This window comes from Aricia agestis, chromosome 20 (assembly GCF_905147365.1).
Source record: "Aricia agestis chromosome 20, ilAriAges1.1, whole genome shotgun sequence".
NCBI classification, from domain to species: Eukaryota; Metazoa; Arthropoda; class Insecta; order Lepidoptera; family Lycaenidae; genus Aricia; species Aricia agestis.
This window is the reverse complement of record NC_056425.1, coordinates 6,706,470-6,834,638: the sequence shown is the minus strand read 5'-3', so window position 1 is coordinate 6,834,638 and position 128,169 is coordinate 6,706,470. Positions and strand designations below refer to the sequence as shown.

At 35.4% G+C, this 128,169-nt stretch overlaps 10 protein-coding genes, 1 long non-coding RNA gene and 1 other non-coding gene across 13 annotated transcripts; 7 read left to right on the top strand and 5 right to left on the bottom strand.

Moving 5' to 3' along the window:
- Nucleotides 1-9,129: 9,129 nt before the first annotated feature.
- LOC121736956 (ejaculatory bulb-specific protein 3-like) lies at nucleotides 9,130-14,499 on the top strand. The gene is made up of 3 exons (XM_042128433.1): nucleotides 9,130-9,218; nucleotides 10,798-10,990; nucleotides 14,268-14,499. The coding sequence occupies exons 2-3, from the start codon at nucleotides 10,804-10,806 to the stop codon at nucleotides 14,450-14,452; spliced, it is 372 nt and encodes a 123-aa protein (XP_041984367.1). The 5' UTR covers nucleotides 9,130-9,218; nucleotides 10,798-10,803; the 3' UTR covers nucleotides 14,453-14,499.
- Nucleotides 14,500-16,681: 2,182 nt separating this feature from the next.
- Nucleotides 16,682-16,785, bottom strand: LOC121737507. The gene has a single exon (XR_006037153.1). It is a non-coding gene; the product is annotated as a U6 spliceosomal RNA (small nuclear RNA).
- A 3,688-nt stretch (nucleotides 16,786-20,473) lies between these two features.
- On the bottom strand, nucleotides 20,474-56,059 carry LOC121737412. Its single transcript, XM_042129086.1, has 10 exons — nucleotides 55,855-56,059; nucleotides 53,139-53,328; nucleotides 49,671-49,894; nucleotides 40,037-40,255; nucleotides 39,385-39,586; nucleotides 37,999-38,053; nucleotides 37,131-37,323; nucleotides 35,804-35,988; nucleotides 22,389-22,572; nucleotides 20,474-20,680 (listed from the first exon to the last, which is right to left on the bottom strand). The coding sequence occupies exons 1-10, from the start codon at nucleotides 56,057-56,059 to the stop codon at nucleotides 20,499-20,501; spliced, it is 1,839 nt and encodes a 612-aa protein (XP_041985020.1). The 3' UTR covers nucleotides 20,474-20,498.
- Nucleotides 33,009-34,595, top strand: LOC121736957 (ejaculatory bulb-specific protein 3-like). Its single transcript, XM_042128435.1, has 2 exons — nucleotides 33,009-33,217; nucleotides 34,411-34,595. Exons 1-2 carry the CDS (start codon nucleotides 33,031-33,033, stop codon nucleotides 34,593-34,595), a joined length of 372 nt encoding a protein of 123 aa, XP_041984369.1. The 5' UTR covers nucleotides 33,009-33,030.
- On the top strand, nucleotides 47,000-52,035 carry LOC121736951 (allergen Tha p 1-like). Its single transcript, XM_042128429.1, has 2 exons — nucleotides 47,000-47,097; nucleotides 51,494-52,035. The coding sequence occupies exon 2, from the start codon at nucleotides 51,500-51,502 to the stop codon at nucleotides 51,878-51,880; it is 381 nt and encodes a 126-aa protein (XP_041984363.1). The 5' UTR covers nucleotides 47,000-47,097; nucleotides 51,494-51,499; the 3' UTR covers nucleotides 51,881-52,035.
- A 2,895-nt stretch (nucleotides 56,060-58,954) lies between the features above and the next one.
- On the top strand, nucleotides 58,955-60,609 carry LOC121736948 (EF-hand domain-containing family member B-like). Its single transcript, XM_042128425.1, is given in 1 exon segment — nucleotides 58,955-60,609. A coding segment is annotated over 1 exon segment (1,551 nt). The 5' UTR covers nucleotides 58,955-59,056; the 3' UTR covers nucleotides 60,608-60,609.
- LOC121736960 (allergen Tha p 1-like) lies at nucleotides 60,604-61,866 on the bottom strand. The gene is made up of 2 exons (XM_042128439.1): nucleotides 61,641-61,866; nucleotides 60,604-61,001 (listed from the first exon to the last, which is right to left on the bottom strand). Exons 1-2 carry the CDS (start codon nucleotides 61,792-61,794, stop codon nucleotides 60,820-60,822), a joined length of 336 nt encoding a protein of 111 aa, XP_041984373.1. The 5' UTR covers nucleotides 61,795-61,866; the 3' UTR covers nucleotides 60,604-60,819.
- A 1,851-nt stretch (nucleotides 61,867-63,717) lies between these two features.
- On the bottom strand, nucleotides 63,718-67,683 carry LOC121736959 (ejaculatory bulb-specific protein 3-like). The gene is made up of 3 exons (XM_042128438.1): nucleotides 67,563-67,683; nucleotides 65,017-65,203; nucleotides 63,718-63,921 (listed from the first exon to the last, which is right to left on the bottom strand). Exons 2-3 carry the CDS (start codon nucleotides 65,189-65,191, stop codon nucleotides 63,734-63,736), a joined length of 363 nt encoding a protein of 120 aa, XP_041984372.1. The 5' UTR covers nucleotides 65,192-65,203; nucleotides 67,563-67,683; the 3' UTR covers nucleotides 63,718-63,733.
- Nucleotides 67,684-74,471: 6,788 nt separating this feature from the next.
- LOC121736962 lies at nucleotides 74,472-77,513 on the bottom strand. The gene is made up of 6 exons (XR_006037087.1): nucleotides 77,435-77,513; nucleotides 77,259-77,304; nucleotides 76,734-76,766; nucleotides 75,232-75,258; nucleotides 75,122-75,148; nucleotides 74,472-74,496 (listed from the first exon to the last, which is right to left on the bottom strand). It is a non-coding gene; the product is annotated as an uncharacterized LOC121736962 (long non-coding RNA).
- A 12,480-nt stretch (nucleotides 77,514-89,993) lies between these two features.
- LOC121736949 (allergen Tha p 1-like) lies at nucleotides 89,994-111,971 on the top strand. Of its 2 annotated transcripts, XM_042128427.1 has the most exons (5): nucleotides 89,994-90,089; nucleotides 91,842-92,029; nucleotides 93,742-93,933; nucleotides 104,244-104,248; nucleotides 111,959-111,971. In XM_042128427.1, the coding sequence occupies exons 1-3, from the start codon at nucleotides 90,022-90,024 to the stop codon at nucleotides 93,927-93,929; spliced, it is 444 nt and encodes a 147-aa protein (XP_041984361.1). In that variant the 5' UTR covers nucleotides 89,994-90,021; the 3' UTR covers nucleotides 93,930-93,933; nucleotides 104,244-104,248; nucleotides 111,959-111,971. The 2 variants fall into 2 exon arrangements, with proteins under 2 accessions (XP_041984361.1, XP_041984360.1); XM_042128426.1 differs by lacking the exons at nucleotides 104,244-104,248; nucleotides 111,959-111,971 and having other exon boundaries at nucleotides 93,742-94,128.
- On the top strand, nucleotides 105,509-110,672 carry LOC121736952 (allergen Tha p 1-like). The gene is made up of 3 exons (XM_042128430.1): nucleotides 105,509-105,615; nucleotides 108,835-109,022; nucleotides 110,438-110,672. Exons 2-3 carry the CDS (start codon nucleotides 108,836-108,838, stop codon nucleotides 110,623-110,625), a joined length of 375 nt encoding a protein of 124 aa, XP_041984364.1. The 5' UTR covers nucleotides 105,509-105,615; nucleotide 108,835; the 3' UTR covers nucleotides 110,626-110,672.
- Nucleotides 111,972-112,769: 798 nt separating the features above from the next.
- LOC121736954 (allergen Tha p 1-like) lies at nucleotides 112,770-117,083 on the top strand. Its single transcript, XM_042128431.1, has 3 exons — nucleotides 112,770-112,823; nucleotides 114,775-114,962; nucleotides 116,710-117,083. Exons 2-3 carry the CDS (start codon nucleotides 114,776-114,778, stop codon nucleotides 116,895-116,897), a joined length of 375 nt encoding a protein of 124 aa, XP_041984365.1. The 5' UTR covers nucleotides 112,770-112,823; nucleotide 114,775; the 3' UTR covers nucleotides 116,898-117,083.
- The last annotated feature ends 11,086 nt before the right edge of the window (nucleotides 117,084-128,169 follow it).

Here is a 128,169-nt window from a genome sequence, read left to right as displayed (position 1 = left end):
AAAAACATGTTCGAATATTAAATTTTCCGTACATTACTTTGTTACGTCAAACCTTTAATGATAATAAAGTCATACAAACTCGAGCTTGACTCATACACGCTAATAATATCATATTATTATATCCACAAGTCTAATAACATTATGATTTATTTTGGTTAAAATTTGATAAAAATGTATATGAAATGTTTGGATTGGGTTTAGGCGAAAACATGGTTCGGGAAACATCAATTTCTGTACTTTCTGGGGATTCAAAATACTTGCATACAAATTTTTATTAAAATCGGTTCAGGAGCAGCACATAAGGAGCAACAGATTTCGTTTCTAACTAGAAAGAAGAAGAGAAATAACTTTCTCCTTCTACGTTTCCTTTTAGATTGCGTCGGTAGTTTAGGCGTTAACGAGATATAAACGTATCGACATACTCACAGTAATACTGATAAAATTAATACCCTGCTTTATGTTCCCTATTTTATGACTGCAATGCCGTAACGCCGTGGTCTAGTGGTATAGAGCGCGGCTCTTGACTCGCAGGTCATGGGTTCAATTCCTGCGTTGGAAACATGTTATTTCCAAGTTGGTTAGGACAATGCAGGCTGATCACCTGATTGTCTGACAAGTAAGATGATCCATGCGTCGGATAGGCATGTAAAAAAGTCGGTCCTGCGCCTGATCTCTCGCCAGTCGTGTCGGTCTTCCCTCGCACTGGGTAATGAGAGTAAAGGAATAGAGAGTGCTCTTGTGTACTGCGCACACACTTGGACACTATAAAATTACTCCTGCGTACCTGGCCTGGTTTCACTGAAACCGGCCACCGTCACCGAAACCGGCGTGGGAGCTGTTATTATTATTATTATTTTATGACTAAAAAGATTTTAGTAGAAGGGTAAGAGAACCAAAATGTCGAACAAATAATAGTCATTAAAAAGACTTCAACGACGGCACTGCTCTTATAATGAGGGAGCCCTAGAACAATTTTTTTGTGATAACTAACAAGCTAATTTTTTGTAAGTAGCTACATTTTGATAATTGACATTTTTATTTTCGAAAAATCTCGAAAGTGGTAGCTAACAGAGATAGAAAGGATTTCATACTTTGATTTGATGATCCTAAAATATGGATTGTTCTATTTGTAGGACAATGTTACTCTTAAATTATACAGTGTGTAACAAAAATCAGTGAAAATACTTTAGGGTGTGTACGTGTTCCTTGTAGAAAGCAGCAGCGCTGAAAGGCGAAAGGAAGATAATAAAGGCTGAAAAGATATATATATATATATATATATATATATATATATATATATATATATATATATATATATATATATATATATATATATATATATATATATATATATATATATATATATATATATATATATATATATATATATATATATATATATATATATATATATATATATAATGTAAAATTAATGTTTATTTGTAATGTTGTAGAAGACATTAATTTTTAGTGATTTTAATGTAATAAAATTGTAATAGTAAATTTATTTAGTAACTAATTTTACATTCAAGCTGGCTAAAATCTATTTATGTTTATCATTTTTTGCCCTTTCGTAAAAACGGCAACAAATCTAAGTTGTAGTAATGACCTAAGACTAGGAAAAATATAATTAGGAATCTACCTGATTTTAGTGGAACAAAAACTTAGTGCGTAAACAAAATCATTAGTTATTTTCGGTCGCGGCGGTTTTGTTCAAATCTAGAGCCTTTTTTTCAATCATTACGCTGATTAATAAAAGAGATAAACATTAATGATAATAATAATATTATCACAAATTATTATTATAAGTATACTACAATTATTATTAAGTATAACGCGCTTCGACATGCCTTATTAGTTGTGATCGTCGTATACTAATTGCTATTCTTAATAAAGGTGTGTGTTTCTACTTTTTTGTTACAATGTAAAGCTTATTATTGGAACGAAATTCCTTATCGCGCGTTCGACGTAAATATGGTTAGACAGAACGATATTTGACCTTAAGTAAGTATTCCTGTGTTAGTGCGTCAACTAGATGGCGTTTTTTAAAATGAACAGCGAGGCGTTGTTAGTATTCAGGTTTTTTGAAGATAAATAATAACTTCGTTCCATTCGGGTGTCCCTTGACACCTCTCAAGTTTTTTAATTATTAAATGAAACTTTGTGTATTTTTACATAATTTCACGTAAACAATCGAAAATGATTTAAAATCAAAAAAGGGGTTGTTTATTCTTAGGAAGCGTGATTTATGTAGAAACACTAATTTGCACACAAAACCAGTCTACAAGTAAAATCACAACTTTTATTCATATGTTAATATGTACCTAAGATTTACACTTATTGAAAAATATATTCTTGAGGTACGATTGATTAACATGATGGAGGCGGAAACGCAAGAGTTGGGATCGACGCGCTAGTGATGGGATGGTCGCGCTAGTGATGTCTCGCGTTGGGCGTAGACAGGGGTCTTTATGAGTAGTAGATGTACCTATATAATATGAGCCATATGATGAAGTAGGTAAGTAAATGAGTAACATGTTTTTTTTATGAAATAAGGGGCAAACGAGCAAACGGGTCACCTGATGGAAAGCAACTTCCGTCGCCCATGGACACTCGCAGCATCAGAAGAGCTGCAGGTGCGTTGCCGGCCTTTTAAGAGGGAATAGGTTAATAAGGGAGGGTAGGGATGGGAAGGGAAGGGAATAGGAGAGGGTAGGGGAGGGAAAAGGGTAGGGGATTGGGCCTCCGGTAAACACACTCACTCGGCGAAACACAGCGCAAGCGCTGTTTCACGCCGGTTTTCTGTGAGAACGTGGTATTTCTCCGGTCGAGCCGGCCCATTCGTGCCGAAGCAAGGCTCTCCCACGTATAAATATGATATAATATGTAAGTCATCCGATTCACTACTTACGTCGTGAATTTAGGAGATCATGTTAATTTTCCCTCAAAGCCTTGCGGGTCAACCAGTCTCTAATTTTTTACCCGACTACAGCAAAGCAAAAGGGAGGGTCAATTTTGACATGAATGTAGTAGTGTATGTACCGATGTATTTATAGGAATAGTGTTAGACTGATCTACCTCATGATACCATCGAGGTAATAGTTCGAAAACCAGTGTAATAAAATGCTAAGCATGAAAATTGGCAAGTATGTGCGAAGATAGCTATTACTACCTATACCTACCTTATAATAATACCCTACCCATTAATAAGATATAACTATTAAACCTACCCACTTATAATACCTAAAAATAAGTTTGTCCGAAATTTTGTCGATCATGTTTTTTCATAAAAGACAATCAGCATCGTTTCAGTTGAACAGAAGCACGGGATTTCTAGGAAATAGCTTATATATAATTATATATACGGTGTTTCACAATCAACTACAGATAATATATAATTCGTATTTTTGAAGTGAAAACTTCTTTAGCGGCGTTGAGCACTTTTGTGGGATGGGCGAAAACTGTGAAACTCGCGTCAGATTCTCGTGCTGATCGAAAAACCGTAAGACGGTTTTTTTTTCGATTGTCGATGTTTTTTAATCGATCCTGTCAACTGCATTCAAACTGCACTTGAACTTGATTTGACTTGATTGCAGTTGAAATGCGGTCCGTCTGTGTAGACCCTAAGGGTTTCGATTAATTAAAAAAATCGATTTTTTTTTAATTGATTTTCATAAAAAATGGGTTAAAAAAATAATGCACAACGTTAATAATCAAGTTTTATATCGATATATTAAGGCCATCCCCTGAGCGACCTTGACCATACATTTGCGGCATTGCCGAGATCGCACCAAAATCCTATATTTTTACTTATCTTAGCTCAAAATTGACCTAAAAAATTCAAACGCCAAATATGTAATTTTTTAAATTGTCGATCTATTGGCGTGTGTTTCAAATAAACGTAAATTGTAAATACTAGGGAGATACTGAATTTATGCTTGAATTTAAATAAATTGGTAATACTTTGGAAGCGGATATTATGAATATAATAAACAAAAATAGGGAATTAATAACCGAGAAAGGAATGTTCATAATAATATGCTGACGATTATTGCTGTATTTTTATTATAATTTTGTAGCTTTCAAATTATTATGAGTTAATAAGACTCCAAAAACGATAAATTACGGCATCTCCGTATGGGGGGCGTCATAAGATGATCAGCTGTGAACTTTAAATCACTTGGCTCCTAAATTTTCTTACTGTATGAACCTCTGTAGGACTTTCATGAAACTAAAATTTTTCAAATCGGTTCAGCCGTTCTCAACTTTAAGCGAGACTAACAAAATTAAAATTCATTTTTATTCATATAGCTTCGTATAAGCATATTAAAAGAAACGTCGCACTCAAGAAAAAAAGCTAGCTACAGGCATGAGATGATTTTTTAACTTTGAGTGACAATTGTTTTACGTTTATACTGAAGCCAACCATGTGGCCAAAATTAAGTTTGTTTGATATTGTCCTGGCCTATTCAGAGTATAAGAGCCTGTTTCACCACTTCCTGATAAGTGCCGAATAAGCTATCCACTTAACTTGACAGATAAAGTATGGAAAATCTGTCAACAAAAAGTTGTGAATAGCCTATTCGGCACTTTATCAGAAAGTGGTGAAACAGGCAATTAATGTGTTTTAATTAAAATGAAATACAGTTAATTTGATATTAAAACACTTTGTACTTTATAATTTATATGGACCAGGCTAATAACAAATATACTTACTTCATTATAACATAATATTATGATCTTCATGAACCTTGGTATAACCACAGTATATAAGCGTCACGGTTGTGGTTACACATTAATGGTTGTTGATGTGTCCTTACCCTTATCCATGGTCTGTGGTCAGCTTGATCAGTCATTATGGATGGATGGGACAAGATAATTCCTGGATTTGATGTGCTCAAGTGTATGCGCAGTACACAAGAGAACTCTCATAGCCCAGTGGGACGGACGACCGACACGGCGAGATATCAGGTGCAGGACCAATTTTTACACGGCCTAGAATCTAGAACTAGTGAAATGAAACATCATGCGGGGAGTATTTAAGCAAATGGGTGAATTTCCCAAACGGCTTTTTTTTGTCTTCATTGAAATTACTATTAAAAAAAGGGAAAATTGTTGTAAATTATTTGTTTAACTATTCAATGGGTAGCTATAGGATTGTGGCAAATATACGAGTATAATATGCCTAGGACTATTACAAAGGTAGAAAAAAATAATTTAAAGATCTATTTTTATCAAATCGGTGCTGTCCCTCTACTTTTTTTACAAACAAAAACGCTTACATACTAGAAAATATGAATAATTTAAGGGTATAACTTATATTATTTCGTAGAATATATTTAGTTAATCTATTATTATATACCATATTATATAACTAGCTGTCCCAGTGAACTTTGTGTCACTTTAAGTTTAAAACCTTCCCTGGATTTCTACGAATATTTTAAGACTAAAATCAGCCCAATCCGTCCAGCCGTTTTCGAGTTTTAGCGTAACTAACACATTTAAAAATCCATTTTTATATATATAGATTAACGATTATAGTTACTTAGAGGCACAAATGTACTTGTCCTGAGAATTTACCTCATATCGCTGGATAAAAGAAATTTGAGCATTACTTTTCATCGACGTGTCGGACAGTCTCCTCACCCCAATTTTAATTTACTCCTTAGTGTGTGCTTCCACGCAGTCAACACAGATTTGCGTCAAACTGCTGCATATTCGTGCCAACAATATAAGTATGCCATTAAAATACTCTCGGACAATTATTTTATAATATCGGTGATTGAATATTTTTAAATGTAATTAATAGTTTTAAAATTGTTGTTTGGTTCTAATGAATGTATTAAGTGATTAAGCTTCATTATCTGTAACCAAATTTATCTAAGATATAATGCATTTTTTATAATTTCCTCAAAAGTGCGTTTTTTCTCACGTCGCTGCTCTCATATCGGTGTAATCGGTGGTCATTTTAACCACCGATATGATAATTTACACCGAAACTACAAGAAAAAACGAATCGGTTTCTTAAATCTAATATCGGTGTTTGGAATCATGACCAACGCACAGTTTTGTCACATCGGTGGATTGCTTTATCATATCGGTTGATAATTTTACCATATCGGTGAACTGTTTTATCATATCGGTTGATCTAGTGGCATTTCGTTAAGTATACAAAGAAATTACAAATGCGCACGATAATAAAAATTAATGGATGTAAGGATGTATGGGCCATTTAAAGTTTTTACTTTATTTTTCTTTTCACATCTAGTTCATTTTAATAAAGACAACGATGATAAATTTTATATATTTTTTTATTCTATATCCCTACATCAAATGATTGGATTTCCCAAACCGCTTTTTTGCGCGGCAAAGCTGAAAACTATTTTATTTTTTCAAGATATCGTTTTCATTTTTGATTTTAAAAGTAAATCATAACGCTTATAATTTGGCCCTATCTTTATTTTTTAAAAATAATTATTATTTTCCAAGAAAATAAACATAAATAGGCGATTTCCAATTTTGGTGGCTTGTCGCCGAACTATTTTACTCAATATCTACCGATTAACAGAAAACTTGATACTGGATTAGATTTATATTTTTATGTAGTTGTTTTATATAGTTGACTCTTCATAATATTATATCAATTTTATTGTGCTAACTTCTGTAGTTGAGTTTTTATGACACAGTTTAGGTCTGTCGGGGAGAATTTTTAAATTTTGGTGAGATTTACGAAACGTTGTTTCTAAAAAATACCATTGATCCCTTAAGGTCCTGTATTCCCAAAAACGGACGATTTTCAAGATTTAAAAGTGACAGTAGACACAAAAATATAGTAATTTAAATTCTGAAAAAAATATATGTGTTAGTTAAGGATCTAACACAGTGGAATTTATATTCCATTACACAATATCATGAACTTCACTCGATAGAAAAAAATCCCAAACTTACCTCTTCTTTTAACGAATTTTCCATACTATGTCCAAATTATTTGGAATTTTCAGATAATTTTTGCACTGAATTAAAGACAAAGAATATATCTAGGGCGATTCGTTTTTTTGACTCGATTTAATTGATGTATAAAAAAACGACCATCAAAAAACTATAAAATAGCAGGCGCAAAGGTTCGGCTGGTACGCTTTCAGTCACACACTTTGCGCCTGCTATTTTATAGTTTTTATTTTATTTAAATATTATTATAAATTATTAAAGTATACATATAATTAAGGCTTTTGTGAAACTTTCAAGTACCTACCTGTTGTCATTATTGATACCGAGCAAAAAATGTTTGAAAAATCACGTTTCTTGTATGGGGTTCCCATACAAGAAAAGTGATTTTTCAAACATTTTTTAAATATTTAATTTATTTAAAACCCCTTAAATATTTAATTTATTTTGTTTTGTATTTCAACTCTGTAGCTATTACCGTTCTTGAGTTACAGCCTGGAAACAGACGGACAGACGGACAGACATCAAAGTCTCAGTAATAGGGTCCCGTTTTTACCCTTTGGGTACGGAACCCTAAAAATAACAAGCATCACCAAATTCTACTAGCGCATAAATATTAGTATAGGCACATTCGAAAATTAAAATCCTTTTCAATGTGTGAACAAAAATTCAGTTCCATATTTTAAAATTAGAACTGAATTTTTGTTTATTCTTAAAAATTTGAAATTCAAATTAAAAATTCTGATCCATTTTTAAACTCAAATCATACCGACTAGTCCTTACTCCTTATGTATAAGCACTGTTATGTGTTAAGTACGTAGTTTATTCTCTTTGTTGTTATGGCAATATGTAACACATTACTATGCGAGAGGAGTCGCGGAAAACTTCTGTATAATTTGTAATTAGCTTAACAAAAGACTATCCAAGAATCAAGTAATGATCTTTACTGAGAACGATTACTTCACATACAAGTTGTATACTTGCGGTTTACTTGTTGGTGACAAATATAATATTTATACGTAAATATGTTTAACATTTTCTATAAAATAACTTGTAAATATTATAATATAGATTAAGAAATCGTATAGCAAATCAGCGGGGCTAAAATGGTCGCTTTGAAGAATCATATTAAGAATCATGTTATGATTCATTCTTTTAAAATCGCAAAATGCAAGTTTGCTTGCAATTCATATTTAGTAATTCATACTAATTTGACATTTGTCGGTTTGACAGTTTTGACAATTCATCTGCTAAATTAATTGAGAGGAATTGCTAAATGTGACCATTTTAGCCCCGCTGGTCGCTGTTAAGCATTTGTGTCCTAACCTACAAAATGTTTTATCGTTAAATTTTGAATGCAGTCTTGTTCTTAATCATCTAAAGAACATAAGTACATTCATAACTTAACACGTATTTTTATGTGGGTTAGTACACGAATGCTTAACAGCGTTGCGTATAAACGTCGAATCTATAGTGGTGCATATACTATTGAATATGGACATATTCAATAGTATATGCACCACTATAGATTTGACGTTTATACAAAATTTGAAAAAAAAATGATGTATATTGTAGGAAATTAAAATTTTGAATTCCTGAATACGACACTCTTAAGGATTAAGACTTAGTCACCATCTAGTATCCAGATTTAATTCTATTAAGCAGATACTACAAAGTCCGATAGTAGATTTACATTTATCGATATCCTTGAAGTAATGTAAAAATCATAAACTTTCAGGTTGGTACAATCGTACTTTTTAACCATCAGCAAAGAAAATTAAGCATGTCAAATCTTTTTAAGACACATTATAACTGATGATGTTCAGAAACTTTTCAGAATTAAATGAAATTTTCGCATTTCAGTTATCGTACTTCATAATAAATATTATTAAAATTTCATAATTCAGATATTGTGATAAGATTGTTTAAATAGTAGTACTTATCTTATTTATTGCACATGTTTAAATCATTCACATGCACCCACATTAATCTTGATATTGCCAAAAATAATACGTACGTAACATTGTTTATGTGAAGCATTTCCATCAAAACAAATTTAGAAACACGTAAAAAAATTCTAACCTACCAAGAAGGTTTACTGTAAAAACCCGTGACGTACAAACTGATCTGTACACAATTTAATATTATCATATTAATTATTTACGTGATCCGTACATTTTTTGCTCTATGCAGCTGTATAAAAGCTTCAGTGGCTTCGTTCTAAGCATCAGTTACTGACTTGTGTTAAGTGCATCAACTACCTACTTCAAAAGGTAATAAAATATAATACAACCATATTGTAGAGGTATAATATTCAAGTAATTCAACATTAGAGGACTTGTAAATTGCTGGGCTGATTTCGATTAAAATTGGCACAGAGTGGCTAACTCGTTCCTGAAGCCGGTAACGTCGAAAGAAATTGACAGCTTTTATGCATTTGACATTGCGTTATTGAATTTCTAATAAGTACCACGTAAATTTTGACCTTTTGATGCAATTCGCTAGAAAATCGGAAGACGTGTCGTTTTAGCCAATCGGAACACGTGTCGGCCAACAAAAAACTCGTAAAATAGTTAAAAAGTAAATCTGAACTACTATTGAATCTGTACAAAATTCAATTCATTTCTTCTCTCTCCTGAAAAGTTGCTATTCTTGACTTACGTGGTGTTAGAACTTCAACGACGCATTGGTTATTCAATTAATGATAATAAATAATATATCTTTTGTAGAACAGTAGACGACCACATTAGGTACCTATTCGATTTATGATATTTTTCTTATAACAAAAAATAGGACAGTTTTCAGCAAGGATGTGGGATTATCGTTTGCGATCTAATTACAAGCTATCTTTTTCTATTATTTCTTTAAGTTTTTAATGCCTTCAATTAACTTTTTGCTTTCAAAAATCTAATCAAAATAGTATTTAGTATGTTTCATTGACCGTTAAGGTTATAGACGTCATATTATATTAACAATAACATGATCATTTTCATTAAGTATAACTAGATAAGTTAATTATAGTTTTGAGTTTACTTTGTGTGATATGAGTGTAAATGTCAAAGAAAATTAAATGTTGATTACATTGATACAGTGGTGATGTTGGACTGACTTGACAATGTTGGATGCTGGATACTAAATCGATACAGTGCTAATCCTGGCCCTTTAGCCACGACCTTTTATTTGTCGCTTCTTTATACATAAGCGTTCTTTAATATTATGAAGTTGACTTTCGACTCGTCTTATGTCGATTCTAAACATTTTGATCGGTGATTCTATAAAGAAGCGATGAAGGAAACGTCTTGGCTACGGGCTCAGTGACGTTTCAATTACTCTACCATCTACACGGGAATCAGAATTTTATTAATAACAACTCAAATAGGCTAAAAATTACAGGGCTAAAGATGAAATTGTATACAAATATAGCAGAACATAGGGAAAAACATAAGCTAGTACAACATCATCGCAAAAAAATACATTTTCCGCGGAAATTTTATTTTAAAATAATTTCTTCTCTTTTAGAATACCTTATACAATAGGAATACCCTTTCCAAATCAAAGACGTGAGTGAAAGAACAACATAACTAACATTTTTTAATACAAGGACTATTACCTTATTATTTTTTTCCTTATAATTTGAAAAAACCTTGTAACTTATCTACTTCATCATCTGGCTAAATGTATCTGGCTACACGTAACATTCATATTTTTTTATGTTAAATCCTTTTTCCTGTCCTAAAGCCTGCAATTATGTAAAAGACGGCAATTTTTTAACTCTTACTTAAATGATTCATTCACTTACGTCTTCAATTATTTTCTTCGTTCCTGGACTCATTTTAACATTGTCACTTCCAGCTCACCATGAAAGCCATAACAGTCTGCGTATTCGCCGTGCTGGCTCTGGCGGCCGCCGCCCCGGAGACCTACACCGACAAGTTCGACAACATCAACCTGGATGAGGTGATGGGCAACGATCGCCTTCTGCAGTCCTACTTCAAGTGTTTGATCGACGAGGGACCCTGCACCGCTGAAGGCAATGAGCTGAAGTGTAAGTGACACTTGATTCTCGTACTCGACATAAGGATCAATTCAGACCGCAACGTGACGAGGTGGAACCCTTCATGGGCGAGTCCAACTCGCACTTGGCCGATTTTTTTATATAAAACTAGATGACGCCCGCAACTCCGTTGCACCAAAATTAGTTTATCGCGCGGGAGCCGTACATTTTTCCAGAATAAAATATCCTATGTCCTTTCCCAAAACATAAACTTTCTCCATGGCAAATTGCAGCGAAATCAGTTCAGCGCTTTGGGTGTAAAGAGTTAACACACAGATATACACACATTCTACCAATAAATGATACACACATTCTAGCAATAAATGATTTCTGATTCTAACACGCATTTAAAATATTAATATGGTTGGATAAGGTTGCTTTTCATCAGGTTTGCTCGTTGGCCCAACGAGCAAACCATGGAAAGCAATTACCGTCGCCCACGGACACTCGCAACATCAGAAGAGCTGCAGGTTGCCGGCATTTTAAGAGGGAATACGCTCTCTTCTTGAAAGTTTGCAGGTCGTACGTATAGGTCCAGAAATACTGCTGGTGACAGTTCGTTATAGAGTTTTACAGTGCGCGGCAGAAAGTTACACTTGATTCTCACACTCGATAAAATTATTGAAATGCCATACGGCGAAACTGATCCATAGTTCGTACTACTAATATATATTCTGTGTCCATAGCCAAACCAATTCGTTCATAATCAATTTAATTTAAATAGTAAACATGTCGAGAATAAAGTTAAAAAAAACATATTTCTCTAATACAATAAAACTAAATTACAATAAAAACTAGCGTAAAAAGAGAAAAGTAAACATGTTAATATGTCATATGAAAGATAAAATAATATAATCCCATCAATTTAAATATCGCACATAAAATGATCTTTGAATGAAGCTTAATTTAACACTATCACAAATGTCTAAGAATGTAAGCAAGACATTCCATTTTTAGGATTCCGTACCCGAAGGGTGAAAACGGGACCCTATTCATGAGACTTCGATGTCTGTCTGTCTCCAGGTTGTATCTCAAGAACCGCTATAGCTAGAGTTCTGAAATTTTTATAGGTTGTGTATATCTGTTGCCGCTATAACAACAAATACTAAAAACAAAATAAAATTAATATTTAAATGGGGCTCCCATACAACAAAATATGTGATTTTTTTGGGCTTATTTGCTTGATATCAATAATTGCGACAGGTAGGCACTTGATATTTTCACAAAGGCCTTATTTATAAGTATAATAATTATAGTAATAATATTAAAATAAAATAAAAAATTAAGGGGCCTCCCATACAAAAACACAATTTTTGGTCTATGTTTGCTCTATAACAGCATGGAACCCATCGTGCGTGAGTCCGACTCGTACTAACCGATTTTTTTTAATCTTTGCCTAAATAATTATATTTTTATGTTTCCCAGTTATGTTTTCGACATTGTAAAGTGAACTATTGTTTGATTTAAATGTCCAATTACTGTACTCAAAACAATAGAAATCACAGTTTATGTGTTGTTTTTGTGTGCAATAAAAACGTAGCATTTTTTGTCTTATGTCAATTAGCAGAGAAACATTAAAATATCGCACCACGTCCTCAACGTGGAGTTATATTTTTATAATTATCAAGAGGTTTTTTTCCACGATTTTGTAGAGTTCATTTTCAAGATCTCTACATAAAGTTAATATACCTAGCGGAATAGAGAAACGAAGGCCTGAGCAAGGGAGATGTCACTATCAGTAACACTGCGTGGTAAAAAGAGTCGTGTGATACATGACAGCAGCACTCTTTTTTTGACGTCCAGTCGGCATGTGCCGCACGTTGACAATTTAATCTCATAGAAATCATGTTCAATCATGCTTGTGTAAGTGTATACGTACACATATTTTTACACACAGATGTAAACCAATTTCGGTTTCGTTTGACAGCTCGAGATTGTTGCTCTATTCCGCTAGGTACTTATATTAACTTTATGGATCTCTACCGCCATGTTTTGATAGGCTTTTGTCTCTATGCAGTACCAGTTACTTAGCTAATACAGTTAATTACCTAATTTTGAATAAGAATGATTTAAATAAATAGTTTGGCAGAAAATTAATAGATAATACTTGGGGAGGGGAAGAGGGGATTTCGGGAGTAGTTCAAATGTGTGTCAGATTAAGATTGCATAGACTTCCGACAGGTGTCTAGTTATCATGGTATAGAAAGCAGATTTCTCACGTGGTGGGTAATTTTTTTTTAAATATTGAAATGTCGTCGGATCTGTCAGATTAAGATAGGGGATGTTTAGTATACCCCAAAGAAGATTCCATATAAAGCAATGACGATTCAATGGTTATTTAAGGCTGTAGGGACATTTTAAAATATATAAAAATAAAGCCTAATCCAGTTACAACTACTCATATTAAAACGCGTTCACATCCCTGGATCACAGATACCATTACGATAATGATGAGGCATTGTGACAGGGCACTTGCAGACGTTTGTTGCATCGTAGACACATTATCTTCCTGTCCCTAAGAATAATAATAGTTTTTATTAAGTATTCTTAGTCCTGCTCATTTGAAATTGTAAATAGTTCTCAGTCTATTTCAAACCGTATAATATTCAGGTTCAGATTCCGATCGTATTCGATCGGAATCCGAACCGAAATAGTGGAAAACCTCTCTTACCAATCATTAAACATCTATGATAGTGTGCGATATTGTTATGCAATGAGCTATAAATAGTATATGATAGTATAATATAGCATAGTCTAAAATCAGATTCTACGCGATTCCGCTATTAGAATAACCATACACGGTTATTCCCTTTTTTAACGGGCAAAACACAAAGCAATCCAGCATCTGTCAAGACATGGCATCTAGCAGCACAGAAAGGCTGGCAACACCGGACTTCCTTTAACTTAGTAATCTGTGCTTCAACTTCACACTTCTCTTATGAAACCACCCCGGCCGGGGTGCAACAGTTTCTTTTATTCAACGTAATAACCTTTTTTATATATCTTATATTTTTACATCTTAACTTCTAATACAGTCCACAAGTAATTAACACAAACACCGATAAAAAATGTCACAAAGCTCACTGCTTCTCAGGGTATAACAAAATAAATAATAATGTAATAATATTTTAGTGTGTGTCTCCCATATTGAATTAACTGAAAAGGTAGCATTATTTTTGTGCTACGAGCCATATACTATGCTACAATAATATTATAGCATAGTCTAAAATCAGATAAAACAAATCTCTAACTTCTCTTCTCATTACAGCGCACATGGGGGAGGCGGTAAAGAACGAATGCGCGAAGTGCACCGACGCTCAGAAGAATGGAACTCGCAAGATGATCAAGTTCTTGGTCAAGGAGAAGCCGGACATGTGGAACGCCCTCCGCGCCAAGTACGACCCTGAGAACATCTACTACAACAAACACAAGGCCGAACTAGAGAGCTTGTAAACTGAACAGTGAACCATATTAACCACAATATACTTACTCCCTAATATGATTTGGTTTTATTTGCTTTTTAATCTAAAGATTAACCAAAAGTCTAAACGCAACTAGACCTACCAACAACCTAACAACAACCAGCCGATGCTATTAAAATTACCTTTTCTATAAAAGGGAATTTTGGTAGTTGAGTTTAGACAAGATCGCGTTAATTAATGTTGTATGTAATATTATGAACTACCAGGCCTCTTAGGCTTTTTTTGGTTGGTTTTTTTGAGTAGGAAGTAATTTCTGGAACCAATAAATAAATAAATAAAATAAATAAAATATGTTTATTTCAGGCTTCATCAACCCATAAAAATATTAGTAGATGTGTTAGTAACAATGCATGACTTAACCTATGTTAGTATTGTTAGTAACAATATTATAATGTTTATTTTAGGCCCAGTGCTACCTCCACCCAGTGCCTTTGAATTGGGCAATCTGGTTTACTTGCAATCATTTTTAGGATACTGTTCCGAGAGCCGCGAACACGTTGCAGCAGGGAGACGGCTTTTTTGCGCATGATAGCGTGAAAGCCATCAGTACGGGCCTCCGCAAACATCCCTGATGCGCTACAGCGCCACGGCAGTCGCAACAGCATCCTAAAAGCGTTGTTATACTGATAGCAAAAATTTTAACACCGATAGAAAGCTGGTGAGTTACTGAGTGACATAGGCTATATTTTATGTATAATTTGAATGTTTTTTTTTTAAGTTAGGTCGTTCTCAGAATTCTTGTAACAGGATCATGATAGCAAAATTTGATAGAAAAGTATTCCTATACTTTGCTATCAAAATTTGCCGTGAATAACGGCAAAAAACCGCAAGCGCCACTTGACTGTTTGCCATGCCAAAACCCTAAAATGTTTGTTTTCTTTGCATACCTATTATTCAGTGTCTTTTTTTTTTCTGTAAATTATTATTCATCATGTGGCTTTAGCTGTATTAAAACGCCGTTAGCTACTTCACTGAACAACCTTTTCTGATAATCTGCGTGCTGGCAGGCTGTGGGTGGTGGGCATGGGCGTACCGAGGGGGGGCAGGGGGGGGTCAGCCGAAATCTGATTTGCCTCCCCCTGGCCCAGAACCTGGGTAATTTGCCCCCCCCCCCCCTACGCCCATGGTGGTAAAAAATGTAGGTGCAGCTACTTTAATTTTTTTTCCAAACAGCCGCTCTGTACTTCTTGTGCACCCAAAAAAAAATTAAATCGATCGGGTTATGGGAAAGGGTTGCCAGCGTTAATTAAAAGTAGGAAAATAATTATTATTTTCATGCGGGTTCAACTATGTTGGCTTTTTTTCTGACGCGAGATTAGTTAGTATGTACTCCCAAAAATAAACTTCCCCACCCCACTACACCCATACCCACCGTCCACGGCCTGCCAACACGCAGATTATCAGAAAAGGTTGTTCAGCGAAGTAGCTAACGGCGTTTTAATACAGCTAAAGCCACATGATGAATAATAATTTACAGAAAAAAAGACACTGAATAATAGGTATGCAAAGAAAACAAACATTTTAGGGTTTTGGCATGGCAAACAGTCAAGTGGCGCTTGCGGTTTTTTGCCGTTATTCACGGCAAATTTTGATGGCAAAGTATAGGAATACTTTGCTATCAAATTTTGCTATCATTATCCTGTTACAAGAATTCTGAGAACGACCTAACTTAAAAAAAAAACATTCAAATTATACATAAAATATAACCTATGTCACTCAGTAACTCACCAGCTTTCTATCGGTGTTAAAATTTTTGCTATCGGTATTGGTTCCAGAAATTACTTCCTACTCAAAAAAACCAACGTTAACTCTTTATTGTAGATTTAAATATCATGTTTGTGTCTTCTCACTTAGAACGTTTCTCATCTCGCTTCAAATGTTATAAAACTTTAAATTTAGATTTTGCTGGTAGGTAATTATTAATTTAGGTAATGATAGTATTATAATTATAATCAAACAAAATATATTAAAAGTAGACGCATGATAAATACAATATTATTAGGTAAGTAATTATACCATTTAATATTCTTGAGCGATTCGTTCAATTCTAAAAGACGTTCATATGAAGAGAGTGATTTTACATTGTAGAGACTAGTTGATTCATGTCTTGATTTAATTATTTTTGTCTTTAGAGGGTTATGGTCATGATCCTCCACGGTGACCAGCCGGCTTGGAGAACGTGTTTTGCTTCTTGTATCGAAAAAATTTGGAACGCTTCACGATTTTGCGTGTCATCCTTGCGCAGGGGCCATGCTAATCTTCTCTGTATCGTTCCAATTTTAGGACTACAGGCCCATAAGTTTGTTACCGTGCATATACAAGCTTTTCTCGAGCATTATAAATAACAAAATAAGCACAACATTAGAGGCTAGCCAACCAGTAGAGCAAGCGGGCTTTAGAAAAGGATACTCAACAATCAACCATATACACACGATAGAGCTTATTATAGAGAAATACCGAGAGAGAAGAAGACCACTCTACATAGCGTTTATTGATTACCAAAAAGCGTTCGATACTCTTTCCCACGAAAGTATCTGGGCAGCTTTAGAAGCTCAAAACGTAGAGCCAAGATACATTCAAGTAATAAAAAACATATACAACAACAGCAAAAGTAGAGTAAAGCTAGAGTCAGCAGGCCCCTGGTTCTCGATCAAAAGAGGAGCGAGACAAGGGGATCCCCTATCTCCAAAGCTCTTCATAGCCACGCTAGAATTAGTAATAAGTAAGCTTGACTGGGAAGGACAAGGTATAAAGATCTTAAATAATTACCTGAGCCACCTGCGGTTCGCTGACGATCTTCTTCTCCTGTCTGAATCAAGACAACAACTTCAAGCTATGATAGAGTCACTAAACAAGGCTAGCCGACAAGTAGGCCTGGAAATGAACTTTTCTAAAATTATGTTGATGACTAACAGCACCAAAACGCCACTCTATATTGATAACAAGCTTCTAAAATATACGGACCAATACTTATACCTCGGAAAGCAAATAAGTTTTGACGCACAAAACAACGAGAGAGAAGTAGAGCGCAGGGCATAGAACAAATGGAACAACTACTGGAGCTTGAAAGAACTGTTTAAAAGTAATTTACCCATAAAAATGAAAACCAAATTAATGGATACATGTCTTATTCCATGCCTATTATATGCCTGCCAAACATGGAAGTTTACTAACAAAGTAAAAAATAAAATTACAACATGTCAACGAGGAATACTCAGCGTGAGCAAGATGCAGAGAACAAGACACACAAAAATAAGAAAAATTACAAAAGCATCAGATGGCCTTAGAAAAGCTGTAGCATTAAAGTGGAAATGGGCCGGACATGTGGCACGACTCCAAGACCAGAGATGGACAAAGCGAGTCACAGCGTGGAAAGGCCCACAAGGGAAAAGAAAGAGAGGTAGACCTTATGTCAGATGGGAGGATGAACTTTCAAAGAAAGCTGGTTCCAACTGGATGGAAACAGCGAAATCAAGAGAACACTGGTCATCTTTAGAGGAGGCCTTCACCTGTGGAGGGGTTCTTACAGTAGAAACAAAATAAAAATGTTATTAACCATATTATATAGTATTAAGATAGTGTTATTTTACTGTTAAGAAATAAAAGGCTTTTTTTTATTTAATTATACCATTGAGGTATAATAATACTTTATCTATGAATTATACCGAAAAAAAAAAATTTACTTTATATCTTAAATTAAGTAGCATAATATAATACTAGCTATTTGACCGAGCTTTGCTCGGTATTCGATAAAACACGAATAAAATGACATTTTCTAAAAATGATTCCTAGCTAGATCGATTTATCGACCCCGAAACCCCTTATAGATTTCATGAAAATCCTTGGAGCCGATTCCGAGATTCCAATTATATATAATATATATATATATATACAAGAATTGCTCGTTTAAAGATATAAGATTAGATAAGATTAGATTATGCCATGCCATGCCATGCCCGCAACAGAAAAAATTAATAAATGTTCTTCAGACATGAAACTGTTTCCTTGGCTATTCTGAGATTTACCTACGAATTTAATTTATTAACAAAAGTTTAAATCTTGTAAAGAAGTTGCAGTTAATAATTTGTAGGCGTAGTATTGTTACTAAAATCTTAAAATAACATAATCCTATAAGAATATTGTTGGCAATAAGCACAATTAGTGTATAATGTGTACGTATTAATACTTACTGTATTTATAAATAAATAATCTTTTATTATCACTATAATATCTACTAATCGGGTATACTAATAAGTAATAACGATTCTTGCTATAATAATTATTTTTATAATATTTTAATCTTTTCTATTTTTTAAATAAAAAATCGACCTTCCTCTTATATGGATCGTTCTTAAAGTTGTAACTTGTAAGCAGTGTTACAACTTGTAAGTTAGGTTTTTTGTCACTTTATTATTATGACAATAATGTGTATTGTCAGTTTATACTTTAGTACCTGGATGACCGAGCTTTGCTCGGTATAGCAAACACTCATTGACTTCGTGTTACTTAATAACGCCATCTGCTGATTGTTAAAACAATTAGTTGCTCACAAATAGTATTATTATTCGCCAATAGATGTCAGGAAGAGCCATATTTTTCAGTTTATCGATTATCGATAAAACACGAGTAAAAAGACATTTTCTGAAAATAATTTCTAGCTAGATTGATTTATCGCCCCCGAAACCCCCGATATACTAAATTTCGTATAAATCGTTGGAGTCGATTCCGAGATTCCAATTATATATATATATATACATGAATTGCTCGTTTCTATGGTCGCTTTGAAGAATCATGATATGAATCATAATATGATTCATTTTTCTTAAATCGCAAAACGCAGTTGCTTGAATTGCAAGCAGAGTTCTGCTTGCAATTCATTTCTGTATTTTTGTACTGATTTGACATTTGTCAGTTTGACAGTTTTGACAATTCATTTGCTGAATTGATTGAGAGGAATTGCTAAATGTGACCATTTTAGCCCCGCAGATTGTGGGATATACAAGGGTTCGTTTCGCTCGCCCTGATATTTGTTATGTCTCAAATGGTACCTATTAACTCCTGATTAACCTAGTTTATTTATTATTCCAAAATATTTATACCCGCGTTCTTTTTGCTTCATTAAAAATAAGTGCGAGTAACGACAGCAACAGAACGACCGACAGAACAAGTTCAAAATAATTATAAAGTACTCGTTTGGTCATTTTTTATCATTTTATAACTCGACAAAAAACAAAAAGCAGAACTAGTTTTGGTAAGGATTAGAATAATTCTGAACAACACGAGCATATTGACTGAATTTAATATTCCATACCATACTATCCATACTACATACCATAATATTATAAATGCGAAAGTGTGTCTGTCTGTCTGTTACCTCTTCACGCTCAAGCCGCTGAACCGATTTTGCTGAAATTTGGCATGGAGTTACTTTGAGTCCCTGGTAAGGACATAGGATACTTTTTGTGCCGGGAAAATGTACGGTTACCGCGCGATGAACGAATTTTGGAGCAAAGGAGTTGCGGGCGTCATCTAGTTATCTTATAATTACTAACTAATCTGATAAAATATTCTTTCAAATAAATTATACAGGGTGTATGAAAACTAAGTAATATTAATACGGGTGTGTATCATGCGTTCCTTAGGGCGCGATCAGACGTGCGCGTGTTCTGCGCGGGTTGTACTATAGCGTATGAGAAAACACGCGCGCGGGCTCAGCGCGGGTTCAGCGCGTGCCGCGCGCGTGTTTTCCCATACGCTATAGTAGAACACGCGCAGAACTCATATTATACTATAACTTATAATATAGAGTCCACTGTGAAAGTAGCAGCGCTGAAAGATAATTTTTTTATGATTTGTGATGCCGAAAAAGTATAACACTCAACAACGGCTTTGATCTGATTGATCTATGATAAAAATTATATTAATTTGTCTTGAAAGAAGTTTCGAATGACTGAATTAAATAAAAATAGAAGAAAAGTTAAAAAAAATGCATAACGCTGTCTTTATTTAATTGAATCTTAGTTTCTGTACTTTTGCTCGTATTTGGCACACTTGGTGTGATTGGGGTCGTATTTCTGGCAGACTTCAGCCCAGTGTTCAGGCTTCTTATTGATCAGGTGGATGATCACGATGTGAGCCTTCTTCTTCTGGGTCTCAGTGCACTTAGCGCATTCAGTCTCGATAGCTTCTTTCATATGCTCTGTAAAAGAAAAAAAATCCTCTGTAACATAAATTGTTTTGTCGCTTACACAGTTTGGCTTTTCAGTGACGAATATAAACGAATTTTAAAGAGCAAACGTTTATTTGTTTGTATCGAATAGGTTCTGAAACTAGAGGGCCGATTATGGTAAAATTTAGCATAAATATAAAGTAGACTACAGGGATAATTTTTAAGGACATATGATATTTTTTCCGCAGGAAAATGTACTGTTACGACGTGACGTTTTTAAGCCGTCAGAGCAGCGCGCAAACTCTAGTATTAAATATGTAATTTCTTTTGCCATTGTTTCTTATGAAAAATATACCCTATATAAATTATTATAACTTAATTATTATTAGATTTTCGCATCACTGAGTGATATCCATCGATTTATTTATCTAATACTAGATGACGCCGGCCACTCCATCGCACCAAAATTCGGCTGTCGCGCGGAACCGTACATTTTCCGGGATAAAAAGTATCTTATGACCTTTCTTGGAACTCAAGGTATGCCCATACCAAATTAAAGTGAAATCGGTTCAGCGGCTTAGGCGTGAAGAGGTTACAGACATACAGCCTTTCGCATTTATAATATTAGTATGGAACTATGGATATGGATGCAAAGTTAATAACTCCAACCGGTTTTTGATTATAATTGTATGTATCTTATTTTTTTCAACACAATACTTATTTGTATTCAGAGCCTTACGTTTTTGCATTCGTTTCTGGGTATTTTCCGCTATGATATCAATTTAGAGTATCAGATGTTATTAGAAAAATTCCAATATTTATGATAGGATAGCCTATAGCCTTCCTCCGATAGGATATCGGAGGAGGGCTATATTTGAAAGGTCATATCTCGCGAACTACTGGAGCCATTTTTATGTTATTTGGCACAGATAAGATGTAGACCACGTGAAGGATCATAGACTATCGATTTTAATCATTTTTTCAGTGGCTATATATTTTATACCCGTGCGACGCCGGGCGGGTCGCTAGTATTATTATAAATGTGAAAGTGTGTTTGTATGTTACCTCTTCAAGCTCAAACCACTGAACCGATTTAGCTGAAAGGTATGGAGAAACTTTGAGTCTCGGGAAAGGACATATAAGGATACTTTTATCACGAAAAATGCGATGCGATGCGATCACTTATCATGCGATTAATTAATTCCGCAAATATTGTTTCCCCGATCATAATAATATTATTAACGTTATGTATTGTAAAATTTTCCAACTATGTTTTTATTTAGTTTATAAGAAGTTATTGTTATTTTTTGCAATTTTATTTTTCTTTGTCTGCTACTATATATTTTAAACATAATATTGTTAATTAATAATACTCATTTCATTCACAATATTTCATTTCATTTCATCCCATTGTCGCAAAGCATGTTGTATTTCACCTTTCATTGGAACACATTTCATCCATAAAAAACTGTGCTGTATTATTTTGTATTTTGTTAAATGTGATTCTGTTGGTGAATAAATAAATAAATAAATAAATAAATAAATAAATAAATAAATAAATAAATAAATAAATAAATAAATAAATAAATAAATAAATAAATAAATAAATAAATAAACAAATAAATAAATAAATAAATAAACAAATAAATAAATGTACGGTTCTTACGCGATGAACGAACTTTGGCGTAACGGAGTTGCGGGCGTAATCTAGTCTAAAATAAGGACACGTTCACAGTACCTTTCAGCTCCCGTCCTTCGGGTGTGCAGCGCGCCTTATCGGTGATGCACTTATGGTAGGCCCCGAAAAGTGTGTCGTTAGCCAAGACCTCCTCGACGTTGATTTCGTCGTAACGGTCCGTGTACTTCTCGCACACGGCCACGGCGATCAGAAGAAAGAAAATGGCTACGGTCTTCATGATGTGCTGGAATAGAAGTAAAAGTTATAGATGAGGAATATTTGAGGGTTATTGCTGGGTCTTCAATGTATAGTTTGGGCCATGAGAAAAGACATCCCTTTTCTTCTTCAAGGCTTGATAAACCTAATAGATGGTGAAGTCTAAATAATAAAGAAGGTTTGGTGCATGGTAAATGAGATCTTTCTCTTCCTCCATGACATAAGTTTATATAGTGTGTTGATTTGATTTCGAGACTTTGCAGAAAACATTTCAAAGAAAAAAGCAATTTTTCTATAGGAATAACTTTTCTACTTGTAAAGAACTTGTTTCTTACTTAAGTGTTTTAGCACATTTTTATATGAAACATTTGATTATTTCTAGAAGAAAGTTGATGTTAAACAAAGGTGCTTATATTCAAGAGAGAATTCATTCTGTAAAGTCTTAAATCATCAACACAAATAATTAAGAAATTTAAAAAACCCCCGACAAACAACTTTAAAAAGTAATGAAATAATATTTACTGCCTTTAAGTTCAAATATTTCCCAACTTGTGTAAAGTAATATTTTAGCCCATAATTGTTGTCACGGTGTGTCGGGGGACCGCCAAGTAAACTACAACCTACAACCGCCAAGTCACTGATTATTTCGATTCGGATATCGGTTCGCTGTGACAGATCCTTGAACTATAATGATTAGTGAATTCAAAAATCTACATAAGCGGTCCCCCGACACACCTTGACAACAATTATGGACTAAAATATTACTTTACACAAGTTGGGAAATATTTGAACTTAAAGGCAGTAAATATTATTTCATTACTTTTTAAAGTTGTTTGTCGGGGGTTTTTTAAATTTCTTAATTTAATTTTATTTCGTACTTTTTAAACTTGTGTTGGTTATAGTGCAGAATAATTCCTTTCAACAGAATCATATTATTCTCATGATTACCATCTATCAATGTCCTTTTCGATGAGGCCGTTAATATGAGCCTAAACATGAAACCTCAACTTTGGGTTCATACGAAGCTTGGTTCCTATAGAATCCAGGTGATGCTGCAGCAGCAGCATGTAAATATTTACAGTCTATTATACTTCTTACTGGTTGTCGCAATTAAAATGTGCCCAAACACGAAACCTTTGCTCTAAGTTGGCGAGGAGTTGGATATCCTATTGATTACCAGGTGCTGCTGCAGCACCAGGTCTAATTTCATTAATATGTGTATACGTATATTGTATATTCACAAATGTCACGAACTAGTATGAAATACAAAACCCATCAAACGACTACAAGTTGCTAACGGCTTTTCATGAACCAGATAAACCCTGATTGCCCAGCACTGAGCACTCTGATGATGATGAATTATAGCTATGAACACTCTCGATCATGTCAGCTTTCAAAAAAAAAAAACTAGATCAAAATCGGTCCACCCGTTTCGATGCTACGATGCCACGGACAGATACACACACAGACAAACAGACAGACAGACAGACAGACAGACAGACAGACAGACACGTCAAACTTATAACACCCCTCTTTTTTGTCGGGGGTTAAAAATGATGCCAAACATGAAATAATGTTACTATTAATTTGGCAGTATAATGTTAAAATTTAAAATAATATATTTAAATACTAAAATTTTACCTGTTGCTTTGCTTCTCACAATTTGAAAGATTTTAACAAATTATGCTCGATTATCAATATTTATATTGCATGGATTTTAAAAATAAAACCAAAACCGTCGGCCAAGTTCGAAGCTGTGAGTATTACACAGGGTTCCGTACTTTTAAATATTGTACTTTTTTCGTTCTACCTTTACCTACTTTTATACAAAGTATGAAGTTATGTTGTGTGTTTGCATCTAATAGATTTTAAAACGATTAAATTTGTTTTATCAAAACTATATAATGACCTACGTATTAAACAGCGTTGCCAGATTTTTTGTGCCAAGTCGGGACTTAGGAACTTCCGGTTTTTGAGTGAAATCAGCGGGATTCTTCCCTCAAAAGTGGGACATAGTAAAATATGTATAAATCAAAGGTTTTAAAATGTTTATCTTTTTATTTTAAAAAATTACGTTTACGCGACAACAGTTATCAATATTAGCCATAGAATTCCAGCCTTCTATTTCCCACACTCTTATCTTCAATACGCACCTTTCTTTCTCAGCAGTCAGCACGCTGCACGTACATTCGAGTTATCCCCGAAAAGTGGGACTGCGCCTGTCCCGCGCGGGACACTTAATTTTAATTTTAAAAAATATCCACAGCCGAACATATAACCTCCTCATTTTTGGAAGTCGGTTAAAAATCGGGACGTCTGACAACGCTGATATTAAACTACCTTTTAATGCAGAAAAACTTAAGCTCTGGTTTCCTCCAAAAGCGGCGCCGTCATGCAGCGGCCGCAATACAGCGTCCATGTAAGCAATGTGGCGCGGTTTACTAGAGAACGGTAATTGACACCGTTTTCTAGGGAACCGCGCCATACCATACGCGTCATACACATAGACAACATTTTAGTGACGTCATTCACCGCTGCATCACGGCCGCCACACGACGGCACCGCTCTTGGAAGAAACCAGAGCTTTACAGTTTCTGTGGAATTTCACTTTGCACCTCTATTCGCAGAAACATTTATGGTTGGTTTACATTGTAATATGACAAGCAATTCAGAACTAAACTTTGTTTACTACACAATGAATTGTCAGACTTACCGAATGATGACCTTTTTTTTTTTAATTCCAATATATTTTAATGATTTCTACTACGAATAATAAAAACTAAGGAAACGTAACTCACATAGTATTACCGTTTTAAAGGTTACTTCCGAACTGTCATGTAACGTCAGCTTAATACCACTCAAGGCCACTTAAATATTGCAAATGTATAAGGTACACATTTTTGACAAGTATTGTAAAGCATGTTTTGTGACGGAGTTACTTTTCCTTAGTTTTTATTATTCGTAGGACTTCTATAATAAAAATAAAGTTAATATACCTAGCGGAATAGAGAAACAAAGGCTCAGAGCAAGAGAGATGTCACTATCAGTAACACAGCGTGGTAAAAAGAGACGTGTGAACGGTGTGATACATGACAGCAGCACTCTTTTTTTGACGTCTCATAGAAAACATGTTCAATCATGCTTGTGTAAGTGTATACGTACACATATTATTTTTACACACAGATGAAACCAATTTCGGTTTCGTTTGACAGCTCGAGATTGTTGCTCTATTCCGCTAGGTATATTAACTTTATGATAATAACTTCCTTTTTTAAGTCGGTCAAATACCATCGCATAACATTGTCACAAAGCAATCTAACCTGTCTATAATAAGTTATTGGAATTTTAGGTACTTTAATAATAATAATATCTTTATTTCAGGCCAAATAGCCCAAATGGTAGCCTAACAGTTACAGGTTACATTACATATTGACAATAAAAAATAAAAATTTGTACGTGGGGGAGCCATGCTTCGGCACGAATGGGCCGGCTCGACCGGAGAAATACCACGTCCTCACAGAAAACCGGCGTGAAACAGCGCTTGCGCTGTGTTTCGCCGAGTGAGTGAATTTACCGGAGGCCCAATCCCCTACCTTGTTCCTTTCCCTTCCCTACCCTCTCATATTACCCCATTCCCTATTAAAAGGCCGGCAACGCACCTGCAGCTCTTCTGATGCTGCGAGTGTCCATGGGCGACGGAAGTTGCTTTCCATCAGGTGACCCGTTTGCTCGTTTGCCCCCTTATACATAATTAAAAAAAATACTACTTACAAAACAAAAATAACAAACAAACACAAACAAATGTGTTAGTAACTTGGTTAGTACATAATAATAAAGTTTAACTAATAATTAAAGGTTAGTATTTGTTAGTAAAACAAAACTTTAATTAACCTACTTCTTATTACTACTAAGGTGCACACTTGTCCAGTATTTCTGAAACGGGCTGTCAACATGGGCGTACCCAGGTTCTGGGCCAGGGGGGGGGCAAATTACCCAGGTTCTGGTGCCAGGGGGGGGGCAAATCACCCAGGTTCTGGGCCAGGGGGGGCAAATCAGATTTTTCATAAGCTAGGTGTTTATAAAGAATAAAAAATTAATAATTTTTAGTTGTAAAAATATTGTATTGCAAACAAATGGCAAAAATTCGTTCTTAATTTTTAATTTTTATAGATAAAAGTACTAGATAATATACTTAATAGGAACGTCAACATGAAACTGCCCCCCCCTCGGTACGCCCATGGCTGTCAATTTTCCAGCTAATATTCTAACTTTAGCATTATAGTAAAGTCCTTTGTTGGATAACATTATATCTACGGGTCCCTAATTTTATGCACTACCTTATTTGTTTACGTTTTTTGGATTTTTTCTAAGAATATTATAGGTATGTTTATTTTCCTAAACACTGAATAATTAGGTCTAAAAGTTTTTACTCGTTTATGTATAAGGATACCAATATTCAAATGTAATTTGCGTTCAATTTTTGTACCATTTTTAGTATCGATACCTGTGTTAATTTGTTTGTATGCAGATGTGTGGAATAATAACAGCTATTTGAATCATCAAGACAACTAATGATATTGTGTCATAATAAGCAGTGTACTAATAAATGTGTTTCACTATGTATTATCAGAGAAGTTGGTTCATAGGAGGGGTCCCCGCGACGCCCCTGTACATATCCCGCCTGCACTGGTCCATGGAGGTCGAGGATGTCGTGGACTACATCCAGAAGAAGACGACACTGCGCCTGAGGGTCGAGCGTCTGCAGTCTCGCCACAAGGTTAACTTTAGCTCCTTTGTGGTGAGAGTACCGACGAATCTTCCGTCGACTTTCGAGGCGCCGGAGTTCTGGCCGATAGATTTGGTCTACCGGAGGTTCCGGGGGAGACTCCGGAACGAAGCGAGTCACGTCGCCGGCAAAACGTGACAGTGTTAGTTTTTAAGTATATATAAAATATGTATGTTAATTTTAAGGTATTTATTATATAATTAATATGTATGTTAGACTTAATGAAATAAATGATTTGATTTGATAGGCAGATTGCGGTCCCAGTTCCTACGTAATTTGGCTGCATTATGTCAAACCCAGACAACAGAATATGATGAGTGATGACTAAAATTAAACATTATTTTTATACTTACCAAATTACGTAGACCCGTAAAATGCCTAGGTATACTTAATATAATTATATTATGTCTTTTAAAATAGTATGAAATTCTGAATTTAAAAAATATACGATAGACGGATAGAATATTTAAGTTTCTTCAAGTTTGCGAATGGCAATCACTGCATTCAACGCTTTGTTGCCTTTTACATTGTAGGCTGGTTTTATTTATCGTACGCACGGTTTAGCTGCTATATCGCGAGATAATACAAGCTTAAGAATAATAATAAGAATCATTTTATTAATTTTAAGTGACAGAAAACACCACCATTATAAAATATATTACAGAAAATAACAGAATATAATAACAATAAAGAAAAAAAAGCGGGAAATAAAAATAAAACATTCTAAAACAAACAAAACATGCATTATGAAAAAAGGACAAAAATACGGCATGGCAGTGCTTTGCCACGAAAAAAAGAAAAGGGGGTCGCTTAGGTTTTGACAGCAGCATTGCCGCTGTCCCTGGTCTTCCGTGACAAGCAAATGTAACAATTTATTTAAATAGCGGCGCGGTCGCGCTGTCATTTACATAATACCATCGAGTAAGTTGATTCCTATGCAATTAACAAACCAACGTTATTTGGTCGAATATGTCAATTCAATGTTAAGTCTCATCTGTCAGCTGGGTTTGACGTAACGCAACCAAACTACTTAGGTTCCCGATTTGCATAGGAATCAACTTCTCTGATAGTACATATTAAAATACGCGCTAATTGATATCTCGCGGTGTAGCCGGCAAACCGCAGATTCGGGCGGACGCAAATAAATCAAGCCTTACATTTTACAAAGCAATAACTCAACAAAGTGAATGCTAATGATTTTATTAAGGCACTTTTTTTCATTTTACAGGTTTTTAATTCAAAATCTTAAAATCTTTTAAAAAATCTCTGCTGAAAATGGCTTTTAACCCCCGACGAAAAAAGAGGGGTGTTATAAGTTTGACGTGAATGTTTGTGTATGTCTGGTAGTGGCATCGTAGCGCCCAAACGGATGGACCGATTTAGAGCTAGTTTTTCTTGTTTGAAAGCTAATATGATCTAGATTCTAGAGTGTTAGCAATAATTCATCATCATCGTCCCTCTCAGAGCTGGCGAATTTAGTTTTATCTAGGTATTTCATGAAAGATTGGAGCAACTTCAAGAGATCGCTACAATATTTTGTATTCTGATTCTTTTTTTTTAATGAAACGAGCAAACGGGTCACCTGATGGAAAGCAACTTCCGTCGCCCATGGACACTCGCAGCATCAGAAGAGCTGCAAGTTCGTTGCCGGCCGTTTAAGAGAGAATAGGGTAATAGGGGAGGGTAGGGAAGGAAGGGGAAGGGAATAGTTGAGGGTAGGGAAGGGAATAGGGTAGGGGTTAGGGGATTGGGCCTCCGGTAAACTCACTCACTCGGCGAAACACAACGCAAGCGCTGTTTCACGCCGGTTTTCTGTGAGAACGTGGTATTTATCCGGTCGAGCCGGCCCATTCGTGGCGAAGCATGGCTCTCTCACGTATAAAATTCCTGACACTAATTGTTAGGAAAGAATCGGGGTTCGTTTTTAATAATTTTCTCAATTTGACATCCAAAATATACTTCTGAGATAATTCATAATGTAATAATTGTTATTCTTAAAATTCTGAGTCAAGTTTTTATTGAGTTTTCAAGTCAAAATTGTTATTAAAACGTAATTATTTCTCAACCATTTTATGTGCAAAAAACTGTGCATTTGTTTGCAATTGAGTAGTTTTTTTAAACCCGGTTTAACCCTCCATTTTTCCGTGGGTCTTTGTCACCAAATTAGAAAAATATATTAAAATCACACCACGTCAGTCTGGCCCCGTGCTAAGTAGGTACCTGAATGACTTGTGTTACGGATATAATACTAGACTATGTAAATATATTAATTAATACTTTTATACTTTACATAATTTTATATTTAAGATTTTTATTTTAATTATACACATATTTAATACACATTCATAAACCAGGAACTTTAAAAACTTTTTGTTCCGTCGGCGGGATTCGAACCCGCAACCCCCGGCTTGAGCTACCAACAGCCCACCAACTGAGCTACAGACGTCGTCGAGTAAGCACTCTTTATTTTTGATCAAACTAAGATATCAGTTCACCTCTGGAGACAACCTATTGGGAATTTTTTTTTATGACGAGCGACAAAACAACTAAAATATTAATTGTGTTACAAAATTATAGTATATAGTAAAAAAAAAGCATATAATCTAAGTTTTAAGTATCAAAATAAAAATAATTTCCCACCGGAACTGTATTTTTTAAGAATAAAAATACCATACATTCTTATGCTAAGTACTCACATACGGTTTTGCTCGATCCAGCAATAACGTCGAGCAAAACCCGCGGCTCGGGCTTTCGTCCACACATTCAGCATTGCTTGATAGTTTTATTCTAAATCGATATATTTAATTCCATCGAGCCGGCTCGATGCGAGCCTTCGATATCGAGTAATAATTACTGTGTGCCAATTTTGCGGTCCACACAGTAATTATTGCTCAATTTGGAGTAAAACTATCGAGCAAAACCGCATAAATTAGTGTTCTGCAAACACATGTACGGGGGTACTCTGTTCCCAATTCCCATTCCTTTCGTCGATCATCCAGAGACGTTGCCTTTTTTAGGGTTCCGTATCCAAAGGGTAAAAACGAGACCCTATTACTGAAACTTCAATGTCTGTCCATCTGTCTGTCTGTCTGCATCCAGAACCGCTATAGGTAGACTTTTGAAATTTTCACGGATTGTGTATATCTATTGCCATTTGCCGCTACAATAAAAAATACTAAAAACTAGATTAAAAGTCGGTCCACCCGTTTGGATGCTACAATGCCACAGACAGACAGACAGACAGACAGACAGACAGACACGTCAAACTTATTACACCCCTCTTTTTGGTCGGGGGTTAAAAACAAAATAAAGTAAATATTTAAGGGGCGCTCCCATACAACTTTTTTGGTTTTTTTGCTTGTAACCCATAGATAGTGGCAACAGATACTCACTTGAAATATTTACAAAATATTGAATTATATTCCTACTTTAATATTTCATAATAAAATTAAAATAAAATAAATAATTAAGGGGGCATACAAAGACCACCATTTTTTGCTCTATAATATAACGGTACGGAACCCTTGGTGCACGAGTCCGACTCGAACTTGGCCGATTATTTCGTTCTCATAAACTAGAAATATGTAGGTACGATGACAAGTTTTTTGAGGCACACCAACTACTGACTACGGTATACCTGCAGTGTGCCGCGGCACATCCTTTGCGGAACACTGATGTAAGTAACTCTACATAATTTTCTTTCTCAAAATGTATCAAAAGTTAACTAAAGCCAGCCAGCGTTAGCGACAGCCATAGGGGTAAGAACGACCAGCAACAAGTATGGAGTTTTGGGCGCGGTTACCTTAGGACTTAGGAGGTATCCAGTTCTGAAGATCTACATACCTTCAATAAAGTCTAAAGCTCAATTTTTTTTATTATTATCCTGGATACCTCCTAAATAACCGCAAGCGAAACTCCATAGTTGCTGGTCGTACTTACCTCTATAAGGTTACAGGTAAACTTCCGAGATTTTATAAAATGCAACTCTGTCGCTGGCTCTTAGCTTATAACAATATTGTAAAAGTAGTTATAAGCTAAGAGTAGTTTTACACGTGGGAGAGCCATGCTTCGGCACGAATGGGCCAGCTCGACCGGAGAAATACCACGTTCTCACAGAAAACCGGCGTGAAACAGCGCTTGCGCTGTGTTTCGCCGAGTGAGTGAGTTTACCGGAGGCCCAATCCGCTACCCTATTCTCTTCTCTACTCTCCCCTATTCCCTTCCCTACCCTCCCCTATTAAGGGTAATAGGGAATAGGGATTCCCTCTTAAAAGGCCGGCAACGCACCTGCAGCTCTTCTGATGCTGAGAGTGTCCATGGGCGACGGAAGTTGCTTTCCATCAGGTGACCCGTTTGCTCGTTTGCCCCCTTATTTCATAAAAAAAGAGATTTTGCTAAATACTATCAAATTGAGATTAGTAGCAAATTTAAGTATACAAAATACGAAACACAACATTTGGGTCGGAGAGACCTAGCGTTGTAATTTACATATAAATTATTTAAAGAAATAACAAAAACAGTTTGTTCTCATATTATGCAAAAAATTCAACGATGTTTAAATATAAAGTCAGCAATTATAATAAAATAATTACAATGTTAAATAACTTAACAGGAAGAAGCATTGTAATTGTGTAGTTTACATAGGTATGTTGTTATAATTATTTTTTATAAACAGAACATTTTAAAAGGGCTGAAAACATTCTGTACCCATTTATGAGTAAGCAGTGGTCTTAGGTCTGTGAAGTGATATTTTATTAAGGTTTTAAGTAATGTGCAAAGTTAAAAATTTTCTTTGTTAATTATAATGTAATAGCTATCTCGGCTCGTATATTGTATTGAAAGTCGAAACTATACTATACTCGTATAATTAATGTAGTGTTTATTAATTTTGATAGTTTTGCATAAAATTTGCTCTCATCTTCTAAACGGATTATTAAAATTACTGTGCCAAAACGGTTCAGCTGCTTTTGTCAACATTCGAATTCAAATCCACTTTTTTACTATATACCTATGTGTAATTTTATTTAAGTATAATTTTTATGTATAATTGACGACCTCTGTGGCTCAGTGGTGAGCGCGTTGGTACCTCAAGCGGGGTCGCGGGTTCGAATCCCGCCGACGAAACAAAAAGATTTCAATGTTCCCGGGTCTGGATGTGTATTAAATATGTGTATGATATAATAATAATCTTAAATATATCTGAAGTATTAAATATATTTCCGTTGTCTGGTACCCGTAACACAAGTCCTTCAGGCACTTAGCACGGGGTCAAACTGACGTGGTGTGAAGCGTCCATAGATATAAAAAAAACTTTTTACGTGGGAGAGCCGGTACGAATGGGTCGGCTCGACCGGAGAAATACCACGTTCTCACAGAAAACCGGCGTGAAACAGCGCTTGCGCTGTGTTTCGCCGAATGAGTGAGTTTACCGGAGGCCCAATCCCCTACCCTATTCCCTTCCTTACCCGCCCCTCTCCTATTCCCTTCCCTTCCCACCCCTTCCCTCCCCTATTACCCTATTCCTTCTTAAAAGGCCGGCAACGCACCTGCAGCTCTTCTGATGCTGCGAGTGTCCATGGGTGACGGAAGTTGCTTTCCATCAGGTGACCCGTTTGCTCGTTTGCCCCCCTTATTTCATAAAAAAAAAAACTTTGATTACAAAAGAATGCTTATTAAATTTTGTTTAACAGGACTAGAATAATGAAGTCCCTGGCAGTATTATGTGTTCTGGGCTTAGCAATGGTCGTGGCTGATGAAGAAAAATACACAGACAAATACGACAATACTGATATACAACAAATTATGTCTAATAAGCGCCTGATGGTCTCTTACATTAACTGCGTGATTGACAAAGGTCCGTGTACTCCAGATGGGCTTCAGTTGAAAGGTAGGTTACAAATTTCCTAATATTTACAAAAGTAGCCAAAAGTGTACCTACTGAACATTAATTCTCATTGTTGAACCTTTTTATGCCGTATAGGTACTATTATTGTATATGTATTAATAGAGTAGGTATAGGCTACCTCTTTATATTATTCGCTCCGAAGAGTCGCGAAACTGAGAGCCGCAAGGCTACGAAGAGCCGCAAGGTGGAGTCTTCTCGGCTTGGCAAGGACGAAGGCAGGAGGTGCGATGAGGAGGGCTTCATACTGGTGGAGAGGAGGAAGAAGCTCGCCGCCCGCAACCATCGCGGCACCGCACCATATGTACCTGAGCTGCGTCTGCGGAGCGAGGTCCCCGCGACGCCCTTGTACATATCCCGCCTGCACTCGTCCATGGAGGTCCAGGACGTCGTGGACTACATCCAGAAGAAGACGACACTGCGCCTGAGGGTCGAGCGTCTGCAGTCTCGCCACAAGGTTAACTTTAGCTCCTTTGTGGTGAGAGTACCGACGAATCTTCTGTCGACTTTCGAGGCGCCGGAGTTCTGGCCGATGGATGTAGTCTATCGGAGGTTCCGGGGGAGACTCCGGAACGAAGCGAGTCACGTCGCCGGCAAAATGTGACAGTGTTAGTTTTTAAGTATATATAAAATATGTATGTTAGTTTTAAGGTATTTATTATATAATTATATGTATGTTAGATTTAAGGTATTTGTTATATGGGCCTCTGATGCCTGAATTAAATGATTTGATTTGATTATTATAGAGGTAGCCTATAGCTACTCTATTGTGTTATTTATATTTGTTATATTATATTAATAAAAATCACTTCACACTTAACTTAACCCGAATAAACTTAAGCTTTTCAACAAGATCAAATTAGTAACGATATAATAGAATAAAACAGTTGCATGAAATTAAGTTTTCCAAAGCAATCCATTCTAATATTATAAATGCGAAAGTGTATCTGTCTGTCTGTATTTTTTTGAATTTTGCTGCAATTTGGCATGGAGATACTTTGAGTCCCGAGAAAGGACATAGGATACTTTTTATCCCGGAAAAATGTACGGTTCCTATGCAATAAACAAATTTTGGCTCAACGGAGTTGCGGGCCTCATCTAGTATCAAATATAGAACAAAAACTTTATTTAAATACATGACAATGGGCTAATTGGTATTAATTAATAAACTTTTTCAGTGAACTTAAAAGACGCTATACAGAACTTATGTAAGAAGTGTACGGAAAAACAAAAGGAGATGGCCAAAGCTGTTGGCAGCCACGTGTATAGAGAATATCCCGATTATTTCGTGCAAGTAAAAGAATTGTACGATCCCGAAGGGAAATATATGGCTGATTGGAAGAAGGAAATAGGAGTTGCTTAAATATTTACATAGATAAGATTATATTAAAAAACTATTGTCAGTAAGAATGTTTTTAATAAAGTTATAAATGAAATATGTTATGGTTACATTGTGTTAATTTATTCAGTACTATAATGTGACTTAATTCAAATACTACGTAACTTTACATTTCATTATGATGCGTGCAGATTACCGTGTCTGAAGACAAGTGGCGAAGCGCTAACGCTAACGCTAGCGCTAGCTACAAAATGTATGCGATTTGACATATTAAGTCATCGCTTCGCTAGCGATACTAATGTCAAATCCATACATTTTGTAGCTAGTCTTGTCTTGTCTTGTCTAGGGGGGCAGGACTCTGATTGTGGCCGTGACCGTGACACGTTTTAGGAGCCTCTGTGTGTATGATGTGAAGACGTAACTCGTAAGAGCATAAAGTGGATAACTAATATTTGATAACATAAGGGCTACAAAGCCTCCTGTACAAACCGAAAATGTTATTTAGCCACTTAATTTACTCTTGCCATTATGTATATTTGTACTACATATTATCCTGACACACAATTTAACACCACAAAAAATTACCGTTTTCCGACCATAATATATTTTCGGAAAATGGATGTGTAACATAAGACTCTCTTTACTGCAGACATATCTCTATATCGACGGTAAAAAGCGAAAATGTAGTAATACGCATTTAATGGAAAATGTACACCAGAGCCGAAAAACTTTTGAGATTTCAGAAAAAAAAAGTCATATCTCCGTTTTCATTAAGCCTTTGTGCACCATTTTTTAAAAATATAATATGTGTATCTTGAAAAATTAAATGAATCAAAGAAATGTATGGGCAACTTCAAATCAAGTGTTTTTCTATAAAACAAAAGTGTCGTAACTACATACTAGAAATTGCCTCAATTTTGACATCTAAGGCACTGAAATGTCATAACTGTTAGAAATTTGAAATAATAGTATAAATTTAAATAGAGTAAGCTTAGAATGGCACCAAATTATCGATTAATATAGATAAAATTAGCCACGGGAGTCAGCTCATTCGACGCAGATTGTTTTTTGACTCCAGATCTGTAATAATAAAAAATGACGTGGGTGTGGGTTACTACGTTTTCGCTTTTTGCCGTCGATATAGAAATATCATGACGCAAATTTCATTCATTACAAAAAATGTACATTGTCCAGTCACAGACACGTCTCATCTGACAACCTTAAGTGACCTAGTCAGATTTATTCAAGAACGATTCAAAGACATCATTGAACTGGTTATCCGGGTCATATTTCTTCTTGATTGCATCAAAAGTCTCCGATTCATGGTCGTGGATGTATTGCAGGACTATTCTTGCTTTGTCTTTTTGTGTGTCTGTGCATTTTGTGCAACCCGTTTGAAGGGCATCTTTTATGTGTTCTGAAAAAAAGCAATTAAAATCTTTTAGATTCTGCCAGAAGTGTAAAAACTACGTAACAAAAAAGAAGCGATGTGGTAAACAGCTTAACCAAACAATAAATACAAAATTAATAAGAGATTAATTTTGTCTTAACTGAACTAAATTATTAATATTTATTTTAACAATTATTTTCGTCAATTACAGAGACAATAATTAAAATGCGTACACATACGAAATACGAAGCGCACACAAAACTAAATAAGTATAGATCGGTAGAGAATTAGAGATGTTTTTGCATGTGTAAAATTTCTAAGGTTCTTTTTTAGGGAAAAGACTTCTCTGTCTGTCCGTCTGTCTGTCTCCAGGCTGTAACTTAAGAACGGTAATAGCTAGGGAGTTGAAATTTTCACAGATGGTGTATATCTGTTGCTGGTATAACAACAAATACTAAAAACATATTTAAGGGAGACTCCCATTAACAAACGTGATTTTTTTGGCCTTTTTTGCTCTATATCAATAATGGCAACAGGTAGGTACTTGAATTTTTCACAAAATCCTTAGTTGTATGTGTACTTACTTTAATATTTTAAAATAATATTAAAATAAAATAAAAAATTAAGAGGGTCTGCCGTACAAAAATACAATTTTTGGCCTTATTTTGCTACCATAATGGTACGGAACCCTTCGCGCGCGAGGCCGACTCGCACTTGGCTGATTTTATTTTATTATGAATTCATCATGTCACAAGATTATTCTATATGTAACTTCAAGAAATTACATTTAAAATGAGTATATTTCACAATATTCTTTTGGATAGTCGAATCTACATGCCTACCACACGTTCGAACTAGAAACTAGCCTTAAACCCTACGAATAATAAAAACTAAGGAACTTAACTCTCATACTTCAACCGTTTTGAATTTGGTTCCTTTTCGCACACTAAAATATGGCAATGGCAACGAAACACTACACTCAAAACGAAATAAAGCCGTTGACATTAATTGTCACTTCTATATTTACCCAAAATTGTGTACCGAATACATGCATAAAGTATGTATGTATTCGGATCACATTTTGTGGACTCGTGGACAAGTTTTTTGACACAGTTAGTCTTCCTTAGTTTTTATTATTCGTAGCTTAAACCATTAAAATAAAATTGTACCTTTCAACACTTTTCCTTCAGGAGTGCATCGTCCTTGATCCAAAACGCACTTGAAATAGGTGCCCAGTAGACGCTTATTCTGTATAATCTCTTCAACATTAATATCATCATATCTATCGGTATACTGCTTGTCTTCCGCAGCCAAAGCTACAGCCACAAGTAAAAAAGCTACAAACAATTTCATGACTGCGTTCTACCGTTACACTTTTCCTATTGACTGAATCCATTTCCAATCGTTTATATCTAGTCGATAATACGCAATTACGAAATAGGTAAAACCATTGTTTTGTTTACGTTGAGGTAGGTAATTATTGTATTTACTATTGCTTTTTTTACACCTCGACTATCAGCTAAGGATGGTGGTTACAAGGATATGAATAAACAAATGGGTTAAATAATATTTTTTCTTGTTTGACGATCTCTTTCGCATCTTAATTAGATTAATATTTTTGTAACTTCATACTCTAGATGGTTTTCTACGCGATTTCTATATCAAACAATCCTATCTCCTTATCCGGTACTCAAAGTTCTCTATACCTAACATCAAAATCGGTTTAATAGTTTAATCTTAATATTAATGTAATAAACAGACATACTTTCGCATTAGCGCCTAATATTTTATGTAAACCTTTTCTGAGATCAACTTTTTATATAATCCAAAACGTCGATACTAATCTACAAAGAACTTTAGTGTTTCGATCCAAAATGAAAACTAGGAAGGGATTAAAGGGACCGAGAATCGAGATGATATAAATGATGAATCCATAGATAAATTACAGGAAAATCCAATAATTAATCGTATGTATGGTTGTATAATAATTAAAACAACCACTGCAATCAAATTTGCATCCATTGTTTTATGTTTTACCTCATTTATCGATGAATCAGAAACTTTAATTATAACGTATCCGAAGACGAGATTTCTAAATACATAATAAGGCCTATGTACTTGAATACTAGTATATACTTGTAAAAGGAAGCTAGGCTTAAGAAAGATAATAACAGGAAAATATGTTTCAAGAAAAAAATGGTATTATAATAAGAGGAAACTATAACTCTATCAGAATCTCATGGCTTTAGATGGCAGATTTTCAAAAAATATCCTTCATCATTGGATAAGTTTTTATATTTGCATGTTTCACACACAGAATCAGCCACTATAAGGAAAAAAAGGAACAAAGTGTTTTATACCAATTTTTTTTTATGAGATAACGGGGCAAACGAGCAAACGGGTCACCTGATGGAAAGCAACTTCCGTCGCCCATGGACACTCGCAGCATCAGAAGAGCTGCAGGTGCGTTGCCGGCCTTTTAAGAGGGAATAAGGTAATAGGGAAGGGTAGGGATGGGAAGGAAGGGAATAGGGTAGGGGATTGGGCCTCCGGTAAACTCACTCACTCGGCGAAACACAGCGCAAGCACTGTTTCACGCCGGTTTTCTGAGAGAACGTGGTATTCGTCCGGTCGAGCCGGCCCATTCGTGCCGAAGCATGGCTCTCCCACGTATAAAATTACCCCGGTATTGCTAGAGTCAATTTATTTTCTCACTTTTTGCCATCAGATTCTGGTAGACCTGTAGCTAATTTACGAAAAGAATAATTGAAGGTAATATTTAATTTTAAGCGAGTATTTTCATTTCAACAATATTATTATTCAGGTTATATCCATACTAAATTATCATACGTCTTCATGGCTAATATTATAATTTATGCAGTGTGTCTGTCTGTCTGTTACCTCTTCACGCCCAAACCGCTTAATCGATTTTGCTGAAATTTGGTATGGGGATACTTTGAGTCCCGGGAAAGGACATAGGGTACATTTCATCCTGGAAAAATGTACGGTTCCCTCCCGATAAACTAATTTTAGCGCAACGGAGTTGCAGGCGTCATCTAGTAATACATAAAAATATAGTATTTAAACAGAAAATAAACAAAGGCATACAAATGAAAAATTTAATATAATCCTAAGTTGGTAACACTGATCAGACTTTTAAATAACTATGAGAAAAAATACATTTAGCACAAGAAATCTAATCACTGTTAAAATAATTTTCTAATAAGCCTGAAATTAAATCATTTAAATTAAATGTATACTATAGGAACTTTTGTTAGAGTACTCTTTTTATGCCTAAAAAAGTATATGGAACTCAAAACTTACAAATAAATTATTGTATTTTATTTTCTTAATAATTCTTTAAGAACGCAAAAGTTTTTATATAATTTTGTTCTTATATTTACACCATATTTTCAAATTAACCTTCGTTCGTAAACGATTCCAAATTCTCTGGCTCTTTCTTCGTATTTCCTTCTCCATTTACCTTCTGGGTCAAATTTCTCTATCAACTCCTGCCAAATTTCATTTTCGTGTTTTATCAGGTGATCTATGATTTTGGTCGCTCCCTTTTCTTGTGATGCAGTGCACTTCATACAATTATTTTCGATAGCATCTTGAAGATGTTCTGAAAAGCAAAGTTAATTTATTTTACTAGCTAAAAACCGAGCTCTGTGAGGGCTTTTTTGGAATTTTCTGCGTGGTAATAATTTTTAAGGATTTTTTCAATATTTTAATAGTAACTAAACCTTGATTGACAAATTACTATATAACGATAGTTTTTCCGTAAAGTGTACCACAAAAGTGCTCAGATTGTGGGATATGCTAGGACTCGCTTAGCTCGCCCTGATTGGCTTGTTATATTGTTCTTTAATCAACCATCGGTAGCATAGTCATTCTTATATTATAAGGGCCCGTTTTTTGATCGCTAGTTAAGGTTACTAATAGTTAAAAACTGTTAGTTAAACTAACTATTGGTTAAAAATTACAAAATTTTTCACTCCGGTATCTATGTCTGTTTCTATTGTAAAATTATTTTAGTGTAGAAAAGTACAAAGTTACGTATTTTTACACTTACCTTTAAGTTCCCTTCCTTCTGGCGTACACTTCCCCTTATCGAGTATACAATTCGCGTAAGCGACCAAAAGCCTCCTATTATCTAGAATCTCATCCAAATCTATATTATCATATTTATCTGTATATCTGTCTGAGGCTACTACAGAGCCTATCAAGCAAACAAAAATATATTTTGTGACCATTTTTTTCACATGTTTCGTCCGTATTGGTTGGATTTGTTATGGCGACTTCCGCGGACGTTATGTAATGGTAGGATGGTGTTTTTGTCGGCATACCCGTATTTATAGCTGTAAGTGGCTATTACGTGTGTCTAATTTCAGACGTCGCAAATTATACTGCTAGCTTCGTATCCATCTGTGAATTCCCCAGACTTAGCGAGTTCGTGCTAGAAAGATGGTCAAACTAATTTTCAAAGAGGTTTCCTCATAATTATTTTGAGTTTTAGTAGGTGTAAAGCGTCCATAGACATTATTATTAGGTTGTAACAGAATGTAGATTACACAAAATTTTTGCTGATCTTCGAAATTGTTATTTTGTTTATTATATACAGGATTTAAATTTTTTCTTATAATATATACTTTAACAGTTTTTTAAATGTTGTAAATTATTTTATTTATCCACAACTTATCTGACAGATATATAGTTTTCTCTGTATTCTTCTGGCATTGCAGTAAGTGGTGGACTTAAACCATTGAGGTATATACAATTGTACAACAATGGTACGTCCAATTTTACTTACTCATGTTCTTATTTTTAGCGACAAAAGAATTGAATCAATTAGGTAGCCCAGCCAATAGTTCCTTTTACTCAGCATTGTTGGAATAAATTAACAATATAACCCAAGAGCCAGCGCGACAGCTAGCGAAAGAGGTAAGAACGACCAGCAACTATGGAGTTACGGTCGCGGTTACTTTAGGAAGTATCCAGTTCTGTCGAAAGTCTACCTGATGTACGACGACAAAGAGCAAAACTCAATTTTTTATCTTATTTTCTTCGTGGTAGCTGTCGACATCTCGTCTACCACGGCCGGACATTTTTGACAGTTGCTTGAGTTGCTTTCTACTGCCAAACACTCTTAAACTTCCTTAAAGTATAAAAAGCGCTTACACGGGCAATTAATTGCCGGCGACACGAATGGAGCGATCTGGAGCAATTAGTGGAGTAACATGGGGCAATTTTAATAAATTGCGGCGATACGAATTGACGTACATCCGATGGGCTCGTGTATGACAGTATTGCCTAGTAACTAGTTGCTGATTGTTGCTGCTTGTTGCCGAAAATTGCTTGCTGTAGTCGTGACGTCAAAGTTGACGAGAGTGGAGCAATTTTAGTTGCCCGTATAAGCGCCCCTTTAGACTAGTTGCAAAAAGTTGCTAGTTTAAATCCTAGTTGCATGGCTGGTTCCATGAAATACGTGCCTTTATACAAAATGATTGTTTATGTAAATACGGTCTAGAATGTCAAGCAACATCTTATGACACTGATCTCAACCTAAAGGTCGTGCAGAATAGTGCATATTGCATTGCAAACAATAATATAATATTTCTAGTAGTCTGGAGATTTTAGCTTATCCACACTAATTATTGTTGTATTATCTATATTTTCAAATTGTAATTTTCCATCTTTTTAGTAAAAGTTTCTGCGAGTTTCTTACACCGGTTCTTCTCGCCGGGTTAGTTCCCGAACCGATGGTAGGCACCTCAGTTTCTTCGTTCTTTCTACGACGTTCAAAAGAGTATTTACTTATGATACCTACTTTGAATAAAAATAATATATTTTATTTTATTTATTTTAATATTATAAATAGCAGAACCGTTCCAGCGATAATAGAATTTTGGCTTAACGGAATTCCGGGCGCCATCATATTATACAAATAGTAGAGTCCATATGAAACTGCATTTCTAATGGAAATCTGGACTAGTTCGTGAAAAAATTCGAATATATTGTGTGCTTTAACTTCTACAATGTATTTAGTAAATGAAGTAATACGTCTTGTTAAGTGTAACGTGAATTTTACAATAGGAAATTATAATCTGACTAGAATGTTTTGGCATGTGGCTAGAAACACAAATATTTTATTTGCCATTTTACACAATTTCACTGATCAAATTAATTTCAAATTGTCAATATCATCCAAGTACTTTCTAATATATAAAATTCTCGTGTCACAATGTTAGATATCGTATTCCTCCGAAACGGCTTTACTGATTTTAGCCAAATTTTATATGCTATGCATATAAATTTTGGTATTTAGTGGGTCTGAAAATCGGCTACTGGGTACTTTTTATATTGATAAGTGCATTTGTTGAATAAATAATAGTAAATTATTACTACTCGAGACTGACGGCGACCATTGTTTGTGCAACAGCATAGCGATGGACGTTGCCATGGTGACATACTTATATAGTCACTTCAATAAAATAATGCGGCCGAAATACTTGATATGGCAAAGAAACCTTTGCCAGGACAGCTAGTATTAACAATAATACTATGTGGTCGAATTAAGACCTAACTCTGGAATTGTTTTAAGAGAGATAGACTAGACAGCATGTCTAGTTCTACGCCTCATAATGAAAAGGCTTTAGAATATCTTCTTTAATGATTCGTTCTTCTGTCATTCATTCAATAAGCGCTACAGGAGCGCTGACTGAGCTGTAACTATGTGTTAGATCCACACTGAAGTGTGGATCTAACACATAGTTACAGCTTATGTAGAACGACTAAACTATTCTGAAGCTCTAATAAAACTGTAGAGTGTAGATTGAAAAAGTTATGCACTTACAGCTGCTTAGTGGCTGCTTAAGGTCTACAGATCACGCTTAGCGCTTGGCGCCTTTGGGAATAATCAGATTGCAGCTAGTTTGTACTACTTGGGTATTGCGTATGTTTAAAGAAGCATAGAAAAAACGCTTAAGGAATCTTATTTTTTAAATTAAAGTAAAATTTTCCATTTTTTTGTTAAAAAATTGGCCCCGTTCTAATTTTTTAAGCCAGTTCTTCTTGCCAGGTTAGTTTCCGAGCCGGTACGGCGCGGCGGTAGGTATCATAAACTTTTCAGAAAGATTTTGTAACCAATTCTAAAATAAAACATAATATTTCATTTCTTTTTTTTATAAAATAAGGGGGCAAACGAGCAAATGGGTCACCTGATGGAAAGCAACTTCCGTCGCCCATGGACACTCACAGCATCAGAAGAGCTGCAGGTGCGTTGCCGGCCTTTTAAGAGGAAATAGAGTAATAGGGGAGGGTACGGATGTGAAGAGAAGGGAATAGGCGTGGGTAGGGGATTGGGCCTCCGGTAAACTCACTCACTCAGCGAAACACAGAGCAAGCGCTGTTTCACGCCGGTTTTCTGTGAGAACGTGGTATTTCTCCGGTCGAGCCGGCCCATTTATGCCGAAGCATTGCTCTCCCACGTCTATTCATATTTCACTTTATATTCTCAGAATATACAATTATTATTATAGACTTGGAGATCAATTTTACGACGTTTGACTCAGCATGCTATTATGGTATTAGAATATTGAATATTATTATACCTTCACTATTTACCGTTGTAAAATAATATCTCCTTAAAATATATAGTAAAAAAGTTTTAGCACGTTTTGTATTACTTAATTTTGAAGTGAAAACTTCTTTAGCGGCGTTGATCACTTTTGTGGGATGGGTAAAATCTGTGAAACTCGCGTCAGACTCTTGTGCTGATCGAAAAATCGTAAGACGGTTGGAGAGTAGCGTTGTAACATCGAAATCCATTAATCAAACAATCGATTGTTTTTTTTTTCATAAAAAATGGGTTAAAAATTTAATCGATTGTAAGAATTTCGATTAATTAAAAAAATCGATTTTTTAAAAAATAATTTTCATAAAAAAAGGTTAAAAAAAATTTGTAAGGGTTTCGATTAATTAAAAAAATCGATTTTTCAGAAATCAATTTTCATAAAAAATGGGTTAAAAATTTAATCGATTGTAAGGGTTTCGATTAATTAAGAGGATCGATTTTTTAAAAATCGATTTTTATAAAAAATAGGTTAAAAAAAATGCACAACGTTAATAATCAAGTTTTCACTTCTGCCGGCACTCCCGGAGTGCAACCCGTCTTTTTTTTTCGTGTACGCTACGCCCGCGCCACCATGACAAAGCCTGCGCCAAATATCTAAGTGGCTCTGTAACATAATATGGCCACCATAAAAACAAAGCCATGCGCCAAAACATCTAAGTGGCTCTGTAACATGGAGTTGATAAAAGGAAGCTAAGTGGAATGGAAATAATGCAACAATCGTCACACCACAGTCATAGATTCACAGTAATCCTGCATTAATTATAATTATCACGATAAATCTTGCTACGGTGTCGCAATATTTCCGTACAGATAATCAGGTGATAATTTATTCCTTGGAGGATTTGAAATCCATTGGCACTTCCCTTTCCGCTACTTTAAAATTATTGTAAAAGCCAGTCAGATAGGGTTCTGACAAAACACCACCAAGTTTTAGTAGGTAACAGCGCTGCGACAATTCTAATAGCAGCCACTAAACCACTAAACGCAGTTTTTTTTAATGAAATAAGGGGGCAAACGAGCAAACGGGTCACTTGATGGAAAGCAACTTCCGTCGCCCATGGACACTCGCAGCATCAGAAGAGCCGCAGGTGCGTTGCCGGCCTTATAAGAGGGAATAGGGTAATAGGGGAGGGTAGGGATAGGAAGGGACGGGAAATAAGGGGAGGGTAGGGAAGGGAATAGGGTAGGGGATTGGGCCTCCGGTAAACTCACTCACTCGGCGAAACACAGCGCGAGCGCTGTTTCACGCCGGTTTTCTGTGAGAACGTGGTATTTCTCCAGTCGAGCCGGCCCATTTTAGTGGAGTTAAAGATAATAAATATTTAATTCAACCTTAGGTGGCTCCACAGATGATCTCGGAGCATCCTACAGGGCGATTCACGATTCCTTTTCGACATCGATTCGAAAACTTTACCGTGCGTTCATTGGTCAATGCCTAGCGCGGCAAGCGTTTATTGGATATCGCGCGGTGAAGTTTCCGAATCCGAGTCGAATTATGAATACAGAATAATTATGGCCCTAGTGATCCGAGGAGTCCCCGATCCCTGCGTAAATCGGAACAGCTTTTCACGGAGTTTGGAGAAAGATTGTTATGGATACCTATGGAATATTTAAATACTGTTAAAACTATGTCTTCCTACCTTCTGATAAGTGATCAGAAACTTAATGAGTAGGTACCTACTTATTTATATAATATTATATTCTATCAGCTAATCATAACGGCGCTAAAAAGATGCGCCTAGCATTGTATACGAGCAAAAACTTGCGCGTGTCTTTGTAAGGAAATTAACGATATAAAGATATAAAAGTTTGTGAAAATGCAATGGCAAGATGTTCATGTTAGTTACTAATCCCGCAAATACTAGGGAACTGATTTGGGTAAAATTTTATGAAGACTCTAAAGAGTGGAACATTAATTAGGTACTTAAATGTAATTAATTCAAAATTTTCACATAAGCCCCATACATTATCTGTCAAATTCTTCATTAAATTGAAGGTTAATCATAAAATGTCTCTGAGTACGGCGGTTAATAGGTTAAATAGTAACGTGTTAAAAAAATGTATTTCGGTGGCATAATAATTAATGAACTTTTACTGCCATATGCTGCTGCGGCCATTGTGTGCACATCTTTCACGTGCAGTCTAATTGGCACACTGTTTAGCCGAAATGTTTGTGTACACCTACGAATAATAAAAACTAGTGCATACAGTATACTTGTACTCCCTTACTAATAAACGCTGTATAAGCTTTGAATAGTTATACAGTGTTTTGTCTTCAATCCAATTAAAAATGTCACTTGTGTGACAGGAACAAAACACTGTATAACTATTCAAAGCTTATACAACGTTTATTAGTAAGGGGGGTAGTAATTAAATGAAAATGTTTAAAAATCTATACTAATTAGTCTTTGCTCTACCAAAGTTCAAAAAGTTTTTTTTAAACTAGATGACGCGCGCAACTCCGCTGCGCCAAAATTCGTTTATAGTGCGGGAACCGTACCTTTTTTCGGTATTAACAGTATGTCCTGGATCAAAGTATCTCCATTTTTTTTTTGTGAAATAAGGGGGCAAACGAGCAAACGGGTCACCTGATGGAAAGCAACTTCCGTCGCCCATGGACACTCGCAGCATCAGAAGAGCTGCAGGTGCAGGTGCTTTTAAGAGGGAACAGGGTAATAGGGGAGGGTAGGGATGGGAAGGGAAGGGAATAGGGGAGGGTAGGGAAGGGAATAGGGTAGGGGATTGGGCCTCCGGTAAACTCACTCACTCGGCGAAACACAGCGCAAGCGCTGTTTCACGCCGGTTTTCTGTGAGACCGTGGTATTTCTCCGGTCGAGCCGGCCTTTCATATACCTTTCTTCAAAATCGGTTCAGCGGTTTAAGAGAAGAGGGAACAGGGTAATAGGGGAGGGTAGGGATGGGAAGGGAAGGGAATAGGGGAGGGTAGGGAAGGGAATAGGGTAGGGGATTGGGCCTCCGGTAAACTCACTCACTCGGCGAAACACAGCGCAAGCGCTGTTTCACGCCGGTTTTCTGTGAGACCGTGGTATTTCTCCGGTCGAGCCGGCCTTTCATATACCTTTCTTCAAAATCGGTTCAGCGGTTTAAGAGTAAGATTAACAGACAGACCGACAGACTTATTCAAACCACAAGCTGAGTCACAAATTTTGGTATATACAGTCTGTCAAAAAAGTCATGAAATTAAAAAGTGGCAACATCGTAGTGTCATCCCTTTCAAATCAATCTAAGAAAAAAGGGATGACACTACGGTGTTGCCACCTTTTAATTTCATGACTTTTTTGACAGACTGTAGATAAAGTTTTGTATACATTCGTCGCTAAACAAAAACAAAGGCTGTGTAAGGGAACGGAACAATCAATGATCAATTGTTTACATCACAAACAACGCAACGCATAGGAATTATAATTGAATAGATGCAGTATAAATATCCTTAGAGGCTTGAGATCCTCACAGTTGATTACTCACCGTACTGTACCTAGGTAAGTGAGAATAATATACCTAATATTACTAGCTGTCCCGGCAAACGTTTCTTTGCCATATATAGTATATCGCCCGTATTATTTTATTGAAGTGACTAAATAAGTACGTCACCATGGCAACGTCCATCGCTATCCCGTCGCGCAAACGATGGTAATAATTTACTATTATTTATTCAACAAATGCACTTATCAATATAAAAAATACCCAGTAGCCGATTCTCAGACCCATTGAATATGCATATAAAATTTGGTTAAAATCAGTAAAGCCGTTTCGGAGGAGTACGCGGACTAACATTGTGACACGAGAATTTTATATATAAGATAATTGTACTTGACAAAGTAAGGATTAGTCATGTTGCATTCGATAATTTTGACAGAGAAGATATACAGAATGTAACAAAACTAAGTGATAATACCTTAGGGCAGTGGTTCTTAACCTTTTAGTCATGATCCACCTTACCAAATGTTTGTCTTGCCGGGGACCACCCAGTTGGTTTACCTCAATTAAGATTTAAGGGTTGTTTGATAAAGAAAACAAGCACAATTTATAATAAGCACTCGTTTTTTCATTTGGAGAAAATGTAATGTTTTAATTTAATGTAATTTTTGTGACCATACTCTTTACCAACTTCTGAATTCTCGCATATTGTTAGGTTGGCTTCGCGGACCACAAGGAATGCCTTCAGGGACCACCAGTGGTCCGCGAACCACCGGTTAAGAACCACTGCCTTAGGGTGTGTATAGGTACCCTATATCGAGTTCGCTGTGAGATTCTCTGCGCTGAAAGAGTCACTTTTTTTTACTTTGCTATGGAAAAATGACGTGACGTCATGATGCTCGACAAACTTAATACTTTCTTAATAAGGGACCCATACAAACCCTGAAGTATTATCACTTACTTTTGTTACAACTTGTATAAAATATTGTTTGAGATAATTGACATGGCGCTTAGATGCGTTTTGTGACATCACATTTCTTATTTCTAACTTTACTGACTTTGTTAAGTACAACTCGACTCAATTTAAATTTGGAACCGGAGTCCCATGCAATTGTAACCTCTTCTAATTATTTTAATCTTGTATCCAATGGTGCTTAAAACGGTATTCTATTTCATCTTATATATAAAATTCTCGTGTCACAATGTTAGGCCCCGTACTCCTCCGAAACGGCTTTACTGATTTTAACCAAATTTTATATGCGTATTCAGTGGGTCTGAGAATCGGCTACTGGGTACTTATTATATTGATAAGTGCATTTGTTGAATAAATAATAGTAAATTATTACAACACGAGTCTGACGGCAAACGAATCTGAGGGCAAACGAGCAATCGGGTCACCTGATGGAAAGCAACTTCCGTCGCCCATGGACACTAGCAGCATCAGAAGAGCTGCAGGTGCGTAATAAAGGAGGGTAGGGAAGGAAATAGGGGAGGGAAGGGAATAGGGGAGGGTAGGGAAGGAAATAGGAGAGGGTAGGGAAAGAAAAAGTGTTGGGGATTGGGCTTGACTTTATATTATGGCAAAGCAACGTTTGCCGGGACAGCTAGTGTAATTACATAAAATTCGTTTCAAGTTTGCACTAAATCATCTGTAGTTATGTCAAAGTGTCAAATGTCATTACTTAATTATTGTGACACTTGTAGCGATGTTTCTCTTTAAACTTAACTAAAGGTGCTGGTTGGCAGCTGTGGACGACATGAATCAACCGCAGAGGACATGTCGTCGCGACACTACTGGTTTGTATGTATTTCTATGAAATACCCTGCGCAGCTAGCGACATGAAGCTAGCGATACAATCATAGAAATAAATAGAAACAGTAGTGTCGCGACGACACGTCATCTGCTGCAACTTCATGTAGTCGGCTTCCAACTTGTGCCTAATGTTACATTGTGGTAATCAATTTAGTGATTAATAACTATGGTAATTAATTTGTTTTAATTATCTTCAATTATTGTGTTAGCCCAGATGTATGTTGTTGATTTAAGTACTACAACATAATCGCTTAACGCATATCATTCAATTAAGGTTACTTTTGTTAACATTAGATAACATATTAAGTTAAAATTACTATCGACATAATAATTATAGGCAGTAATTTAACCCTTGATTTACCCGGTGACTATATACCTGCGCAACGTACCCCGTGGAGTCCCTCGGACTCCCAGAAACAAATTAGTAAATTTAATATGAAATAAGAACATTTTAAAAGTGAAATACTTATTATATTTGTTAATTATTTATTTGTTTTTAATATGGCATAGGTTTTTACTTATAAATTAAAGAATTACAGCCTTTTATTAAGGAACTCCTAGACTAAGGCACTTTTTATCATAAAATGACGAGGTCTAACTTCTAGCCACTAATAAATATATTAAAAAACATGTTTTTAAAATAACTAATTATTAAACTTATTAAGGACATCATAAACGCTCATTAAAAGCAAAAAAAGAACATAGGTAAAATAAAAAACAAAAACGTGCAAGACCTTTCAGTCGCTGTTGTTGACAAAGTTATTACATATTTTTTGTCCAGCTAAGGTACACAGGCTTAGTACAACTATGGCACATATATACGGTATTCATCATCACTCGAAGTATCTGAGCACTCCGAAGCAGAGTTGTGGTCTGAGAGCTCGCAGTCATCCTCGGTTTTAGACACCACCACATAAGGCTCTAGACTCATAAGCTGGTTCAATGTTATATTTTGCTGACCCTCATCATCCGTATCGCTGTCAGTTAGTTGCACAACCCAATTGTTCACCACGGACTCAAAATCTTCATCGATAACGTTTATAGTACTACGAGACGCCATTACACCAACAGAAAATAACAATATTATATGTATATATGCAAATACTGTGAATTGGCTTAAACTATAACATTAATACCCCGGTGGAGTCCCACGGACTCCACTAACGTGTTTACCTACCGTTTGGAGATGTGCTTAGCGCCGTCCTCTCTACCCCGCGTTTTGCACTTCACTTCTTGAAGGTACTGGGATGCATAAGTTATAATTCCAAGAACTAACGGTTTTATGAGCGCTTAAAGTTTTCGAGGGAGTACCAGGGACCTACCGGGTAAATTAAGGGTTAAGGAAAAATATGAAAAAAAATAGTTTTCCTTAATTATACTCGTATGTGCTAGTTATAATTTGAATTTGAGAACTATAATGCTAAGTATTTAAAATTTTAATTTCTCGCTATGAAACTAATAGACCAATTTCGATAACCGGTGCAGATATAGAGCTGTAGGTGACGAAAACGGATATTGCCTATAATTTTATTTACATAACTATAGTCAGAATTCTATAAAATTCAATTTTTTTTCGTGATTCGGTGCGTACAGTTCGACAAGGCTTTATTTGGCCTCGCCTAGTTTGGGGGACCGTTATTTGTTAAAATGTTTGTAAAATTATCATGGTGAATAAAGATTTTTGTATTTGTATATATTTGAACGTGGCGAGAAAAGGAACTAAACGCTTCTATCATAGAAAAACGTCATTTTTGACATGTGTTTGACAATTCCCCTTTACCGACAGCGCTCCCGTCAATGTCACCCACGTTCAAATAAAGCCTTGTCGAACTGTATATCAAAATGGTCACATTTAGCAATTCCTCTCAATCAATTCAGCAAATGAATTGTCAAAATTGTCAAACTGACGAATGTCAATTGAGTACGAATTACTAGACATGCATTGCAAGCAGAGTGTCCATTTTGTGATTTAAAAAAATGAATCATATTATGATTCATAATATGATTCTCCAAAGTGTCCATTTTAGCCTCGCTGTTCTGACTTATTAGGTAATTGAAATACTTCCGAGTAATAGATTTTTTTCAAGTAAATTACAAATAGCGAAAAGCCTTTACAGCAAACATATGATTTGTATATTGTATTTTGACCCTGAGTATAGCGTGACCGCAAAAATAATACTCGCATAATTACTGTGATTAAAACGTTAGCGTTATATACGTCTTTTGTTCTGAATTAATGTGCGGAAAATTCTTCGGCGACTCTACAATTATTATATTGTTATCTAATAAAATTACTTATAGATTGTATATTAATTAATTGAATTAAAGTCTAGTCTTACTAGCAGTCACGTTTTATTAATTTTATTATTCAATCTACAAAGCTAGGTACACCTACGTCTTGAATTCTCACTTTTTGCCGTTACAAAAGTTACCCATCTCCTTTCCTGTAACTCCTAAGTATCTTACAGTATTTTTTAACACACTAAATTTAACACACACAATTTCATCTAAATCTATTCATCAGTTTAATCATGAAGGCAGACATTCAAATAGATGCACATTTACCCACATTTGGACAGGCTTCAAAACTTTCCAAAGTATATTTTGATGTTAGCCAAGTAATAATCGAAAAACGTTCCTTTCAGATAAACATGAAGACAATCATCGTATTCAGCTTAGTGCTAGTAGCTCTGGCTTATGCCAACGCAGCCAAATACACCGACAAGTGGGACTATATCAACGTGGACGAAATTCTAGAGTCACAACGTCTATTGAAAGGCTACGTAGATTGTCTGCTCGACCGCGGAAAATGCACGTCCGACGGTAAAGCCCTAAAAGATACTCTCCCTGATGCGTTAGAGAATGACTGCTCGAATTGCACAGATAAACAGAAAGAAGGAGCAGACAAAGTGCTTAAGCATTTGATCAACAAACGCCAGGATCTATGGAAGGAACTCGCCGTGAAATACGACCCTAAGAACATTTACCAGCAGAAGTACAAAACGAAGATTGAGGCTGCTAAGCACGAATAAGTGTCCTAGATTTAACTATTTGGCTTGAAGTAGAAGATTCAAAGCTTTTAAGAAAGGTCCAGTATTATAGTACAAAACAAATTTGAGTAGTAAATAGAAGTCATGAAATGATTTGAAGATTATTGTTATGTAAAAATAAATATTTGAAATTTTAATCTGATTTTGATTTCTTATTAATTTAGGCCATTAATTCATATAAATAAAACGATATTAGCTTACGTATGGTGTATTAACATAGTAGATTTTTATTGAAAACCTTTTAGCTATGAGAGTCATAACTCATAAGTTCAAATATTCGTTGTAATTAAAATTATAAACAAATAGCGGAAAATTTATAGATTTTATTTTTGACATTTTAAGAGGTCTTTCTTAACAGGAGCTTGTGTAATCAACATTTTTGTTACTTAATAGGATATTTTACTGCAATATTTTCAAGCTAGATGCATCACCAGACAGTAAACAAAAAATTTTTGTCAATATTCTGATACGACGTGTGCAACATGTCGGATTATTTACTGAATGTGCTAGCAGCGCCCTCTGCTCGAACTTGGCGTAATATTCCCAATTGGTTACTTTGATGTATGTAGCTTTGATGTAAAAAATTCAAAACCAAATAGATAAACTTCTGTAAACAACCTCAGAAAACACAATTAATTTGAAATTTTGACATGAGCCCCATACATTATCTGTCAAACTCTTCATTAAATTGAAGGTTAATCAAAATTAAATGTCTCCGAGTACGGCGGTTAGTGTCTAAACACACTAGGCCGAAAATACGCGGCAGTTCGGCATGATTACGTCAGCAATGCGCTACGCATACAATATAAAGCGACAGAATATCGGCATGTTGTGTCATCAGCAATTTAAAATACAGTGCAGGCGTAATCATGCTGAACTTCAGCCGCGTTTTGTCGGCTTACGGCCGTTCCCAATATTTGATCTATCTCTGGTTTTGCCCTACTAGAGATAGTAATAGCTCACAATTGACATAAAATATATGTCTCTAATGTCTAATGTGAGCTAATCCTATCTCTAGTAGGGCAAAACCAGAGATAGATCAAATATTGGGAACCGCCGTTAGTGTGTTTAAACACTTACTGCCGCACTCGAAGTGGAACATTAATAATAATTACTTAAATGTAATTAATTCAAAATTTTGACATAAGCCTCATACATTATCTGTCAAACTCTTCATTAAATTGAAGGATAATCATAGTATTTATTAATCAAATGTTCAGGTACGGTGGTTAAGCTAATTTATTTATCTTTCTCCGAAAGGAACTTGTTGAAATTATCTCTGTAAGATCTTCCTTTGTCGTATTTATCGATCAGCTCTTCCCAGGACTTGGGATGTTTCTCCATGACAGCCTTAATGACAGTTCGTATGAGATACTTCTGTTTGGGCGTGCATTTCCCACACGTTGTTTGTAGCGCCTCTGGAATGGCTTCTGTAAAGCAATACAGTGTATATTTAATAGTAGGTACTATACAGTAAATAAAAGTATTTACTGTTTGTGTGTAGATATAATATCGCTGGCCCCGGGCAATAAAGCGGTAAACACCGGTTACGCTCTTTTTAATGTTATTTGATTTTTGGCTTCTCTGAGTATTAGTCTATCACCCCTATTTATTTTTAAAATAATATTTTGGGTATAATGAATGACAAAAGTTTTATTGAATCGAAAATTCTCTTACGACTAAAACTGTATTCTTGCATTACTCTATGAAATGCGATACGAATATAATTGATACGTGGGAGAGCCATGCTTCGGCACGAATGGGCCGGCTCGACCGGATAAATACCACGTTTTCACAGAAAACCGGCGTGAAACAGCGCTTGCGCTGTGTTTCGCCGAGTGAGTGAGTTTACCGGAGGCCCAAATCCCCTAACCCCTACCCTATTCCCTTCCCTACCCTCAACTATTCCTTTCCCTTCCCTTACCTACCCTCCCCTATTACCCTATTCCCTCTTAAAAGGCCGGCAACGCACTTGCAGCTCTTCTGATGCTGCGAGTGTCCATGGGCGACGGAAGTTGCTTTCCATCAGGTGACAGGTTTGCTCGTTTGCCCCCTTATTTCATAAAAAAAATGAAACATAACTAAAAGAACCGGTGAAGATACGATACAACTAAGCTTTCGCTGTAAGATTCCCCAGAAGAACGGAGTAATCGGCTGGTACGCTCGAAATCTAAAGCGAAAAATACGTCGTATTATGTTCTTACAGCCGTAAATCTCAAGCGGTTTGGTGTTTTTATAAAGTCAATAAACAATGTTACAATTGAAACAATATCGCTTATTAGTTGTATTATACTTTTTTCAATTATTTCAATAATTTTTTATACTGTTACAATTATTTTGATATGGTTAAATAGGTAAAAAAAAAAATTTTCATATGAGACATCACACATTTGTTTTGGACCACTGTACGTTGCACTATAAACAAAATAGCTTATTTTGTCTCTCCTGAACAAAACGATTTTTGATATTACGCCTTTATTGCCCGGGGCCAGCGACATACGAGTTTGTTAGGCTGGTGGGATAAATATTTGTTATCTGGATTATCAATGTCAATTTTTCATCCCGACAAAGCAGTAAGGGTCGATCCACATTGCATCGTGTCGCCGCGCTGTGACGCGATGAATTTTTATGTGAGCCATTCAAAATTGGGATTGACTGTTAATTCAATGAGGTAATTATAATGTTCATTGTTCAGTTTATATCGGCTATTTAAGAATCCATCGCCTTGTGAAGTTGAAATTAAAATTGACCCTAAAGAGTCCTATAATAATAAATTGATTATGCGATCTTATAAAATAACGCAAAATATTAGGGATGATTAGTTTTATATTGTACCAACACAATCATACTAATGGTACAGTCCTCAAAATGCACATCATCTTCATTATAACAGTTGTGACGTCAATGCTCTAAACCTAATATTATCTGCTAAGTGCTCATTAAGTTTTTCACCCGACGTAAAAAAGGAGAGTTAAGGGATTTCGGACTTTTAAAAACCAGATTTTGATACGTTAAATCCAATGTTAACGTGACTAAGTGTGGGTTACACCAGAGGCGTGGTTAAAGTTATGGTTATAGTTAAGGCTAACTTTAACTTCAACCTTAACATTGACCATAGAATTTGACAGATGACAGCTGGTCCGACAAGGCTATAAATGAAGGTGGGCGGGGGTGCTGCTGGTAAAGGAGAACTGTCAAAAATGGCGTTTTTGTATGATGACAGCGTTAGTTCCCTTTTTCGCCACGTTCATTTACAGGCTTGTCGAGCTCAAGGTTATGGTTAAATATGGCGTCCATTTTTGACTTTAACCAAAGATTTTGCATTGTAGTTATAGTTATAGTTATAGTTAAACTTATAGTTAAAGTTAGTTGGTGCAACCCACCCTAAGATAATATTATGGTTTTGCTACTATACTTTTTTATCATTATCAGTTCGTTTGTGATTGGTCTAAGTAATTACTAAGAAGTTTGACCTTGTTCATTGAAAAATCGCTAGAGTAAACAGTCACTGTTAAGCTTTTGTGTACTAACCCATAAACAATTTTTGTTAAATTTTTAATGCAGTCTTGTTTTAAATCATCTGAACATAACAGCATTCATAACTCAATATGATGTATTTTTTGTGGGGTTGTGTATTTCATATAACATTCGTGTAACTTAACAATGTCTAAATATCCACAGCCAAGTAATTTAAAGACTTCGTCCTTTTTGAGAAATATCTATAACTAGATGACGCCCGCAACTCCGTTGCGACAAAACTCGTTTATTGCGTGGGAACCGTACATTTTTTCGGGATAAAAAGCATCCCATGTCCTTTCCCGGGACCCAAAGTATCTCAGCTCACGCCAAATTTCAGCAAAATCGCTCCAGCGGTTTGGGCGTGAAGAGGTAACAGACAGACAGACAGACACACTTTCGCATTTATAATATTAGTAAGGAAGTATGGATTTACTTACTTTTAAAATCCTTCGCTTCAGCAGTACACGGCCCTCGGTCCAGGAAGCATTTTAGGTAGTTCATAAGAATCCTATCGTTTTCCAGCAGCGGATTTATATCAAAGTCGTCATATTTGGCACTGTAGAAGTCTGCACCCACAAGAGCAGCCACAGCGATTAGTAGAAAACTGACGTTGAACATTTTGTATCTGTAAATCATTAACATACTATTAAAATTAGTTGTGATTCAGGTAGCCGGTCACATTGAGCTTACGAGGGATTTTGTAATGCCCAAGTGTGTGCAAAATACAATTACAATTTTTGTTCCTATAGTCTTATAACATCGTGAGATCTCAAGGGTTGACTAGCATGTGTATTGTGTATGTAGCCGATCTAGCGCATGGATTGAAGATGATCCATGTAATCTCTAATCAGGGGCCGTACCACGAAACCGTTTTGAGACTCAAACAATCGTACGAGAATGTCGCGTCCTACTCTAACAAACGAGAAATGACGTTGTTGGAACAGGACGCGGCATTCTCATTCGATAGTTTGAGACTCAAACCCGTTTCGTAGTAGGGCTACTGATCCCTAGTTTTGGACACGATATTTTTAGTTGTGTCTACGCGGAAATTGAGCTCTTACCACTACCACAGAGGCCATATGATGTGATGTGTTTAATAAGATTAAAAGAGATTTTCGATTTAATTATTTTGCAATTTTCATGAATCTTGTTTATCGAAATCGCTTCAGATTCTCTTTATTTAGCTGTACGCTAATCAATAGGATTCATTTAGAGCACTCTCAAAAATAACTTATAAGTTTTTGCGTCTCTACGAGTACCTACTCGTTTTTAGTTAGCACAGCACTCCACTCTTACCGTGTCCAATCAGCTGTTTGCACATGTGACTAAATCACATATGCCCGTGTAGTGTATTTATAAGATCTTACCAATGTCATTATCTAAGCGGTCATTAATGGAGAATTACTGTAGTTACCTATATGGGACGGTGGTTCGTCCGCAATGGTTTATGCAAACAAACGTTTACAATTTACATGAATTAATAAATATAAGGTATTTGTTGTTTCCCAAATGACTCCGATCATTCCATTTGATGACAAAACGACACTACCGGTGGTGTCATATGTAATCTCTAGTCTATATGACACCACCGAATATTAGTTATGTTACATAGTTACTTAGTTGTTGATAACTCCACTACAATAACAAAACTCCAAATAAGTTGAAGCAATAAAGTTTATATTTATCTGTCACTCAGATGGTCATCTTAACATCACTAAGGTGGTGCCATATGGATTAGAGATTCCACTGGTGGTGTTGTTTTGGTGGTGTTAAGAGGAAGGAACGAATGATTCCAAAATAAAACTATCCTGTGAGTCCCGAGACTCAATGTATCATGTGAATTTGATCAAATTCAAATCATCAAATTGATTCATAGGCAGATGATGGACCTACGTTGTGCATTGGAAAAAGACAAAGTTGGGAAAAACAGTTTTATGAGATAACTAGCTGTCCCGGTGAACTTCGTGTCACTTTAAAACCTTCCCTGGACTTCTACGAATATTTTAAGACTAAAATCAGCACAAACCGTTCAGCCCTTTTCGAGTTTTAGCGCGACTAACACATTTGAAAATCCATTTTTATATATTAGATAGATTTATAAATAAAAATTATAACTGAAGGGTTAAAAATAATAAAAACCGTAAGGTAGTAATTACAATAATTAATGTTCTGAAAGGGTTGAGATGTTCAATTATCCGTAAGGGCTTGCTCAACCGAGAAAAACAATAAGGAAGCCAGGTCCTAGATAAACTAGAATTTATTTGACGGAAGCAGCACCAAGGCCTAGATAAATGTATCACAACAAATGCAATGTCCATCTTAGACTTATCAATGTAAGATTCAATTAAGCATGTAATTATGCTAATGGTTCTCTGTAACGAGTACTTAGTTGGAATTATTGTTGTAAATAAGTCAAGTGACTAAGATTTTATTGTTTTCTTATAGAAAATGTTCCCGAGGAATATTTGGAAACAATTGCCGCGCTCAAAGAAATAATATAAGCTTATATTATTTCTTGTATGGGCTTATATTTTCTTGTATGCGCTTGTATGGGTAGTACATAATATTTTCTTTCGTTTTTTTTTGGTAAAACTAACAATGATATTTTAATCTTCGTCTACTTAAAATGAATTTATAATATGAATTGAAATTGTCGATACAGCGGATCTAAAATAGCCGCTTTGGAGAATGAATCATATTATTATATTATGATAAGTACCTGGATGACCGAGCTTTGCTCGGTATAGCAAACACTCATTGACTTCGTGTTACTTAACAACGCCATCTGCGCTGAAAAACCTATATATACTCGTATATATATATACAAGAATCGCTCGTTTAAAGATATAATATAATATGAATGGTCTCTTTGCGTGCAATTTATATAATACTAGATGACGCCCGCGACTCCGTTGCGCCAAAATTCGTTTATCGTGCGGGAACCGTACATTTTTCCGGGATAAAAACTATCCTATGTCCTTTCCTAGGATTCAAAATATCTCCATGCGAAATTTCAGCAAAATCGGCAGTTTGACCGTGAAGAGGTAACAGACAGACAGACAGGCAGACACACTTTCGCATTTATAATATTTGTATGGAAGTATGGATGTGTATTGTGTAGTAATTGATCGCACTCAATTCATACTGATTTGAAATTCATTAGTTTAACAGTTTAGACAATTCATTTTCTGAATTGATTTGAGAGGAATTATTGCACTTTGTGACCTTTTTAGGTCTGTAGACAATATCAATATCAATTGATATTGTCTGTCATTTTTGATAATGATGATGAAATAACAACGCCTGATAAAAAATTTTAGCAAATCATCATTTGCTTGCATAATTTAAAAGACTACGGGATCGTAGAAGCACAAAGTACCTGTTGTAAATGTGTTGTATTAACTTGAAACTTTGCTATTACTTGTTTTACCATACTAAGCAAATCGTTGTCTAAATTATACACTTTTCTGTTAACTATGTCTATTTATTCTTTTCCCAATTTGCCATAGATTTTATATTTTATCATTTTTATGTTTTACAGTCTCTGGATCGTTGAAAGATGTCAATTATGACAATTCATTATTGTTGTGAAATTCTTACTTAACAAATAAATTATATTTACAAATCTTTAATATCATAATGGTGGACAAAAACTGTGAAGGAAAAGGAAATGTAGGTATGTTCACAGACAGAATTCCAAAGATCTGTGCAGCGGGCATACAGTCGGCTCAACCAAATGACCACGTAGCTGATTCACTGGAACATTACTTGCTGAAAGACAAAGTGGATGCTCTACTCAGTGACGCTATCATACCACCTGAAAAACCTAAGCCTCTACCACCTTTGAGACGTCCTATTAAACCAGACATGAGAAATGCTGGACCTTATGGAGAATTAGCCAGCCTTATTAATCCACCGATGAAAACAAGATTCCAGACTCTCGTAGACGATTTTAAGAACACTGCGTACAAATCATATTGGAACCAAGCCGTTGGGCAAGGAAGAGATCCCGTGCCCATGTTACCGGAAGGATTAAATATTAAATCAACTACTTTTGGAAAGAAAACTATTTACGACGAGCGTTTATATGATATTATACTACCGAAAAATCCTTTGCCTGATAAAACTCCATTAACGAAATATCCAGGTGTGCAAACTAAACGAAACTATTCAAATTTCAATCCCGATCTCACATTCGGTTATCGAAGTAAAGCAGATAAAAGAGGCATTTTAGCTAAATGCTGTTTGACTGACGATAAAACAGTACTTGGAACTGATTCTATTTCAGTACTAAATGTTACACAAGCTCAATATAAAGATGAAAATTATCCAAAAGTAGGAAAAGTTATAAATGCGAATAACACAAATCCGTTATGTGGTGCTGAACTATCAAAAGATGCAACTGAGGCTGTGGGTGTTCCCGACTGCCTTACATTTTGCCGCTTGAACAAAGATAAGGTGCTACTCAAAAAGTGCCTTGGACATTTGAATACTGTGAGAAAATGTTTGCGCACTCGAGTGTTGCCTTCGTTTTTCCATGAGTTTTATTTAAATTTAAAGTACCTAGACACAAACTCAAGCAATTGGCTATCAAAAGATACAGTGTATAAAATGTGTAAAAAGAGATACGTCGTTTTTGATTCATCGTTACTTGAACCGTTGCTATCTATGTGGAACATTTTTAATGGGAAAGAAATTGAATACAAGCTTTTCATTCAAACAATAAACTATCGAGAGCCTTTAATGGATATTCCAAAAGTGTCAGACATATCAGGTGAATGTCTTAATTTCAGTACCACATACAGAGAAATGGTAAAGCCAGATCAGCCAGTGGACTGTAGAGACAATGCAGGAGTTCCGTCAGGGAGATATCTAGATATGGACTATCCAGTTACTCCAAATGAATAATGCAAAGCAAACATTGTTGATTTGCCTCACGAATCTGACGTCAGATCTTGCATATCTCCTAGTATTTTAACTTTATTTAACGTGACTCATCGAGAAATGTTCGCAAAGCGTGAACCTCATGTCATCAAAGAAGTATTTGAAAGAGCAGGTGAAAAATTCGATGATAACGATTTCGAAAAGATTTGGGCGGAGGCTCAAAAACTTCATTCAGAAGGCTGGGTTTGTTACGAGACATTTAGAACAGCTTTACGGGATAATAAAAATAATAATACGAAAGATTAGAGCCAATTATATTATATTTTGAACAATACAAATATAATTCAAATGCTACCGATAGAACCTTTGGAGTTACGCTTACGTTATTTTTAAATTGATCACTCACTATCATGATATCACAGAAGCCTTGCTATTGGTTGTTAATATGCTGCATTTCAAAAGGTACCAATAGCATTTGAATCTGACAATAAATAACATACATTATCAATTATTGCTTATTACGAAGACAGAAACTTTTCGAGTTCGTCAAGATGTTTGCCCTCAGGGTCGAAATGCTTTTGGAGATCTTCGAAGATCTTGGGGTAAGAGGATCTGATGATACCTATCGCTGATTTCCCCAATTGTTTCTGCTCGTCCGTGCACGTTCCACAGCCATTTTCAACAAATTTAGGGATTAGTTCTGAAAATAAACATAATATTATTTGCATTTTTTAATTAAAATTATTGGTATTGTTATTATTTTCTGGTTTTATTACACTCCCTGATTAACTGCAACGTAGTTGCAATAATATTTACTGGGGCTGTTAATTAATAAAACCTTGACTTATAAAATGCTCCGCCAATAAAGATTGTGAGCCAGAAAAGACAACTTACACTAAAATAATATATCCTACCTATGTAAAGTCTCATACTACCTAGATGTTTCCCACAACTTTCTTATTCAGAAAATCATTGATCTCACGGATTTCTTTGGTAAGTTTATGTTATATTCTATCCTAGGACTCAAACTATGTCTATCCAAACTAATATTATACACGCAAAACTGTGTTTGTGTGTCTGTCGGTGACTTCACGCCCAAACCACTGAAACGATTTTGCTGAAATTTGGTATGGAGAAATGAAATACTTTGTGCGACATAGGCTACTTTTCATCCTGGAAAAATGTACGATTACCGCGCGATAAACGAATTTTCGCGCAACGGAGTTGCGGGCCTCAACTTGTACTGATTAAACACGAAGTACGATTTAAACAAGGTGACAGACAGACAAACTATCGCATTTATGGCTTGTATTATAATCAAGATCTTTCTAGAACTTACCCTTAATCTTCTTCATGCCCTCCGAGCAGTCTCCTTTGTCCAGCAAGCAGTCGGTGTACTGCATCAGCACCTTCTCATTCTCCAAAGCAGCAGAGAGGTCTTCCTCTGCGAACACGTAGACCAGGGTCGCCAGAAACAGAAGAGCTACCTTCATCTTGATGGGGTTTTACTCCTAGTACTCGGTCCTGTTGATGTATCTCTGCTCCTAGTATGTCGAGATATACATCTGGTCCTCATATACTTCCAGTTATATAGTATACAGGTGGATAGTTGAGATTGCAGAACGTTGAGTCAATTTACAATTGCATTCATTGTATTTAATGAGCTCATTATAAATTATAACTCCTTACCGAGACTGGTGCATAAAAAAGTGATGAGTAGATAGGTATTTAAGATTTTTGTGTGCTTGAGCTAACAAACCTTGCGCAAAATCTAATAAATGATAGAGCAGTAATGATAAATACTTGAATACTAAAATTATAAATGCTAAAGTCTTGAAGATATTCTGAATCCTGGAAAAGAATACAGGATAGTTTTTTAACAAGAAAAATGCGTGATTTTTGACAAACGAATTACGGTGCAGCAATATTGTAGGCAACAAGTTTATTTATACAATTTCTCATCAGTTTCGGAAATCTTTTTTTTTGTCACACAGACTTACATTGCTATTATGTATTGAGTACTTTATGTTAATGTTGCTTTGTTATACTCATAACAGAAGCTGTGATATATTGATTTAATATTTATCAAGTTAGTAGCGCTTGCTAGATCATTTGATTTTCTGGGTTTGTATTCTCAGCAATGATGAAGTATTTTCATAAAATTTAGTATCATATAGATTACTAGCTGTCCCGGCAAACGTTTCGGGCCTATTTCACCCGTATTATTTTATTGAAGTGACTAAATAAATATGTCACCATGGCAACATCCATCGCTATCCCGTCGCACAAACAATGGTCGCCGTCAGTCTCGAGTTGTCATAATTTACTATTATTTATTCAACAAATGCACTTAAAAGCACCCAGTAGCCGATTCTCAGACCCACTGAATATGCATATAAAATTTGGTTAAAATCAGTAGAGCCGTTTCGGAGGAGTACGCGGCCTAACATTTGTGACACGAGAATTTTATATACATTCATTAAGATGATATAGAGTTTTGGTGTGAAAAGCAGGATCTAAAAAGTTTATTTTGTTAGGTAAGCAGCGCTTTTTTAGTTTTTTAAGTTATCTGTATATTCGAAAGTCCAGTAATTCTAAGTCATTAAGGTACTAAGAAATAAAACCACCATTACTAATAATTAAAATAAATTATATTATGAAAAATTATAATCTCTGTCAACATTTTAAAATATAGCCATGCTTATGTTCCTGTAATAAAGACTTTATCAAATACCTTGATGTTTAGAAACCATATTTAACAGTTCATGGTCCGTAAATTATAATGATATTATGTAAGACTTTTAATGGTGATGATGATGTTGATGATGAATGATGAACGATGACAATGATAAAGATGAATATGTGAAAGAAATTTGCTGATAAGATAATCCTCAACAATGAATGATTGTAAGCCTAACTTCTCTCTCTGAAAAAACCTTTCACTCTTCTTATTACAACCTTGATAAAAATAATATTAAAAATCTGAATCAGTCTTGTATCTTAGGGCCAACCAACACGTACCATAACCACAACGCAACGACAAAATGCCGTCAAGCAGTGGTTACGTGTGAATGGTGTCGCTGAGGCTTTTTGTAGTTGCGTTGTGGTACCGACAAAATGTCGACGTGGTTGTGTTGTCGCCAGTAGTTGCGGTGTGGTTACGTACGAAAGTGAATATAACGGAGGGAGGGAGGAGTGCGGGCGGTGTGCGCGCACCGTCTTTGCATCGACGCAACGTTGTGGTTGCGATATAGTCAGCCACTAGTTCGCTTGCGGTCACGATGTGGTCGGTATCACAAAAGTGGTCGACAACGACTGCAAAATGTGGTACGTGTGAATAGTCCTGTTCATTTACAATACGAAAAGTGTGGTTGTGGTTATCGTGTGGTTGTGGTACGTGTGGGTTGGCCCTTAGTCATTAATCGTAGTCTTCTAGTTGCCGGTAATCAAGAAGTTGAATAGAGCTGGTCTGTTGGCACGGGCGGGGTCGTACTTGTCTAGGAGCTCGAAGAATCTGGTCTCGCTCTTGGATTTGATGCCGAGGAGAAGTTTTCGCACGACGTCCTTCTGTTTTGGTGTGCAACGGGAACACGCGGTTGACAGGGTCTCAGGCAAGTATACTGAAAATAGAAGAAATATTTCATACTTACTAGATGACGTTTATCGCGCGGGAACCGTACATTTTTCTGGTATTCTATGTCCTTTCCCGGGACTCAAAGTATCTTCATACCAAATTTCAGCAAAATTGGTTCAGTGTTTTGGGCGTGAAGGGTGACAGATAGACACACTTTGTCTACTACTTTGACTACCAGTGTAAGTTTCAAAATCAATGGGGTTTATTAAAAAAATTAACTTTTTTTCCAAAAAAAAGTTGTTTATTTTTGAACACAAAAATACTTTTCTACAAACAAAAAGCATATCAGGGTTCCGTAGTCAACAAGGAACCCTTATAGTTTCGGTCTGTCCGTCCGTCTGTGTGTCTGTCTGTCTGTCCGCGGTTTTTCTCAGAGACTATAGGTCCTACAAAGCTGTAATTCGGTATGTATGCATATTATCTTAATGATGGCGACAAAATGGTATGTAAAATCTTTTTTTCGTAAAATCTCTTATCAAACTCGAATCAAAATTGACATCGCAATTACCAAAGTCTAAGTTTTCGATCGTTTGCTAATTGAGCTACAGCACGATCGTGCACTAGTCGATACATCGATTGTCGGAGTATCAGAAAAGGCCGAGATCGAGTTGACTGTTGATTCAAATCTCAATAATTATGTCAGGGGTCAGGTTAGTGCGCTTTTTTGTCTGCTACAAACCTAGTGTTATTGTAACACCTCCGTGGTCCAGTGAATCAGACTATGACTCTTGACTTGGAGGTCGTGGGTTCGATTCCCGCGTTGGAAACATGTTATTTCCAAGTTTGGTTAGGACAGGGCAGGCTGATCACCTAATTGTCTGACAAGTAAGATGATCCATGCGTCGGATGGGCATGTAAAAAGTCGGTCCTGCGCCTGATCTCTCGCCAGCCGTGTCGGTCTTCAATCACACTAGGTTATAAGAGTAAAAGGAATATAGAGTGCTCTCGTGTACTGCGCACACTCTTGATCATAACTGCATGCATAACTGGCTTGGTTTCAATGAAACCTGTTACCGTCACCGAAACTGGTGTGGGACTTTATCATTATTATTGCACGGGTAGTATTAAAGTGTATACATACATTTGAAGTTCTTCCCGTCCTTCGTACAGGGTCCTTTCTCCATGACGCACTTGTAATAAGCAAGGAGGATCCTCTCGTTCTGTATGATGGAATCAGCGTTGAAGTTATCGTATTTGTTGGACTGCTGGCAGGTCACCACCACCGTCAGCGCACACAGCAGTATTACGTACTTCATGGTGGAAAACTTCTGCAAGAAATTGAGTAAAGGGTGAGAATCATATAGCCTAGTTTTGTAGCAATGCTATGGCTTTTTAAAAGAACCATTCAAATATGGAACAGAGGACTTAGCTAAAACATTTTCTTTTTGTCTCCTATAGGATCGCCGATTAAAATTTTTAGAATTTTGTCTAAGCCTCCATGTAGAACGGCAAGTTTTTAAATTAAATTTGTTTGGGTGATAAATTAAGTTTCAGTTTGAATTGATGGGTCATTTAAAAAATGCAGTGCATCGCCTCGTTATTTTGCACTACTGGTCTTAAGGGGTATCCAGAGATGCAAAAACACGTAACATATGACAAGTTTATTTCGACGTAGAAGAATATTTCGACACTGGTCATTGGTAAGCACAGCTAATTCATTACAATCTAACATAGAATAAAAGTTGTATATTTTCCTTATGTGTAAATGAGTACTACTTTACACAGGTATTGTTAAACCGATAAAAACTGTCTCCAAATAACTTTCACTATTGTTGTTTCATGAGAGTTTTGTCACGTTTCTGTTTATGTTAGCTCAGGAACAAGATAGAGGCGGGAGCGAGTTGGTCCAATGTGATTAGAGTTATTAAGAGGTGGATAGCGGATCTACAATTATTTATGAAATTTCTGTCGAAAATCTCAGAAACCAATACATTTTTTGACAGAGGATTATTTAGAAGGAAATTTCAAAAATCAACAAAACTTGGTTGACTACAGTACTCTAACCAACAGATTTTTTGAATATTGGTAGGTTAATAGTTATATAATTTAAGAGTAATATTGTTCTACAAAAAGAACAATCCATATTTTAGGACCATCAAATCAAAGTATGAAATCCTTTCTATCTCTGTTAGCTACCACTTTCAAGATTTTTCGCAAATTAAAATGTTGTTTATCTTATCAAAATGAAGCTACTCACAAAAAAATAGCTTGATAGTAATAAAAAAAAATGTTCTAGGGCTCCCTGACTAACATTATTGTAATCAAAAACTATCAAAATCTAGGATACTATTCGTAATTTATTAACATTCTCTTAAATCCTTAAATAAACTCTTATATATTTGACCATAACATCATGATTAAATACAAAGCAAACACATGATTGTGTATATCTGTATGTGATTTATAAACGCAAACAGGATTGTATGGTATGGAAAAATACTGCACATCTGATTTTAATTATAATAATTGTATGATACAAGATCAATTGCAAACAAGCATTAAAATGTATCACTTGAAAAATATTCTGTTAATGAATAAGGCATAGCTTTGATTAAAATAAAATGTAGGTAAGTATGCTCCCTCTACATTATAAACACAATTAAAAAAAAACAGTTCAATGTTAAAAGATCACGAACACTAAATTTCTAAGATGAAGTCGGTTGGTACTGCTGGCTCCCTTATTTTTAAAAGGACATCAAATTCTCTAGACTTTGGTATATTCAGCTTAGTTACATTAAGATTCTTTGGCTCCGTCCTCGACCAAGAATATACGTTTGGATGGACACTGGTTAATTTAATTTCTGTAGTATAATTTTTTTAATATATAAGTACTTTCAGCGGGACTAAAACAAAATACTTCTTTACCATTATCACAATAATTAAAGTCAAACCAAGAATATAGACAGCAAAATTATATTACAAAACAATAAAAGATGATGTTAACCAAGATGATGTTAAATTAGATTGATGATCTATTTTAACATCTATAGTCCATTTTATGCTTTAAGACTTTTTTAGGGTTCCATACCCAAAGGGTAAAAACGGGACGCTAATACTAAGACTTCGTTGTCTGCCCGTCTGTCTGTCTGTCTGTCTCCAAGCTGTAACTCAAGAACGGCTATAGCTAGACTTTTGAAATTTTCACAGATTATGTATATTATCTGTTGCCGCTATAACAACAAATACTTAAAATGAAATAAAGTTAATATTTAAGGGGGGCTCCCATACAAGAAACGTGATTATTTTGGCCTTTTTAGGTTCTAGCTAGGCACTTCAAATTTTCACAAAATACTTAATTATATTTGTACTTTAATAATTAATAATAAAATTAAAATAAGGTAAATACTTAAGGGCTCCCATACAAAAAACATAATTTTTTGTCTACTTTTGCTCTATACCGGTACGGAACCCTTCGTGCGCGAGTCCGACTCGCACTTGGCCAATTATTTGTTACTAATTTAAGTAGTCTAAATTTTTTGCCCATATCCTTTATCCTCTTATTAAATTGTTTATACTAAAGAATAAAAAGTTATCCTAAGCCAATTTCACTTCTAGCAACCAATATGATATTTACCAAGGAGGCTTTAACTATCGTTTGGACAAAGTAAAAGCGATGAAAGTACTCACAATGGTCGTGCTCGGGGCGACAGTCGGCGGCGGTCTGGCGGGGCCCGTTATAAGCCCCCGGACAAACCAGTCCAGGTCGACCTAACGGGCACGACCATCGAAAGTATACACTCTTTCTTTGTTTTTGTTTATACTTGTAAACACACGCGACTTTGTTTTTAAATATAAAGTATTTACAGAGTATATATGATCTCGGCTTGTCTCTGTCTGATATACTGAAATAGTGGCATAGCAGATAAGGACAGCGGAATTTGAATATACATTGCAGCTTTTCTGATGCTGCGAGTGTCCATGGGCGACGGAAGTTGCTTACCATCAGGTGACCCGTTTGCTCGTTTGCCCCCTTATTACATAAAAAAACGTCCGTTAACTTTACGTGATAACCTTACTCAATGTTATATTGTCTTACTTCCCTTTTTTTAGGGTTCCGTACCCAAAGGGTAAAAACAGGACCCTATCACTGACACTTCGATGTCTGTCGGTCTGTCTGTCTGTCTCCAGGCTGTTACTCAAGAACGGTAATAGCTAGAGAGTTGAAATTTTCACAGATTGTGTATATCAGCTGTTGCCGCTATAACAACAAATACTAAAAACATAATAAAATTAATATTTGAGGGGGGCTCCCATACAACAAACCTGATTTTTTGGCCTATTGATTATAGTACTATATGATACTGATATTATATGTTGCTATTATATCAATAATAGCAACAGGTAGGTACTTGAATTTTCCTCAAAGTCCTTAGTTATATGTGTACTTTAATATTTAAATAATAATATTAAAATAAATAATATAAAATTAACGGGTGCTCCCATACAAAAAACACATTGTTTGGCCTAATTTTGTTCTATAATGGTACGGAACCCTTCGTGCGCGAGTCCGACTCGCACTTGGCCTTTTATTTTAGTTTAACATAAACTAAAAATAAAATAGTACCAAAATAATACATAATTATCATGTTAATATCTTTAATGCTATGGCTAATATTAAAGACGTGTTGTTTACTTTTTGTGCGAGCAGTGCTCGCGTTGAAGTCTTTTCGTCTTGTTTTCGGGAAAGCATTTTTTTGCATTTTTATAGCATTATTGTCAGCTCAGCAGTTTAGTTGTTGCTATAAGTTTAATCATACAATGCAATACTTATTATTAACTTCAAAGTCGGGATTTTCTGTAAAAGTTAATAGCAAAAAAGGATATGGGAGAATAGCCCATGATAGACGACCCCAAATTACATAATAAAAAAGTTTTTTTTTATGAAATAAGGGGGCAAACGAGCAAACGGGTCACCTGATGGAAAGCAACTTCCGTCGCCCATGGACACTCGCAGCATCAGAAGAGCTGCAGGTGCGTTGCCGGCCTTTTAAGAGGAAATAGGGTAATAGGGGAAGGTAGGGATGGAAAGGGAACGGAATAAGGGAGGGTAGGGAAGGGAACAGGGTAGGGGATTGGGCCTCCGGTAAACTCACTCACTCGGCGAAACACAGCGCAAGCGCTGTTTCACGCCGGTTTTCTGTGAGGACGTGGTATTTCTCCGGTCGAGCCGGCCCATTCGTGCCGAAGCATGGCTCTCCCACGTCTAGAGTTAATCTTTTCACTCTAGATATTATTCTTTTTTTATTTTCTAGATAACATTTCTCGGTTTTTTACCCCATGTAAGTAATGATCTCAAATATATTTTGAAAAATATGATTTACAAACATACTAATTTATATTATCTATTTTATTATGTTACTGTGTGTTCTCCGGAAGAAAGGACATAAAAATAACCTGTTGTGTTATGATTCACCCAAAAAACGTTTGAACAGGTTTTTGCTTTGTCTTACTTTTGGATTTAAGTGGGCCTATTTAGGCTTAGTAGCTCTCAATAAACATTTTTTTAATTTAGTTTAGGTATCTTTAGTATTTCCGTGTATTTTTTACCATGTTAACACAGTCAGAACGGTGCATTTGTTCAAAATAAAAAGTAACCTGTCGGTCAATAACCATAAATGATCTGCTTATAAAGTCTACAAGTTTTTACTTGAAAATGTTATGACAGTCCTCTTAGAATATTGTTTTGATCTTAGATTAATCATTGGTCTTCGCGCGCGGCGTCGTAGCTTTAAGGTTTTAACAGGTAAAAAATATTTTAAGACAGCTGTAAAAAGAAGAAAATGAAATATACAGTTCTCACTTATCTCAGTACAGCAGAAAGCATCAAGAACAATAGAGGTGATGATGACTAATATTTTTAACCGACTTCCAAAAAGGAGGAAATTATATGTTCGGCTGTGGATACTTTTTTTTATCTGATAAGATGAAGATTGAGTACAGAAATAGTTGAGGTTTAGCCGAATTCATAAAAAGGCACTATTAGATTGGAATAATTATTTAATACTTTTTTAGTTCATATTTTAAGGATGTTATTATTGTTTTTATTTTGGAAGTCAGTTTTAATTTTACAAATAAAGCACTACGATATAAAATGATATTTTAAGTACACAACAGTCAGCATTTTATTATTGCCTACAGTCAAAAAGAGTTAGCATTCTGGTCAAGAAAATGTATGCTTTTTGAGTGTAAATTAATGTGATTCGCCTGATTGGATGCGTGAGCAATATTGTAGTACTACTTGCTATTTGGATTTCCTATTTGAAATCTTAAATCTTATATCTTTAAACGAGCAATTCTATATATATATATATATATATATATATATATATATATATATATATATATATATATATATATATATATATATATATATATATATATATATATATACAGGGTGTAACAAAAATAAGTGATAATACTTTAGGGTGTGTATGTGTTCCTCGTAGAGAGTTCACTGTGAAAGTAGCAGCCCTGAAAGACCAAAATTTTTTTTCACTTTTGTAAGTATTATCACTTATTTTTGTTACACACTGTATAATTGGAATATCGGAATCGGCACCAACGATTTTCATGAAATTTAGTATATAGGTGGTTTCGGGGGCGATAAATCGATCTAGCTAGGAATCATTTTTAGAAAATGTTGAGCGAAGCTCGGTCAAATAGCTAGTTATAATTATACAAAAAATACAATAGTTTAGTATTTTAAATAACCTAAAACACTGAACTGATTCAGATAAAATTTGGTATGGGGATGACGGTAATTATTGGAAACAACATAGCTGGCTAGTGTAGCTTTATAATAGCTAAGCGCGCAATGCGCATATCATGTGAAAATTTACATGGTTTCAATTTTAATTTTTCGAGAGAAAGTATCCTATGTCATTTCCCGGGACTCAAAGTATCCCCACACTAAATTTCAGCATAATCGGCTCAATGGTTTGGGCGAAAAGAGGCAGCAGACGTACAGAGAGACATACTTTTATGCATTTTATGATATTCGTATGAATCTCAGGGTTTCTATGTGTAAAGTGTGAAAGTGTAAAATTATTTAATTTAATTATGAAAAAGGCGGCAAGCCAGTGACAGTTGTCAAAATATCCCGCGCTCCGTTCTTCTTCTTCTTCTTCGACAACGTGGGAGACCTTCGGCACGAATGGGCCGGCTCGACCGGAGAAATACCACGTCGCTGTGTTTCGCCGAGTGAGTGAGTTTACCGGAGGCCCAATCCCCTCCCCTATTCCCTTCCCCTCTCATCCCTACCCTCCCCTATTACCCTATTCCCTCTTAAAAGGCCAGCAACGCACTTGCAGCTCTTCTGATGCTGCGAGTGTCCATGGGCGACGGAAGTTGCTTTCCATCAGGTGATCCGCTTGCTCGTTTGCCCCCTTATTTCACAAAAAAAAATACATTCATAGCATTGATGACGTGATTAGTTTAGCTAAAAACAATATTGTTAAGAATAAGACTTGTTTATAAATAAACAAGTCTTTTTCTTAGAATTTAGCAACATTAGCACCATAAGTGTATAGTTTACAAGTGTTTGCATTTTATTTTAGGGCTTTTTGTCACACATTGTACATTAACGGTCGTATGAATAAAAACTTAGCGTGGGTTTTTAGAAGCTTTAAAAGCCTGTTGTAAAATTTATTATGAATAAAGGTTCTCTAACAGTGCTCTAACACCGTTTTAAGGTGACAGCTGTCAAAGAATAGCGCATGTTTATTAGGCCTGTTGTAAACCTATTTTAAGCATAATCGTTATGAATAAACGTTTGCTAACAGTTGTTTAGGCTCGAAACGTAAAATAGGAGTTCGCAAACTTTAGTGAAGCCTCGGCCCTACTTTAAGACCATTTTAAGAGACTGAAAATGGACGCAATATCGAGTATTATCGCGATTTCTGACATTATTGCAATTTCAAGAATCAGTAAGGGTCTCTACAGACGGACCGCATTTCAACTGCAATCCAACCGCAAATTGCAGTTCAAGTGCAGTTTAAATCCAGTTGACACGATTACGGGTCTACACAGATGGACCGCATTTCAACTGCAATCCAACCGCAAACTGCAGTTCAAGTGCAGTTTGAATGCAGTTGACACGACTGCAATTCGACTGCAATAGAACTGCAAACCATACAGTTCACACGACTGCACGCCAACTGCACTGCAACTGAACTGCAATCCGACTGCGCGTTTGGTTTGCAGTTCTATTGCAGTCGTGTCAACTGCATTCAAACTGCACTTGAACTGCAATTTGCGGTTGGATTACAGTTGAAATGCGGTCCATCTGTGTAGACCCTACAATAGAACTGCAAACCAAATACGCAGTCGGATTGCAGTTCAGTTGCAGACTTGCAGTTGGCGTGCAGTCGTGTGAACTGCATACTGACTGCATCTAAACTGCACCATCCTACCCGCCCGCACGCTCCCCTCTCCAGCAGTGCAGTTTGGATGCAGTCGGTAAGCAGTTCACACGACTGCACGCCAACTACAAATGAACTGCAATCCAACTGCGCGTTTGGTTTACAGTTCTATTGCAGTCGTGTCAACTGCATTCAAACTGCACTTGCACTGCAATTTTCGGTTGGATTGCAGTTGAAATGCGGTCCGTCTGTATAGACCCTTAGATACATTGTGTCAAATGCACCAATTGTAGGCCTTAAAAGTAAAACAGAATAAAATAGTATTTTTAGTCATCTTCTCCTTCTTTTCATTATTCTTCTTCTTCTTTTATTATGGCGGCCTTAGTGAGTTGCCAATGTCAAAGTCTACTTTGCTCTATGATTTATAAAATCCATAAAGTACATTTATTTTTTCTTTACTCTTTATTTTTGACACATTGAATACAATTTTTAATCTGTGGAATACAATAAATTGACACACTACCAACATTACCAAAAAAAATTCTTATAAAACGTCATCTAAAGGTATTTTACTAAGCGAGGGCTTAGCAAGCGTTTATTCATATGGAGTGTTGTAAGACGGTTTTTAACTTTAGTGAACATTTTAGTTAGAAAGCTGTTAAAACGTTCACTAAGATTTTTTTATTCATACCACCGTAAAAGTGTACATGTTGTATTTTATATTAGCAGGTTGTAGAACTGACGTACATCTGGCGTTTTTCTAAACAAAATCAACTTTTTATCATAGCAATTTTACTATCTACTTGAAAAAAATCATCTGTTTTACTGAAGCGCCTCTCAGAATCTTAGTATTTATTATGTAATTAAAAAAAAGGTATATGCTACATTTGTGAGTTGTAATAATTACCCTGCTATTTATTTTTTGAACTCTCCTGCCTTGCAGGGTTGCCTGGCAGAGATGGCTTAGAGCGATAAGGCCGCCCTACCCCACATTAATGACTTAGTTTTAAGTACTTTAAGTCTGATTGTATACCCATTTTTTATGTGAGCAATAAAGTGTTTATCTATATATCTATCTATCTACACACAATATCTAAGTTTGACCTACCTGTACTATAATATACTAGTCCAGCACTCGAGCCCAGTGATACAGTTGGATCCTGTTGCTTTACCAATGTAAATCTACACCTATTTTGTATTCTATACGTGATACATAATACGGTAGGTACTATGCATCATTTGGATGCGGCCATGTTTTTGTATCTCAAATTAAGGAAAATAAACAAGAAACCAAGATACTATTTAGACTACAAAGCACAAGTAACATTTAGAAAACTCAATTCAATGAAACATTCGAAATATAAAAATATTTTATTAGAAAATTAAAAAGTAACAAAACATTACAAGATATTGTAAAACAAATATTATATCATCATTGCTGCTAGCGGTTGTGCTTCACCTGCAAAAAAAGTATTTTTTAATCAAAACCTTGAGGGTTTTCTTCACTTTTAGGGGCTATTTCACTACTTCCTGGTTAGTGCCGCATAGACTATCCGCAACTTATCAGGAAGTGGCGAAACAGGCCCTTAGTCTTTTTAAGTAAACATTGTAATGCTAAGTACTGACATACGGTTTTGCTCGATAGTTTTACTCCAAATCGAGCAATAACCACCGTGTGGACCGCAAAACTGACAGCTCGAAGGATCGCTTCGAGCCGGCTCGGTGGAATTAAATATGTCAAATATGTCATTTCCTTCGATTCGGAGTAAAACTATCGAGCAAAACCGTATGTGAGTACTTAGCATTATATTATTGTCTTATTTAGCTCCTCCCAAAAAGCACCCCTCGTGGTTTTCTCTTTTATTATTATTATGGAAAAGAGGAATAACAGGATGACTGATGCCTAATCAATGATTATAATCCCCCTTACTAATAAATATTGTATAAGCTTTGAATAGTTATACAGTGTGTTGTTCCTGTCACACAAGTGACATTTTTAATTGGATTGAAGAAGACAAAACACTGTATAACTATTCAAAGCTTATACAGCGTTTATTAGTAATGGGAGTAATCTACGGGCGTATCTTTGGCATAAAGTCGAAATTTCTTGATTCGGTCGTCGGCAAATCCCGCGATAAAAGCTATGCAATATCTTAAAACTTATAAAAGTGAGTACTCACTAGGTTCGTCCTTCACGTTTTCTGAAAACAAAACAAATATGCAATCATAAAACAACCATCGAAGAATTTCTCAAGAAAGTCTCTTATTAGTTATTACAATATCAACATATTTCACGCCTCATTTTAATAAGAGCTGGCGCGCACTACGACTTTTTGTCGCGCGATTTTACCGACCGACCAAAATTCAAATAAAATGTCACTTTATGAAATAAGCTATAGACCGTTTCATTTTCTACCGACAATTGTCTATCGACCCATGCTGCCGCTGCTTTTCAACGGCATAGAGCAAAATGAAACCTATAGCTTATGTCATAAAGTGGCGTTTTATTTGAATTTTTATAGGTCGGTAAAATAATCGCGCGACAAAAAGTCGTAGTGCGCGCCAGCTGTCAATGTAAGTAAAAGAATTACTAATTACGAATGAAAGAGTTGCTTTTAATATTATCTTTATGTACAAAATTCATTATTTTGGAACATTTCTTGTAGAAACATAAAAGTCAAAATTAACTCTTACAGTTATTCCTATATCATAATTGCTATTTTGTAGAGAACTCTATGCAAAACCTAAGGTATTATGACTTTGTTTCGTAACACCCTATATATTATGTCTTTAATACGTGTATTTTGTATATACTGTGTATCTTACCTTCATTATCACTATTCACAACGGGCACTGAAAAACAAGTTATATCAAATTAACAAATAATTAATGGTAGTGGTTAAAATTGGTTCTTAGTAATCTTTAAAAATAATTACCTCCGAAGCTTTCATCGACAAATGGAACTGAAAGAAATAACATCTATTAAGTATATTTTACATATCTAGTGAAAAAAATCATATGTATGAATACCAAATAATACTACGTCAATTCTAAATTGCGGAATTCTGTCTGTTGCAGTCATTGACTCCTTGTCAAAAAACTTGTCATTTCCTAAACAAACCGTGATTGACAATGAAGCGACAGATGTTTCTAGTCTAAGGGTGATATCCTAATCGTATTCGCATACACGATGTGAACTCTATCACTTCAAAGTTCAAACTCATAATTAATGAATTCTATCACTTCAAACTCATAATTAATCGTTGGAGATTATCATACGTAGAGGTAACCAAGACGTTTTTCGATGAAAATATAATAGTCTATTTCTTTACAAGAATTCAATTTTGTTTTTAAGTTAACGGAATGCAGTGCGAGTATTTTTCACATAGTTCCTAGACTAGAAAGATCAATGACCGCTGGTGCCACCTATTGTCCTGACTATAGACAATATCCTATGTCATACAGAGTACTTAGTCAAAATGCATTCGCTAGTTTCGAAATCCCTATATTTCACATCTGATTTTGATATCGAAAATAGAGAATGTATTATGGCTAGGGGTAGATACTGCAGTGTTTTTGGAAAAGATGAAGACCATTTGTATGTTTTTCATGCACAAATGGGCAGCATCTTATTTAATGAAATATATAATAATTGTTATTATTTTATCTAAGCGATGCATTGTATAATTACTATAGTTAATCAGATGGTGTATGACAGGAAAATTGTTCTTGTCATGCGCGTGCTCGTCCTACTCAATATCCTTAAGACGTGGACGCCATTTTTTATTTCTTTGTTACAATAATTTTATTACGTGCTGCATCGCTTCATGCGTTTTATTGGTACTTTAATAAAGTTTTGTTTCTATGTACACTTAAATATTAAATAGGGCTCAGATTTATTTGAGTACTTAACAAGTAATTACTGAATGAATACTATTATACTGCACTCGGCGAAACATGGCGGTAGCGGTCATTGACTCCCTATCAAAAACTTGTTCTACATAAACCGCGATTGACAATGAAGTGTCAGATGTTTTCAATCGTGGCTTTGTATAGAAAATAACAAGTTTTTGACAGGGAGTCAATGACCGCTACCGCCATGTTTCGCCGACTACAGTATACTGTATAGTATCTACAGCTTTAAGGGTTTTTGGCACAAATCCAAAATTAGAACGCCATTTTGTTAACTGTCATTTGAAAGATAGCTATTGAACTCCCACATCAATGTTACCTAAAGTATATAGCCCAAATTAAAGATGACATTACTGTCATTTTGAGTGACAGTTTCTTCGCATTTCTTCGCCTCCATAGTCATCCAAGTGCCTATTTTAACATCCTTGTAAATGTACAAGAGTGGTTGCCATGATATTGTCATCCTAATGCCACAAGATCATTAAAGTAAGCCTATAAGTGGTTATTTTTAATTATAAGTACCTACTTTTTTCGCCATTGGGACCGTTGATTATATAGTCTGAAAAGAAATATGAAATAAATATTATTGTATATAATTGTGAATAATGTAGGAAAATTAAGTAATCATAGATCCTTATGAAATAGCACCTTCAAAACGAAGTTTTTCCTGTCTGATCGTATCGAAGGTCGAAAAAATATATTTAATAAATATAGCAAACGTAGTTATATTTTGATAAATTTTTGTAATACTTAGGGCCCGTTTCACCACTTCCTGATAAGTGTTGGATAGGCTATTCACCACTTAACTTGACAGGTAAAGTATGGAGAATCTGTCAAAAAAGTTGTGGATAGCCTATCCGGCACTTTATCAGGAAGTGGTGAAACAGGCCCTAAATAACAATAATAAACAACTACTATAATATCTTACTAATTACTACTGGGGCCCTATTATGAGCTCTTAAATCCATTCACTTTACGTCCTTATACAGTCAGATAAGGACGTAAAGAGAATGGATTTAAGAGCTCATGATAGAGGCCCTGATATACTTACGTTTAGAAAGAGTCACGCTAAATAGAGATACTAACAAAAATGCTACCTGAAAACACAACATTGTAATATTATGTTAACTGTAGGCTGTAGCATTATAAATTGTTAGTAATAAAAATACGTACAATTACATATTACGTCTTATTATTCATGTACAAATATAAAATAGTAGGACTTACAATGAATTGTTTTTGCATTTTCACTGTTGATCCTCTTTTATCAAAATAATATCAAGCTAGTTATTATTTTTTAACTGAAAACGCGATATTACACTATGTTCATCAAGAAACGATGATAAAATATTAAGAAAACCAATCAACAGAAATATTTATAGCTACCAATAATATATTATTTCCTAGAATCAATACAGAAAAGACGTCCGTATAAAATTACGTCCATCTCAAATATTATTTGTCGATTAAAAAAACAGAAACCCGATCTATTTGAGTATTTGATCTGTTATGGTTTTTTGTGACACACAAGTACAAGTTGTTATGTTTTTTTAATAGTAAGCATCAAACTAGTAATTCGGTAGAGATCATATTAGTAATACTTACATTATAGCGGAATAGAGAAACAAAGGCCTGAGCAAGAGAGATGTCACTATCAGTAACACTGCGTGGTAAAAAGAGACGTGTGATACATGACAGCAGCACTCTTTTTTTGACGTCCAGTCGGCACATGCCGCACGTTGACAATTTAGACCCAGTTTCATCAAGCAATGTTAAATAAATAATGGCTTGTTAAATCAGTTACCGGCCTGTTAGAGCTATCGAGCGTTCTACCATACACTAATGTCATGTCAAATCGCCTAACACGGTGTTAAATTTAATTCCTGCTATGGAGGTCCGTTAAATATTTAACAGGCTGTTATATGAGTCAAAATAACAACTTTCAAAGACAATAATATGCAATATCAATAAAAGAATCTGTTTTGACTTTTGAGTCTTTTTGACTTTTGAGTCTTTCCGCCATGTTTCCGCTACGTCCCTATTATTAATTATTTTCATAGTTATGAATAATTACTTATTTTCACTTTGTCAAAAATTCAGCCTTCGGATTTTCCTTGACATTGCAAATATACTAACTTGTATCAAAATTACCAAACCGAAATAAGTGAATAAAAGTTTGTATTATGATTCATGTTTTCAGATTTGACAGATAATAATTATTAACCTGTTAAATTAAGAAGAACTATTATAGCGTAACAAAAGTATGCGATCAGTGATATTTTAATTTGGTCACATTATCTACTATTATACTACTATGGAAGAAAGTGACACATTGCAGCAAACATGTCGTATTAATCTTGTACATTGCAATTTCGTTGCCTTATAACAAGAATGAACGAAATGATAGTTGTTCATTCGTTGTTCACTTAACATTGCATTTACTAATCCGCTGTTAAATTTTTACTGTGGGACATAAGTATTTTAACAGTCTGTTTAATTTTCCAAGGTCCGTTAAGTAATGCCTTGTTAGGATTTAACTATTTAACTAACAGAGGTTGGTGAAATTGGGTCTTAATCTCATAGAAATCATGTTCAATCATGCTTTGTGTAATTGTATACGTACACATATTTTTACACACAGATGAAACCAATTTCGGTTACGTTTGACAGCTCGAGATTGTTGCTCTATTCCACTAGGTATATTAACTTTATGGTAGAGATTGAGTTTGTCAAAACATGTTTGGAAAGATTTAAAACATTTATCCATAACACAAAGTGTTTATATTAATTCTGTTCGTTGTTCTTCTGTTATCTTTTCACGCTTAATCTGCTTAGCCGACTTTTATAAAATATCTAGTTTAAATGCTGCTCGTAAACGTCAATTTAGCCCAAAAAATGTTTACAAACATTTTTTACTTTACAAAAATCAAAAATCTTATTCAATTTTATAATTTTCATATTATGGTCTTTTAAACGTTTTTGTTTGCATATTCAGGTTTAAAATAAAAATACCTAAGTACTTAAGAATATTTATTAAGCTTGTAAAATTTGAGTTTAGTAAAACACTAAATCTTTTGTTGAGTATAAAAAGAAATAAGAAACAGACTATGCGTCTCTCGGTTGTGGTCCACCTGAAAAATAAAGTATTTTTAAAATACACTCAAATAAAATAAAGCTTTTTCTTTATTTGCCAAGGTACTTTGATTTATATGTTAAAATAAAAATACTTACTAGGTCCATCGACTACGTGAACTGAAAATAAAAAATAATATTAATTATATAAGTTGATAAAAATTAAAGTATAAAAACTGTTATCTATATAATTATGCATTGCACTATATATAGGCATGACGATTTTTTTTTCTGTGATGTGAAGGATCATTCAAAAATAGGAATATCGGTGAAAAAATGACTTCGAAAGCTTAAAAACTCTCTAAGATATGCATACAAAATGTTACCTAACTGTGACGTCACGCTTAGGTAGTTTATTCGATAGCTATGTTAAATATTGCGTTTATGAAAGTGGTTTCATAAGATATTTTTTTATAAATTGCATAACTTATCGAATGTTATACAAAAATTAAGGAATTTTATAAAAAAAATCGACTTGACTATCCAACTTTGAAGGCTCAGAACAAAAAAAATACATAAGTTATGAAGCTGAAATTTTGGAAATACTTATATTTTATCGCTATGTCTTTATTTCATTTAAAAAATCATCTAATCTTTGACCTTGTCGAAATCCCTATTATGCATTTGTAGTTGATTGTGTTGTCAATATAATAATGCATATTTTGTAGTTGATTGTTTTACATTTCACCATAATTTTTGTACATGAATTCTTAGTATTTTTTTTTTAATTTTAGGAACATTACAAGATTTTTTAATTCTTACCTTGACTATCTCCATCTACGACGTGGACTGGAAAAAAAAAGACAGGATTATTAAATTTAATAAAACATGATATTCATACTTTCATACTATACATAATTATGCGAAAGTGTGTCTGTCTGCACCTATGGTATCTCTTCTAGTTTTTTGATGTAGTCACAGTTTTAGAATCAAACCAGCCAACATCAAAACTACCCTATATCTTTTCCTGGAGAAAAGGATATAGGGAAGTTTCAGTACCGGATAACCCTATTAAGTATATAATTAAAATATAATTTAATTTTCCTATTAAGTATATAATATATTTGAATCTCTAGCATAACAATTTGGGTATTAGGTGCATATTAAGATTTGCACTAGTAACCTTTCCTGAATTCTCTGAATTTCATCAAAATCAGCGATATTTATTCCAATTAAGGTGACGCCACGTTAAAGTAAAAAAACCGTGTTGGATATTATGTTTTAGATTGCTTGTTTTCTACGGCCCGGCCTCTCACAGAAAACAAGCAATGGAACAGCAAAAAATGGAAAGGGCGTAAGCGACAAAATGGTTTTTGTCGCGTAATTTAAAAACCATAAATACATTTCATATAAGCTATGGGCAAACTAAAGTATATGCTTGAACCAATCTATGTACAAATGGAAGCTTAAATCACTCTCTTGAGTCCTCTGTTGGCAATTTTGCCAACAGAGGAATCAAAACGACCTCTGCAAAAAAAGGGATTCCTTTTTTAGGAATCCCTTTTTTACAGAGGTCTTTTTCGTTGACCAATCGTGTTATGCTATGGGTAATTCAAAGACAAATACAAGTTATGATAAATACTGACAATGAACTTTAACTTTAGCTTTAGTCATTACTGAGAAAAATCGATATCTAGCGATATCGACAGCCAAATTATCAAGGCGTCGCCTTAAGTTAAAGTCTTACCTTGATTGCTTCCATCGACGACATCAACTGAAAAAATTATAAACTTATATTAGAATGTAGTATAATATAATCCATATTAATTAAATCATTAAGCAGATATTTATGGGTATGAGAAGACTTTGATTTTCGAAAAAATATAACTTTAATTATGTATGTACTATCAGAGAAGTTGATTCCTATGCAAATCGGGAACCTAAGTAGTTTGGTCGCGTTACGTCAAACCCAGCTGACAGATCACAATTAACATTGAATTGACATATTCGACCAAATAATTTGTTGGTCTGTCAATTGCATAGGAATCAACTTCCTCGATGGTACAATGTACATAATAAAGTTTCGTGCAATAACTAATATTACTTAATAATTGCAAAATAATTGATGTGTAAGTTTGAGGCAACATCGCTAGCATTTTAGCTGTCCTAGTATTTTATCGATCTCTGATAGTTCATACAAAATGTGTAGCCAAGAATATTTTATGTGATGATGATGAATACAATCATGAGCGTACCCAGGTTCTGGACCAGGGGGGGGGGGGGGGGGGGGTTATAATTTTTTGTCGTAAAAATATTGTATTGCAAACAAATGGCAAAAATTCGTTTTCTTAATTTTTAATTTTTATAGATAAAGTAAGTACTAGATAATATACTTAGTAGGGACTGCCCCCCCCTGCCCCCCCTGCTCCCCCCTCGGTACGCCCATGAATACAAGGATATTGAATCCTAAATCTGAGATATCTGGTTTTTTTTAAAAATACCTTGATGCTCACCGTCGACAACGTGAACTGAAAAAAAAGGTAAACTCTATGATTCAAGTAGACAATATCGGTCTTACCACAAAAAAACTAAACATCTGTTGAACAGTTGTTTTGAGACCATTTTGTGCTGAATTTTTCTCTAATCAACTGTTCAACGGGTGTTTAAATCTTTTGTAATAAGACCGTAATATTTTATAACTCCTTAATTGGCCAGATAGTAACAAATTCCGCCTTTGAACTTTTGCGCACGGAAATATCCAACTTGCGATATGGTGCGTTCGTGACAACAACGTAATACCAATATTTTAGTGTGTAAAGGTGACTTTCTAATCTTTGCCGCAAGCGACAGTGACCGGCAAAAATTCAAATCGGCAATCAGCCCCCCTAGACAAGTGGCAAATCGCTAACGCTAACGCTAGCGCTAGCGCTACAAAATGTATGCAATTTGACATAAGTCATCGCTTCCCTAGCGAATACTAATGTCAAATCCATACATTTTTTTAGCGTTAGCGTTTTGCCACTTGTCTAGGGGGGCAGCAAAGATCGGCAAGTCACCTAAAAGAGACAAGCAGTTTATGGTTAGAATTTAGAGTGGACTTTATGTGTCTGTTTGTCATCCTCAATAATTAAGACGTAGCATATTGGTATTTTTTCCCTAGGTGAATCATATAATTAATATGATCAGATGGTTTGTTTGACTATTGTTACATTAACATGCGCGGACGCATCCTATATTTGATATTTCCTTAATAGCTACGTGGCTGCTGAGTTGTTTCTTTGTTACTATATTAAGGCGGGGATTAATCTCAATCCAAAACAATAACCTTGCACACAGCCAAATACCAAGCGTATACGCATCGAAATAAGATTCATTTTAGCTTAGCATAAAACTGTACTTACTCGGACGGATCTTCTCTATTTTTCATGTTTTTTTTAAATATTTTTTATTGTTTACGTAAACAGTTTGTATAGCTCTGTGTTATTGAGATTATAATAATGTATTAATATATTTGTTGCGAAATAGTTAGAAGCATAGATTTCAAAGTTTACAGTGGTGAGACGAATATCACATCTGACTAAATACTATTATGATGGCTTGATAGATAGAAAATTTAACATATTTTAATATTATATTTTTCACACAAACATAAAATATGGATTAGATGTAAGGTTATTACATTATTTGTACAAAGAGGGTAGGCCGGGCGCCATTTTCTTTTGCACACCACGTACCCACTTTTTTTGCAAAGAATTTGGCACTAATTGAAGGGTTAAGTTGTAACCGGTAATAAGCCGGGTAATAAGATTTTTTTACCTTGGCTTTCACCATCGACCACATTGACTGAAAAAGAAAAAGAGAAAGTAAATGTAAAAATTAAGTAAGTAAAGGTTGACTTTGACTTTGCCACTTGGCTTGAAAATGAACATAATAGAGTTACAGTAAGATGCCGCCAATAGCTTTGTGTCTTTTTCTGTTCGGGCAGGGCATGCGTCATAGCGCAGTCAACAGCGAACGTGAGGCATGCCCGCGACGCATGCCCTCTGACCGTATCCAAAACTTCAAAAATGTCAATATTGGCGTTGCGTTCCTTGACGCATTCAATTATTGAATGCGCCAATATGAAAGTTGATGACGAAAATTGAAGATGAAAGTGCACAGTGTGGACATAGCTAATCGCCATCTTACAACTTACAAGTTTAAAAACAGCCGATTGACACAAATATCAATTTTTGTTGGTCATTTTCATTTTTCAATGACAACTGTTTTAAAAATGTTTGTCATCTTCGTGTCCAAAACATTCTTATATAACGATACTGATCTTTTATAGTAATCGATAGCATCTTAGCTAAAGGACCCTTTATAAAAATGATACTACTACATTTTTAAGTGACTAAACAATTTTTTTTACCTTGCGGGCGACCAAAAGCCACACTGATAAGAGACACCAGCAAAAACGCGACCTGAAATCACAAAATAAAATATTATATTATTATACTCGCGATGCCCGCACCTCGGTTGCGCCAAAATTCATTTATCGCGTGGGAACCGTGCATTTTTCCGGGATAAAAAGTGTCCTATGTCCATTCCTAGGGCTCAAAGTATCTCCATACCTAATTGGAGCAAAATCGGTTCAGTGGTTTAGGCGTGAAGAGGTATTTCGCATTTATAATATTAGTATGGATAAAATATAATAATATTATTTTTAACAGAATTTTTCAATGTTAATTTTTTTTTATGAAATAAGGGGGCAAACGAGCAAACGGGTCACCTGATGGAAAGCAACTTCCGTCGCCCATGGACACTCGCAGCATCAGAAGAGCTGCAGATGCGTTGCCGGCCTTTTAAGAGGTAATAGGGGAGGGTAGGCAAGGGAAAAGAATGGGGGAGGGTAGGGAAGGGAAGAGGGTAGGGGATTGGGCCTCCGGCACTGACCTCTATAGTACACTGGACAGGCTATGCCGTACAAAATGACAGCCATTTCTTATGCCGATTTGAAGCGCCGCGGTGAGCGTACTGTGAACTAATTTATATAGAAAATGACAACCGCCATTTGCAAAATAGTAGTTCCAAGTACACTCACCACTGCTTGCACATAGCAATCAGCGCCAATATGGCGACTTTCAAATAGGAACATTTTATTGATAGCGATCGCCTGTCCAGTGTATTATAGAGGTCAGTGTTGGTAGAGCTTGCAGCGACGTCTTCCGTTTCTTATCAGCACTTATCAGCGCCAATATGGCGACTTTCAAATAGGAACATTTTATTGATAGCGATCGCCTGTCCAGTGTATATAGAGGTCAGTGGCCTCCGGTAAACTTACTCACTCGGCGAAACACAGCGCAAGCGCTGTTTCACGCTGGTTCACGTTAATCTACTTACACGGTGAAAGATCTTTAATATTTTTTCTGTCATTTGAAATGCAATAAAAACTAAAGCATGCAAGTAGTCGCGTTTTTATTGCGCATGTCAAAATCATGTCATGTCATGGCAACGCAATTTGACGTGTAACCAAATATAAACAATTTGTTTGTGGCGTTGCCATGATAATATTATTTCGACATGCAAGATGCAACATAAAATGAAAAAAATAATTGAACACAACTAACAAATTGACATCGTCTTTTTGTACTTACAATGATTTGCTTCTGCATTTTTAAATATTTATTGTATAATCTGAAATATTGTTTCCCGTTCGATTACTTGTAGCAGTATGATAAATAGCAGAATCTTTGGACATGATAAGAATATGCCAGTGACCTAAAACATTATAGATACAGCATTCACACAGCATTATATATTTTTTTCTTCGAAAAAAAAATTTTTTTCTTTTTACTTTAAATTATTAAACTAATGAAATAAGTTTAATATTAACATAATGTTTTAATGCAGCATAGATCTATTGTACGTCTGAACTTACAATTTTTTATTGTACATCGCTGTGAAGGTGATAACCTCTAAACTTCACGAGAGATAGACTGAGTTTAGGGAAAAATATTACATACATTATAATTATTATTCATAATAATTATATCATATTCTTAGAATTGTAAAAATCTACTTTGGGTCAAAACATAAATGACAATAAAACTAATATAATAATATTATTTTAAACTCGTCTTATCCTTCTTTATTCCTATATCCTTTTTTAATGTGGACGGAGACGGACTGGCAATGAACTTAGGGGGCGTCCAAAATTACGTGAGCTTAAGGGGGGGAGGGGGTCGAGTCAAATCTCATCTAATCTTACGTTAGAGAGAGGGGGGTCTCGGCAAATCTCACGTAAAAATTATTTCAGTGTTAGCCCATTTATCGAGGAAGGCTATTTATAGCCAATAACCATAAATATATATATATATATATATATATATATATATATATATATATATATATATATATATATATATATATATATATTTAAGGGGGGGAGTGGGTCGAGTCAAATCTCATCTAATCATACGTTAGAGAAAGGGGGGTCTCGGCAAATCTCACGTAAAAAATATTTCAGTGTTAGCCTATTTATCGAGGAAGGCTATTTATAGCCTTCCTCCTTCCTCGATAAATAGGCAATCACTCTAAGACCAATGGAAGCGAAGAAACAGAGGAAAATGTGTAAGAAACCGGGAAAATTATTTGAAGGCGCTTATCCCGGGAATTACTGGATGATTTTTTAAGTTATTTGGCACAGATGTAGAGTAGACCACGTGAAGGGACATAGGCTATTTTTTGCGGGAAAATGTACGGTTTCCCTCAAAATACTAATATTACATACGGTGTTGCTCGTCAGTTCTGTTATGCAGGAACTTGGCTAGACACGCTACCGCCTGTCTAGATTTATGCGGGCGAAGCCGCGCGGTATGTCTAATATTATAGAGGCAAATGATACGAAGTTCATCGGGTCATCTAGTTCATACTATAAATAAATGCGAAAAAGTTTCTGCCTCTCTATCTGTCTGTTACCTCTTCACGCCTAAACCACTGAACCAATTTTGCTACTGCTGGAGATAGTTTGAGTCCTGGGTAAGGACATAAGATGCTTATTATCTCGGAAAATGTACGGTTCCTGCGCGGTAACCTTCACCTTCGTTCATCGAACACACCTCGGCAAAGCGACAGTTCTTTTCAACAACATTTTTAACTATTTCCGAGGTGTTATCACATTAATCTAAGGCTGAATAATCGCGAATCCGAGACAAGGACGAGGCTAGCATGCATGGCTACGTCCGCAACTGTTAGTGTTTAGAGTTAATTGCTTAATACTATATTATAATTGTGTGAGATAATGGAAAATTATTATAATTAGCTATTTTTGATGTGGTTTCTTACAGTTTAAGCTTTAAAGCAACGTGGCAGCGGGGGGCCTCATTAATATTAGAAACACAGATCGCAAAAACAATAATTAACGATATGATCGCAACGCGTAGAAAAATAAGGCAAAAATTCTAATTATCATTAAAATAAACATTGCAACATGATCATAATCGTTGGTCTAAAAATATTTTGTTTTGATAAATTATAAAAATATAGGCAATATTTCTTGCGCTTTTATTTTTTCTACTGTAAAATTGTTTGTTATATTAAATTGTTAATGAGTCTATGTTACATTGTTTACGGCCACACTCAAAGACTTTAATTTATTTAACATTTTGAGTTATTCTCTGTACGTTTTCTGTTAAACTATTTTAATTAGAGTTAAAATATCAAGTGCGATCGTGAGTAACCTCTAACACATTATCTATTTGAATAAAACTAAAACGCAATTTAAAATTGCAAACTTAAATAATTCATAGGTAAATAGTAAACACACGATCAGATAGGAAACACACACTAATACGTGGGAGAGCCATGCTTCGTCACGAATGGGCTGGCTCGACCGGAGAAATACCACGTTCTCACAGAAAACTGTGTTGTCCACATGTAAATTTTCTATACAAATAAACTAACCTAACCTAACCTCTACAATTATTAAATTGTAGAGACGTTTAAGAGTTTCAAACGAGCGCATTTAATACTTATTGTGAAGTAACCTAAGATTAAAATATGAAAGTTTAATCAGTGAATAAAATATTATGACAATATTAAAATTAACAAAAAGTTTATTTACAATTCTACAAGGATTTTTGACGCATAATATCCTGAACTTAAGAAGAAATGTCGCCATGTTGTAAAACGTAAGGTTCAGTTATTTCAGACCCACCCCATGCTATGTAAGTTTTAACCATAAAGTTAATAAATCTAGTGGAATAGATAAACAAAGGCCTGGTAAAAAGAGACGTGTAATACATGACAGCAAAACCAAATTCTGTTCTGTCTGTTCTCTGTTTGACATCCAGTCGGCACTTATCGGCACGTAGACAATTTAAGCGGATACACCAGGGGCGAGAGAAATTGAAAATAGGTATTTGAAAATGTATTGCTGTCTCACCAATCTCAAGTTTCCCACCGCAGAGCGCGATAGAGACAACACGACAAAAGTTCTAATAAAATAACAGAAAATCTTCGATTCGTTGTCCGCTGATTCCTTCTCCAAAACTTAACCGATTTAAGTACTTTTTTCATTATGAATTGAAGCAAGGCTTGATTTGAAAATGTATTGCTGTCTCACCAATCTCAAGTCTCCCACCGCAGAGCGCGATAGAGACAACACGACAAAAGTTCTAATAAAATAACAGAAAATCTTCGATTCGTTGTCCGCTGATTCCTTCTCCAAAACTTAACCGATTTAAGTACTTTTTTCATTATGAAGTGAAGCAAGGCTTGAGCTGTGTTCCTATGTTTTACTTTTTTTGTATATTTTAGGCAGTTTTGTTTTCTGGGTGTTTGAACACAGAGGAAAATCTGGCCATTTTTTGTGTTTTTGGACGTTCTTATCTTTTTTAATAATAAAATTATGAAAAAAAAAAAACATAGGGACATGCTAATAGTGGCCATAGATATTCAAGAAAAAAATCATAACTCTACCGGCATTATCCAGGGAGGAAACAGGGGACAACGTTTGTATGGAAAAACGGCGGTGTGGATTCCTCTTAATCTCTTAGAAAGATGCTTGTGTAAGTGTATACGTAAACAAATTCTTACACATCAGGACAAAGTATTTTACTCTCTTAACCATATTCATCCTTGTAGATTTGACTGCCCTGACAAAAGACATTCATCCGAATGATTATGGACACCATCTTGCATAACAAAAACAAAAGTAGGTGATAATGTTTTGTAACAAGCAGCTGTAGTATTCGATTTTTAATATTAAGGTGCCCATACACGGGACAATTTGTCGTTTCGATCGATCGTCAAGAAAATCGTCCAATCGATCTTTTGAACGTAAAATCGTTTGCGATATTGCTACACACGTACAATTTGTCGCTCGATTTTAACATCGAGGAGATAAATCGTTACGATAATTGTCCCGTGTATGGCCACCTTAAAGTAATTGATTTTTTAAAAGGACTTAAGGTCAGCTCACACCGACTGCGTCCGCCCCGGGGAGTCCCACATACCTCGGTGGTTCTCCCCAGGTCCCGAGGATGCGTAAAGGCGTTCCCCCACGCAAAAAGCTTTGACGTGGGAGAGCCATGCTTCGGCACGTATGGGCCGGCTCGACCGGAGAAATACCACGTTCTCACAGAAAACCGGCGGGAAACAGCGCTTGCGCTGTCTTTCGCCGAGTGAGTGAGTTTACCGGAGGCCCAATCCCCTACCCTTTTCCCTTCCCTACCCTCCCCTATTACCCTATTCCCTCTTAAAAGGCCGGCAACGCACCTGCAGCTCTTCTGATGCTGCGAGTGTCCATGGGCAACGGAAGTTGCCCCCTTATTTCATAAAAAAAAAGACATACAGAGCGAAGCAGATTTCCTGAAATTCGGTATGGAGAGACATTGAGTCCCGGGTAAGGACAAAGGATACTCCCCCACGGAAATGGAGTTGCAGGCGTCATCTATATAGTATAGTGCAGAGGTTCCCAAAGTGTACTGGTGCGCCGTGGAAAGGCAAGAGGGGCGCCGTGAGTCGATCCTACATCATTATCCGAAACCACAAATATTTTTAAATAAAATTATAATATTATAATTATGTAAAGCAAGTAGATGATTCAATATATTTGTTTATTACCTACGATTAATAAAAACTAAGGAAAAGTAACTCCGTCAAAAACATGTTCTACAATACTTGTCAAAAAAGGGTAGGTAAACATTTTCAATATTTAGGTGGCCTTGAGCGGTATCAGGCTGACGTTACATGACATGATATCATTATTCGTATTTTATTACTAATCTGCTCTACCTAACAATAATAATAATAATTAAAGGTATTTATTTGTAAATCTTTTTCTATGATAGCTATGTAGTAGGCAAGAATACACTAGAATGAATTCTGTGAAAAAAATTTAGGTATTTCCTTTATTTTTTCGAAAGGGTCTAAGCTACTGGTCTGGTTAAGACCACGGTAGTTAATTGGCTATAACTAGTCTGTTGCTAGTTGGTTAGGAGTTTAACAATGAGGGGACCTGGCCCCCTCCCCTAAAGTGTATTTCCTTGCAAACAAGTTTGCAAATATCTAGTTTATATTTAGAATAATCTGAATTTCGATCACAAGGCTTTCGTCTAAATAAATTATGCTAAAACCCTTGAAGTTTTTGCTCCGGTTTTTTTGTATTTTGTGGATTTTTTTACACCGGTACAATATAAACAAACTTACGTCATGAAACTCTACTGTGATTGCAACTTGGCCGTGTTTTTCCTTTGCTGATGAATATAAAAGATACTGTGCGAATACAGCAAATACAGTTACACTTTAGCACTCCAACAAGTACCATGTAAGTACTTAGACCTTGTGTAATTAACAAAAAGCAAAAAAATAATCGGCCAAGTGCAAGTCGGACTCGTGCACGAAAGGTTCCGTACCGTTATAGAGCGAAAGTTGGCAAAAAATTGTATTTTTGTATGGCAGCCCCTCTTAAACATTTATTTTATTTTAATATTATTATTAATTATTAAAGTACAAATATAATTTAAAAAATTGTGAATATTCCAAGTGCCTATATGTTGCCATTATTGATTAAGATCAAAAGGCAAAAAAAAACGCTTATTGTAAGGGGCCCCTTAAATATTAATTTTATTTTATTTTTATATTCTTGTTATAGTGGCAACAGAAAAAATTTCAGAAGTCTAGCTATTTATATTCTTGAGATACAGCCTGGAGACAGACAGACAGACAGACGAACCAACATCGAAGTCTCAGTAATAGGGATTACTGAGACTTCGATGTTTTTACTCTTTGGGTACGGAACCCTAAACGCGGAATTTAAAAAGAACACATTTTTTGGAACATAAAAACATGCGCTTTGGCTGATGGTAACTGAGTGAAGCCTATCCCATATTAACTGACATTTTTTTTACCCTTTGGGTACGGAACCCCAAACGCGGAATTTAAAAAGAACACATTTTTGGAAATAAAAACATGCGCTTTGGCTGATGGTAACTGAGTGAAGCCCATCCCATATTAACTGTAATTTTTTTGTTTGAAACAAAATAAGGCTGTTACGAAATACTAGAGATATCTGTTTCATCTAAATACATCCTAGTAGTTTTTGCATACAAGAACAACAAACATTCTAACAGGTTTCAAATTTATATATGCAGAGTGACCATTTTGTGATTTAATAAATAAATAAATAAACAAATAAAATATGAATCATAATATTTTATTTGTTTATTTTCAACATTCTCCAAAGCGACCATTTTAGCCCCGCAGATAACGCCTTCAACTCCGTTGCGCCAGAATTCGTTGAATACGCGGAAATTACCATTTTTCGGGTATGAAGTATGTCCTTTTCGGGGACTCAAAGTATCTCCATACCAACAAAATCGCTTCAGAAATTTTAACGCAAAAAAGTAACAAACAAACAGACTCTTTAGCATTTATAATATCAGTATACAGGGTGTAACAAAAATAAGTGATAATACTTTAGGGTGTGTACGTGTTCCTTGTAGAGAGTTCACTGTGAAAGTAGCAGCGCTGAAAGACCAAAATTTTTTTTCACTTTTGTATGGGGAAACTCGTGACGCTCGGCCCTTGCCCATACAAAAGTGAAAAAAACGTCTTTCAGAGCTGCTACTTTCACACACCTTAAAGTATTGTCACTTATTTTTGTTACACACTGTAGATTAGGAAATTGCGCGATACGCTAAAACCCTTTACAACTATTAAGATGAATAAGAGATGATGGCACTATCCCTAAGCAATAACACACATATACGAGAACAGAATCTACCGTCTGTTTGTTTCTTTACTATTAGGGTTCCGTACCCAAAGGGTAAAAACGGGACCCTATTACTAAGACTTCAATGTCTGTCCCTCTGTCTGTCCATCTGTGTGACTCAAGGTTGTAACTCAATAACCGCTATAGCTTGACTTCTGAAATTTTCACAGATTGTGTAATTCTGTTGCCGCTATAACAAAAAATTTACTAAAAACAAAATAAAATTTATATTTTAGGGGGGCTCCCATACAAAAACACAATTTCTACTTGTCGAAATGGCCAATTATTTCTTCTAATTCCTCGTAGAATGAAGACCATCGTATTCCTGGCCTGCACCCTGGCGGTGGCCGTCGCGGCGCCCGCAGACACATACAACCCAGAGTTCGAGAATTTGAACGTAAAAGAGATTATAGAGAACGACCGACTGCTGAAGAATTACGGCAACTGCTTCGGCAATAAGGGACCTTGCACAGCCGAGGGAACTGATATTAAGAGTAAGTTGGCTTATCGTTTTTAGCCCTATAAACAGGGCCCCCGTGGCGCCTGTGTGCAAAAAAAGGATTTTAGCGCCAGTTTAGGCAAATTTTTTGGGTCATTGGTTTTGGCGCCCCTAAAGATTGCGATTTGGCGCCCCTAGTGGATGGCGCCTGTGTGCATTGCACATATTGCACATATGGTAGCGGGGGCCCTGCCTATAAAGTAACTGGAGCGCCACAAAATTATGTTCCGCAGATGTTTTTTGACCGACTTCCAAAAAGGAGGAGATTATTATATGTTCGGCTATGGTTTTTTTTATTTGTGTACTATGTTCAACGATTACTCCGCCGTTTGTGAACAGATTTTCAAATTTTTTGTTTTGTTTGTTGCCTTTTCCTTGCCTTGTCATAATTAAATTGTTTAAATAAGTTGCAAATGACCCATTTCAAGAAGTTTAGATAAGCTGCATAAAAATAAAGAGTTTGAAATGTATGGAGATAATGTCAAAATCATCAAGAAAGATAAGAAATTATTAAATCTCGTTAAGAGGGCTACTGACCCAAAAAATCAAACATCATCTTCACACCCACACCCGTCTTTCATATGCCAGGTGAAAAAGGACGGCGCGGAATCATCGCCAAGTTAGTTTTACTTGAATAAAAGACGAACTATAATGATTATGAAAAAAGTATCAATGCCTTTTTAGATGATAAAAAATATTAAAGATAAGACAGTAAACTTCGAAGATCCAAACAAAAATGTGTCTAAAACAAGTTTTTTGTAAAAAAGAAACCATCGAGCATTTTTTCAGTAATCGTGTTTTCGTTTTGAGCATTAATTAATCTTCATAAACTGAAGTTAAGTACTTGTGTAAAAAAAAACAGTTTTCTAGACCTTACAGATTTTGAGATCTAGGTTTAAGTATGTAGTCAAGTTGGGGTCAGGTGCATTCTTGTGTGTGCATTCGTGTGTCTTTAGCATTTCGTCTTGAACTTTGTCCTCAAAAGTTGCGAATTCATGTTGACTCAGGACCATGGTTATATTAGATTCAAATATTATAAGCACTTCGTCTGGTCAATGTACAAAAAACATGTTTTAATATTGTCAAAGTACAACGAACAAAAAACTAATTTAAATAGCACAGTATAGCAATATGACATATCCCTACTAATATTGCTATACTGTGTTAAAAAGTGTCGTTCTATAATTTGATTTTGATCAATACTAACCGTATTAGCCTAAATTGGAGCCGTATATTTGTAAACGCGAATTTTGCCTTAATAAGTAGCCTATGTGCTTTCTCATAGTCTATCTATCTATCTTTGAAATTCGATCATCGCATCGGGCGCACAGATGACCAAGTCCCACCTATAGAAATGCTAGATGGTCCAGCAAACATTGTTTAAAACAACTTTGCGCTGTTTATTAATATAAAGTTTTGATGTTTTTTATAGACTACTAGATGACGCCCGCCAAAAATTCGTTTATCACGCGGAACCGTACGTTTTTCCGGGATGAAAAGTATTCTATGTCCTTTCCCGGGACTCAAATTATCTCCATACCAAATTTCAGCAAAATCGGTTGAGCGGTTTGGGCGTGAAGAGGTGACAGACAGACAGACTTTCGCATTTATAATATTAGTAAGGAAGTAAGGATAGACCGATAAAGTGTTATGTACCTATATTATAGTGCCCATACAGTGCTCATAATTTCAATATTTTATTTATAGAACTAATCCCCGATGCGCTCAAGACGAACTGCGCCAAGTGCTCGCCGAAACAGCGCCAGCTCATCCGCGAAGTGATCCACGCGTTCCAACGCAAGCAGCCAGCTCTCTGGGAGAGTATCTCCAACGAGCACGACCCGAAAGGAGAGTACAGGGAGAGTTTCAAGAAGTTCATCGAAGCGACTGACTAAAAATAGATTATAGTGTACAGGGCTTTACAAAACTAAGTGATAGTGCTTTAGGTTATTTATGGGTCCCCTATGTAGAGTGAAAGTAGCAGAACTTGGAAAGAGCAAAAATGTTTTTGTGATTTTTCAATACAAAGTGGAAAAAAGAGGCTTTCTCTTTCTCTTTCAGCGCTGCTTCTTTTACAGTGAACTTTCTATGAGGAATACGTACACAGTACACACCCTAAAGTATTATCGCTTAGTTTTGTTACGCCCTGTATAATTGAGAGTAGTTAAGCATTTGTGTATCATTCAACAAAAAAAAACGTATTGAATTATTTCAGTCATGTTATTTAGATAATTTAGGACAAGACTGCATTCATAACTCAACAAACAAACAAACAAATACACAAATATTGGAGAGCCATGCTTCGGCACGAATGGGCTGGCTCGGCCGGAGAAATACCACGTGGTATTTCTCCGGTTGAGCCGGCCCATCTCACAGAAAACCTGTGTGAAACAGCGCTTGCGCTGTGTTTCTCCGAGTGAGTGAGTTTACCGAAGGCCCAATCCCCTACCCTATTACCCTCCCTACCCGCCCTTATTCCCTTCCCTTCCCATCCCTACCCTTTTCCCTCTTAAAAGGCCGACAACGCACCTGCAGCTCTTCTGATACTGCGAGTGTCCATGGGCGACCCGTTTGCTCGTTTGCCCCCTTATTTCATAAAAAAAAGTTGGCGTACCACTATGCCATTTTTTTCAACCTTTCTGCAGTCCATCCGATAGATAAAATATATTAAGGGGCACGTTATCCCCCATATTATCACAAAAGAAGCAAACCTATGCGTATGTAACGTGCATGTCAAAATTATTGTGTTACGTTTTATTTCAATTTTAGTCGTAGCCTTAATCTCTACAGCAATGATATGATATGACTCTACAGAGTATTCTAGATCTTCTGTTATTTTGTGATAATTGTTATAATAAATGTTCCTTATGTTTTTAAATGGTTTTTCAATTTTTACTAGATTTTGAATACTTCCCCTGAATTGATAATAAATGATGTTACACAATATGTATTCTATGCTATTCCTAATTTTATTATAATCTTACTTTTTTAATAGAAATTACATAAACAAATTCAATATTATTAATAGTATACTATATACTTCATAAAATGTAAAGTTACGTTAAAAAAACCTTTTTATTTTTCCTCGCTTCATACGCGTTGAACTCTTTTTCACCTGAAAATTTTTCATTCAGGAATGTTCTATGACTGAAGACAGATTTTTGGCCAAACTCGAACCTGCTTTGTGTATCAAATTAATCTTTTCTGGCAACAGCTAAAACAGAAATCCTTCTGGAATGGTACCATCGAGGAAATTGCTTCCTAGGCAGCTGACAGACCAACGTCATTTGGTCGGATCATGTCAATTCAATGTTATTTGTGATATGTCGGCTGGGTTTGACGTAGCTCGACCAAACTACATAGGTCCCTCATCTGCTTAGGAATCGAATTCTCTGATAGTAGGTACATTTTGCAATACTAAGGGCCTGTTTCACCATTTGCTGATAAAGTGCCGAATAGGCTATTCACAACTTTTTGACAGATTCTCCATACTTGATCTGTCAAGTTAAGTGGTAAATAGCCTATTCGTCACTCATCAGGAAGTGGTGAAACAGGTCCTAAATCTATATAATATATAAAGCTCAAAGGTGACTGACTGACATGGTGATCTATCAACGCACAGCCCAAACCACTGGACCGATCGGGCGAAAATTTGGCATGCAGGTAGATATTATGACGTAGGCATCCGCTAAGAAAGGATTTTGATCAATTCCACATCCAAGGGGTTAAAATAGGGGATGAAAGTTTGTATACAATAATACTTCTGAAAAAGCTCGTATTGTTATAATTTATTTATAATGTCGTTTGTAACTTTAATATTTTTATTTATATCGTTGCCGCAAATAATGTACGTAATTAGTGTTTTAATTATAAAAGTAATTTTATACAATGTATGGTACCGTAATAAAAAGTTGAACAATTAACTATTAAGTCATCCAATCCGAATATTATAGATCGAAATAATATATAACAAAAATAGATAAGTGTACTTGTTACCTATATACCGCGAGAATAATCTTATATCTTTAAACGAGCAATATATATATATATATATATATATATATATATATATATATATATATATATATATATATATATATATATATATATGTAATATGTTAGATGATGTAGGACTCGGAAGTAATAAAGCCAGTTTTTGATTTATCTATAAAAGAAATATTTAATGTTATAACCTATAACAAAAAAGTAAAACATACAGTAAAATAATACTCAACATGTGCATTGACTAACCTATAAAAGAAAAATCGACAATCAAGTGTTTGTTACTTCCTCTAGAATGTATCCTTGTGTGCGTTACAATATTTATTAATTTTATTTATTAATGCACGTAATCACTATGATTATACAATATTTTTAGAGAATGGACATAAAATATATTATGACTTCACGAGCAGGCTCCGTTCTTCAGCGTCCTGTCATTGTCATTTTTCGACCAACGTGAAATGTCATGCTTATAAGGCCAGATACACATAATTGAACATTAGGTTAGGTACACAATATAGTGTACAAACCTTACATCTCCCCCCCTCAAGACTGCGAATTAACTGCAGTTAATTTGAGCAATCAGATTGGGGAATGAGCTTTGTCACATGGTATAATCCCAGGGACTTTTTATTCTTACCAGTGTTTATTCTACATAATGAATCTGATATCATTTCTTCGATCTCAAAAGGACCAATTCTAATCTCATCCATTTTAGACCGATTTAACTTGTTACAGTCCATTATGTATACTTTATCACCTTTTTTAAACTTGTAATCTATTCTATTCTTGTCAAAAATGGCCTTGTTTAATTCATGAGATTTTTTTGATCTGAGAAATGCCATATGACGGTCTTTTTGCAGTTCTGTGGGTTCCACTTGTTTCTTTTTCAGGTCCATCGGTAGTACATCGGTTGGTTCTCCACTTAACAGATATAGAGGCGAAAAACCTGTCACTGTGTGATTTGTTGAGTTGTAGGCTTTCACACAATCTGTTGCCACTGTCGTCCAAGCGTTTTTTTTTTCGTTGCTATTTAAGGCACATCTAATCCTATTTACCAGCGTCTGGTTCAACCTCTCATTATGACCATTCGAAAAAGGAGCATCCACTGCTGTAAAAATTAAATGTACTGAGTGGTCCTTTAAATATTTTCTAAACTCTTTTGAATTCAGTGCTGGATATTGATCGGAGAGTAATATCTCAATTTTGTTGTCCTTGATCACTTGATCTACCAGTTTTATGAAGTCCTTAGTCAGTTGTGTCTTTGAACATAAAATGTAAGCATAACGTGTGAAATGATCCATCAACAAGTGTAGATACTTTTTTGAAGACCTGTTACCACCAAATCCTCCCACTGTGTCTATGGACATGATTTGGAAGGGTTTTTCAGCTGGTCCTAATCGTGACATAAGCCCATAATTTCTATTTAATCGTGATTTGTTTTTAATACAAACTTCACATTGACGACAAATCAATTTAATATTTTCCAGTAGGTTCGGTGCTGTGTAGAAGGGTCTTATTTTTGAGTCAATCTGATTTATTCCAATATGACAGAAATGTTCATGCACCTTTTTTATTAATATCTTGCTGTAGTTTTCGGACAAAACGATTTTCTTTTTCTTGTTATTCCATTTATAATATATACCATTTTCTATAATATGACTATTCTTGTTCTTTATATTTGGATTTTTATTCTGATCCTCCAATATCTCCTCAATCCTGACAATATTTACTGTTTTCAATTTATCTTCTTCGTTTTCATGACTTTCATACACAGGATTTCTGCTTAAGCAGTCTGCTTCTTTATTGTTTCTACCTGGGTTGTATTTTATTACAAAGTTGTATTGTGATAGGTAATGAGTCATATCTCCTAGTTCATCATCTGTTCTGTTTTTTATGTTTAAATTTTCAAGCGGCTTGTGGTCCGTATAAATTGTAAATGAGTTACCTAATAGCCAGTGTTGCCAAAACTTTAAACTTTCTTTAATTGCTAAGCATTCTAAAAATATAGCCTTCTTCTTTTTCTGTGAATCATTTAACTTCTTGGAAAAGTATGCAACTGGTTTGATTTCTCCACATTTTTGTGTCTGTTTCAATATTGCACCAATACCTTTTATGCTTGCATCAGTGTATATAAAGGTTGGCGCCTCTCGGTCAAAAATTGCTAGAATTGGGGCAGAGCATAAATTACTTTTAATTATTTGAAAAGCTTTTTCACAATCAGCAGACCAATCGAATTTGATATTTTTTCTCAGTAAATTATGTATTGGGTCAAGAGTTATTGCAGCATTAGGTATATATTTATTATAAAAATTTACTTTACCAAGAAACTGTCTTATTTGTTTCTTGTTTTGTGGTGTTGCAAATTCTGCTATAGATCGAAGGTTATCTTTTAAAGGTGTAATTGTATTACCTTTTATTATATGTCCCAAGAATCTCACAGACTGTGCCGCAAATTTACATTTTGTTAATTTCAAACGGAATCCCTCTTCCGCAATTGCATCCAGCAGTCTCGACAAATGGTCCATATGTTCATTAAAAGTTCTGGAAAATACCATAATATCATCAATGAAATTCATTACAAATTTTGACAGGTCATGTTTTCTTATTACATTAGACAAAATCCTTTGGAAAATTGCCGGAGAAGTTTTTAGTCCAAACGGAAGGCAAGTCCATTGATAATGACCTTCTTGTGTTACGAAGCCTGTCTTTTCTCTGTCGCTGATCCTCAAGGGTATAGACCAGAAAGCAGAATTAATGTCAAGAGTAGTAAAATACTTACAGTTTATGGTTTTTACCATCAAATCTTCAATTAAGGGAAACGGCTGTGGCTGTGGGGTAATAATCTTATTAAGTTCCCGAAAGTCGATACATAATCTTGACTTTTTCCCTTCATCCCGTTTGAACGCCAATGTCACCGGTGCTGCGAATGGACTATAAGATTCTTCAATCAGTTCATTCTTTAGCAATTGTCCAATTTGCTTCTCGATTTCTTCTTTATCATCCAAAGAGCATCTATATGGTCTTTTTGAGCAATATTTCTCTACTTGTAGGTCTATAAATGCTTCATAGTTTTTCACTTGGCCTACATCATATTTATCTTTGGCAAATATGTGTTTATAATTGTTTAATAATGCACTAATTTTCATTCTTTGATCATGTTCTAAATAAGTGGTATCAATATCAAATTTATTCACATCAATACCCTCATTAAAGTTTATTTCATATTTTTTTTCTCCAATGGGACTGAAATATTTATCTATTGGGTAGGCATCTTTCTGAAGTTGGATGTTTAAATTCCCATCATGGGTCAATCCAAACCGCTTTATTGTGTCCAGACCCAAAAGTAAATCATGAGTGAAGTTTTTATCATTGCAAATAAATGCATTTATTTCTTTTTCAATATTCAGTATTTTTCCACTTAATTTTATTAAACCTGTAGTTTTTCCCCCACCACCAATTGTGTTGAATTTATTTTCAAAGTAATTTTTCTGTGGATCTGTTACTTTTATTAATTTGGAATTAATTAAGGTAATATTTGAGCCAGGGTCATAAATACCTGTGCATTTAAATTTACTATTCAGCACAACATCAACTGTTATAAGTGGGGGAATATCTAGTTTTTTGTATCTTGATACTGCTCAACCTCCAACATAAAGTTTTTGGAATGTTTTACACTATCATTGATATTCTTATTTTCGTTCTTAAACCAGCACAAATCTTCAGAATGAAATCTGTTTTTTTTACCCATCTTGTAACAGATTTGACACTGTGTTTTCTTTTTATATTCCACTTCTAATTTAGTCACGCCTTTCCTCTCAGTAAAGTGTTTTTGGATATTTTTATTCTGATTTTCATACTTCCGCAGGGCACTAAACAGAAGAGTTGGGTCTGTCACCTCTTGTCTATCTAGTTTACATGTAATATAAGTCGGCAATCCGGCAACTATGAGGTCAGTGAGAGTTCTGGTATCTATATCACTATTATACTCTAGTAACAATCTTTGCTTTTTCAATGCATATTCTAGCAGAGGACCATTCAAGTGTTTGAAGTTCAGCGCATACATTACAGAAGACCAATTTTTATCTGCAAATGTATTTAAAAAACTCACTTGCCATATTTTCCATGATGAGTTCAAGCTGTGTTTAATTAACATAGACTCATACCAGTCACATTCTGAGTCATTCAGAAATAATTTTAAAGCACTGATTTTCTCTGTATCACCATTTAAATCATATCTTGTACATTCACTTTCAAAACTTTGCAGCCACTGTTTGGCATTAGCTATCTTGTTATCAAACTTCTTTAAAACAAATTTTTCATTTAATTTGCTTAAATTGCTGTGATGTTCTTTGTTCACATAGGAATTACCATTTAATTTCTCTAAAATTTCCATTAATTTTCCATCTGTAATAGATTGGCTCGTAACTTGCGTCATTTCTTGTAATAAATAATCATTAAATACCATATTTCCGGCATCATCTACATAAAGAGCTAAAATATCACTTGGCATAGATATCCAGACCCTTCTATTGTGACCTCTTTTCTGTAATGTTTTTTTTATTCTCAAAAATTCTGGTAACTTTACCAATTGACTATGGTGTTTTGCTGCTTGGAAGCATGTCGGCATGAGATATGTTGTTCCATCCTCTTTTGTTATTGATCTTATAACTATGATGTTATTCTTCGGATCTTCATCTGCTGCCAGCTCAACTTCAAATTGAAATCTTGCCATCATCTACTGACTACTATTCAACGATCAAACTCTGACAATTGTCGATTTGTAATATGTTAGATGATGTAGGACTCGGAAGTAATAAAGCCAGTTTTTGATTTATCTATAAAAGAAATATTTAATGTTATAACCTATAACAAAAAAGTAAAACATACAGTAAAATAATACTCAACATGTGCATTGACTAACCTATAAAAGAAAAATCGACAATCAAGTGTTTGTTACTTCCTCTAGAATGTATCCTTGTGTGCGTTACAATATTTATTAATTTTATTTATTAATGCACGTAATCACTATGATTATACAATATTTTTAGAGAATGGACATAAAATATATTATGACTTCACGAGCAGGCTCCGTTCTTCAGCGTCCTGTCATTGTCATTTTTCGACCAACGTGAAATGTCATGCTTATAAGGCCAGATACACATAATTGAACATTAGGTTAGGTACACAATATAGTGTACAAACCTTACATATATATATATATATATATATATATATATATATATATATATATATATATATATATATATATATATATATATATATATATATATATAATTGGAATCTCGGAATCGGCTGCAACGATTTTCATGAAATTTAGTATATAGGGGGTTTCGGGGCGAAAATCGATAAACTGAAAAATATGACTCTTCCTGACATCTATTGGCGAATAATAATACTATTATGTGAGCAACTAATTGTTTTAACGACCAGCAGATGGCGTTATTAAGTAACACGAAGTCAATGAGTGTTTGCTATACCGAGCAAAGCTCGGTCATCCAGGTACTAATAATTAATCGACTCACAGGCCTGACCTACACTTTTCGATCAGGTATTATGCTAAGTAGGGGGAGAGCCATGCTTCGGCATGAATGGGCCGGCTCGACCGGAGAAATACCACGGGCTCACAGAAAACCGGCGTGAAACAGCGCTTGCACTGTGTTTCGCCGAGTGAGTGAGTTTACCGGAGGCCCGATCCCCTACCCTTTTCCCTTCCCTACCCTCCCCTATTCCCTTCCCTACCCTCACCATTACCCTATTGCCTCTTAAAAGGCCGGCAACGCACCTGCAGCTCTTCTGATGCTGCGAGTGTCCATGGTCGACGGAAGTTGCTTTCCATCAAGTGACCCGTATGCTCGTTTGCCTCCTTATTTCATAAAAAAAAGTACTCACATACGGTTTTGCTCGATCGATCAATAACACGTCGAGCAAAACCTGCGGCTCGAGATTTCGTCCACACATTCAGCATTGCTCGATAGTTTTATTCTAATTCGATATAATATTTAATTCCATCGACCGGCTCGATGCGAGGCTTCGAGCTGTCAGTTTTGCGGTCCAGGCAGTAATTATTACTCGATTTGGAGTAAAACCAATGAGTTTCTAAAATACTAGAGTAGCAATGTCTTACAAAAGATTCTCAGAAATACATAACCACTTTTTTGTTCAAAAGACAATGTCAAGTCATATATTCGTTATGTCATTATGTATGTGAGATATGCCTGCAGGCATCTTCGAAGCGGCAACGCGTTGCTACCGTAAACTTCCAATCTAGTTACGTTAGTAACATAGAATATCATTGAGTAAAACTATCGAGCAAAACCGTATGTGAGTACTTAGCAATAGCCTGCCTTTTTTATAATTATTATTATTTTATTATTTACTGTATAAAAACCAAGATTCTCATAAGGAAAACTTGATGCATTCCATATAAATAATTCAAAAGAATTTAAAGTTACGCTAGATATTTCCTGCGACTTCTTGTAGAAAAAGCCTCACGAGCAGTATGGACAAAGTAACGAAAGAATAGAAATATTGGCTGATTAGACAAAAAGACAGATTAACTATCTGTGACTGTAAGTTCGTTGAATTGTTGCGTGCAACTGTTTCTAAGTAAACTTGACGTACAGCACATACACACACATCCACACAATATGTCTAAAAGGGCCCATTCACGGCAGTCCTGCCGTGAATGGCCTTTTTATACCTTAGTAAGCAACCTGTCAAAATTTTTGCAATACCTGGGGTCCACCCGGTTACACGGATTAAGGACGCATGACTGCCAGAGTTTGACAGCTCAGTTTTTATCTACTATCTACTCTACTAAAGAATCTGGGAAAAATTATAATATTTTTCCCAGATTCTTTAGTAGAATTATGTTAATTAATAATAAAAATCACATAGTATAATAAATATTCTTTATTTTCTTCTAACTTTATGTCTGTCTAAATATAAAAATAAATGTGGTACAGAACTTTTAAGAACAGACTTAAACAATTTTAAGCAATTTTCTGATTTATTTTTTAAATAACTAAAACAATATTTGATTCTGAAATTATATTTTATTTACACTTCAGTACATTATTAGGTACAATATACAAATAAAGCATCCCTCCCAATATTTTATTAAATATTAAGAGGGATGCTATATTTTATTACAAACAAGATGAGCCCGTGAACTTTGTATTACTTTTCCTCCACGAAGTCTAAAATTATCCAAATCAGTTTAGCCGTTCCCAAGATTTAGCAAGACTAATACAATTGGAAAATATTTTTTATTGATATAGATAACTTACTTTTATATTCGTCGGGCTAAAATACAGTCAACGTCCTTCTCTCGACAATCCTATGCCAATGAAGTTTCGACTTATGACGCCTTAATGCAAAATGCAAAACGTAAAATCAAATATTCTTTATGACGTATTTGTCGCTACCTAGATATAATTATCTGGTCGGTGTTATTTACATCTATCGTACTGTATGCATATTTCAATAAGCCATATTGTAGCAATGCCAATTTGAAGCGCATTCTAGGATGTTTTATTACGTACTAAACATTGCCCGTAACTTAGTTCAAGCAGCTCTGGATATATAGGCAGTATAGGTCCTAGGATGATGGCAGTGTTCGTACAAATTGCCTATACTCATAATAATATAAATCCGGTCCTGAGTAGACCAAGCAGAAATAAAAACCCTATCAAAACTATTCATAAATCATCTTTAAAACTTAAGGTCTTTCAACCAAATATTTTTTGTGGTTTAAGTATAGTTTTCACAAAGCCAGTACCTACTGGCTGCCAGTATTGGCTTGGCATATATCGCGCGTGAACATTTTGGCCTGGCTTGAAAAACTGTTCACACTGGCATATACCAAGCCAATACTGGCTGCCAGTACTGGCTCTGTGAAAACTATACTTTAGGCGTAAATATATTAGACAGACAGACCAGCAAACATGTTACTATTAAAGGTTTCTTGCGATTTCGTTGCATCGATGCAAGTGTAGCATCGATACATGGAAACCGTACATTTATTTAGAAAAAAGCCTACATCCCCATATGAAAACATGGGACTCAAAGTATGTGCATAACTCGACCTGTTTCAGCGTTTTAAGATGCTCCCCCTACGGAGATGCTGTAATTTACCGTTTTTAGAGCTTAATCTATATATATATATATATATAAAACTCATAGTGATCTATCAACGCACAGCCCAAACCACTGGACGGATGGGGTGAAATTTAGCATGCAGTAGATGTTATGACGTAGGCATCCGCTAAGAAAGGATTTTGATAAATTCCAACCCCAAGGGGTTCAAATAGGGGATGAAAGTTTGTATATAATAATACTTCTTAACGCGAGCGAAGCCGCGGGCAAAAGCTCGGTAACTCATAATTTGAAAGCTACAAAATTATAATAAAAATACAGCAATTATCTTCAGTATATGAACGTTCCTGTCATCGTTATTAATTTCTTATTTCAATATTTATTATACACATCACATCAGCTTCCAAAGTATGTAATACCAATTTATTATTAGTAATTAGCTGTCCTGATGAACTTCATGTCACTTTAAAACCTTCCCTGGACTTCTACGAATATTTTAAGACTAAAATCAGCCCAATCCGTTGAGCCGTTTTCAAGTTTTAGCGCGACTAACACATTGGAAAATCCATTTTTAGGGTTCCGTAGCCAAATGGCAAAAAACGGAACCCTTATAGATTCGTCATGTCTGTCTGTCTGTCCGTCCGTATGTCACAGTTACTTTTCTCCGAAACTATAAGAGCTATACTATTGAAACTTAGTAAGTAGATGTAGTCTGTAAACCGCATTAAGATTTTGATATAAAAATGGAAAAGGTATAGGTTAGTATAAGATAGGCACAACTGAAACAAAAAAAATTTTTTTCATCTAACCTGTGGGGTATCTATGGCTATGTCTTCAAAAATCATGTTGAGGTTTCTTATATCATTTTTTTCTAACCTGAATAGTTTGCGAGAGAGACTCTTACGAAGTGGTAAAATGTGTCCCCCACCCCCCTCTAATTTCTAACGTAGGGGCATAATAATTAAAAAAAATATATATGATGTATATTACTATAAAAATTACCAACGAAAATTGGTTTGAACGAGATCTAGCAAGTAGTTTTTTTATACGTCATAAATGGTAAACCTTAATTTAACTTTAATTAAATCAACTGAAAGGTAAAAATAAATCAAAAACTTTTTAAATTCATAGAAATAAACCTTATTGCTGCTGCGGAACCCTTCATGAGCGAGTCCAACTCGCACTTGGCCGCTTTTTTATATATAAAAAGATTAATTTTACATGTTCGTCAACGCTTTTTAACTTACACTTTCAACAAATTATTATAGCGTGTGATACAGACATACATATTTTAATACCATTTGTATACATTTAACACGTTTGTCACCGTTGTTTACAATCAGTAGTCAAGTTGACACATCAATTTATATAGACGTGTTTGTTCCTCCTCAAAATGTATATAAACCTGCCGAATAGCGAATGAGGACAGTCACAGTGTGCCTTAGGAACAGGAAACAAGTAAGTTAGACCCAAATTCGTCTTTATAGTTACGTGCGAAAAATACTTTAGTAGTTTTCCAGACTTAGAAGTTGTAGAATTGGAATTAAATGTTGTGTGTTTAGTGAATAAAGGGTAATTCATACTATACTAATGCTGGCTGTTCCGGCAAACGTTGTTTTGCCATATAATATAAAGTATTTTGCCCATATTATTTTATTGCAGTGACTAAATAAGTATCCATGGCAACGTCCATCGTATCCCGTCGCACAAACAATGGTCGCCGTCAGTCTCGAATTGTAATAATTTACTATTATTTATTTAACAAATGCACTTATTAATATAAAAAGTAGATGTCCGATTCTCAACCCAAGCCGATATGCTCGCTAAGATTCACGAAAATCGGTCGAGCCGTTGCAGAAGAGTTCAATTACGCACACCGTGACACGAGAATTTTATATATTAGATTATATCTGTCTGTCGGTCTGATACTTCCTTGCGCCTTAACCGCTGAATCGATTTTGATGAAATTTGACATGCAGCCCCCCTAGACAAGTGGCAAAGCGTTAACGCTAGCGCTAACGCTACAAAATGTATGCGATTTGACATAAGTCATTGCTTCGCTAGCGAATACTAATGTCAAATCCATACATTTTGTAGCGTTAGCGTTTTGCCACTTGTCTAGGGGGGCTGATACTCTAAGCCCCGTGCAAGGACACAGGATAGTTTTCATCGCGGAAAAATGTAAGGTTCCTGCGTGATTAATGAGTTTTGACGCAACGGAGTTGCGGTCGCCATCTTGTCTTTAAATAATCTTTATTTTTTCAATACCCGAATATACAGTGTGTAACAAAAATAAGTGATAATATTTTAGGGTGTGTACGTGTTACTTGTACAGAGTTCACTGTGAGAGTAGCAGCGCTGAAAGACGAATTTTTTTTTTTCACCTTTTATATGGGCAAGGGCCCGAGCGTCTCGAGTTTCCCCATACAAAAGTGAAAAAAAATGTTGGTCTTTCAGCGCTGCTATTTTCACAGTGAACTCTCTACAAGGAACACGTACACACCCCAAAGTATTATCACTTATTTTTGTTACACCTTGTATATTTATATTATATTTTAGGATTCGTTAGTTCGCTTCCTAGAAATATTTGAACAACGTTAGATCTTCCTCTGCATTTTAATATGTTTGTACTTCTCTCCGTTATCTTTAGAGTAAAGATAAGGGAGTTCTTCCGGATTATTTCTAGTTACCATTCTATATATTACTAGATGACACCCGCAACTCCGGTGCGCCAAAATTCGTTTATCGCGCGGGAACCGTACATTTTTCCGGGATAAAAACTATCCTATGTCCTTTCTCGGGACTTAAAGTATCTCCATGAAAAATTTCAGCAAAATCGGTTCAGCGGTTCGAGCGTGAAGAGGTAACAGACAGACAGACAGACAGACAGACTTTCGCATTTATAATATCAGTATGGATATAAAAATGGAATTTCAATGGTGTTAGTAACGCTAAAACTCTAAAACGGTTGAACGGATTGGGCTACTTTTAGTCTTAAAATATTCGTAGAAGTCCAGGGAACATTTTAAAGTGACACGAAGTTCACCGGGACAGCTAGTTTACAATAAAGTCTTAATTCGTTGACTTCTGAACCCTGTAATTGTCTAAGCGACCTGACTCGTTCTTGGCCGGTCTTAATGCTTGTGAACATATCAAATGTATTTACACAAGCATTTAGTTTGATTAGTAAACAATTATTATTCATAAGAAGTAGCTAGAGCAAACATATTTTTTTTATAAGACATCCTGTTTTAATACATTATAATAATCAACAAGTACTATAATGAACAACACTATAATGAAAAACAAACTAATAATGGATTGTATTTAGTAAAGTCTCCTAAATTTTTAATGCCTTAAACTTTAAAATATAATCATCCACTGAAAAGGCTTTCTACTGGTGAAATACATTTTTAAATCAGTGTAGTAGATGAGATTAATCTCAACATGATCACTTAAACTCACAAACTTAACCTCTTTGTAATAGTATCTATAGATAAAATTATTACTTATTCTTTAATTTTTGGCAAAAATAGAGTCCGACGTAGGTCCGACACAATAATATTAAGTCAATAAGGATCTACAATTCAATTAATAGTTATATGTAAATTTTAATATTGTCCTTGGCGAATTTGTTGACAAACAGAAAAAAACATGATTTCAAATAAAAAACATATTTACCTACTTCTCATTGATTAAATCAGTTTTTTAATAAGTGAGGATAAGGATATTAAGCAAAGTGTTGATCTACTAACCTACTTACGAGCTTTATTTATTTAATTTGTATGATATAATAAAGTATAAGTTTGTACGATAATATTTTCATTGAAGCAAAAAAAAGCGGTTTTATTTTCAGTACCGAAGCATCATGTACTAGCATTTTTTTACCCGTCCTTAATTTGTGTGCTATCCGTAGAAAAACCATAAGAAAGACAATAAGCAAATAAGTTATATAACTGTTATATTGTACTGTATAATATTACAGTGCAACTACTCGGCAAATGCGCCATAATTATAGTTATAATTCCATACTCACTACTAGTGAGCGTCCGTGGCCTAATGGGTAGACCTTCGGTTCGCACTCCTAGAGAGTGCAGGTTCGAACCCGGGTGGAGGCGTGTACCTATGAGATATTTTCTGATCAAAAGTACATAATACGGACGCTCGTACGGTGAAGGAAAAACATCGTGAGGCGGAGGAAGGAAAACCCGCACATAGTTGGTCCCAGACGTATTGACTAGTTCTTTCCTCTGGACTAGGCCGACTATGATGCGAGAATGCCGTATGCGCTTGGGCAACCATACGGACATTTAAAAATCTTGTCCCAGGCACTACAATATTTGAGGAGTGGTTACTTCGCTCTGAAAAATACTGTATAAATCATCCACAACGGATGTAAAGGCCTAGTTTTAATTCCATACTGCTGAGTGCTCCAATCAACAGTATGGAATTATAGCTACAGCTCGACAAGGCTTTAAATGAACGTGGCGAAAAAAGGACCTAACGCTGCCATCATACAAAAAACGTCATTTTTGACAGTTCTCCTTCACCAGCAGCGCTCCCGCACACGTTCATACAAAGCCTTGTCGCTCTTTACATGGCGCACTTGCCGGGTAGGCGCGCTTTGCCACACTCACTACACTTCACTTTTAACACTCTTTCTAATCTCTTTTCCAGAATGAAATTCATCATAGTTCTAGCGACAGTTTTGGCGGCGGCGGTCGCCATTCCCGCTGACACGTACAACCCCAAGTACGACAATTTCAACGCAGTCGAACTATCCGAGAATACTCGCCTGTTGAAATCCTACGGCAAATGCTTCCTCGGCGAAGGCCCGTGTACCGCTGAAGGAGCTGACTTCAAAAGTAAGTTCTTATGTGCTGTATTTAACTAAACAAATTCTACTTTTTAAAAGGTTCACAAAAGAAGAGACAATTCACAATACATGCAATTATAAATAATAGAGTATAAAATTGACTACCTCTGTGGCTCAATATTGGATAAGAGTGTGTGGCAGCTCAAGCCGGGGGTTGCGGATTCGAATCCCGCCGACGGAACAGAAAGTTTTCAATGTTCCTGGGTCATGGATGCGTATTAAATAATATGTGTATGATATAATAAAAATCTTAAATATATTTCCGTTGTCTGGTACCTGTAACACAAGCCCTTCAGGTACTTAGCACGGGGCCAGACTGACGTGGTTGCAAGAACTATACTTCATGAATTCTACTTTATGAATGTTAGAGCCTAGAGGTACCTACTGTTATAAAATTGCCTTAACAGAAATTCTGTATTCACATTTTATTTGAAATAAAAAAAACTGTACGATGTCTTACAATGTGTACTGATGACCCACGACGGCATACTTAACGCGAATAGACGCGCATAGACTCTACCTTCAAAAATACCATTATTATACATAATATAATACACACCACTCATCAGTCATAATTATTACTGTGGCTACTTTTTCTGAACGTTCACTATTTTATAAACGCTTAGCGCCGTACAGTATCTATGGACGCTTCACACCACGTCAGTCTGGCCCCGTGCTAAGTACCTGAAGGACTTGTGTTACAGGTACCAGAAAACGGATATTCTGTTAAGGCAATTTTAAACAGTACCTCTAGGCTCTAACATTCATAATGTAGAATTCATGAAGTATAGTTCTTGCAATCTACGAGTGCGCGGCGCCCTTAGTTGTGTGAGTGACCATATATATACACGCGTACATGGCTCGCTCGCTACTGACTGCTCCGTCAGGTACGCACACTAACGAAAATGTCTATATTACAATTACAACTACAAATAAAGGCTACGCGCACTCGTAGATTGCAAGAACTATAGTAGTATAGCTGACACAACTCTTTTATTTTGTTATGTGCATGTTGTGTTTACTTCAGAGATACATTCCCTAGTATTTGTCATTTTATAAATAATAAATAAATAAATACCCATCTATGGATGCTTCACACCACATCAGTCTAGCCCCGTACTAAGTACCTGAAGGGCTTGTGTTACGGGTACCAGACAACGGAAATAATATATTTAATACTTTCATACTATACATATATTTAAGATTTTTATTATAATATGATACATTTATTTAATACACATCCAGACCCGGGAACATTGAACACTTTTTGTTCCGTCGGCGGGATTCGAACCCGAGACCCCCGGCTTGAGCTAGCAACTCGCCCACCAACTGAGCCAGAGTGGTCGTCAAATAAACATTATTATAATATATATTGTATTTGTCACATAAACATTATTTTTACAGAAATAATACCCGAGGCGCTCAAAACGAAGTGCGGGAAATGCACGCCTAAGCAGAAGGAACTGGTACGCATAGTCATCCAGGCGTTCCAGACCAAGCTGCCAGACGTCTGGAAGCAGCTCATGGAGAGGGAGGACCCCAAGGGGGAGTACACCCAGTCCTTCAACGACTTCCTCAGCGGCAAAGTATAACCAAAGAATAAATTATTTATTGTTGACAAATAAATTTATAATTTTTAGATGTATTTTTCATTATTTAATATTAACTAGAAGGGAAAAAAACGCCGCTAAAACGGAAGGGCCGCACAGCGTTTTTTTACGCTCATTTGTATCGATACAAACGCAAGTTGAACGCTCAGAAAAACGCAAGGATGTCTAAAGTTTTAAACTTTATACCTGCGAAAACGCAATGAAAACGCGCAGAGACGAGCGCATCAGGGGCCTTACCACGAAACCGTTTTGAGATTCAAATAATCGGCCGAGAATGCCGCGTCCTGCTCTAACAACGTCATTTTACGTTTGTTAGAGAAGGACGCAACATTCTCGTACGATTGTTTGAGTCTCAAAACAGTTTCATGGTACAAGGCCTGAAACGCGCGTCGTGTGGAAAGGCCCTAAGTCCTTAATTACTAAAATATTAGTTAAGTAGAAAAATTGGATCCCGTGAAGAACGATAGACTTTGCCGCGAATAGAAGAACCTAACCTATATCCTTCTTGCTACGTCGAATAAAATACTCAATGTGGCAAGTTTCTTTTCCCCTCCTTTCTTTTAAATCTGTTCATCAGATCTTTCTTTTAAATCGGTATCAGAGCCTACATGTTGCAAAGAAAGAAACGTAAGTTCTTTGTTTAATATTAAATTTTATTAAATAAACATTAGGTGCCTGTTAAAAATTGTACACAAATACAACCATTTTTCACCGCGCCTGTTAATAATAATACGGTACTCGTAATACAACGTATTGTGTAAGAAAGAAAAAATATATAATAAGGATTTTTAATGATATTTTGGCAATATTTTATTTATTACTTAATAATTATATGCAACAAGTCAATTAACAAGCATACAATATTTAATGAACCTATCTTAAGCTTTTACTAACTTATTTTACAATGGAAATAAAAAAAAACAGAAATCTAGCGGTTCTTGAGTATAGCCAGACAGACAGACGGACAGACAACGAATCCTTAATAATGGGGTCCCGTTTTTACCCTTTGTATACGGAACCCTAAAAAGTGCAATATACGGATGTAATAGACATTGCTCCAACAAACTCTTTTCCGGGTTGTTTGATAATAAGTTACTGCCACGGGCGTATTTATAGCTTTGATAAGGGGGGGGTCCCCTAACGTAAAAAAGCGGCCAAGTGCGAGTGGGACTCGCCCATGAAGGATTCTGCAGCAGCCTAAATATATACTTTGCCTACGGACACGCTCCATAGTATAATAATAGTAATTATTATTATAATATTATTGTAAATAGAAAAAAATACATGTACGTCGCCGATGAAAATCGGTGGGTACATAATATTATATTGTCGATTGGACAAGTAAGATGGATAGTAATGGGGGGGGGGGGGCCCTGGGGGTCCGGACCCCCCCCCCCCCCGTTATGCCCCCTTATATACGCCCATGGTTACTGCCAAACATACGCCATGTCACATACTGATTATTACAAGCTTTACGGTCTGTCAAAAAAGAGTAGACACAGTACAAAATTTTCTAAACGTAATCACGCTCAAAAGGTGGTTTTTTCTCTTTGTATTTCCACAGAGAACGCTTATACACGTTAAATATTATCACCTTGCACATTTTTATCTCGATTAAATAAGGTTTTCATATTTTTACAAGATTTAAAAATTGCGTACAGTGTCTACTCTTTTTTGACAAGCTATACTTGCATCTAAAAACTAGGTAAGCATTAAATTTTTGTACATACCTAGTTTACAATATTATTATTATCTATAATTAAAGTGCTACCTTTTTATATTCGGACCCACAAACACGTTTATTTTTGGTGTTGCGGGCTGCAAAAAAATACGTTATTACTCGTATTAGGCACAACAAAATATCGAATTATTCGCTCATCTTGAAACAATATATTATGTTTTACTTCACGGGGACCGCTGACGAAGTCCCGGTGGGCCGCAGGTTTTTTTCGATCACAAGGCTTTCGTCTAAATAAATTATGCTAAAACCCTTGAAGTTTTTGCTCCGGTTTTTTTGTATTTTGTGGATTTTTTTACACCGGTACAATATAAACAAACTTACGTCATGAAACTCTACTGTGATTGTAACTTGGCCGTGTTTTTCCTTTGCTGATGAATATAAAAGATACTGTGCGAATACAGCACATACAGTTACACTTTAGCACTCTAACAAGTACCATGTAAGTACTTAGACCTTGTGTAATTAACAAAAAACAAAAAAATAATCGGCCAAGTGCAAGTCGGACTCGCGCACGAAAGGTTCCGTACCGCTATAGAGCGAAAGTTGGCAAAAAATCGTATTTTTGTATGGCAGCCCCTCTTAAACATTTATTTTATTTTAATATTATTATTATTATTATAAGAAATAGCACGCTGCGTTCCAAAACTGGTATAACAGATATAGGCATAAAGGCTGCCAAACTGAAATGGGATTGGGCGGGTCATATTAGCCGTATGCATCCTGACCGCTGGGCAAAGATCGCCACAGACTGGGTACCTGATGATGGACGACGCCGCCGCGGTCGACCTCGCAAAAGATGGCGCGATGAACTTGACACATACAAGCCAGGTTGGCCGACGGTGGCGATGGATCGGGATGAATGGAAGGACTTGGGGGAGGCCTTTGCCCAGCAGTAGGACAGCATAGGCTCTTAAAAAAAAATATTATTATTAATTATTAAAGTACAAATATAATTTAAAAAATTGTGAATATTCCAAGTGCCTATATGTTGCCATTATTGATTAAGATCAAAAGGCAAAAAAAAAACGCTTATCGTAAGGGGCCCCTTAAATATTAATTTTATTTTATTTTTATATTCTTGTTATAGCGGCAACAGAAATAAATAATCTGTAAAAATTTCAGAAGTCTAACTATAGTGGTTCTTGAGATACAGACTGGAGACAGACAGACAGACAGACGAACCAACATCGAAGAATAGGGACCCTATTACTGAGACTTCGATGTTTTTACTCTTTGGGTACGGAACCCTAAACGTGGAATTTAAAAAGAACACATTTTTTGGAACATAAAAACATGCGCTTTGGCTGATGGTAACTGAGTGAAGCCCATCCCATATTAACTGTAATTTTTTTGTTTGAAACAAAATAAGGCTGTTACGAAATACTAGAGATGTCTGTTTCATCTAAATACATCCTAGTAGTTTTTGCATACAAGAACAACAAACATTCTAACAGGTTTCAAATTTATACATGCAGAGTGACCATTTTGTGATTTAATAAATAAATAAATAAACAAATAAAATATGAATCATATTTTATTTGTTTATTTTCAACATTCTCCAAAGCGACCATTTTAGCCCCGCAGATAACGCCTTCAACTCCGTTGCGCCAGAATTCGTTTATCACGCGGAAATTTTCGGGTATGAAGTATGTCCTTTTCGGGGACTCAAAGTATCTCCATACCAACAAAATAGCTTCAGAAATTTTAACGCAAAAAAGTAACAGACAAACAGACTATTTAGCATTTATAATATCAGTATACAGGGTGTAACAAAAGTAAGTGATAATACTTTAGGGTGTGTACGTGTTCCTTGTAGAGAGTTCACTGTGAAAGTAGCAGCGCTGAAAGACCAAAATTTTTTTTCACTTTTGTATGGGGAAACTCGTGACGCTCGGCCCTTGCCCATACAAAAGTGAAAAAAACGTCTTTCAGAGCTGCTACTTTCACACACCTTAAAGTATTGTCACTTATTTTTGTTACACACTGTAGATTAGGAAATTGCGCGATACGCTAAAACCCTTTACAACTATTAAGATGAATAAGAGATGATGGCACTATCCCTAAGCAACAACACACATATACGAGAACAGAATCTACCGTCTGTTTGTTTCTTTACTATTAGGGTTCCGTACCCAAAGGGTAAAAACGGGACCCTATTACTGAGACTTCGATGTCTCCTCTCTGTCTGTCCGTCTGTGTGTCTCCAGGCTGTAACTCAATAACCGCTATAGCTTGACTTCTGAAATTTTCACAGATTGTGTAATTCTGTTGCCGCTATAACAAAAAATTTACAAAAAACAAAATAAAATTTATATTTTAGGGGGGCTCCCACACAAAAACACAATTTCTTCTTGTCGAAATGGCCAATTATTTCTTCTAATTCCTCGTAGAATGAAGACCATCGTATTCCTGGCCTGCACCCTGGCGGTGGGCGTCGCGGCGCCCGCAGACACATACAACCCAGAGTTCGAGAAGTTCAACGTAAAAGAGATTATAGAGAACGACCGACTGCTGAAGAATTACGGCAACTGCTTCGGCAATAAGGGACCTTGCACACCCGAGGGAACTGATATTAAGAGTAAGTTGGCTTATCGTTTTTAGCCCTATAAACAGGGGCCGTAAGTGGCGCCTGTGTGCAAAAAAAGGATTTTAGCGCCCCTTTAGGCAAATTTTTTGGGTCCTTGGTTTTGGCGCCCCTAAAGATTGCGATTAGGCGCCCCTAGCGGATGGCGCCCGTGTGCATTGCACATATTGCACATATGGTAGCGGGGGCCCTGCCTATAAAGTAACTGGAGCGCCACAAAATTATGTTCCGCAGATGTTTTTTGACCGACTTCCAAAAAGGAGGAGATTATTATATGTTCGGCTATGGTTTTTTTTATTTGTGTACTATGTTCAACGATTACTCCACCGTTTGTGAACAGATTTTCAAAATTTTTGTTTTGTTTGTTGCCTTTTCCTTGCCTTGTCATAATTAAATTGTTTAAATAAGTTGCAAATGACCCATTTCAAGAAGTTTAGATAAGCTGCATAAAAATAAAGAGTTTGAAATGTATGGAGATAATGTCAAAATCATCAAGAAAGATAAGAAATTATTAAATCTCGTTAATAGGGCTACTGACCCAAAAAATCAAACATCGTCCTTCTGTTTTCACACCCACACCCGTCTTTCATATGCCAGGTGAAAAAGGACGGCGCGGAATCATCGCCAAGTTAGTTTTACTTTAATAAAAGACGAACTATAATGATTATGAAAAAAGTATTTTGAGCAAATTTAGGTTTTATCAATGCCTTTTTAGATGATAAAAAATATTAAAGAAAAGACAGAAAACTTCGAAGATCCAAGCAAAAATGTGTCTAAAACAAGTTTTTTGTGAAAAAGAAACCATCGAGCATTTTTTCAGTAATCGTGTTTTCGTTTTGAGCATTAATTAATCTTCATAAACTGAAGTTAAGTACTTGTGTAAAAAAAAAAACAGTTTTCTAGACCTTACAGATTTTGAGATCTAGGTTTAAGTATGTAGTCAAGTTGGGGTCAGGTGCATTCTTGTGTGTGCATTCGTGTGTCTTTAGCATTTCGTCTTGAACTTTGTCCTCAAAAGTTGCGAATTCATGTTGACTCAGGACCATGGTTATATTAGATTCAAATATTATAAGCACTTCGTCTGGTCAATGTACAAAAAACATGTTTTAATATTGTCAAAGTACAACGAACAAAAAACTAATTTAAATAGCACAGTATAGCAATATGACATATCCCTACTAATATTGCTATACTGTGTTAAAAAGTGTCGTTCTATAATTTGATTTTGATCAATACTAACCGTATTAGCCTAAATTGGAGCCGTATATTTGTAAACGCGAATTTTGCCTTAATAAGTAGCCTATGTGCTTTGTCATAGTCTATCTATCTATCTTTGAAATTCGATCATCGCATCGGGCGCACAGATGACCAAGTCCCACCTATAGAAATGCTAGATGGTCCAGCAAACATTGTTTAAAACAACTTTGCGCTGTTTATTAATATAAAGTTTTGATGTTTTTTATAGACAACTAGATGACGCCCGCCAAAAATTCGTTTATCACGCGGGAACCGTACATTTTTCCGGGATGAAAAGTATTCTATGTCCTTTCCCGGGACTCAAATTATCTCCATACCAAATTTCAGCAAAATCTGTTGAGCGGTTTGGGCGTGAAGAGGTGACAGACAGACAGACTTTCGCATTTATAATATTAGTAAGGAAGTAAGGATAGACCGATAAAGTGTTATGTACCTATATTATAGTGCCCATACAGTGCTCATAATTTCAATATTTTATTTATAGAACTAATCCCCGATGCGCTCAAGACGAACTGCGCCAAGTGCTCGCCGAAACAGCGCCAGCTCATCCGCGAAGTGATCCACGCGTTCCAACGCAAGCAGCCAGCTCTCTGGGAGAGTATCTCCAACGAGCACGACCCGAAAGGAGAGTACAGGGAGAGTTTCAAGAAGTTCATCGAAGCGACTGACTAAAAATAGATTATAGTGTACAGGGCTTTACAAAACTAAGTGATAGTACTTTAGGTTATTTATGGGTCCCCTATGTAGAGTGAAAGTAGCAGAACTTGGAAAGAGCAAAAATGTTTTTGTGATTTTTCAATACAAAGTGGAAAAAAGAGGCTTTCTCTTTCTCTTTCAGCGCTGCTTCTTTTACAGTGAACTTTCTATGAGGAATACGTACACAGTACACACCCTAAAGTATTATCGCTTAGTTTTGTTACGCCCTGTATAATTGAGAGTAGTTAAGCATTTGTGTATCATTCAACAAAAAAAAACGTATTGAATTATTTCAGTCATGTTATTTAGATAATTTAGGACAAGACTGCATTCATAACTCAACAAACAAACAAACAAATACACAAATATTGGAGAGCCATGCTTCGGCACGAATGGGCTGGCTCGGCCGGAGAAATACCACGTGGTATTTCTCCGGTTGAGCCGGCCCATCTCACAGAAAACCTGTGTGAAACAGCGCTTGCGCTGTGTTTCTCCGAGTGAGTGAGTTTACCGAAGGCCCAATCCCCTACCCTATTACCCTCCCTACCCGCCCTTATTCCCTTCCCTTCCCATCCCTACCCTTTTCCCTCTTAAAAGGCCGACAACGCACCTGCAGCTCTTCTGATACTGCGAGTGTCCATGGGCGACCCGTTTGCTCGTTTGCCCCCTTATTTCATTAAAAAAAGTTGGCGTACCACTATGCCATTTTTTTCAACCTTTCTGCAGTCCATCCGATAGATAAAATATATTAAGGGGCACGTTATCCCCCATATTATCACAAAAGAAGCAAACCTATGCGTATGTAACGTGCATGTCAAAATTATTGTGTTACGTTTTATTTCAATTTTAGTCGTAGCCTTAATCTCTACAGCAATGATATGATATGACTCTACAGAGTATTCTAGATCTTCTGTTATTTTGTGATAATTGTTATAATAAATGTTCCTTATGTTTTTAAATGGTTTTTCAATTTTTACTAGATTTTGAATACTTCCCCTGAATTGATAATAAATGATGTTACACAATATGTATTCTATGCTATTCCTAATTTTATTATAATCTTACTTTTTTAATAGAAATTACATAAACAAATTCAATATTATTAATAGTATACTATATACTTCATAAAATGTAAAGTTACGTTAAAAAAACCTTTTTATTTTTCCTCGCTTCATACGCGTTGAACTCTTTTTCACCTGAAAATTTTTCATTCAGGAATGTTCTATGACTGAAGACAGATTTTTGGCCAAACTCGAACCTGCTTTGTGTATCAAATTAATCTTTTCTGGCAACAGCTAAAACAGAAATCCTTCTGGAATGGTACCATCGAGGAAATTGCTTCCTAGGCAGCTGACAGACCAACGTCATTTGGTCGGATCATGTCAATTCAATGTTATTTGTGATATGTCGGCTGGGTTTGACGTAGCTCGACCAAACTACATAGGTCCCTCATCTGCTTAGGAATCGAATTCTCTGATAGTAGGTACATTTTGCAATACTAAGGGCCTGTTTCACCATTTGCTGATAAAGTGCCGAATAGGCTATTCACAACTTTTTGACAGATTCTCCATACTTGATCTGTCAAGTTAAGTGGTAAATAGCCTATTCGTCACTCATCAGGAAGTGGTGAAACAGGTCCTAAATCTATATAATATATAAAGCTCAAAGGTGACTGACTGACATGGTGATCTATCAACGCACAGCCCAAACCACTGGACCGATCGGGCGAAAATTTGGCATGCAGGTAGATATTATGACGTAGGCATCCGCTAAGAAAGGATTTTGATCAATTCCACATCCAAGGGGTTAAAATAGGGGATGAAAGTTTGTATACAATAATACTTCTGAAAAAGCTCGTATTGTTATAATTTATTTATAATGTCGTTTGTAACTTTAATATTTTTATTTATATCGTTGCCGCAAATAATGTACGTAATTAGTGTTTTAATTATAAAAGTAATTTTATACAATGTATGGTACCGTAATAAAAAGTTGAACAATTAACTATTAAGTCATCCAATCCGAATATTATAGATCGAAATAATATATAACAAAAATAGATAAGTGTACTTGTTACCTATATACCGCGAGAATAATCTTATATCTTTAAACGAGCAATATATATATATATATATATATATATATATATATATATATATATATATATATATATATATATATATATGTAATATGTTAGATGATGTAGGACTCGGAAGTAATAAAGCCAGTTTTTGATTTATCTATAAAAGAAATATTTAATGTTATAACCTATAACAAAAAAGTAAAACATACAGTAAAATAATACTCAACATGTGCATTGACTAACCTATAAAAGAAAAATCGACAATCAAGTGTTTGTTACTTCCTCTAGAATGTATCCTTGTGTGCGTTACAATATTTATTAATTTTATTTATTAATGCACGTAATCACTATGATTATACAATATTTTTAGAGAATGGACATAAAATATATTATGACTTCACGAGCAGGCTCCGTTCTTCAGCGTCCTGTCATTGTCATTTTTCGACCAACGTGAAATGTCATGCTTATAAGGCCAGATACACATAATTGAACATTAGGTTAGGTACACAATATAGTGTACAAACCTTACATCTCCCCCCCTCAAGACTGCGAATTAACTGCAGTTAATTTGAGCAATCAGATTGGGGAATGAGCTTTGTCACATGGTATAATCCCAGGGACTTTTTATTCTTACCAGTGTTTATTCTACATAATGAATCTGATATCATTTCTTCGATCTCAAAAGGACCAATTCTAATCTCATCCATTTTAGACCGATTTAACTTGTTACAGTCCATTATGTATACTTTATCACCTTTTTTAAACTTGTAATCTATTCTATTCTTGTCAAAAATGGCCTTGTTTAATTCATGAGATTTTTTTGATCTGAGAAATGCCATATGACGGTCTTTTTGCAGTTCTGTGGGTTCCACTTGTTTCTTTTTCAGGTCCATCGGTAGTACATCGGTTGGTTCTCCACTTAACAGATATAGAGGCGAAAAACCTGTCACTGTGTGATTTGTTGAGTTGTAGGCTTTCACACAATCTGTTGCCACTGTCGTCCAAGCGTTTTTTTTTTCGTTGCTATTTAAGGCACATCTAATCCTATTTACCAGCGTCTGGTTCAACCTCTCATTATGACCATTCGAAAAAGGAGCATCCACTGCTGTAAAAATTAAATGTACTGAGTGGTCCTTTAAATATTTTCTAAACTCTTTTGAATTCAGTGCTGGATATTGATCGGAGAGTAATATCTCAATTTTGTTGTCCTTGATCACTTGATCTACCAGTTTTATGAAGTCCTTAGTCAGTTGTGTCTTTGAACATAAAATGTAAGCATAACGTGTGAAATGATCCATCAACAAGTGTAGATACTTTTTTGAAGACCTGTTACCACCAAATCCTCCCACTGTGTCTATGGACATGATTTGGAAGGGTTTTTCAGCTGGTCCTAATCGTGACATAAGCCCATAATTTCTATTTAATCGTGATTTGTTTTTAATACAAACTTCACATTGACGACAAATCAATTTAATATTTTCCAGTAGGTTCGGTGCTGTGTAGAAGGGTCTTATTTTTGAGTCAATCTGATTTATTCCAATATGACAGAAATGTTCATGCACCTTTTTTATTAATATCTTGCTGTAGTTTTCGGACAAAACGATTTTCTTTTTCTTGTTATTCCATTTATAATATATACCATTTTCTATAATATGACTATTCTTGTTCTTTATATTTGGATTTTTATTCTGATCCTCCAATATCTCCTCAATCCTGACAATATTTACTGTTTTCAATTTATCTTCTTCGTTTTCATGACTTTCATACACAGGATTTCTGCTTAAGCAGTCTGCTTCTTTATTGTTTCTACCTGGGTTGTATTTTATTACAAAGTTGTATTGTGATAGGTAATGAGTCATATCTCCTAGTTCATCATCTGTTCTGTTTTTTATGTTTAAATTTTCAAGCGGCTTGTGGTCCGTATAAATTGTAAATGAGTTACCTAATAGCCAGTGTTGCCAAAACTTTAAACTTTCTTTAATTGCTAAGCATTCTAAAAATATAGCCTTCTTCTTTTTCTGTGAATCATTTAACTTCTTGGAAAAGTATGCAACTGGTTTGATTTCTCCACATTTTTGTGTCTGTTTCAATATTGCACCAATACCTTTTATGCTTGCATCAGTGTATATAAAGGTTGGCGCCTCTCGGTCAAAAATTGCTAGAATTGGGGCAGAGCATAAATTACTTTTAATTATTTGAAAAGCTTTTTCACAATCAGCAGACCAATCGAATTTGATATTTTTTCTCAGTAAATTATGTATTGGGTCAAGAGTTATTGCAGCATTAGGTATATATTTATTATAAAAATTTACTTTACCAAGAAACTGTCTTATTTGTTTCTTGTTTTGTGGTGTTGCAAATTCTGCTATAGATCGAAGGTTATCTTTTAAAGGTGTAATTGTATTACCTTTTATTATATGTCCCAAGAATCTCACAGACTGTGCCGCAAATTTACATTTTGTTAATTTCAAACGGAATCCCTCTTCCGCAATTGCATCCAGCAGTCTCGACAAATGGTCCATATGTTCATTAAAAGTTCTGGAAAATACCATAATATCATCAATGAAATTCATTACAAATTTTGACAGGTCATGTTTTCTTATTACATTAGACAAAATCCTTTGGAAAATTGCCGGAGAAGTTTTTAGTCCAAACGGAAGGCAAGTCCATTGATAATGACCTTCTTGTGTTACGAAGCCTGTCTTTTCTCTGTCGCTGATCCTCAAGGGTATAGACCAGAAAGCAGAATTAATGTCAAGAGTAGTAAAATACTTACAGTTTATGGTTTTTACCATCAAATCTTCAATTAAGGGAAACGGCTGTGGCTGTGGGGTAATAATCTTATTAAGTTCCCGAAAGTCGATACATAATCTTGACTTTTTCCCTTCATCCCGTTTGAACGCCAATGTCACCGGTGCTGCGAATGGACTATAAGATTCTTCAATCAGTTCATTCTTTAGCAATTGTCCAATTTGCTTCTCGATTTCTTCTTTATCATCCAAAGAGCATCTATATGGTCTTTTTGAGCAATATTTCTCTACTTGTAGGTCTATAAATGCTTCATAGTTTTTCACTTGGCCTACATCATATTTATCTTTGGCAAATATGTGTTTATAATTGTTTAATAATGCACTAATTTTCATTCTTTGATCATGTTCTAAATAAGTGGTATCAATATCAAATTTATTCACATCAATACCCTCATTAAAGTTTATTTCATATTTTTTTTCTCCAATGGGACTGAAATATTTATCTATTGGGTAGGCATCTTTCTGAAGTTGGATGTTTAAATTCCCATCATGGGTCAATCCAAACCGCTTTATTGTGTCCAGACCCAAAAGTAAATCATGAGTGAAGTTTTTATCATTGCAAATAAATGCATTTATTTCTTTTTCAATATTCAGTATTTTTCCACTTAATTTTATTAAACCTGTAGTTTTTCCCCCACCACCAATTGTGTTGAATTTATTTTCAAAGTAATTTTTCTGTGGATCTGTTACTTTTATTAATTTGGAATTAATTAAGGTAATATTTGAGCCAGGGTCATAAATACCTGTGCATTTAAATTTACTATTCAGCACAACATCAACTGTTATAAGTGGGGGAATATCTAGTTTTTTGTATCTTGATACTGCTCAACCTCCAACATAAAGTTTTTGGAATGTTTTACACTATCATTGATATTCTTATTTTCGTTCTTAAACCAGCACAAATCTTCAGAATGAAATCTGTTTTTTTTACCCATCTTGTAACAGATTTGACACTGTGTTTTCTTTTTATATTCCACTTCTAATTTAGTCACGCCTTTCCTCTCAGTAAAGTGTTTTTGGATATTTTTATTCTGATTTTCATACTTCCGCAGGGCACTAAACAGAAGAGTTGGGTCTGTCACCTCTTGTCTATCTAGTTTACATGTAATATAAGTCGGCAATCCGGCAACTATGAGGTCAGTGAGAGTTCTGGTATCTATATCACTATTATACTCTAGTAACAATCTTTGCTTTTTCAATGCATATTCTAGCAGAGGACCATTCAAGTGTTTGAAGTTCAGCGCATACATTACAGAAGACCAATTTTTATCTGCAAATGTATTTAAAAAACTCACTTGCCATATTTTCCATGATGAGTTCAAGCTGTGTTTAATTAACATAGACTCATACCAGTCACATTCTGAGTCATTCAGAAATAATTTTAAAGCACTGATTTTCTCTGTATCACCATTTAAATCATATCTTGTACATTCACTTTCAAAACTTTGCAGCCACTGTTTGGCATTAGCTATCTTGTTATCAAACTTCTTTAAAACAAATTTTTCATTTAATTTGCTTAAATTGCTGTGATGTTCTTTGTTCACATAGGAATTACCATTTAATTTCTCTAAAATTTCCATTAATTTTCCATCTGTAATAGATTGGCTCGTAACTTGCGTCATTTCTTGTAATAAATAATCATTAAATACCATATTTCCGGCATCATCTACATAAAGAGCTAAAATATCACTTGGCATAGATATCCAGACCCTTCTATTGTGACCTCTTTTCTGTAATGTTTTTTTTATTCTCAAAAATTCTGGTAACTTTACCAATTGACTATGGTGTTTTGCTGCTTGGAAGCATGTCGGCATGAGATATGTTGTTCCATCCTCTTTTGTTATTGATCTTATAACTATGATGTTATTCTTCGGATCTTCATCTGCTGCCAGCTCAACTTCAAATTGAAATCTTGCCATCATCTACTGACTACTATTCAACGATCAAACTCTGACAATTGTCGATTTGTAATATGTTAGATGATGTAGGACTCGGAAGTAATAAAGCCAGTTTTTGATTTATCTATAAAAGAAATATTTAATGTTATAACCTATAACAAAAAAGTAAAACATACAGTAAAATAATACTCAACATGTGCATTGACTAACCTATAAAAGAAAAATCGACAATCAAGTGTTTGTTACTTCCTCTAGAATGTATCCTTGTGTGCGTTACAATATTTATTAATTTTATTTATTAATGCACGTAATCACTATGATTATACAATATTTTTAGAGAATGGACATAAAATATATTATGACTTCACGAGCAGGCTCCGTTCTTCAGCGTCCTGTCATTGTCATTTTTCGACCAACGTGAAATGTCATGCTTATAAGGCCAGATACACATAATTGAACATTAGGTTAGGTACACAATATAGTGTACAAACCTTACATATATATATATATATATATATATATATATATATATATATATATATATATATATATATATATATATAATTGGAATCTCGGAATCGGCTGCAACGATTTTCATGAAATTTAGTATATAGGGGGTTTCGGGGCGAAAATCGATAAACTGAAAAATATGACTCTTCCTGACATCTATTGGCGAATAATAATACTATTATGTGAGCAACTAATTGTTTTAACGACCAGCAGATGGCGTTATTAAGTAACACGAAGTCAATGAGTGTTTGCTATACCGAGCAAAGCTCGGTCATCCAGGTACTAATAATTAATCGACTCACAGGCCTGACCTACACTTTTCGATCAGGTATTATGCTAAGTAGGGGGAGAGCCATGCTTCGGCATGAATGGGCCGGCTCGACCGGAGAAATACCACGGGCTCACAGAAAACCGGCGTGAAACAGCGCTTGCACTGTGTTTCGCCGAGTGAGTGAGTTTACCGGAGGCCCGATCCCCTACCCTTTTCCCTTCCCTACCCTCCCCTATTCCCTTCCCTACCCTCACCATTACCCTATTGCCTCTTAAAAGGCCGGCAACGCACCTGCAGCTCTTCTGATGCTGCGAGTGTCCATGGTCGACGGAAGTTGCTTTCCATCAAGTGACCCGTATGCTCGTTTGCCTCCTTATTTCATAAAAAAAAGTACTCACATACGGTTTTGCTCGATCGATCAATAACACGTCGAGCAAAACCTGCGGCTCGAGATTTCGTCCACACATTCAGCATTGCTCGATAGTTTTATTCTAATTCGATATAATATTTAATTCCATCGACCGGCTCGATGCGAGGCTTCGAGCTGTCAGTTTTGCGGTCCAGGCAGTAATTATTACTCGATTTGGAGTAAAACCAATGAGTTTCTAAAATACTAGAGTAGCAATGTCTTACAAAAGATTCTCAGAAATACATAACCACTTTTTTGTTCAAAAGACAATGTCAAGTCATATATTCGTTATGTCATTATGTATGTGAGATATGCCTGCAGGCATCTTCGAAGCGGCAACGCGTTGCTACCGTAAACTTCCAATCTAGTTACGTTAGTAACATAGAATATCATTGAGTAAAACTATCGAGCAAAACCGTATGTGAGTACTTAGCAATAGCCTGCCTTTTTTATAATTATTATTATTTTATTATTTACTGTATAAAAACCAAGATTCTCATAAGGAAAACTTGATGCATTCCATATAAATAATTCAAAAGAATTTAAAGTTACGCTAGATATTTCCTGCGACTTCTTGTAGAAAAAGCCTCACGAGCAGTATGGACAAAGTAACGAAAGAATAGAAATATTGGCTGATTAGACAAAAAGACAGATTAACTATCTGTGACTGTAAGTTCGTTGAATTGTTGCGTGCAACTGTTTCTAAGTAAACTTGACGTACAGCACATACACACACATCCACACAATATGTCTAAAAGGGCCCATTCACGGCAGTCCTGCCGTGAATGGCCTTTTTATACCTTAGTAAGCAACCTGTCAAAATTTTTGCAATACCTGGGGTCCACCCGGTTACACGGATTAAGGACGCATGACTGCCAGAGTTTGACAGCTCAGTTTTTATCTACTATCTACTCTACTAAAGAATCTGGGAAAAATTATAATATTTTTCCCAGATTCTTTAGTAGAATTATGTTAATTAATAATAAAAATCACATAGTATAATAAATATTCTTTATTTTCTTCTAACTTTATGTCTGTCTAAATATAAAAATAAATGTGGTACAGAACTTTTAAGAACAGACTTAAACAATTTTAAGCAATTTTCTGATTTATTTTTTAAATAACTAAAACAATATTTGATTCTGAAATTATATTTTATTTACACTTCAGTACATTATTAGGTACAATATACAAATAAAGCATCCCTCCCAATATTTTATTAAATATTAAGAGGGATGCTATATTTTATTACAAACAAGATGAGCCCGTGAACTTTGTATTACTTTTCCTCCACGAAGTCTAAAATTATCCAAATCAGTTTAGCCGTTCCCAAGATTTAGCAAGACTAATACAATTGGAAAATATTTTTTATTGATATAGATAACTTACTTTTATATTCGTCGGGCTAAAATACAGTCAACGTCCTTCTCTCGACAATCCTATGCCAATGAAGTTTCGACTTATGACGCCTTAATGCAAAATGCAAAACGTAAAATCAAATATTCTTTATGACGTATTTGTCGCTACCTAGATATAATTATCTGGTCGGTGTTATTTACATCTATCGTACTGTATGCATATTTCAATAAGCCATATTGTAGCAATGCCAATTTGAAGCGCATTCTAGGATGTTTTATTACGTACTAAACATTGCCCGTAACTTAGTTCAAGCAGCTCTGGATATATAGGCAGTATAGGTCCTAGGATGATGGCAGTGTTCGTACAAATTGCCTATACTCATAATAATATAAATCCGGTCCTGAGTAGACCAAGCAGAAATAAAAACCCTATCAAAACTATTCATAAATCATCTTTAAAACTTAAGGTCTTTCAACCAAATATTATTTGTGGTTTAAGTATAGTTTTCACAAAGCCAGTACCTACTGGCTGCCAGTATTGGCTTGGTATATACCGCGCGTGAACATTTTGGCCTGGCTTGAAAAACTGTTCACACGCGGCATATACCAAGCCAGTACTGGCTGCCAGTCTTATTGGCAGCCAGTACTGGCTCTGTGAAAACTATACTTTAGGCGTAAATATATTAGACAGACAGACCAGCAAACATGTTATTATTAAAGGTTTCTTGCGTTTTCGTTGCATCGATACAAGTGTAGCACATGGAAACCGTACATTTATTTAGAAAGAAGCCTACATCCCCATGAAAACATGGGACTCAAAGTATGTGCATAACTCGACCTGTTTCAGCGTTTTAAGATGCTCCCCCTACGGAGATGCTGTAATTTACCGTTTTTAGAGCTTTATCTATATATATATATATATATATATATATATATATATATATATATATATATATATATATATATATATATATATATATATATATATATATATATATATATATATATATATATATATATATATATATATATATATATATATATATATATATATATATATATATATATATATATATATATATATATATATATATATATATATATTGTATATATATATATATATATATATATATACAGCAATTATCTTCAGTATATGAACGTTCCTGTCATCGTTATTAATTTCTTATTTCAATATTTATTATACATATCACATCAGCTTCCAAAGTATGTAATACCAATTTATTATTAGTAATTAGCTGTCCTGATGAACTTCATGTCACTTTAAAACCTTCCCTGGACTTCTACGAATATTTTAAGACTAAAATCAGCCCAATCTGTTGAGCCGTTTTCGAGTTTTAGCGCGACTAACACATTGGAAAATCCATTTTTAGGGTTCCGTAGCCAAATGGCAAAAAACGGAACCCTTATAGATTCGTCATGTCTGTTTGTCTGTCCGTCCGTATGTCACAGTTACTTTTCTCCGAAACTATAAGAGCTATACTATTGAAACTTGGTAAGTAGATGTAGTCTGTAAACCGCATTAAGATTTTGATATAAAAATGGAAAAATTATTAAAAATTTTAGGGGTCCCCATAGGCACAACTGAAACAAAAAAAATGTTTTTCATCTAACCTGTGGGGTATCTATGGCTATGTCTTCAAAAATCATGTTGAGGTTTCTTATATCATTTTTTTCTAACCTGAATAGTTTGCGAGAGAGACTCTTACGAAGTGGTAAAATGTGTGTCCCCCCCCCCCCTCTAATTTCTAAAGTAGGGGCATAATAATTCTAAAAAAAATATATGATGTATATTACTATAAAAATTACCAACGAAAATTGGTTTGAACGAGATCTAGCAAGTAGTTTTTTTATACGTCATAAATGGTAAACCTTAATTTAACTTTAATTA

What these genes read in the sequence shown, in the direction of transcription:
- LOC121736956 (XM_042128433.1), top strand. Translation starts at nt 10,804, where the DNA reads ATGAAAGCCATAACAGTCTGCGTATTCGCCGTGCTGGCTCTGGCGGCC. An exon ending in TGAAGGCAATGAGCTGAAGT is followed by an intron (nt 10,991 to 14,267) that starts GTAAGTGACACT and finishes TTCTCATTACAG; the next exon opens with CGCACATGGGGGAGGCGGTA.
- LOC121736957 (XM_042128435.1), top strand. Translation starts at nt 33,031, where the DNA reads ATGAAGTCCCTGGCAGTATTATGTGTTCTGGGCTTAGCAATGGTCGTG. An exon ending in AGATGGGCTTCAGTTGAAAG is followed by an intron (nt 33,218 to 34,410) that starts GTAGGTTACAAA and finishes AAACTTTTTCAG; the next exon opens with TGAACTTAAAAGACGCTATA.
- LOC121736951 (XM_042128429.1), top strand. Translation starts at nt 51,500, where the DNA reads ATGAAGACAATCATCGTATTCAGCTTAGTGCTAGTAGCTCTGGCTTAT.
- LOC121737412 (XM_042129086.1), bottom strand. Translation starts at nt 56,059, where the DNA reads ATGTTAATGATTTACAGATACAAAATGTTCAACGTCAGTTTTCTACTA. An exon ending in CTGATTCATCGATAAATGAG is followed by an intron (nt 37,324 to 37,998) that starts GTAAAACATAAA and finishes GTGTAACGGTAG; the next exon opens with AACGCAGTCATGAAATTGTT. An exon ending in CGAAGGACGGGAGCTGAAAG is followed by an intron (nt 20,681 to 22,388) that starts GTACTGTGAACG and finishes TTTCTTTTACAG; the next exon opens with AGCATATGAAAGAAGCTATC.
- LOC121736960 (XM_042128439.1), bottom strand. Translation starts at nt 61,794, where the DNA reads ATGAAGGTAGCTCTTCTGTTTCTGGCGACCCTGGTCTACGTGTTCGCA. An exon ending in GGGCATGAAGAAGATTAAGG is followed by an intron (nt 61,002 to 61,640) that starts GTAAGTTCTAGA and finishes GTTTATTTTCAG; the next exon opens with AACTAATCCCTAAATTTGTT.
- LOC121736959 (XM_042128438.1), bottom strand. Translation starts at nt 65,191, where the DNA reads ATGAAGTACGTAATACTGCTGTGTGCGCTGACGGTGGTGGTGACCTGC. An exon ending in GGACGGGAAGAACTTCAAAT is followed by an intron (nt 63,922 to 65,016) that starts GTATGTATACAC and finishes TTCTATTTTCAG; the next exon opens with TATACTTGCCTGAGACCCTG.
- LOC121736949 (XM_042128427.1), top strand. Translation starts at nt 90,022, where the DNA reads ATGAATATAAAAGATACTGTGCGAATACAGCAAATACAGTTACACTTT. An exon ending in AGCACTCCAACAAGTACCAT is followed by an intron (nt 90,090 to 91,841) that starts GTAAGTACTTAG and finishes AATTCCTCGTAG; the next exon opens with AATGAAGACCATCGTATTCC. An exon ending in CGAGGGAACTGATATTAAGA is followed by an intron (nt 92,030 to 93,741) that starts GTAAGTTGGCTT and finishes TTTTATTTATAG; the next exon opens with AACTAATCCCCGATGCGCTC.
- LOC121736952 (XM_042128430.1), top strand. Translation starts at nt 108,836, where the DNA reads ATGAAATTCATCATAGTTCTAGCGACAGTTTTGGCGGCGGCGGTCGCC. An exon ending in TGAAGGAGCTGACTTCAAAA is followed by an intron (nt 109,023 to 110,437) that starts GTAAGTTCTTAT and finishes TTATTTTTACAG; the next exon opens with AAATAATACCCGAGGCGCTC.
- LOC121736954 (XM_042128431.1), top strand. Translation starts at nt 114,776, where the DNA reads ATGAAGACCATCGTATTCCTGGCCTGCACCCTGGCGGTGGGCGTCGCG. An exon ending in CGAGGGAACTGATATTAAGA is followed by an intron (nt 114,963 to 116,709) that starts GTAAGTTGGCTT and finishes TTTTATTTATAG; the next exon opens with AACTAATCCCCGATGCGCTC.